Genomic DNA, 144,179 nt, shown 5'->3' with positions numbered 1-144,179 from the left:
CTGGACCAGGAAGGTGGCACTTGCTCCAGGTAACAAGCGGGGTGCAGAGGTTAAGCCAGGCACAGCAAAATAGAGCTTAGAGGAGCCACACTATCCGCAGGGTCAGTGATGGGTGAGAGAATCCATCATTCCGAATGATGCTGATGTAAAAGGCGCGCTAGTCATATAGTATCCTAGAGCCGCCCAGTCACTGGTGCTACAGTATTCTAGAGTCGCTGGTGTAATAATCTATAGCTGTGCAGTCGTTGGTGCAATGGTAGTCTAGAGCCGTGCAGTCACTGGTGTAATAGTACTCTCGAGCTATGCAGTCAGTGGCGTAATGGTAATCTACAGCCGTGCTGTCGCTGGTGTAATAGTACTCTAGAGCCGTGCAGTCACTCGTGTACTAGTACTCTAGAGCTGTACAGTCACTCGTGTATTAGTACTCTAGAGCTGTACAGTCACTAGTGTAATAATATTCTAGAGCTGTACAGTCACTAGTGTAATAATATTCTAGAGCCGCGCCGTCGCCTGCTCTGCGCCCTCCACAGGGAAATGGGCCATTATAAAACCTGCTGTAAGGCGTTTGCCTTGTAGAGATTTCCTCTCTGAGATTTCTGTTGTCACACTGCTGTTGTGAATTCTGCTATTGCGGGTCTGTGCCTTGATTTTCAGCAGAGCAAGGCTCAGCCATTGCTGTACACATAAAGATGCTAGAGCCCGGGAATATAAAATGCTTCCATATCTCCTGCTCAGTCGCCCAGATTGTCATAGAGAATGATCTTCCTTTCGTCAGCCTCTGTCTTCTGAAGTCTGTGCGCCTTTCTAGAGCCAACTTTCCATGCAGCTGACATACTCCAGGTTTTTTTCATGGATTTTCCTATTGATCTCTGTGCGGAGTCGTTCAGTAGCCGACGTTCTACCTTCTTAGTCGGGCGAGCAGTTGTCTCTTCAACAGTTCTCCCTTTCTGAGCCGTTCTATTAGTCAGACTGAGCCTACATCGCAGCGATGAGATTCAAGGTATCCCTTGGTTCCCTTCAGTACGTCTTCAGTGTTAGACTCTCTAGCAGGTATGCAGTGGCCTACTCTCAAGTCTTTCCTGTCATTTTCTTGGAGACCTTAGTCTGGCCGCTTCCAAGGAAGGGAGTGGCTCGGTATATCTCTTTTCTACTGAGCTCACTGCAATTGGACTATTTCAGCTATGAACCTTCCGGTTTCCAGACTTTTCATCAATACAGTCCTTCCTCTCCCAGAGGTGCATCCCTCAGGGATACCAACGATGGACTCTGAGTCCTTGGCAAGGTCATCCTTGTAAGTGTCTGCCGCTACATTGTGTCCTGCCCTTGCCTCCACCCGGGTAGCAAGTTTATAGATGCATGAGCTAGGCTGCTCATCAGGTCATTCTTTCTGGAGGCTGATCTGAGGAATTGGCCATCCTCGAGGACCAAATTTTTCTCGCAGAGAAACACATGGTTTCCACCTTCCCGGATCCAGAAAAATTGTGGCCATCCGAGGGACCATTTGGCTTATGGCTTGACGAGCGAACTTATCCTCAAAGAGGTCCCCCTCCAACTTGCCTTTCCGGAGTTTCCCGTCGGTTTGGCTCCAATTGGACCAAAATATTAAGGAAGTCACCGGAGGGACGAGCTCTTTCCTTCCTCAGGCTAAACCTCGTTCTCTAGGTTTTTTCCTCAGCGTTACTCGTCGGGGATCTAAGATTGAGTCCATCCTCGTAGTTAAGTACGTATTTGCTTTGGCCTGTTTCACACTTCCGTTTTTTCAAATCCGTCTAAATCCGTTGTTTTCTGTAAAAAAAAAACGGATCCGCCATTTTTTGCAGGATCCGTTTTTTTTGTCCCATAGACTTCCATTACGGTTACCGCGGATCCGTCAAAAAAAGATCTGTTTTTTTAAAAACGGATCTGTTGGCATCCGTTTCCGTCAAAAAAAGGAAACGGATCCGTTTGGCGGACACAAAAACGGAAGTGTGAAACAGGCCTTTCTAGGAACCGCATTTTTTTTTCTTTGTCCCATGAAGCCTTAATACAGGTCCTGATTTCTTCAGGGCTTCGGAGATTCCTGCATTTTTTGCGAGGAATGGGTCCATTTTCATTTTCTAGCTTTCCCTTTCAGGCTCTCAACCCTGTGGCAACAGTTGTGATCTTTCTGTGGATTAACCCCTTTCTGACATCAGACGTACTATCCCGTCCATGGGACCCGGGCCCCTATGCCCATGGACAGGATAGTACGTCTAGCGCGATCAGCGGCGCCCACGTGGTGAGCGCCGCTGATTATCACAGCTGACACCCAGCACAATGTGTCAGGGGCGGTCACACGCTAACCCCTAGCACACCGCGATCAAACATGATCACGGTGTACCGGGGGTTAAAGGGAAGCATCGGCAGGGAGGGGGCTCCCTCCGTGCTTCCCTGAGCCCCCCACAGCTGTGCAATGTGCAGCACTGCTGCGGGGGGCTCTTTCCCTGCAGGCCCCCGAATCCAAGATGGCGACGGGGGCCTGCAGGGAGCTGACTTCCTCAGTGCCTGCAAAGTGCAGGCATGAGGAAGTCAGCAGTGCCTGTGACAGATCGCTGATCTGTCACAGTGATCTGTGATGTGACAGATCAGCGATCTGTCACAGGACAGTGATGTCCCACCTGGGACTATGTAATAAAGTTAAAAAAGAAAAAAGTGTTAAAATTTTTAAAAAATCGCCAAATAAATTAGAAAAAGAAAAAAAAAAATATTCCCCCAATAAATCCATTTTTTTTGGAAATAAAAAAACAAAACCATAAAAGTACACATATTGGGTATCGCCGCGTCCGTAGCGACCTGCCCTATAAAACTCCCATTAACCCCTTTAGCGAACCCCTTAAATCATTTTTTGCTTTTTTTTATTTTTTTATCATACCACCAAACAAAAAGTGCAATAACGCGCGATCAAAAAGACGCGTATAAATATCCATGGTACCGCTAAAAACGTCATCTTGTCCCGCAAAAAACGAGCCACCATACAGCATCATCAGCGAAAAAATAAAAGTTATAGCTCGCAGAATAAAGCGATGCAAAAATAATAATTTTTTATATAAAATAGTTTTCATTGCATAAAACCGACAAAGCATAAAAAACGACATAAATGAGGTATCGCTGTAACCGTACTGACCCGAAGAATAAAACCGCTTTATCAATTTTATCGCTCGCGGAACGGTGTAAACGCACCCCCCAAAAGAAATTCGTGAAACGCTGGTTTTTGTTCATTCTGCGTCCCAAAAATCGGAATAAAAAGCGATCAAAAAATGTCACGTGCCCGGAAATGGTACCACTAAAAACGTCAACTCGTCCCGCAAAAATTAAGACCTCACATGACTCAGTGGGTCAAAATACGGAAAAATTTATAGCTCTCAGTATGTGGTGATGCAAAAACTATTTTTACAATAAAAAGCGTCTTTTAGCGTATGACAGCTGCCAAAAATAAAAACCGCCATAAATAGTCAAACCCCCCCGTTATCACCCCCTTAGTTAGGGAAAAATAATAAAATTAAAAGAAAATATTTATTTCCATTTTCCCATTAGGGCTAGGGTTAGGGCTTAGATTAGGGTTAGGGGTGTGTTGGGGTTCGGGTTGGAGTTAGAATTGGGGGTTTCAACTGTTTGTGCACATCAGGTGCTCTCCAAATGCAACATGGCGTCTGATATCAATTCCAGCCAGTTCTGAGTTGAAAAAGTCAAATGGTGCTCCTTCCCTTCCAAGCTCTGCCATGCGCCCAAACAGTGTTTTACCCCCACATGTAGGGTATCAGCCTACTCAGGACAAATTGCAAAACAATTTTTGGGGTCCAATTTCTCCTGTTACCCTTAGGAAAATAAAAAATTGGGGGCAAAAATATCATTTTTGTGGAAAAAAATGATTTTTTTTTCATGCTCGGGCATTATAAACTTCTGTGAAGCCCTTGGGGGTTCAAAGTGCTCACCACACATCTAGATAAGTTCCTTAGGGGGTCTAGTTTCAAAAATGGGGTCATTTGTGGGGGGTTTCCACTGTTTAGGTAAATTAGGGGCTCTCCAAAGGCAACATGACACCCGCATACCATTCCTTGGGGGGTCTAGTTTCCAAAATGGGGTCACTTGTGGGGAGTTTCAATAGTTTAGGTACATCAGGGGCTCTCCAAACGCACATGACACCCGCAGACCATTCCATCAAAGTCTGCATTCCAAAACGTCACTACTTCCCTTCCGAGCCCCGACATGTGCTCATACAGTAGTTTTCTCCCACATATGGGGTATTAGCGTACTCAGGACAAATTGGACAACAACTTTTGGGGTCCAATTTCTCCTGGTACCCTTGGGAAAATAAAAAAAATTGGTGACTAAAAGATCATGTTTGTGGAAAAAATACGAATTTTTTATTTTCACGCCAGGGCGTTATAAACTTCTGTGCTCGCCACACATCTAGATAAGTTCCTTGGGGGGCTAGTTTCCAAAATGGTGTAATTTGTGGGGGAGTTTCCACTGTTTTGGTACATCAGGGGTTTTCCAATCGCGACATGGTGTCCGATCTCAATTCCAGCCAAAAACGTCAAATGGCGCTGCTTCCCTTCCGAGCTCTGCCATGCGCCCAAATAGTGGTTTACCCCCACATGTGGGGCATCAGCGTACTCAGGACAAATTGCACAATAACTTTTATGGTCCTGTTACCCTTGGGAAAATAAAAATTGGGGGTGAAAAGATCATTTTTGTGGAAAAAATGATTTTTTTAATTATACCGCTGTACGTTATAAACTTCTGTGAAGCCCTTGTGGGTTCAAAGTTCTCACCTCATATCTAGATAAGTTCCTTGGGGGGGGGGGTCTAGTTTCCAAAATGGGGTCACTTGTGGGGGGTTTCCACTGTTTAGGTACATCAGGGGCTCTCCAAACGTGACATGGCGTCCGATCTGAATTCCAGCCAATTTTGCATTGAAAAAGTCAAACGGCGCTCCTTCCCTTCTGAGCTCTGCCATGCGCCGAAACAGTGGTTCCCCCCCACATATCAGGTAACAGCGTACTCAGGGCAAACTGCACAATAACTTTTCCAGTCCAATTTCTCCTTTTACCCTTGGTAAAATAAAAAAAATTGAACCTGAAGTATTTTTTTTGTGAAAAAAAAGTTAGATGTTCATTTTTTTTTTTTAAATATTCAAAAAATTCCTGTGACGCACCTAAAGGGTTAATAAACTTCTTGAATGTGGTTTTAAGCACCTTAAGGGGTGCAGTTTTTAGAATGGTGTCACTTTTGGGTATTTTCTGTCATATAGACCCCTCAAAGTGGCTTCAAATGTTATGTGATGTCCGTAAAAATAAAATGGTGTTGCAAAAATGAGAAATCGCTGGTCAATTTTTAACCCTTATAACTTCCTAACAAAAAAAAATTTTGGTTCCGAAATTGTGCTGATGTAAAGTAAACATGTGGGAAATGGTACTTATCAAGTTTTTTGTGTGCCGTATCTCTGTGATTTAAGGGCATAAAATTTCAAAGTTGGAAAATTGCGAAATTTTCAAAATTTTCGCAAAATTTCCTTTTTTTCCCCACAAATAAACGCAAGTTATTTGAATGAAATTTTACCACTGTCATGAAGTACAATATGTCACGAGAAAACAATGTCGGAATCACCGGGATCCATGGAAGCGTTCCAGAGTTATGAACTCATAAAGGGACAGTGGTCAGAATTGTAAAAATTGGCCCGGTCATGAACGTGCAAACCACCCTCAGGGGTGAAGGCGTTAAAGGTTCAGTGTCCATCGTTCTTAATTCCCTTCCTTTCGTCCGGCTCGGATTTATCCTTCATAGCGTTGTCTCATCAGGCTACCTGGCCAGAGCTACATTGTCTATCAGGCTAAGGCTGCCGCCGCCCCCTTTTTTTTTTTCCCAGTTCACGGGCTTGGCGTTTAGAGGTCCTCTGTCCTCCACGTCAGCGGATGCTTGCTGAATCCGGTCGGCAATTGTAGGTTTACCAGATCAGGAAAGACTGCATTCTTCTGGGTTTAGATGCACTCTACCCAGGCAGTGTGTGCCTCTTGGCGGTACTCTTAGGGCCTCCGCCCTGCACCTCTGCAGAGCGATGGTCTATCCTCCACATGTCCGCAGGGTCTTTCTGAGCTCAAGCCTAGCTTCGGCGCATGCCGGCTTGAGTAGAAAGACCTTGCGGGTGACGATGGTGAGTTATTCGTCCTGATTGGAGTTGTCTGCTGTTCCCTCCCCTTGGGTACTGCTTTGGGGTGTCCCATGGTTTCCTGTGTCCCCCAATGAAGCGATAGAGAAAACAGGATTTTTGGTTGCTTACCGTAAAATCTGTTTCTCGGAGCCTTCATTGGGGGACACAGAGACCATGGGTGTATGCTGCTGCCACTAGGAGGCTGACACTATGCACAAAAAAGTTAGCTCCTCCTCCGCCGTATACACCCCACCGACCGGCCGGAAATTCCTCAGTTAGTGAGAAAGCAGTAGGAGAAGTAACGGAATAGATTGAAAACAGAACGAACAACTCAACTGTAACCACCCAAGTTGAACAGCTCTGTTTATTGTATTACACTGTTATAGATTGAGTTTGTTTATTTCTCTTTTATTGCTTCTACTGCTTTCTCACTAACTGAATATCCTAGTTCCTGTTGGTGGGGTGTACACTGTGGAGGATGAGCTAACTTTTTTTTACATAGTGTCAGCCTCCTAATGGCAGCATAGCGTACACCAAATGGTTACTGTGTCCCCCAATGAAGGCTCTGAGAAACAGATTTTACGGTAAGCCACCAAAAATCCTGTTTTTCCTGCAAACAATCTGGTTTGTGTTACCAGAAAATGTGCTGCAAAAGCGCCACATGTGAACATGCACTTGGGCAACAGAGTGTTGGCAGGAGAACAGCTGCTTATAATATACAGGTTTTAGCCCCTTTTTTCCTGTACGTTTTTAATGGGGTTTTACGTGTCTTTTTTTATCCTTTCATTTTAATGAGCGAAAAATGCTGAAACAATGACTTTCTGCAGATTTGGAAAAAAATGCTTTGCTTTTGGAGCAAGTTTCTACAGTAATATATTGCGGATGCCATTTCACACCAGGAGCGGTTCTGAGATGCCAAAACGGCAGAAGACCCCATTTTGGAAACGACACCTCTCGAGGAATTCCATCTGAGGGGTGCAGTGAGAATTTAAACCCACAGCTGATTTATGGAATTGTATAACATTGGGCTATGGGAAAAATGTTTTCCACTTTAAAATGTTGATTTAATCCCTAATTTTTAATTTTCCAAAGGACTAATAAGAGAAAACAGACCACATAATTTGTTGTACAATTTCTCCTGAGTACACCAATACCCCATATGTGGTTGGAAACTACTTTTGAGGCACAGTGCAAAGCTCGGAGGGGAAGAGGCGCCATATTGGCATTCACATTTTGATGGACTGGTTTGAGGGTGCCATGTCACATTGGTAGAGCCCCTGAAGTGCCAAAACAGGAGAAACTCCCTATATGTGACTTCATTTTACAAACTAACCCTCTCAATGAATTCATCTAGGGGTGTAGTGAGCATGTTGACACTATATTTGCCTCTCAGAGATTTATACCTTTGGGGAGTGAAGAAAAAAAAATTTTTTATAAATAAAATGTTTTAGCCCCAAATTTATACACTTTCACAAGTGAAAATAGATAAAAATTTTCCCGTAATTTGCTACATAATTTTTCCTGCACGTGCAAATACCCCATATATGGATGTACAGTACTGCTTTGCCATACAGAGAAACTCTGGAGGGACGGAGCGCTGTTTGCCTCCTGGAGCGCAGATTTTCCTAGAATAGTTTGCAGACTCCATATACAGAGCTGCTATGTGTTAGAAGAGCAGCCATATCCCAATCAAATAACCCCATTGTGCAGATTGACTACTTTGGGAATTTAACTATAGCTGTAGTGACGATCTTGGCTCCATGGGTGTTTTCCAGAAAATTGCAATATTGTCATTGTAGTGCCCATTAGATTGTGCCCAGCTCATGCTGCTGGAGACATGCACCTGTAAATTAGGTGGGCAGTCATCGCCACAGAAACCTGTAAAGCGCTGCGGAATATGTTAGCACTATATAAAAAATAAAAAAAAAAATAGATTATTATTATAATGCCAAACGTGGGCTCTAAATGTGATTTATTCACACTGTGGGACTTAGAAGGGAGGGGGGGAGTTTTGTATTTAGAAGTGGAGATTTCAATGGATTTCTTTTGGGGGGAGCCATGTTGCTCTTCTAGAGCCTTTGTGCTGCTAGTAACATGAAAGCCCCCTATATTTCTATTGACAGATGACAGAGCTGAGTGTGGACTTGTTCTTTGTGTATTCAAGCTTTTAGTTAGCATTTGGGGTTTCCATCTAATTCTCTGAGTGATGTGACTGATGAAACCCCTGAGGGATCCACTCACTGTAATGAGGCAACAGTTACTCTGGACTCCGTCTGGCCTCTGTTCAGTGGTATCTTTTTCCGAAGTGCATAGAAGTGTAGTCATCTGCCCGTTTGTGCACGTCTAAAAAGACAGACACCACCGGATCATAGGCCAAACAGTGTCCACAGTGCCTCCATCTGCCTCATTATAGGGAAACTTCAATTGGGGTTTATATCTCTGAATCACACATTTCCAGGTCACCACCTGACAGCACGCTGGAGGATGTCCTTATCCACAGTGGGACAGGAAACCACGAGAGTTCAAAAGGACCCTCCCCTCACCACCCTTCAATGTTTTTCCTGTCCCACTGCGGATAGGAACGACGAGAGAGATCCGACCGTTCCGAGCAGATGGTGAGGATCGGGGGGCCCAGCCTTTCCCTTCCCGCCTCAAGAATTCTGCAAGCTGACACCCACCTGAGGGTCCCTCAACAGACCCAGTGTAGCGCTGCTCCTGGGAGACGGAGTCGCTTCCTCCTGAAGGGGGCTCTCGACTCCAGGCGTCGCCTCTGATGTCCCTCTGCCGGGCCGCCTCTACAGAACCTGCATCTCGTAAGCGGTCCCGGCACCATATCACCACCGCAGGGCATCCCCGCAGGCCAGACGCGGCATCGGATTCGGGCCAGAGCCAGGTGAAGCAGGCAGATCGTGGCCGGCTCGGGGGCGGCCGCACCTCTCCGGGTGGCGGCGTCGCAGGCCCGGCTCCACTTCTGGGTCGCCGGGTCCACATCACTTCTGTTTTTTTCCGGCTGGCCGGATTGCGACCCGGGCGGCCGCGTCACTTCCAGGGGGCGGGCTCGGGCGACTGCAATACTTCCGGGTAGCGGTTCAGTCACGGCCTATTTCAAACTGAACCGCGCGCTCCCGGAGCTTGGAAGCTGACAGGCGACGTCTCCTCCAGGAGGATCTCGGAGCAGGTCGGACATTGCGGCGTGCCAATCCAGGTGCGCTGACCAGCGGCAGGCGGCGCGGCAGCCCCAGACAGCCATTCCTACAAAAACATGGAGGATCAGGCTAAAACTGAGACGGGGCCAGAGAGCCAGGGTCACGTGAGTACCTCACAAAAGGTTACTGCAGGACCCTAAGTAGGCAGATCCCACAGGACACATATTCTATGTATTCCAGGGGACCCCAGCGGAGAAGAAGGAGTCTAGGAGGAAGGAGAAAAAGTGCCCAATCTGCGCCAAAAAACTAAAGGACACATGGCAAAAGCCCTTATGTGACACATGCACCAGACGCATAGTGGGGGATGAGCAAGCCACTATCATGTCTAACATGAGATCCATTATAAGGGAGGAGGTGCAGGCTTCAGTATCAGGCCTGAGATGCCCCCAGACTCCGCAGCCGATTCCCCAGGTATCCGGTAAAAGGCCAAGGGAGTCGGACTCCTCTTCGGAGGAGGACCCGTCCGAATCAGGGCTAGACGAGGAGGAGATGAGAACCCACTGAGAAGGGGAAGAGATGTCTCTTTTTGTCCGGGGATACGGACGAACTGCTAGATGCAGTAAGACACACTATGCAGATCGAGGAACCCCCAGAGACTATCGGTACAGGACGAGATGTTTGGGGGGCTGCTGTCGCAGACCTCGATGGTCTTCCCAGTGAATACGCATATATGAGCGATGATCTTGGAGGAATGGGAAGAGGCGGAGAAGAGACTCACTCCCTAGAGACGTTCAACTTCGCCTACCATTTGACCCAGAGGACGTCAAGGTCTGGGAGGAAATCCCAAAAATAGATATCCCGGTTGCAAAAGTGTCTAAAAAGACAGCCATTCTCTTTGAGGACTCTTCTAATCTGAAAGAGCCCATGGACCGGAAGGCAGATGGCCTCTTAAAGAGAGCCTGGGAAAGTTCGGCCGCGGTCATACGGGCTAATATAGCGGCAACGTCTGTAGCACGTTCAATGCACCTGTGGGTAGATGAGTTAGAGGAGCACCTTACAGGTTGATCCCCAAGGGAGACTATTCTAAAATCCCTTCCCTTGTTAAAATAAGCCACTGGGTTTTTAGCTGATGCTTCAGCGGAGACTGTCAGATTTACGGCCAGGAATCAATCCCTGACCAACGCGGCCAGGAGAGCCATTGGGCTAAAGAGCTGGTCAGGGGATATACAATCCAAGAATAAGCTCTGCTCAATCCCTTTTTCTGGAGGCAAGGTCTTCGGGCCTGTGCTTGACGATATTTTAGGAAAAGCCTCTGATGAGAAAAAAGGGTTCCCAGAAGTGAAACGCAAAAAATATCAGCCCTTTCGTAGACCCCGTTTTAACCAAAGGACGGACTACAGAGGGAAAGGGAAAACTGGAAGATGGAGCTACCCCAAAGGGGGAGAGAGCAGGGGTAGAAATAGAGACTCCATCTTCTCCGGGTCAAACTCCTGAAGAAAATGACGCCACCAGAGTAGGGGGGCGATTGCTCGAGTTCCTAGGAGAGTGGCAGCAAATTTCCAGCAGCCCCTGGGTGCTACAGGTGATCTCTCAGGGGTACAGGATAGAGTTCGACTCCCTCCCTCCAAGCCGATTCCTGGTAACCAGCTCTCACCTCCATTCTGCCTCCCCCATGTGGTTGGACATTCAGGACCTCCTGGCGACGGCCGCAGTCATCCCAGTACCCATTCGAGAGGAAGGCAGAGGGCACTACTCAAGCCTTTTCTCGATAAAAAAGCCGTCAGGAGAGTCCAGAATTATAATAAATCTCAAACCCCTAAACAGGTGGCTAAGATACAAAAGGTTGAAGATGGAATCAATAAAATCCACGATTCCTCTCCTAGGGAAGAGGGTGGTAATGTGTACTCTAGATTTAAAGAGTGCATATTACCATGTTCCCATCCATCCAGACCATCAGAGGTATCTCAGGTTTGCAGTCAGGAAAGAGGGAAAGATCTATCATTATCAGTTTCGCTGCCTTCCCTTTGGTCTAGCATCAGCCCCGAGAGTCTTTATGAAAATGATGGTAGAGGTAGTGGCCTACCTAAGAATCAGAAATATCACGGTGGTCCCGCCTGTTTCACACTTCCGTTTTTGTGTCCGCCAAACGGATCCGTTTCCGTTTTTTTGACGGAAACTGATGCAAACGGATCCGTTTTTTTAAAAACGGATCCGTTTTTTTGACGGATCCGCGGTAACCGTAATGGAAGTCTATGGGACAAAAAAAACGGATCCTGCAAAAAATGGCGGATCCGTTTTTTTACGGAAAACAACGGATTTTGACGGATTTGAAAAAACGGAAGTGTGAAACATTACCTAGACGATTTCCTCATCATAGCAGATTCAGTGGCCCGGCTCAGACTCGACTGTCAGTCTTTGATTTCCACGCTGCAGAGCTTGTGTTGGATTATATACTGGCAAAAATCACATCTAATACCCAAGCTAAGGATAAAATTCCTGGGAGTAATGCTAGACTCAGAAGAAAGAATGTCTTACCTTCCAGAAGGAAAACAGACCAGCACGAAGGAAAGGATTCGCCAGTTCGCAAAACAACGGTTCTCTATCAGGGAAGCCATGAAAATTCTAGGCCTGATGACGTACTGTATTCCCTGCGTCAGATGGAGCCAGTTCCACTCTCGAGATCTACAACGGGCAGTTCTATCTTCCTGGGACAGAAGACAAAGCTCGTTAGACAAGAAGATCCGATTGTCTCACCTAGTCAGGAATTCCCTGGTGTGGTGGACCGTTCCGAAAAATCTACGCGCCGATGTCTCATGGATCCAGTCCCCGGAGGTCATAGTCACCACAGACGCAAGCCAGCAAGGTTGGGGCGGACACGTCCAAGGAAGATACTAACAGGGACGATGGGGTCGGGAGCACAGCAAGGAGTCCTCCAACTTCAGGGAGCTTCATGCGGTATGGAAGGTACTATTGTCCGCCCAGTCACTGGTGAGAAACAAGCACGTCAAGGTACTGTCAGACAATACCACGACAGTAGCTTTCCTTCGTCACCAAGGCGGTCCAAGACACCCAGGACTGCAACGCCTAGCCGAACAGATCTTCAGGTGGGCAGAAAATAACACCCTCTCGATCTCAGCAGTGCACATAGAGGGCGACAAAAACCAGGTGGCAGACTTCCTCAGCAGGAGAAGAGTAGTCGCAACGGAATGGGAGCTGAACGACGAGGTATTCAACAACCTATGCAGCCAGTGGGGAACACCGAAGATAGACCTGTTCGCAGTCAAGCAGAACACAAAGGTTAGGACCTTCTACTCTCTGAACCCTCTGGGGAACCCAGCAGGAATCTACCACCTATCACAATCATGGAGCAAGGGCCTGTTATACGCCTTCCCGCCTCTCGCCCTCATACCGCGGACTCTCAGGAAAATCAACGAAGACAAAGCCAGAGTCATACTAATAGTGCCATTCTGGCCGAAGAGGAGTTGGTTCCCCTTGCTCAGGAAGATGGCAGAGGAAGAACCCATTCTTCTACCAGAAAGAAGGGACCTCCTCCACCAGGGTCTGGTTTGGCACCAGAAGCCAGAAGCACTCCAATTGTCGGCCTGGATCCTGAGCGGCAGGTCTTAAAATCAAGGGGCCTGTCAGACGACGTCATCTCTACCCTGCAGGCGAGTAGGAAACCTGTAACCGCCGCAATATATAACAAGATCTGGAAGAGATTCTGCAGCTTCTGTGGAGAGACGACAGTTCAGACTGACCACCCCAACATCCCAAAGATTCTGGACTTCTTACAGGCAGGGTTCAAAAAGGGCCTTAGACCCAGTACACTAAGAGTACAGATCGCAGTCCTTAGCGTGTTCTACGACTGCGCACTATCAGCACACCCCTGGATAGCCCGTTTCTCCAGGGCTGTTCAGAGGCTGAAACCCTTAATAAGGAAGTCTGTTCCCCCCTGGGACCTTAACCTAGTCCTCAATGCACTATGTAAACACCCATTCCAGCTAGTGGCAGACATAGGGATTGGTAATCTCTCGATCAGAACGGCATTTCTGGTAGCGATCACGTCAGCAAAGAGGCTAGGAGAACTTCAGGCCATGTCTATCCAGGACCCTTATCTACAGGTGTTTGACGATAGATTAATCTTAAGACTTGACCCGGCTTTTCTTCCAAAAGTTGTCTCAGAATCAAATATGAATCAAGAGGTGGTACTCCCTTCATTCTGTCAGTTCCCTAAGAATAAAAAAGAGAGCACCTACCATAACCTAGATGTCAGTACTCAGGTACCTAGACGCAACCATGCCTTGGAGAAAAGATGATAATCTCTTCGTTCAATACAGAGGTCCGAATAAAGGGAGGAAAGCATCTAAATCTACAATCGCAAGATGGATTAAATCCACAATTAGTCTAGTCTATAGGACACAGGGGCAGAATCCCCCAGGGAACCTTAAAGCCCAATTAACTAGGGCCATGGCCACGTCATGGGCAGAGAGGGGGGAGCCTCGGCAGAACAGATCTGCAGGGCCGCGTCCTGGTCCAGTCTCAGTACCTTCTCTAGACACTATAAATTAGATGTGGTATCCGCACAATTGGCATTTGGCAGAAAGGTACTCCACGCAGTAGTCCCACCCTAGGACCAGTCTCCTTTGGTACTACTCCAGCGTGCTGTCAGGTGGTGACCTGGAAAACGGTAATTAGACCTACCGGTAATTGTGTTTCCAGGAATCCATCCTGACAGCACTGTTAGTTCCCTTCCTATGATATTCATCCGTACTATTGTGATGTAACATGTGTATGTGGAAATTTTGTTAATTAAAAATCTTCTTGCATCCATCCAGACGTGTTACTTTGAGAAATCACTGAAGGGTGGTGAGGGGAGGGTCCTTTTGAACTCTCGTGGTTTCCTGTCCCACTGTGGATAAGAAGGACGTCCTCCAGCGTGCTGTCAGGATGGATTCCTGGAAACACAATTACCGGTAGGTCTAATTACTGTTTTCAGAGACTTACATGTAAATCTTGGTGTAAGCGCTCATCGCAGAGCACAGGATAAATGTGCTCTGAGCCTTACTGCAATCTTTGGGAGGCAGAATGAAAAAATCAACAGCAGGTGAAGAATTGGTTTTATTTTTACATCATTCACCGAGTGCTACAATTGATTAGACGACTTTATTCACTCTCTTGTGCAAGTCAGTGTGATCACTGCAATATCTTCTTTATAGAATGTTTTGGGTTTTTTTAGGTTTTTTTGATTATTGCACACTAAAATGTTAGTATTTTTTATTTTGAGAGCTGTAATTTTTCTGCCAACAGTCATGTGAGGGCTTTTTTTATGCTGGATTAGTTGAAGTTTTTATTGGTACCTTTTTTTGGTACATAGTCATTTGATCGCTTTCTGATTTTTGTGCAGCAGAATGAACAAAAAACAGCAATCCAGGAATTGTTCGTTATTTTTTTTTTGGATGTGTGGGGGTTTGTTATGCCGTTCATCTTGTGGTAAAAGTGATAATACAGCTTTATTCTTCCAGGTCAGGGCAAGAACTGTGAGGTACATTTTTTCCAATGTCTTCTCACTTTTACACGAAAACAGTTTTATAGAAAAAATATATATATTACATCGCCATACTGAGAAATTATAATTTCTCTTTTTTTCCTGCTGGCTGAGGTGATTGGGAGTTTGTTTTTTGAGAGACGAGGTGACCTTTTCAGGAATACCATTTTTATTTATATATGACTTTTTGATTGCATTTTTATTCCACTTTTTTTTCGGTGGTATGATTTTCATATTTTCATTTCATTATTTTTTTTCCTTTTCCATCTGTGGGACTTTTAACATTTTATTTGATTACATACACATGCTTTATAAAGCATTAGACCTGTCAGTTTGACTCTGACAAAATGCCTGTTAAACCAGGCTTATGACATAGTCTAAAGGCCCCGTCACACACAGCAATCTCGCTAGCGAGATCACTGATTTTGTGACGCCACAGCGAGATCGCTGTGTGTGACGGGGATCAGCGACCGCCCCCCCCCGCCGGGTATCGCTGATCGTGCAGCATCGGCTGGGGCCTGTTTGGCAGCTCACCAGCGATCATGTAGTGATGCACCAGCGATCCTGACAAGGTCGTATCGTTGTCGGAATCGCTGGTGCATCTTTATGTGTGACGGGGCCTTAACAGTCAACTGTAGCAGGCAGACCCAGTGCAATGACTACCATTGTCTCTTCTAGATTGCGTTGCGAAGGAGCAAATTGGTTGAACGGTTGTCCCCTCCCTCTCTCAACCTTCAAAATAAGATTGCTATTGTTCATGTCATTTAGAGGGTTAAACAGCTCAGTGATCAGTTAAGCCAGGATTCCCTTCAATTGTGTAGGCACAGCTCTTTCCCGCACAATTACAGGATGATTTTCGGAAGCACATTGTCCTGTGTAATCTGGACTCCTGCTGTCAATTACGATAGCAGCCTCTGCGGGCAACATGTCAATGCTTGAGATAAGGTGAACAAAGCACAGGAGGAATGCTGGAGAGGTGCGGACTTAATAATCATATATAAATTTATATAACATTTACTGCAAATAGTTTATTTGTAATGCTCTACAACTTCCTCTGTAAAGGTACATTGCGCTCATGCACCCGTCCAGTGGCCTCTAAACCCCTCGCAAAACTGGATTCGGATGTATTCGCCGACAGGTCAATATACTATAACATAACCTTTAAGATAGCATTCCCCAATTTCAGTCCTCAAGAGTCACCATCAAATCTTGTTTTCAGTATTTCCTTTGCATTACATATGTGATCGAATGATCACTTGTGCAGGTGATTGAATAGCAATAGTAAAGGCCCCGTCACACACAGCGAGATCGCCAGCGAGATCGCTGATTTTGTGACGCCACAGTGATCTCGGCAGCGACATCGCTGTGTGTGACATGGATCAGCGACTGGCCCCCCTGCCGGGTATCGCTGATCGCGCTCCATCGTCCTGGGCCGTTTTTTGATCGATGGTTTTCCGCTAGCCAGCACGCATCGCTGCGTGTGGCAGCAAGAGACCAGCGATCAGCGACGCTGGTTTCCAATATAAACAGCGGGTATCTAAGAGCCGCGCGGCTCTTGGTTACCCGCTGTTTACCTTGGAAAGCAGTGTGCACGCTGGTTTCCAGGGTAAACAGCGGGTATCTATGACCCGAGCGGCTCTTGGTTACCCGCTGTTTACCCTGGAAACCAGTGTGCACACTGGTTTCCAAGGTAAACAGTGGGTAGCCAAGAGCCACGCGGCTCTTAGATACCCGCTGTTTACATTGGAACCAGCTTGCTTGCTGGTCCTGATCGCTGGAGGGGCTGTCTAACGATGTCCCAGCGATCCCATCCATGTCGGATCGTTGGTGGGATCGCTGGGACATCATTATGTGTAACGGGGCCCTAGAGAGATCCTGAAAAACCTGATCTGTTGTGGGATCTTGAGGACTGAGCCGAAATTAGGAGTGGAACAATCGGGGGAAAAGTTTAATAGAAACGCATCACCACTTCTGCATTTATCACTCACTCCTGGTTTTGGCTTATAAATACGGATCTAAAAAAATAACCAAATACTGAGCGTGTGAGCATGTTCTTCAAGTGATAATCTCCTATAATATTAAGATTAAAAGATAGTAGATATATGGCTGTCCTGTTTATTTCTGGGCTCTGAGCCTATAACCATTACAGTGTGCCACATGCCCCCGGAAGAAGCCAGCAGCGAAACGGCACCCGTTGGGTGTGAGAGAAGCATAGACCGCCTCACTGATTACAGCACCATTTTTACCCAGAGTAATGATTATAGGCTTATTGGCCCTTTATTGCTCTTATTCCTTGGGTGTTTTGGTGTAAAGGGATGGTACCGGTACCATCCTGTGAGTGCCTTTTGTTGGGGTATTATATCAACGCAGAGCAGAGAGATTTACTACACTTGCACATCGCAGCCACTGCATTTCTTTTGCCTCCTTTACTTATAGCATCTTTAATGGGAAGCAGAATTACAGGATATTTCATAGAACCATCTCCTAGCCCACTAGCACTGGCACCTTTACATTGCATAATATTGACCATATTACTGGTAACTTTTACTTCCTTCAGTGTATCCCAATGGGTTCTTTTTCTGCCTATCCCTGTTTTTTGGTCCCATCACCTCTGACATTGCTGCATTACTGTGTTTTCTTCCCTCTTTTTATGAAGGTTCATTGCCCTGTCTTTTTTAATTATTTTATTTGTCTTTTATCTCTATATTGAATAAAAATTATGTTTTATCTCGTCATTTGTGAGTTGGAGTCACTTCCTGTCTAGCGGCAATGGACCGCATTAGACCATGTTGATTTATTTAGCTTGAAGTATCTAACGTTTATTTCTGGACATACTGTATAAGGAATTACCTTCCAGGGTCATGCTTTCTTTTTCCAATGAGCTATGAGGCTAACCAAATCATCAAAGAACCATTCTTAGGGTACCGTTACACTTAGCGATGTACCAGCGATCCCGACAAAGATATGGCCCCACGTGATGCTCCATACTGTATAATGGCCCCACACGATGCTCCATACTGTATAATGGCCCCACATAGGGTTTCATACTGTATAATGTGCTCACATAGTGCTTCATACAATATAATGGCCTCACATTAAAAATATAAATACCGTATATACTCGTGTATAAGCCAACTCGAGTATAAGCTAACGCACCTAATTTTGACACGAAAAAATTGTGAAAACTTATTGACTCAAGTATAAGCTGGGTATGCATTGCCCCTAATCCCCATCCTTGTCTGCATGGCTCTTTATCCCCGTCCTTGTCTGCATGGCTCTTTATCCCCGTCCTTGTCTGCATGGCTCCTTATCCCCGTCCTTGTCTGCATGGCTCCTTTTCCCCGTCCTTGTATGCATGGCTCCTTATCCCCGTCCTTGTATGCATGGCTCCTTATCCCCGTCCTTGTCTGCATGGCTCCTTATCCCTGTCCTTGTCTTCATGGCTCCTTATCCCTGTCCTTGTCTGCATGGCTCCTTATCCCCGTCCTTGTCTGCATGGCTCCTTATCCCCGTCCTTGTCTGCATGGCTCCTTATCCCCGTCCTTGTCTGCATGGCTCCTTATCCCCGTCCTTGTCTGCATGGCTCCTTATCCCCGTTCCTGTCTGCATGGCTCCTTATTCCCGTCCTTGTCTGCATCAGGGCTGTGGAGTCGGGGCTCATTTTGGCGGAGTCGGTATAAAATGGACCGACATCCTAAAATATATAATAAATTGGGTACAATAGTTCAATGCAGGATGTGGTGAATATTTTTTCATAGGAATTTGGGAAAGTTATGAAATGTCCTATAAATGACTGTTCTATTCCTGATCTAAGGCTACATTCACACACAGCGTTTTTGCTGCGTTTTTTGAGGATACGTTTTTCAGCTGCAAAAGCAGATCAGCTTTTTAAAAAACCGCATCACCTGAAAGGTTTTAGAGGTCATAGATAATGTTTTCAATAGCAAAAGCAGATTAGAAAAACGCCACACAACCTGACATGCTCATTCAGCCCAAAAATGGATCCTCACAAAACAATGTGTCTGAATGTCATATCTTGAAACCCATTGACTTTGCTGGAATGCCCAGAGTCACTGCATTTTACGGCAAAAAAAACGATACACAAAAACGTGTGTGAATCATGGCTGTAGCCAGCGGGGGCAGGGGGGGCAGCTGCCCCCCTAGAAGCAGGGGCAAGCACCTATCAAAACTCACTTTTATGCTGCAGTGCTCCCGTCCTGCACTGGCTCCAGACTGCAGGGGGCAATCTCCCCTCCTCTGTCCTGTCTTCTGCCGTCTTCACTAAAGAGAGGAGGGGGAGGGGTGCCTGCCCTGCACAGGATCTAATTCCTGGGCCCCGAGCTGGAGAAAGCGAGAAAGTTGGGCACATGCTGCAGCTGGCAATAAGAGATAGTCCGCAAGAGGGACATGCTGGAAATCTGATTGGAAAAGTGAGGAAATTGGTTATTGCCGCCAGAACCCCTAAAATTGATTCCATCTTGAAGAGATGTGCTGGGAAAGGGGCAATTGTCGATCAAGCCACTCGGTGGGGCAGCACTTATTTAATGCGCGATTGCTTGAACTAAAACAGTTTCTTATAGATATGGCGAACCCTCAGGTAACCCTAAATGAAGGTCAATGGACACAGGTGGCTGAAATGAAGGAATTGCTTAATCACCCATTTACTGTGACAAAAAAATTACAAGCTGAGGATTTAACTCTTGGCATTTTCATAAAGGGCATGTCACACTAAGCGATAGCGCTGGCAATATCGCTATAACTTGTGACGTTATAGCGATATTGCTAGCGATATCGCTGTGTGTTATACTTACCTACGACCCGCTCCCCCGCTGGTTATCGCTGATCGCGCGAGAACGTCCTGGACCGTTTCTCGTTGTCAGCTTCCTGCGGCGCTTCCTGTTGAGAGACGAGCGTGGAGTCGGGCGGGAGGACGCAGGATCGCCTGGTGTGACAGGTAAGTAGCGACCCCCGTCCCCAGCGATGTCGCTAGTGAGATCTGCCTGTGTGGCAGCTCACTAGCGACCACTTAGCGATGCACCAGCGATCCTGACCGCGTCATATCGCTGGTCGGGATCGCTGGTGCATCTCTAAGTGTGACAGTACCTTAAGGGAGTGGAAGAACTTGCTATTTTGCCTGTCCCAAAGAGGAGGTTTAATCGCAGATGGCATTTCTGCTTCAATGAAACAGAGAGAGACACAGCTATTGGAAAATCAAATTTTTCTGGCAGCTGTTTATGTGGACCCAAGCAGGGGCGTATCTAGGGGGGGGCAGCCGGGGCAGTTGCCCCGGGCGCAGCCGGTAGGGGGCGCAGTCCGGGCCGCCTAATGCAGCGGTCCGCAGTGTCCTCCCTGGCGGCTGCGTTCTGCCGCCCCCCCGGCCTGAGAGTCGGCGGTTCTCTGTGTCACCTGTCAAGCTGACAGCTGGCACAGAGAAGGTGCGCGTTCCGGCTCCCAGGGAACAATTGTACTGGTGTCTGTATAGACGCCAGTACAATTGCAGCTCTGACCGCCGGCCAGAGCGATGTCAGCAGCGTGCATGTCATGTGATCACGCTGCTGACATCACTCCCCGGCGCCCAGAGTGAACGCTCAGCCCTGGTGGTAAGTGTGCTCCAATGTGGAGCTGAAGAAACCACCGAAGATGGGGGGTGTTAATGAGTGGGGATGGGGTTAATGCGTGGGGGGTTAATGAGTGGAAATGAGGTTAATGTGGGGATGGGGGGTTAATGAGTGGGGGTTAATGAGTGGGGATGGGGGTTAATGAGGGGGGGGTTAATGAGTGGGGATGGGGTTAATGTGTAGTGGGGTTAATAAGTGGGGATGGGGTTAATGTGTGGGGGGTTAGTGAATGGGGATGGGGTTAATGTGTGTGGGGGGTTAATGTGTGGGGGGTTAATGAGTGGGGATGTTGTTAATGTGTGGGGGGTTAATGAGTGGGGATGGGGGTTAATGTGTGGCGGGTTAATGAGTGGGGATGGGGGTTATTGAGTGGGGATGGAATTAATGTGTGGGGGGTTAATGAGTGGGGATGGGGGTTAATGTGTGGGGGATTTGGAGTGGGGGGTACATAATGTGTTGGGGGATTTGGGAGTATGGCCTAGATACGCCTCTGGACCCAAGTCACCGTATATTGCTTGATGATCAGCAGCTTACTAAAGGAAAAGAACCTCTGACTGAGGTAGTAGTTAGGATGAGTGGCCTACAGGAGGACTGCCAGGCGCAAGAGGACTTGGGTCCTGACAGTGCTACTGCTGCCATATCTTCATCCTCATCAGATGAGGAGTTTGACTTTGACAAGTATTTGGATGACATGGAGCAGGCAAAGCGTTGCCGCAAGGAAAAAGATTTCACTCCGTCTCCTATAGCAAGCAGATTGACCATATTTCAGCAAAATGTTTCACTTGCTCTCAAAGAAATAGAAAAATTCAACCGTTCATCAAAATTGACTGTGCATGAGGCAATTAATTTATACCCAGAAATTGTTAGACATGTTGCCCATGTGTTTACGGCTTTGCCTCCAACCCAAGTTAGTGTAGAGAGATTGTTCTCTAGCCTTAAAATTATTAGGTCAGATTTGAGGTCATCTATGAAAGAGGATCTGATGGAGGCAATTCTATTTCTTAGAACAAATTCATAGACTGCACAAATGTTATTTAGTATGTTTTTGTTGAAAACTGTTTTTTTGCCACTTACATAGTTTATTACATAGTGTTTATGTATACATATATATATAATCGATATTACATAGTGTATTACATATTTACAACTTATTAGTTTTTTTGTGTTCTAAAGTTTTCCAATAAATATATATTATGTTCTATCTAAATATCTTGATTATTGTATCATAAAAATGATCCATCTATCTATCTATTGTCATACATTTCTAGCTTCTGTGTGGCAGACTATGGTTGTGGTTGAGTGTCAGGTTCCTCTCCAGATGTGTGTGGGCTAACGGCAGAGACAATAAGCTGAAATAATCATCGCAGCCCTCCATGAGTGCACATACTGCAAATCTCATCTTGTAGACTATGTCTCGTTTCTATCCCATCCTGATTGTTGGAATTGGTGGTAAGTAGATTACTAACCCGTCTGGACTAATGTGTTTCCAGCACATTCAGTGGGATATTAAGAGTTAATCCTGTGAACTGGATTGCTAAAGCTGTGTTCCATAATAACAGTATCACTATGTAAAAAGTGATGCCTCATGTTCACAGTGTTGGTTCAGGTTGTACTTTATGCAATTCTATCAAGACTTAATTTATTTTGTATGCTCTTATCTCATCATGTTCCAAAAGGAAATGTTTTCACTGTTCTTTGCTGTATCATGCAGGTTTTTTAGTATTTGGGATGTCTTTGGTATGTTCTTGCAGTACATATAATGAGCATAGTCCTATAGATCTGCTCTTTTTTATTTTACATATGTGATTTTTTGCATTTTACGGCTTTTGAGCAGATGAAAATTGTTTGTTGAAATGTTTTACTTGCAATAGCTCTGTGCTTTCATGCATTATGGACTGTGCATACCTAAAGCGTGTCCTAACAGTAGTTAGGCCAAGGTTGGAGTGAAATAGGATTAGGAGAATGGCGGTCCTTTTGTAACTCTTTCTGACATCAGTGGAGGGAGTCATGTACAAAGGCAACCACCTATTTGATCAATGTTATGATGACCGCAACGGCAGTAAATGTGACTTGTGTTGGTGAGCGATCGTTGATTTTAAAGTCGCCTGAAAGAAAAAGAAAAAAAACAATAAAATTTATAGAAATTAGAATAGAGATGTAAAATAGGATCCACTAAATAACTTCAGATGATACAGTAAGGTAGAGGTGTCAAGATTTGGCTCCCTTCCCCTTTGGACAGGTGAGATGTAGCTGGTCGCTGTTTTAAGGTTTTCGTGGCAGAGGTGGTAAAATACTGACCTGTTCTAGGTAATTTTTTCAGGTTTGAACCTCACATACAGGCACAGATAACCTTACCTTTTGTTGAGGGAGGGCTACATTAACCCTTCCCGGTTGATCCACTGATTTCCAAATTAGTTCATAGGGCGATGCTAGCAACTGGGAATGACCACACGGAGACGGGGGTCTCTGTATGGGAGGATCAAGGCAGATCACTAACCCCCTTTATTATGTCATCTTTTTATAGTATATTGTTTAATTATGCAAAGTACTCAGCTACCAATAGCATCGTCGTAATACTTCACTTTATAAGCCAATAATATTGCAAGAAAACCGGAAACTACATATATGTCCCTAGCTGTGTGACGTAGAAAATAGAACAATAGCACATTCTTCATGGTCTCATATCTTGTACAAGCTGGAACAGTCTGGTTTCATAACAACCGTGAACTTTCATCTAGTTACAAAATTTAACTCGTAAACAACAAAATGGCGTCACAAGCACAAAAATGGAGTCTGGAGAACAAGATGTCCCGTACATCTGAATACTGTGCTTCACAATACCCCCTAGATAAATTTTGTTAACTAATATGCAGTATCAGAGGGGCTATCTCAAGCCATAAGCTACTGGTCTTCACATGGCTGATGCCGTGTTATCAGTCATGGCTGTCGCAGAGCACCCGTCCCCCCTGTATACTGCAATTCACAAAAAAACAATTTTTGATGATGGTGGTGGAGATCTTTTGTAGGTAGTCATGTGCTTGGCATCAACATCTCCATCAAGTAGCCTTTTGAGATCGGTGCAGAGAAGAGCAGGGGTAAAGACGCCTTTGGTATCATCATTAGCTTTCTTAGTGCAGAATTTCCTAATGCATACAGAAATACACCAAAGAACAAGTTTTAGTATCACATATGCAACAAGGATACAGGCAGCAATGTGTAACAAGTTTTGTAAGATCCCAGCTATCCAGCCCCCAATTCCCTTAAACTAATTGGCTGGATTAAGAAAGGAGAAGGTGTCTGACCACCAACTGTCCTTATTATGATCATTATCTTTATCATATTGATCTCTGAATCTTTGAATATCTTCTAACTTTAACTTTTAACTTCTACCAATAATAATATGGAAAATGCAAAAAAACAAAACATTATGCCCCTTTATTTGCTATTGGCTTGTTGGGTGATGAGAAGAACTTGATAGGGACCGTCAACAAGGGTTCTAGTCCGTGCTTTCTGACATGCCTCTTCATGACTACCAAATCACCAGGCTTCAGGTTATAACAGGTGTCGGTTTCTGCTGAATCTGGAAAACACTATGGGTGTTAGCAAGATTTTACTAAGCTGAATAACATATTGAACAGCACGGTCAGTTTCTTCTGATAACTGCTGAGGCTGGAAATTTGCAACTGGGGGCCTAGCACCAAACAATATCTCATATGGGGACAGGCCATGTTTTGCAATAGGGGTAGTACGGATGTGGTATAGTACAATGGGTAGGAGTTCTGGCCATGGAGCCGTAGTCTCCTGCATCGTTTTGGTCAATTGTCCCTTCAGTATGCCGTTCAGCCTCTCAACTTTCTCACTGGATTGTGGATGGTATGGAGTATGGAGGGCTACAGTGGATCCAAGCATTGTCAGAACTTCCTGGTACACATAAGAAGAAAAGGCCAGACCTTGATCACTTTCAACAACTTCTGGAACCCCATATCTGCATATGACTTCCATCACCAGTTTCTTCGCTGTGGTTTTTGCAGTCATGTTGGTAACAGGGAATGCTTCCGGCCAACTGGAGTACATGTCAACAACAACCAAATAGGATTCATACCTTCCAGACTTAGGTAACATGATATGGTCCACCTGGAGCCTTTGGAAAGGATAGTTGGGCTTAGCGAGATGCTTCGGGGGTACACGTTGAAGTTGACCGGGATTGCAGGTCTTACAGATATTACAGGCATGGTTGAACGCTGTCAAAACTGTGGAAATTCCTGGGGCCCAGTAGAAGTTTTGCACCAGTGCGAGGGCCTGATTCTTTCCCCAATGTGTAGGCCCATGTGGCAACAGCAGGGTACGTCCGCTTAGGGAGACACACGAGTTGGTCCTTTTTTTCAGAGACCATTATTCATACGTGCCCCATCAGTCTTCCATTGCTTCACTTCTTCCTTTGGAGACATTCTCTGCATTGTCATTAAGCGGTCTCGTGGGGTCCGACAGAAAACTTCAGTCTGTTGTAGATCATCAGGTTCTTGTAGGGTCAATGCTTCTTGTAACTGTTTACGCTGAGAGCGTGTGGTCGCCATAGCTAGTATGGTTGGTTCAACTGGTAAAAGAGCGGCGGCTTTTGCTTGCGTATCCGCAAATGCGTTGCCAACAGTCTGTGGACTGTTCCTAGGACCGTGCACCTTAACTTTGATAATGGCCACCTGAGTAGGTAATTTGATCGAATCCTTGAGGGTTTTGACAGCTTCAGCATTTTTCACTGGGGTTCCGGCAGTAGTAATAAACCCTCGATTGGCCCATAGAGCTCCAAAATCGTGAGCAATACCAAATATTTTCCGTGAGTCCGTGTATATATTAGCCCGTCTGTTCTTGGCAAAAGTACATGCAGTAGACAGAGCCTGGAGTTCTGCTTCTTGTGCTGACTGGGAGGGCGGGAGTGCAGCTGCGTGCACTACAGTGTCCTCTGTGGTAACAGCATATCCCTTGTGGAATCTACCAAACTCATCAGCATATCTTGAACCATCCGTGTAAAACACCAGATTGGGATTTGGAAGTGGATTCTCACTGACAATTGGTGGAGTAACTGTTTCTCCAGTCAAAAGTTGCGAACAGTCATATTGGAGATAATCATCATCACTGCCATCTTTCCTTATAATTCATTATACCGTCTTTTATGGCATTGTAAAGGGGTTGCATTATGCGGGATGCATCCGGTATCCACTGACAACAATAAGTGCATAGTCCAAGAAAATGCTTGAGTTCAGTTTCATCTTTTGGGAAAGGAAGGGAGCTGACAGCTATTTTTCTTTCACCTGCGAGGTGTCTGACAACCTGAAGGAGACAGTGACCCAAGAATATCACTTTACCAAGGCAGAACTGAAGTCTCGAGGACGAAACCCAACAGTTCAGTGCTGCCAGATGCTTGAGGAGGCTTACAGTGGCAGCAATGGCATCCTGCTCCGTCCGTGCACACAACAAAAGATCATCCACATACTGAAGCAGCGTAACCTGGGGGTGATCTAACTGCCAGGGCAAGAGACACTCGCTCATGTTTTTTTTGCAAACTGATTGGGACTGTTTTGGGCCCCTTGTGGCATAACTGTCCATGTTAACTGTCGTCCCTGATGAGTGAATGCAAACAGAAACTGGCAATCTGGGTGTAATGGAATGCTAAAGAAGGCATTGGTAAAGTCGATAACTGTAAACCAAGCAGCATCCTGGGGTATTTGGGGCAAAAAGAATATGTGGATTAGGCACCACTGGAGTTTCCAGAACAGAAGCTGCACTGACTGCCTGTAGGTCTTGTACCAGCCGATACACAGGGGGCTGGCCAGGTGGGGTCTTTTTCTTAATGGGAAACAAGGGCGTATTACATAGAGAAACACAGGGTACTAGAGCACCGTTATCAAGTAACGTTTGTATTTGTCCCTGGAGGCCCCGCTCCTGGTCATATTTAAAAAAATATTGATGGACTTTGGGAAAAGGGGCACAAGGGTTGAGAAACACTTTTACTGGTTCTACATGCATTTTCCCTATATCATTTGGCCTTTTTAACCAAAGTTTAGATAGTATCTCTGAAAGATATAGGGTGAGTCATTGATCCTCAGGCAATATTGGGGGTGGATCTGAGCCTATCAGGGCCATCATAATCCTGGGAACGGCATGCAAAATACAGATTTCCTCACTGTCTTCATCTGCATAGGGATTATGTAACAAAAGAACCATCTGACCATCATCTTGGAATTGTATTCTGGAGTGGAACTGTGATAATAAATCTGCCCCTAGTAAATTTACTGGACATGTGGGAGAGATTACAAACTGAGCAGTAACCTCAGGGAAGGGTTCCACAGGGATAGGTTTTGTAAGAGTATGTTTATTGGGTCTGCCATCTACTCCGATTAAAACAGCGGGGGTATGACAATCTCTCTGAAAGTGACCGAGTCGGCCACAGCGCCAGCATTGCAGACATTGAGACAGATATTGGAGTAGGGAGATGAATTTGTGTGTGCTGATAAGGAACGAGCTATGTTCCCAGCTACGGTGGGGGATATGGTGTGGGCTGAGATGGGAGGGGGTACTGAAGCAGCTGCAGCTGCTAGCTTTCCCTTTTTTTTCCTCTGCTGATACGGAGCACGTTAATTTCTTCTGGAAACTTTTTTTTTCTACTTTTAATGCATCGTCCGGAGTCGGCACATTACTCTCGATTTGCTGCCATTTGCATGTAGAAAGCCATGGGGGAAGTCTCTGGATCGGGTAATTGATTGCAAAGGGTGTCTATTTGGGATGGGGTAAAGGGGGTGGATACTCATAACAACTAGCAATATTAGGCATAGCAGGGACTGAAACTATTTGTCTGCCTGACACATTAGTATCAATCTTAGTTCCTTCAATCACTTCCTCAATTCTTTCCTGCACCACAGTCACTTCCTTGAACCACAAAACATCCAGTTCCTGTCATAAGACAATTTTACTTCTTTAACATAGCAATAGCAGAAACAATCAGAATTCACTTCCTCTGTTCTTCCTAACACCTTCGTCACACAATTCATGTGCCAAGCCACAAAATTCTTCTTTTCCTTCCACGGATTCTCTCATTTAGAGCTAAACATCCTTACTTCAGTTGTGCACAGTACTGATGGCCGTATCGGTCTCTGTTCCACAGGGTCAACCCCCCTCTGGGAAGTCCAAAATTCAACGCGGTACTCAGTGAAAGGAGGAGGGCGTCTCAGACTATCCCTCCGGACACCTCTGGTTGTATATATATATATATATATATATATATATATATATATATCTATATCTATATCTGTATCAGTGTCCAGCTGCAGCAATGAGACTCATGGGTCTTTCCCACCTGGTAATCAAGTACCTGCACGGACTGGATTAGGAGTAGATCCTTCAATAGGAGAACAAAAAGGAAATCCAGCAAGAACTCAGCAAACCAGGGTTGGAGTAAAATGATGCTTTTCTTTATTTCTTCAACAAGGTATAAAAACGACCCACAAGAATCAGAAACCAGAGTACATGGCAGAAATAAGCGCAAATGGGACTACGCGTTTCGGCGGCCTAATCCGCCTTCTTCACGGTCCAAACGTTTTTATACCTTGTTGAAGAAATAAAGAAAAGCATCATTTTACTCCAACCCTGGTTTGCTGAGTTCTTGCTGGATTTCCTTTTTGTATATATATATATATATATATATATATATATATATATATATATATATATATATATATATATATATATATACACACATACCTGAGTTACGTATCCTACCCAATCTTCGATCACCTCACCACGCCCGATACTAACAGTGATCAGGATATTTTGACTATAAAGAGAGCCACAATCACTGGTCAATCCGGGGTGTCCATCCCTTATGAGGTACGGTTCAAACACTGGGGCCCCAACGGGACTGCACCTCTATATGATTCCACCCATGAATTGCCCCATCATCGGGGACAAACCTCAGATTCTCTTTGCAGAAACAAGCACAGGAAAACCACACCAACGGTCAGTCTGAACAGTATAACTGCCAACTTACCGTGGTTTTTGTGGGGGATGATCAGTCCCAATTTTCCAGCACCTGTGTCTGGTCCGAGGGTCCTTTGTCTTGTTGTCGTCCGGTGGCAGAGGCGTCCCTATTCGGGGGCCCCACGTTAGGCAGCCAAACTGTTGAGGGAGGGCTAAATTAACCTTTCACGGTTGATCCAGTGATTTCCAAATTAGTTCATAGGGCGTTGCTAGCAACTGGGAATGACCACACGGAGACGGGGGTCTCTCTACGGGAGGATCAAGGCAGATCACTAACCCCCTTTATTATGTCACCTTTTTATAGTATTTTGCTTAGTTATGCAAAGTACTCAGCTACCAATAGCATCGTCGTAATACTTCACGTTATAAGTCAATAATATTGCAAGAAAACCGGAAACTACATATATGTCCCTAGCTGCGTGACGTAGAAAATAGAACAATAGCACATTCTTCAGGGTCTCATATCTCATATCTTGTACAAGCTGGAACAGTCTGGTTTCATAACAACTGTGAACTTAGTTACAAAATTTAACTCGTAAACAACAAAATGGCATCGCAAGCACAAAAATGGAGTCTGGAGAACGAGATGTCCCGTACATCTGAATACTGTACTTTACACTTTAACCCAAGCAAAGATCTATAACATTGCATTGGCCCTGTTTATCAAAGTAAGCCTATCACCAGGTTTTCCCTCTATAAACTCTATCCACCATCTTTCAAACATCTTTAATAGAATTCCTGTTCCTAAGGGCCCACTGCCCTGCATATCTAAGAATGTGACTTTTATAATAGTCCCACATTACCTGTTAAGTGGTGCTGTACGTTCTGATTTGTGCTCCGGGACTGTGCTCGGCACCTCCTCTGTCCCCACAAATCGCTGTTTTGTCAATCTTCATTGACATGGCTGATGTCTCCTATGTCATCCACCGCGTGTCCAACTCTCAAGCCTGGAAAAATAAATGAAGCGCACTCTGTAGTTCTGGAGGTGCAGGCTGAACTTCGAGAAGTCCAAAGTAGTAGCCAAGAGAGGAAACAGCCATACTCAAACGTTTTCAGTTGCAAAAAGTATCTATATTACATGTATAAGGAAAAATCACCACAGAAAATAGGAATGAGTGAAGGCAAGGTATCGTTTCGCCCCTATCCGGGTCTTTGTCAAACCTCACTGAAGAGTAGAGAGCTTGCATGGAGGGTAAGTGAAAATAAAGAGGTCCCCGCTGGGGCTCTTCCATAGGTGTGGGTAGCCTATGGTGTGCCCACCGCTGTCTGTGGTGGGCATGCCATATACTACCCACACCCATGGTAGAGCCCCAGGGGGTACCTCAATTTATTGTCACTTATCCTCCATGCAAGCTATCTCTACTCATTAGTGAGGTTTGACAAAGATCTGGATAGGGGCGAAACGATACCTTGCCTTCACTCATTCCGATTTTCTGTGGTGATTTTTTCTTATACATGTTTCCTCTCTCAGCAACTCTCAAGCCTGCACAGTAAGGAACAAGAGCTACGCAAGCACAATAGGCTTTCCGGATTATGTCAGTCATGTCAATAAAGGCAGTAGAGACGTCAATTGTAGGGACATAGACAGTTGCGATACTCCCATCGGACCAGACAGTGCCGTTTAGCATATGGCGCAGGGCAAACATGAAAGGCTATTTTTTTTTTTTTTTTAAGTATGCAGGGCAGCTGGGTTCCTATGAAGAGGTTGCAGGAGTGCTATTAAATATGACTTACAATTGGTTTATACAGTTTAGATAAGGAAATGCTGGTGACAGGTTCCATTTTAATGGCTATACCAAGGAACAATGGTACCCAACACCCATGAAAGCTGCTCACCCTTATTTATACCTGTGTATATTATACGTGGATTATTGATACTATACTGAGTTCTGCTGATGACAATGTGTAATTGTGTGTTAATTTTATAAGAGTCTTGTCTCTTTTAGGTTGCTGGTCCTTACCTCTCCCATCCTCTTTAACCTTGGTGTGGGGTCTTCAGGATGATGGCCAGAATCAGACCAGTTTTCTCTGTCTATTGCCAGGAGTATATACTATAGCTGGAACTGTGTGGTTCTTAAATGGTAATCAAAGTCAATCTGGAATCTTTCAAACATCAAGACTTAACGCTGCTACAGTGAGGATGTCCAGCAATCGGCAGTATCTTCTTGAGCATGGAGTTGGTAGACCATATGCTATAGTACCCCTAAATCATAGTTGGCCTCATGCATCTGAAAACTTGGAAACTTTTGTCTCAAGTGAACGTCCTCAAGTTATTTTCTGGCCTTCTCTACCAAATACACTTCTAAGTTCCTGGGAATTCTCCAGTTCATCAAGTAACAATAAAGCTGTTATTCCTTCATTAGATGGACATATGGGATCTCTTAATCCGTCATCATTTATAACTGAGAACGTCAATCTTCTCTTACCTTCATTACATTTACAGGATCTAGGTGTGCAAATAAGTCATATTGTATCTCCAGGAACTCTCCATTTCTTAGCCTCATCATCTCCACCTACTGAAACATCTCTAGATGCTGTGACATGCTTTGTAGTGAAGCCTGAAATTGATGACATGTTGGGATATCAAGAAATCATCTCAGGTAATTCATTTTGTTTTCCAAAAAGTGGTCAGGTTTTACTCCTGCTGTGGCTCCCTTATTCTGAGGGGATTCTAGCTGTCAAGCTTCCATCAGTTAGTGAGTAAGAGCATAACCTAGCAATATGCCATCACTTACTATGGGAAACTTCTTGAGTTCACACCCCACTTGAATTTATCTAGTTCTTCTTCCTTTAGCTCCCTTTAGATGGTGCAGGTACTTTTCAGTCCTATATCAGTAGCATATTGGTCCCTTAGATGATACTTTCTGGTCACAAATGTCATTCCTAAACTTTCTAATTTATTAATTATAGGTGGAGCTGATCACACTTTCTGCAATGAGGAGAAACTTCCGGTGAAGCTGGGTAGGTAAAGCCATGTTCTCCTGATTAAAAGCGGTTTCACACATGGGGAATCTATGTGATTGTGGGGCAACAGTCTACACCACTATTGGTTTATGTACACATGACTGTATTTTCGATGCGAGTGCCGTCTGTGAAAATGTGGAAAAAAATTACAGCACTCGGATCAATGTTGTTCAATTATGCTGTTCAAAAAAAAAAATCACCATTTTTGGATGAGACTCATGTATTCAAGTCTGTGTGCGCAAAAAATATCAGATCAAATATGGATAAATCGTATAGCATCTGATTTTTATGGATACATTGCAATTCTTTAACACGAGAAACTGTATTTGGTCTTTTAAATTTTAATAACTGCTGATGTATAAAATTGGATGCCAATCGGATTGCATACGGATGACAATATGGATGAAAGTCGGATTATTTTTTTGTATATGCTCCCGTGAACTTAGCCTTAGGCTACATTCACACATACATGTGACACATCCTAGTGCAGTCTGTTTTTTTCTCGGATGGCTCTCAGACCCATAGAGTTTAATTGATTCACACACATCAATTTTAAAAACTGATCAGTGCCTCCGGTTCCTGAGAGTCAAAGCATATCCCATTCTCATCTGATTCATGGATCAGACTCAGTCATAGAAGTCTATGGGGATCCGTGATACTCGGCTGAAACTAGGAAGACAGACTTTGTCCTTCAGTGCTCCATCCATGTTTCATCTGTTGTTAATTTATTCATTTTTGAAAGAAAACCTGTCACCAAGGTTTCCCAATATAAAGTACGGCTACCAGCTTTAATGCCTCTCTTACAGCAGTCTTTTAAGCTGTAAGTTTCCAATCCCCAATTTCTAAGGTGGCAGAGAAGCAATAGAGAGGCCTGGATGAGATCCATCCATCACCACAGGTTGATAAAATCCAGTCTCTAACAATGTAGTCCATCTTCTGTCTCTACCAACATTGGAAAAAAATATCTAATTCTGAATTCGAGTATGATGCTGTAATACAATGTCATCATTGTTACAAGCAATTTCATGAAATTTCAGCCCTCCTAAATACCTCACTATCAACTATGAGGAATATTATTGAAAAGTGTTAGTTATTAACTCTTTCTGTCTCCTATCATCCTGTAAAATCCGTGTGATGTGTACAGCTCCACTTCTTGGGTTCTGTCACTCAACAAAGTAGTGCTAATCATAAAGCAGGATCTGGTGGGGTTCCCTCCAAAACTTAGACCCTGGGTTAACCATTGGGAGCCACATACTTTTACTAATGAGAGATGATGCTGGGGTAACAAGGGCAACCGGGGTGGTAGTCCTCTCCGAGTTCATCCACAAAACACAGTCCACAGCCACCCGGTCCCTTGCACATGAAACACAGGATGGACACAGCTTCCTTCATGGGTTACCTCTTCTTCCCAGCTACTGCAGTCCAGGCAATCACAATCCAGGGTCACAGGAGTAATCCAACAGGGATAATTTTTATTTTTTTCTTTGTAAGATAAACGAGGTAGAAGGAGGTAATTGTAGAAAATGCAATAGAAACTTCCTGCTCTTTCCCTCCTCTTATTTGCAGCCATACCAGTATCAGCCACAGTCCACAGTCAGAGGTAGTGATGACTCACTCGCCGTAATCTGGAAGTTTATAATCCCTTTGGCGGGGCACTTGCACAGTCCTGTGCGCACCTCACTGTCCGTGGATCCCAGACAATAGAATCTGTCCCTTCCTGGGGTCTGGCAATGTTCCGGTTGTGGTTGCGTGTCTCCCCTAGGCAGATGTGCCCTGCCTACTGAAAAGGAAGCAGGAGCTTCCTGCTCCCTTGCGGCTGCTAACCCAACCCACCAAGTTAACTCTTCACTGTCCCTAAGCTTAATAAGATACACAAGTTAAAGGGAAACTCACTCAAGACTACATTACATGGCAATACTCATATAAAAGACACCACAATCACAGCACATTAATACATATAAGTGGTAAAGTACACAAGAGTAAGTGCAAAACACATTATACCGTCAGCAAAGGTTGCATAGTTCCCGTGTGGGGGAGGGGCAAATGAGGATCTCCGCCACCTCCTTACACTGGAGGCCTGTGGATCTGCTGGTCCTAGTCACAACAAATTTCCCAATGATAAGCTAAAGTCCTGTTTCATACATCTGATATATATTTTCTCACATTTAGGTCATTATATGATGCAGAATGTTCTCCTACTTCTGACGGTGAAGATCATCACCTTCAAGCTGATTATCTTTGACCTGCTGATGACAGGAGCAGCCATGGTGGAAACATGTCAGAAATGTCTTAACAGTCCCAAATTTACAGAAGAAAATTATTAATATAGTAGTGATCCTCTTGAAGATATTATTTTTTTATTATACTGAAATAAACAGTTCTGATACTGGAAAATTTGCCTGACCGTGACCTTCTTGTTCAAAGCTGTGTTGTCACCTAGCTTTAAAGACGTCACTCAGCATGGGCTCCTTGTCTACCAGAAGACTCTGTTCCTGATTAGGTGTCTGTTTCTGCGTCAGTCTGGGAGGAGTATTACTATTTGTAGTCTCCCCTTCCTCAGAATTAATACCTTTTCCTCGGTCAGGGGAGGTCCCTGCACAGCCGGATTCTTATATTTCCTGCAGACCTAGCAAAATTGGCAAGTTTTGCCACTGCACTCTGTGCCGACACTGCTAAATTACATCTTAGTACTTTTGTATTTTAATTTTCTTCCTCCAAAAGCCGTAACTCTTAAGGGGGTTTTACACATAGCGATATCGCTATAACGTCACCGATTTTGTGACGTTATAGCGATATCACTATGTGTGATACTTACCTCCGACCGGCTCCCCCGCTGTCCATCGCTGATCGCGTGAGAATGTCCGGCTCCATTTCTAGTCATCGGCTTCCTGCTGGTGCCGACGAGCGACGCGTGGAGGCGGGCGGGAGGACGCAGGATCGCGGTGCGTGAAAGGTGAGTATCGTGCGCTGCGTCGCTGCTGCATCGCTGTGAGATCTTCAGGTGTGAAAGCTCACTAGCGATCATTTAGCGATGCACCAGCGATCCTGACCGGGTCGGATCGCTGGTGCATCGCTAAACGTAGCTGTTTGAGGGCTGGTATATTGCAGGACAAGTAGAAGTTATAAATTACACACAATTTTACCATATATTATTCTGAAAAAAAAAAAATTACAAGTGAAATTCCAAGTGGTCTGGCCAGGCCTGGACACAATCTCTTCAGTCTTCTTATCTTCAGGTACGCCATACTGAAGGTTTCCTCTCAAGGACAGGAAACCAACTGATGTGAGGGAGAGGTACTGCCCTTTTATCTGTAGGTTTCCTGTCCTTGAAGGGAAGATCCCTGCTCTCCATCATGCTGTCATGGGGGAAGGAAAAAAAAAATGCAATTACCACCATTGTTTTTTTTGGGGTTTTGTTTGTTCATTGTTTGCTAAAAAGGACACCCATTTCATGTTGCCTGAGGCTGTGTGCACACGCTGCGGATTCTGCGGTGTACAGTACCATTATTCCCTATGGGAATTAAAAACCGCTGTGCAGACGCTGCAGAATTTTCCTGCGGTTTCAAATCCGCAGAAAGAATTGCATGTCAATTCTTTCTGCGGATTCCGCAGCAGTTTACCATCTCCTCCATTGTGGAGATAAACCACAGGTCTTTTGACCTGCGGATTTATCTGCGGATTTTGCAAAATCCGTGTGGATGATTCCGCAGCGTGTGCACACAGCCCGAGAGACATTGTCCTTCTGTGTCCTGGAGCTAATTGTAGAACACAACACAAAAGGAGATTGGGATAAACTAAAAACTTTCAAAAGGAAACTCAGTGGATCTTTAGGATTGTTATACGTTCCCCAAGGGCTTTAATGAACAACTCATATGGGTGCTTTCTATCAGTTTATCTGTTATAAATTCCATTAATAACTAAATTACAATTTCTTAACCTTCCATATTATGGCCCTATGAAAAGGTCCATGATATCATGAGCCACCTATTATTGTGATCTGTTGTATTTGCACTATTTATCCAAAGATACCCAATACTATTTTCAGAGGAGTATAGATATAAATCACTATAAAAACTTTTTTCACTACTGGATCTGATATGAGCGTTGTAATTGATCACCTGTATTACCTCTATAAAAGCAGGCCATCGTATGGCAATTGCCCATATTATCATTTGTATAAAATTGGCTATGGTAATGATACATATTATCCTCAGTGTATGGCCATTTATCATTTCACTAGGCAAGACAGACACGCAATCAGAGAATACCCTTAGTGAATGAACTTTAGGAGGCATGTGAATGGTAGAATGTTGCGGTGCACAGGCACAATGTTATATGAGAGGTCATACTATGGTGGGAGATTCCACCCCCTACTATAGCCATTTACATCATGAAGGCGAATACCATTTAAGAATAGTTAAAAAAGGGATCTATAGACCCAGAACAAAACCACAGGCATCGTCTGCATTGAATGGACATAATGGTTTGATGCCACACTTCGAAGGGCCTCCTGAAGAAACTATATTGGAGAGAATTATTGGAGACCCATTCTAGATGTATTTAGATTTTTTCTGACTCTGAAATAATTAACATTTTGGACATTTGGTCTCTGCTATCTTTAACTATGCATTTTAGACTCGCATCCATTTTATGATCTATTTTATCTGGGGTATTTTTTAGTAGAAAGGTCCTGGCAACTTAATGCTCAAGGTCAGTTCAATTACAATGATACCAAAGCTTGTATAAATTGGTTTTATAGTCAAGCGGTGAAAATAAGTTCAAAGTTTGTATATAATTAACAAAGTAAAATAAAATTGATTTGTAATCGCCATTTCTTGAGGCCGTAACATTTTTCCATCAATAGAGCTTTTTTGTATGGTGCATTAAAGGTTGTATTAATAACAGTTTGGGGTAGATACAACATATTGATCAATTTTAAATTTCTCTTTTTTTTTTTTTAAGGGAAGTGTGGTCATTTACTGTTTTTGTTAACTAATTTTATATGGTCATAGACTGCACTTAAAGAGAAAAAAAAATGTCAAGACCAAATGCATTTTTTTTATGGGATAAAAAAAAGAATTGAAATTTCTGTATTTTTCTAAACTTTTTTTTGCTCCTCTTACTAGCAGAGCATCACATGGATGGATACCAACATGACAGTTACGGGTCCTTCAGCAGGCCCCCGGCTGCCATCGTAACCAACCGGCGACCCACGGGGGCCGATGTCTATATGCGCCGGCAGCCATTGGCAACCACTTTTAAACACCGCTGTCAAACTTCGCTCACCGTTATAGCCGGCATCAATGGCATGTGCAGAAAGCTCAGCTCCAGAGCCTCCCATATACAGTCACCGGAGGAAAGACTTTTAATATACGCGATTATGCATTAAGGGGTTAATGGGGCAGTTAATTTCAACCTGAGAAATTATGGAAATTTTCTTATTTTGGTATTCTAACCAATCACGTTACATGTATCAGAGGTTCTCCTTTGTAAAGAGCTGCCCACTTGTTAGTATAGCCTTTCTCACAAACCACACAGCATTCCCGTTGACAAAATGGCTGCTGATGGAGGATCATGCGACCACAACGGTCCCTTCTCCTTTAGTTGAAAAACACTGCACATAAGAAAGACGTTCAATTTGATGATGCTGATACATTGATCTGACATACACAATATGCAAAAAAGGTGTAAAACAAAAGGTTATTATACAAGTAATTTTCAATAAAGATTTTTTTTTTTTTACAAAAAAAAAAAACAACAAAAAACTCGAAAGTCGTAGTTACTCACCGGTTAACGGTATTTTTCGGAGTCCATGACAGCATCACCTGAGAGAGGGGATCCGCCCTTAAGGAACAGGAAACCTACAGATACAAAAGGGTGGCACCTCTCCCACGCATCAGTTGGATTACAGAGCACAAGAGGACCACAATGGTTAATAGCATAATTTATATACAGTACTTTACACGACTTTAAATTACCTGTGTACATATAAGGGAGGGAATATACGGGTGCTGTCGTGGACACTGAAAAACACCGTTAACCGGTGAGTAACTACGACTTTATTCGGTCGTCCATGACAGCACCACCTGAGAGAATTACAGAGAGTAATAACTATTTAGGGAGGGACTACAGCCTGCAGCACCCTTATACCAAAATAGAGGTCTGTGGAAGCACCCAAGTCTAGCCTATAATGACTATAAAAGGTGCTCAGAGAGGACCAAGTAGCCGCCTTACATATCTGGTCGATAGAGACTTCTGATCGCTCGGCCCACGAGGCCATGGCTCTGGTGGAATGCGCCCTCAGCTTCCCGGGTGGCGACCTGCCTTTTGAGGTGTATGCTATTGAAATCACCTCTCTAATCCACCTAGCTAGTGTGTTTTTTTGACACTCTACAACCTTTCCTAGGGCCTTGATGGGAGACAAACAGGGCATTATCTTTTCTCCAGGGATCGGTAACTGCCAGATATTCTATGAGGCATTTCCTAACATCTAGGGTGTGTAGTTTCTCTTCCTTCTCATTAGCTGGATTAGGGAGGAAGGATGGAAGGACTATTTCCTGTGTCCTGTGAAAGCTAGAAACTACCTTAGGTAAGTACGCCGGATCAGGTCTGAGTATTACCCTATCGTCCTTAAACTGTATATAAGGAAGACGCCTAGATAATGCCTGGATGTCGCTTACTCTACGAGCTGAGGTTAGAGCTACCAGGAAGGCTACTTTAAGGGACAGGTTTTTTTATGGAAGCTGATGTAATAGGTTCGAATGGAGCCTCTGTTATAGCCGTGAGGACTAGGTTCAAGTCCCAAGGCATGAATCTATCCTTGACTATTGGCCTGGATCTACCTGCTGCCTTAATGAATCTACTGATCCAGTAATTACCGGCGATGTTGCAGCTAAAGAGGGCCCCCAAGGCAGATACCTGTACTTTAAGGGTACTAGTGGAAAGCCCCATATCCAGACCTTTCTGAAGAAACTCTAAAATTTGATTTATAGGTGCTGAACCCCCAGCGACTATTCCAGAGTCCTGAAGGAATTTCTTCCAAATTCTGACAGATTTTGGTAGTAACGATTTTTCTACTTTTAAGTAGGGTGTTATTCAGGTCTGGGGAGAAGCCTCTCTCTTTTAGCAGTGTCCGTTCAAACTCCACGCCGTCAGATGTAGGCCAGCCACCCGAGGATGAAAGACTGGGCCCTGGGATAGGAGATCCGGGATGTCCGGAAGGACCCAAGGATTGGACACAGACATTGTCCTGAGGCATGAGAACCATGCCCTCCTGGGCCAAAATGGAGCGATAAAGTATAACCCTTACTCTGTCTCTCCTGATTTTCCTCATCACTAGGGGAGGGAAGTCCCACTATCAGAAAGGCATCTACGGCCAGGGGGTTCTCTCTGGGATTTAGGGAGCAGAATTGTCTTAATTTTCTGTTTTCCATGGTGGCGAAGAGATCTACCTCTGGTTGTCCCCACTTTTGTACAATCAGGTCGAAGATGGAGGTTTTTAGGGACCATTCTCCTTGTTTTAGCAGATTGCGGCTCAAGAAATCTGCCGTGATATTTTCTTTCCCTTTTATGTGTAGAGCTGTTAAAGATAGAAAATGCCGCTCTGCTAGCCGGAACAACCGTTCTGCCACATTCATCAGGGGTTTGGAACGAGTCCCGCCTTGGTGGTTGATATAAGCCACGGTGACCTGATTGTCGGAGAACACTCGCACATGATGGCCCTGTAGATACACAAGTAGCCTCTTAGCTGCCTGTTCTACTGCTGTAAATTCTTTCAGGTTAGATGACATTTCTATCTGATGATGCTCCCATAGGCCCTGGACCAGAATCTCACCCATATGAGCCCCCCAACCGGAAGGGCTAGCATCCGTGATGATTATGCGGGATATGTCATACTCCCAGGGAACCCCTCTGGATAAATTATCCTTGTCTAGCCACCACTCCAGGGACTCCCTTGTGTTTCGGGACAAGGTTAGCTGGCCCTCTAAGTAACCCCCAAGGATTCTTTGATGCACTAAGACTTCGCCCTGTAGTGTTCTTGAATGAAACTGGGCCCACTGGACCGCCGGGATACAGGACGAAAGAGAACCCAGAAGGGACATAGCTTTCCTGAGGGACATGGTAGGGTTATTTGAAGCGTTCAGGACCTGATAGTGTAGGCGAACGAGCTTCTCCGGAGGCAGACGGCATTCCTGTTTCTCAGAATCCAGGATCAGGCCCAAGAATTGTTGGACTCTCACCGGCTGTAACCGAGATTTTTTTTGATGTTAAGCAGCCATCCTAACCGCTCTAGGGCAGACATTGCCCTTTGTAGCTGTTCCACACAATGTCTCGCCGTTTTCCCTACAATCAGGAAGTCATCTAAGTAGGGGACTACTAGAATGTCTGATTCACGTAGATGGGCCATAACTTCCGCTACCACTTTAGTAAACACTTGGGTTGCGACTGCCACCCCTAAGGGGAGGGCCGCATTTTGGAAATGTTGAAATGACCCATCTAACTGAACGGCCACTCTGAGGAAACGCTGATGAGCTGTATGAATGGGTATATGGTAGTAGGCATCTTTTAAATCTAACACTACCATAAAGCAATTTTATTGTTGAATTAATTGTCTCCATTTTGAACGGCGTATGACCAGGAATTCGTTGAGGGACTTAAGATTTATTATAGTCCTAAAGGAGCTGTCTGGCTTGCGGACCAGGAACAGAGGGGAGTAGAAACCTTTCCCCTTTTCTCCCTCTGGAACCATAGTTAGCACCTTCTTGCGGCAAAGATCATGAACCTCGGCCTCCAGGGCAGCTTGTTCTGACGTGGAAGTCCTGAGTGGGGTGACCTTAAATCGATCTTGGGGAACCCGGGTGAATTCTAGTCGTAGACCCGCAGCTATCACCCCCAGTATCCAGTTACTACTGGAAATCATAGACCAGGCTGGGTAGAAGGCAGCTAGTCTCCCCCCTACCGGAGCAATTAGTCATTGGGGCGGCTTTTTAGTGTCACGTGCTGGACTTTCCTTGCGCCCCCCTCCTCCGAACATGAATCCTGTACCTCTCCTTTTGTCATCCCATCTGCCCTGATTCCTGGACGGCCTTCTACGGAAATATCCTTTCCTGGTAAAGGGACGTCTATAAGAAGGATTCGGCAGACAGGGGAACTTCTTTTTATCATCCCCGGCTTTCTCTAAAAGTTCATCCAAGACGGGGCCAAACAAATATTTCCCCTCACATGGAATGGAGCAGAGTTGTGACCTGGCCTGGATATCTCCTGGCCAGCATTTTAACCAGAGAGCCCTTCATGCTGCGTTAGATAAACCCGCGGTCCTAGCCGCCATCCTCGCAGAGTCTGCTGAAGCATCAGCCAAAAAAGCAGCAGCACTTTGGATGATTGGTAGAGTTTTTCGAATGGATGCTCTTGAGGCTCCGTCCTTCAGTTGGGAATCCAGTTGATCTAGCCAGACCATCATGGATCTGGCCGTACATGTGGCAGCTATTGCTGGTCTTAGAGCGCCTGCTGACATCTCCCATGTTCCCTTTAGGAAAGAATCCGCTTTTTTTATCCAGCGGGTCTTTTAAGGAGGCCATGTCATCGAACGGTATGGAGGATTTTTTGGAGGCTTTGGCTGCTGCCGCGTCCAGCTTAGGGGCCTTATCCCATCTGTTTACCACTGGGTCATCAAACGGGTACCTCCGCTTGAAGGCAGGTGGTAAGGAGCCCCTTTTTTCAGGTCTCTTCAATTCCCTATCTATCAGGCTCTGGACCTTATTAAATGGGAAGGCCCTGCGCTTTCTGGGATCTAGACCCCCGAACATCACGTCCTGTGCCGAAAGTTCTGGCTTTGCGTCTGCTACCCCCATGGTGGACCTTATTGCTTTAACTAGCCGATCCATTTGGTCTAAGGGGAAGCAGAATCGTCTCGAGTCTTCCTCCGAAGAAGACGAAGTGGAGGCTGGGGAATCTGAGGAGTCATCGTTCCTAGAGGCGGCCGAGGACTCCGAACCTGAGATACTAAACTCAATTCCCCTAGAAGAATCCCTTTTAGATAGGGCCTTCATCTCTGTCCTGATTATCTCCCTCAGGCTTGTGGTGAAGTCCGGAGTTTCTTCCGCTACCTGTATGGACGGGGGAGAGTGTAAGGGCCTGTTAATCTACCCCTGGGCCACCGTCCCCTTCCACCCCTACCGTTTGTCGCATGCATGGCTGACAACTTTTTAGGGTGGCCGTCTGGCAAGAGCAACTACAGAAGGCACATTCCCTGTACTTCTGTTTTCCCGTAGCTTTCTTCCCCTGCGAAAAAAACATAAGGGAACACTGCATCAGGGTACATTCACGGAGATCTCTTACCCATGCAGATGAGGCAGGTACCGGATCACGGAGGGAGGCAGGAGGGTCCTTTAGTCTTGAGGAACTTCTGTGGCTCTCTTCGCTCGTTCATTTCTGTTTCTTCTGCTGGCCACTCGCATGAGGCTTTACCGTGGCCTGTTTCTGTGGGCGCTCCTGCACCTCGTCCTGCTGCTCTATGGGGGCTTCTGTCGTATCCATTGTTAGGCCTTCAGAAGCACCCCAGCAGCGTCACCTCCAGCCTTTTAAGGCCTCCTAGTGTCCGGGTCAGCAGGGTTCTGGCGCACCTCCCACCCGGGACCCCCCCGCATGCACCGGCCACCCCCCACCCGCCCCGGGCACCGCGCGCTACCCCGGACAGCCGTGCACACTGGAAGCCGGACGGCACCCGACTTCCGGTTTCGGCGTTCCCGGCCCCGCCCCTTCCGCCGCTCGTCTGAGACCGCGGGAGCGCACGGAAAGGAGCTGGCACGGCGCCCCCGGCTCAGACATGCCCGCAGCCCCCACGCGCGCCGCCCCGCGCCCGCCAACCGGGCGCAACTGCCGGCCCGGACGGAAAGGGAGACCGGACCCCGGGGGGAGCGCACCAGGAGGGGCCCGGCATAAATATCTCCTGGTGCCGGCACTCTGGAGGCGGCTGTCCACCGGACCCTCTGCTCCAACCACTGCCGTGGCGACCTACCCGGCCCCACCGTGGCGCTTTCAGGGACCCCGAGCTTGACCGAGGTAGGAGATCCCCCCCCCCCTGCTACCTGGGTTGGTCAGCCGGCCTGGGAATCCCTCGACGACTCCATGACGGACGATCTGAAGGAAGTCCCGTCCTCTAGGAACAGGAAACCAACTGATGCGTGGGAGAGGTGCCGCCCTTTTGTATCTGTAGGTTTCCTGTTCCTGAAGGGCGGATCCCCTCTCTCAGGTGGTGCTGTCATGGATGACCGAATAAACAAAAAGTTTAAAGTAAACAACTGTCTAAAGTGTCCTTGCTTGATGAAGCATTGTATTACCTTATCCTTAAATGGACTGTGAGCACAGAATGACTGTTCACACCAAGTACAGGCACTCCGTGCACCACGACAGGGCCAGTCTATATACACCTTCCCACCTGCTTGGTTTCCAGCCATCTCTGCTCTTCACTGGCTCTATAAACATCAGAGAAGGGGACGAAGAAATAGAAAACAAGCAGGTGAAAAGGTGTAGTTCAATGATTGGCCACAACATGGTAAATGGAGTATGTGCCAACAGAGTCCCTTTAAAATGATGGGGACTTTAGAATCACAGATCATGGCTCTGCAATCCGGTCTTCACAGGACCAGCATCTGCTCCATTTTTGGTCAATTGGATTATCAGAAATAGCCGAGTACTACCTTCCTCTGGGAAACCCATAGATAATGAATTGAGGGGCGGTCAAGCATGCACAATTCAATTCCGCTTCATTCAAGATAAGGCTGCAGAGTCCTGATCTCAGAAGCACTGGGGCACATGGTCAGACCACCAGCGATGCCAATGAATACATCAGCCATAGCATGTGCCCATCTGTATATTTGTTCTATACTGTTCTGCTGCCTCCAGTGCCAAACATCTCCTGCCTGTCCATCACGTTACATTTATACTGTGTTGTCGCCGAGACTGACAGATGAAAATCTATTGCTTGTTCTTTTTCTGCATAACCCTATTAAATTACCAAAAAGGGATAATTATTGGACTATCACTTAGCAAAAGGCCATGACTTCTCTATGTACTGCCCACAAATGATAATTTTTGGACCATTCTTTCCATTTTAAAAAGCATAAAGTGCAACAATGCAGTGGATAATAAAAACAGACTGTCGGTTAGTACTGTTTACTACTACAGACAGTTGTGTTGTTGAATTCACTGACATCATTGATCCCCCCCACACCACCACATATTACACTAGTGTTGGCTGTTCCTGCTTCGGCCAACAATGTAATGTTTATGGGGGTATCAAACAAATGATTGGCAAGATGTCAACTAGACGGATCACTTTGTTCTCCCGGAGATAAGCAGGTCGCCAGAATGAAAGGTTAAAAACCATCTAATGCCTATGGCTGGCCGAATGAGATTTGCGTTACAGATTGATTCTCCTAAAATTGTATCAGAACGTTTTCAATGTACTGCAAGTTTCAAAAAAAAAAAAAAAAAAAAAAAAGGCAAATTGGAATTTTAAAAGGTTTGCACATCTCTACATATCCGTTAATCATCCTGATTTCAAGTGGTTGGTTCTAGAAATAAATTACAGAATGACAAGGGTGCGTGACACGGTGTCTTTTATTTCATATTGCAGCTACATGTCCCTTACACAGGAGTACAAAGCTTAACAAGCGGCAAACAACAAGTGCTGATATATACGATTAACAATTGTGATTGATCAGAAGTGATTATATATAGTATATATCATTGGACACTACGGTTCTTTACAGAGGGTGGGCTGCCAGATTCCATGACAGGATGTAGGGGTCACTCGTAGTAGACCGGATCACATTCTGTGGACTGTAAGGGTGCAATGGTGGCGATTTTTATGTTGAGAATCCTGTACTGAATGTTGTTTAGGTTGACAGATATGCCGCTGTTAATGCGAGGACGTCAATGTTCCCCACTTCTTTGGAAACACCAGCACCTACACATAAAATGCATACTTGTAGGCCACTTAGTGGTGGCTTGAGATTTCATACCATCAGGCTATGTTTCCACAATGAGCTTTTAATGTTGTAGATTTTCTGCATCAATTAACTAAAAATTAGGTTTCTTGCATTTTCTGTCATCGTGTTTTTGAGTGCATTTTTAGCACATTGTTGGTGTGGCACCAAAAACTCATCGTGGGCACATAGCCTTACAGAATGTATTTGTAGGGTCTGATTTTATATTCAACTACGGTACTTCCCAAACCAACACAAGATATCAGAAAGGCACTATAAAATCATTGAATTGTAAAGAACCAACGTAAATTAGAGGAAAGTCACAGGGATAGAGCTGAGGCACACTCGAAACAATACAGTATACCAGGAAAAGATTAAATTTTCCAAAATTAAGAACACAAATACACGCAATATTTGAAGAAACAGGCACCATTTCTTTAAGATCTACCTACCAAACACATCAGCGTTTAAACCATACTGAATACAGGGTATAAAGTGACATCAGTAGTCAATATTCAAAAAGCCAATTCTAACAAGCATCAGTGCTACAAACTTCAGCTTTGGACTGGACTTTTATCACCTAAATTTAGAAAACTAAAGAAATATTGGACCAAAGAAATGACTAATGACAGGAGTAGTGGGTAAATGGCTGTAAGAGAAGAGGCACACTATCAGAAGTAATGAAACCCATCTAGCCCATGATTAGTAGAATCTGTTCAGAGCCCAGGATCTCCGCCTTAGGCAATGATGATGTCATCAGATGGATCCGGTTTTAGCAGTTCATCGTACTTCTCAACCCTCTGAAAAAGCAAAGACACGTATTAGATTTCATTATTGTAAGATCATGTTATATTACATGTACAGTAAAGAAGAGTATGATTACCCCTCTTAAATACTCAGACTTGTGAAGGGATACACGATGCAGTGGATAGAAATATCACTAACAGTGAAAAAAGAACATCACCTACGGCGTACTTGCCGACTTTTCCCCTCAATAATTTAGATAACATACACCCTATGGCATTTGATTTGCAAATAGGAAATGTGATGCCCATCAGCATACCCCCCAAAATAAGTACTACAAGTGGCACTAGCCAAAGAATTGAACGTTACATAAAATGGAGACCTCCCTTTATATCAACTAAAAACCAGACCTCCCTGCATACAGACTCCAGGCCAAAATCCTCTAGGAAGTGACCAGATTAGACCCCCACCTGCATTCATGATGCAATGTGCAGATACTCGAAAGTCAGCAAAGTGTGCTGTATATCATCACTATTGAGTACCCTCAATAAAGCTCCCCGTCGTGTCCCTTGCAATGCTTCCGTCCTGGCAAGGACAGGCCCTAAGTGAACCCTGCTATGGACAGTCCACCAACCAAATAAAATAGTTTGTCTCCCTACGAGTTTCTTCACCAGTCACTGGGGGATTCATCAGGGGAGTTACTCGAATCAAATCCAGTGGGAACAAAGATAAAAATTAAATGTCCGTCCACATTATGGATCCCGACAGTGGCAGGATCCCTATTGTTAGATGTGACCATCTGTGTCCCTACCTAGTTAAATCCTTGATAGCCCAACTCCTAAAGCCCCATTCTTATAGGGTTTACATGCAAGACCCACCCACGGCGTGTGACGTCACAGGTAATAACCTGTAAGCCAATTTGGCATAGGTTTGAGGGCCTACTACTCCTGTGACATGTAGAGGATAACCTGCTGTGGAAGTCTGCGAGTCCTTATTGGTGAGATCAAGCCAATTTTTTATTATTGAGCACTGGTTTTTGCACGAGCACTTTATGTGAATTATGTGTCATGTTTTTTGTCCATTTTATCAATAGGATTAAAGGTTAAGTTTTATTACTGGGAGACTCTCCTACAGTGCCTACAAGTAGTATTCAACCCCCTGCAGATTTAGCAGGTTTGATAAGATGCAAATAAGTTAGAGCCTTCAAACATCACACAAGAGCAGGATTTATTAACAGATGCATAAATCTTACAAACCAAAAAGTTATGTTGCTCAGTTAAATTTTAATAAATTTTAAACATAAAAGTGTGGGTCAATTATTATTCAACCCCTAGGTTTAATATTTTGCGGAATAACCCTTGTTTGCAGTTACAGCTAATAATCGTCTTTTATAAGACCTGATCAGGCCGGCACAGGTCTCTGGAGTTATCTTGGCCCACTCCTCCATGCAGATCTTCTCCAAGTTATCTAGGTTCTTTGGGTGTCTCATGTGGACTTTAATCTTGAGCTCCTTCCACAAGTTTTCAATTGGGTTAAGGTCAGGAGACTGACTAGGCCACTCCAACACCTTGATTTTTTGCCTCTTGAACCAGGCCTTGGTTTTGTTGGCTGTGTGCTTTGGGTCGTTGGAAGATGAAATGACGACCCATCTTAAGATCCTTGATGGAGGAGCGGAGGTTCTTGGCCAAAATCTCCAGGTAGGCCGTGCTATCCATCTTCCCATGGATGCGGACCAGATGGCCAGGCCCCTTGGCTGAGAAACAGCCCCACAGCATGATGCTGCCACCACCATGCTTGACTGTAGGGATGGTATTCTTGGGGTCGTATGCAGTGCCATCCAGTCTCCAAACGTCACGTGTGTGGTTGGCACCAAAGATCTCGATCTTGGTCTCATCAGACCAGAGAACCTTGAACCAGTCTGTCTCAGAGTCCTCCAAGTGATCATGAGCAAACTGTAGACGAGCCTTGACATGACGCTTTGAAAGTAAAGGTACCTTACGGGCTCGTCTGGAACGGAGACCATTGCGGTGGAGTACGTTACTTATGGTATTGACTGAAACCAATGTCCCCACTGCCATGAGATCTTCCCGGAGCTCCTTCCTTGTTGTCCTTGGGTTAGCCTTGACTCTTCGGACAAGCCTGGCCTCGGCACGGGAGGAAACTTTCAAAGGCTGTCCAGGCCGTGGAAGGCTAACAGTAGTTCCATAAGCCTTCCACTTCCGGATGATGCTCCCAACAGTGGAGACAGGTAGGCCCAACTCCTTGGAAAGGGTTTTGTACCCCTTGCCAGCCTTGTGACCCTCCACGATCTTGTCTCTGATGGCCTTGGAATGCTCCTTTGTCTTTCCCATGTTGACCATGTATGAGTGCTTTTCACAAGTTTGGGAAGGGTCTTAAATAGTCAGAAAAGGCTGGAAAAAGAGATAATTAATCCAAACATGTGAAGCTCATTGTTCTTTGTGCCTGAAATACTTCTTAATACTTTAGGGGAACCAAACAGAATTCTGGTGGTTTGAGGGGTTGAATAATAAATGACCCTCTGAATAAACTTTTCACAATTTAAAAAAAAAAATTAAACAAAGAAATAACATTCTTTTTTGCTGCAGTGCATTTCACACTTCCAGGCTGATCTACAGTCCAAATGTCACAATGCCAAGTTAATTCCGAATGTGTAAACCTGCTAAATCTGCAGGGGGTTGAATACTACTTGTAGGCACTGTAGCTACACTCCCAATGTGCAGATACTCACCTTAGGGCTCGCTCACACTTGCGTTGAAAGCCGATGAATGCAATTTATAAAAAAAAACAAAAAAAAACACTGCACTTATAGAGTAGCCACAGAAACCCAAGCCACTGAAACCCAAGTCCCTTGTAAATCAATTAAAATAAACCAATATAATCCTCACCTACCAGACATGACCATAATCCTCTGATGCCAATATCCCCCCTGTAAGAGTAAACAACCATTCCTCACCTCTCTAAGATAATCCAGTTGTCCCTTGATTAGTGTAGAGATGATACATCTAGTTTCCAGGCTGAAAGTTGGCATGATGCGAGAGTTCAGCCTGCCAACCAGCAAAGACACTGAGCTGCGCATAATAGCACAGCATGTGTGTCTTGCGGTGACATGGATAAGGTGAGCAGAGCACTTTGCCGATCAACTCTGTTCACCTCAATGACGTCACCGCTAGCTTCAGAACTTTCTCATGCCCTAGTGGTGATGTTAGTGAGGTGACCAGTTCATAGACTATGAAGTCCGCTCACCTTTCTCATGATACCATGATGCACGAATGCAGAGCTATGACACGCAGCTCAATGCATCTGGTGGCTGCCAGGCTGAAAGCTCACCGTGCCAGTGTTCAGCCTGGCAACTAGTTGCAGCAGAGCTAGACTGTGTGGGACAACTGGATTATCTTCTTGCTGGAGAGGTGAGGAATATGGTTATTTTGTTTACTCTTTTACAGGGGACAACGGCATCTGAGGATTACCTTCACGTCTGATAGGTGAGGATTATGTTGGTTTAACACTTTCTTTTACAGGAGACATGGGCTTCAGTGGATTAGATGTCAGGGTGAGTATTTGCTTTTTTTTTTTTTAAAGTTAATTGAAAGACATTGACGCCCGTTTTTTTTTTTTAAAGGACTTTATTCTGGGTGTTTTTTATTTTTTATGACTGACTTATAGATGCCTCTCCATTACTAACCTCTGGGCTTGATGTCAGCTGCTAATACAAAGCTGACATCAACCCCAATACTATTTACCCACTTTCCAACACACCAGGTGAGATTCTTTAGATTCGGTTTCTCAAAAGATGAAGTGTAGCTACCACAAATTACAGACCGCTACATTCTTTGTAGGTGTGAAAACTTGAAAAATCGGCAGTGTATCAAATACTTATTTTTCCCACCTGTATATTTTACTAGTTAGTCCAATTTATACCGACTCCACCAAAATGAACACCGACTGACTCCAACTCCACAGCCCTGGTGTACATACATATTTTGCACACATAATTTTACCATAATACCAACTACTGTGAATCCCTGTGCATACTATATAGTGTGCGGGAATAGGGACCAGAAAGGAAGACTAGACTACGCTTAGCAACCCTTTTACAATAGTGGACTGTGCTAATGCACAGTGTAGGTATAGGTTTGTACACTGTTCACAGTGTATTTGGTCACCAACATATTAACCTTTTAACTAGTTAACTGCTGCTGTCAAACTGACAGCGGCATTTAACAAGCACTTCCGGCCATAAATGTGCTCACCAGTGACCCGCATCATGTGATCGCGGGTCACCGGTGTGTTGGCATGACAACATTGAGTCTCCTGGAGACCTCTATGGTTGTCCGTGCCGGATTGCTGCAAGTGAAACCCAGGGGTCGGCGCTCATAGTAAGTGAGCAATTCTACTACATAGAGGTGATCTGACCATCGCCTGTATGTAGCAGGGCCGATTGGGTTGTGGCAGCTTCTAGTCTCCCATGGAGATTATTGAAGCATGCCAAAAAGCAAAAAGAAATAATTTTTATATTTTTAAAAACATAAGTTCAAATCACCCCTTCACCTTACTCAAAATAAAATAAAAACACACACATTTGGTATCGCCGCGTTCAGAATCGCCGGGTCAATAAAAAAAAAAATTAAAAAAAAAAAAAAAAAAAAAAAAAAGTTATTGCCCTGGGAATGACGGGAGCTAAAAATGAAAACGCAAAAATGAAAATACCTCCGGTCATGACGTGTGTGTGTGTGTGTGTGTGTAATTAACCAGATCGGTAAACACCGTAAATAGAAAAACAGCTGACAAGTGCTGGAAAAGAAAGGTGGGCTCAGCACCGCAGCCCACATCAAGGGGGGGGGGGGGGACCAGACATGCGGCGTACATGTAAGGCGCATGTCGTGAAGGGGTTAAACATGCAGCAATTATTTCTCAAAACAAAGGTACTTGGCCTTAGGGTGTGGAGGTCAAAGTCAATATCCAATACACTATATAGAGCAAGAAAGCAAGAGGGGCAAGGCGAAGGAGGAAACTCTCCATCAACAAAATGAACCTTAGCTGGACTGCAAAGGTTGGCACGATATAATGGCCTCAGGAAGCCCTGTACATGCAAATGTGAACCTCCCTTACAAAAATCCCCAACATAATGGGGACAGAAGCTAAATCAAAATAACCAATAAATATCACCTTACATGAGGGGGGGGGGGGGGGACTAACTATTTGATTATCCCAAAGACAACACAGATAATGTTGCAACTTTATACCCAATATATAGTATACAAAACACCAGTATGGATGTTTAAGGCTGGTCTGGGTGGGGATTCCACATGCCATAGGTGTGCTGCCGAGGGGGCAGACCTCCTGAACATGATGTGGACCTGCCTGCACTTGTGTGACAGGATAGAGAGGCCCTATATATGTTTGGAGGTGACAGGATATAGAGACCCCATTTCATGTAATCTAGGCTATGTGGATGAAACTTTTGCAGATGAACGGGAAAACAATTGCTGGACTTCTTTATGCAGCCGGGAAATTGATTGCCTTCCCCTGTGTGTAGAGAATTAACAAGGTCAATAATATTATGGAAAGTAATGTACATCGTAAACCCCTGGCTAAATGCCTTAGGATTAGAATCTTTTGAGAATTAGTTCTCCTAACCTAAATAATATAAAATTCTTCTAGGAGCATATAAATGGGATAATTTTAATGTGGTTCATTTTTAATTGCACCTAAAGAAATACATGGCTCTCTAAACATGCACGATTATTGTAATATTTGATGAAGGGAATGTTATTGGTCGACAATAAACTGGTCCCGAGGACTGGAGGTTGGCGTTGTAAGGCTATGTGCACACGCTGCGGATTTGTATCTGCGGAACCGCAGGTAAAATGACCTACGGTTTTACCTGCGGTTTTCCCCTGTGGTTTATCACCTCTACAATGGAGGAGATGGTAAATCGCAGCAGAATCTGCAGAAAAGTAGTGACATGTAGAGTTGAGCGACTTTGGTTGGATCGGGTTTCATGAAACAAAATTTGAGTCGGATGAAACTGGTCCGACTAGGGCAAAGGTCGGGAAAAAAAAAAAAAAAGGTCGGGAGTTTTGTCCGAAACCCAACCCCAATGCAAGTCAGTGGGGAAAAAAAGTCGGCATTGAGCGGATGACACTCATCCACTCAATGCCGACTTTTATTCCCCATTAACTTGCATTGGGGTCGGGTTTCGGACGAAACTCCCAACTTTTTTTTTTTTTTTTTTTTGCCCTAGTCGGACCAGTTTCATCTAACTCAAATTTTGTTTCATGAAACCCGATCCAACCAAAGTCGCTCAACTCTAGTGACATGTCAATTCTTTCTGCGGATTCAAAACCGCAGCTTTTCCGCAGTTAAAAATCTGCATCATGTGCACAGCAGATTGTAAATCACATAGATTTACATACTACTGTACACTGTCTGCAGAACTGCAGCAGCCGGATCCGCAGCAAAAACCGCAGCGTGTGCACATAGCCTAAAGCAGAGTTAGTCATTTCTGGTAAAACTCAACTGACATTTACTAGTTTTTGCGCTATGAAACCTGTGTTACTGAAAATTGTTTTGTTCAGGGTGGGTGGATGTTGAGTGCTATGCTCGTCTCTTTGTATTATTTTGGGTTACTCAATAACCCGATTTAAAACAAAACAGATAAAAACACTATTAGGTACCTTGAGAATATATAGAGACCAATTGCACACATCCATGTGTCACTACCCTGATAAGCTTTACATGACGGAACACCCTCTATACACCTCCAGATGAACCAGTATGATAATGGAGAAACGCATCAAGGTGGTGGCGATCTGGTAGCTATGAGGATTTTTTTTGTATTCTCATATTATTGTCCTTTATCTAGGAGTGGTGACCTTGGTAGAAAGATGGGACCCTGGTTATCTGCGATTTCCCTTCTTTGCCTGGGTCATTCACCCAGTTAGATTTTTTCACAAGCTTTAGGGCACTTTGTCTACAAGCTATAGTGTTAGATCTGTTCTCTTTGGGATAATCAATTGGCTATATGGAGAGTGTTAGTCCCACCCTATGTAAAGGGATATTTACGGTGATATTGCCCCCCACCAACAAGTTAGAGATTTTTATGTTCGGCATCAGAGTCCTACAGCTGGTTAGAATAATCTGCTATTTGCAGGATCATCGCACACGGTAGAAATAAGCCATTAAATCACTTACCTCCACTTTACAGGAACTGCAGCATGACTTTACTCTACAGCCAATATAGAGAATGGCGAGGCAGTGACCCCAGATCATAATCAGCAAGCTCATATAGACCAGACAACTTTGCAATAGCTGGAAAGGAGAGGAAAAACAAAAACTATGAGAAAAGTCTTAGCTGCTTTCTGAAACATGACATAAAAAATGGCTATTGATGTTGATAGTGAAGGACAGTAGATATTTTTTTTTTTTTTAACCGTCTTTATTGAGTGTAATACAAAGTATACATATAGTGTCCAATAACATAACAGAAGAACATTTATGCAATATTATTAACATTAGACGGCATTTTTTCCCCAAATATAACCCTCCCCCCCGCCTCTCCCCGGACAGTATATTTTTGTTGTTTGTAAAATCTATGGGCAATCACTATGTATAGTAGCTATGTACATACCACTGCCATATAGCAGGAAAAAGTTATGTGAGGTTATGGAATTATTTAAGCGAGATACGGGATTACCATTACCCATTATTGGTGATTTCAATAATGTTATAGAAGAGGGGTGGGGTAGACAAACAGAGTGCAGGTAAAAGCATTAGGAAATTGACGGCATTTGGGAATTATATTAAAGAGATTGGAATGACGGACCTGTGGAGGGTGAGAAATGAGAATGTGGAGGGGGGGGCGTGGCTATGCCGTGAGAGGGAGAGGACGCTGGTGAGGAGAGCTCCGCATAATCCTGCCATATCCTGGTCCCTAGACCTTTTTCTGGCGGTTCACCTGCTGCTGGCTGGACCTCCCTCGGACGCTGGGACCCCTTGGGCGCTTTGTGGCAGGTCGGGAGACGGATCCTGAGAGCGGGCGACGGGGGAGATAAGAGTGGGCGGCTGGTTCTCCCACGAGGCGGTGGCCATCTTGGGCGCGCAGCTCAACTGCTGAGAGCTGCAGCGCCGGCTTCCCACTGCTGCACCGCCGCCGGGGAGAGAGGAGATTTGATTGACAATCCGGGGGAGCGCGAGGTGAGTGCCCTGGGAAACAGGCCCCTGCGCGGTATCCCTCTCTGCCCATCCACTCACTGCCGGCTGGCGCCATTATTAAGGGAGGCTTTGTGCACCCTCCCCCACTGCAGCTGCCTCTGTTGGACCCCCTCCCCGGACCATAAAGATCATCTGGACTGTACCTAGCTGCTGCCCTGGTAATCCCTCAAATGTCCCTCTGTAGCTTGATTCACAATTAACTGTTACCAGCCCGCTGTGATACCCATCTGTAGTGGGCAATACCTGGATTGCACACCTTAATTTGTTTTATCAGCCGCACTGCAGACAATCATGAGCCGACTTAAGGGGCCGGGAGCGGCGGAAAAATTAAAGGAGTTTGCTAGACCTGACCCCGCTGAAAGTGCGCGGCACAGTAGGAGCACATCCTCTCAAGTTCAACGCAAAAATCGCCCTTCTGGGGGAGAGGAGGAGACGGATCAGGAAGAATTGACCCTTAAACAAGCGTCTGCGCAGTTGATGCAGGCTCTCTCATTGACCAGGACATCCCTGACAGAGAAAATTGAGGATGTTTATACGGAGGTGGGGAGACTCCGTCAGGATATGCAGGCCATGAAGGGACGCATTACGGAGGTGGAAACGAGGGTGTCCAGGGTGGAAGATACCATTACACCTATGGAGGCTAAATTAACGAAGGTGGCGGGCTCCATGAATGCCTGGAAGCAAAAGGCGGATGATTTAGAAAACAGAATGCGCAGGAATAATATACGTATAGTTGGGCTGCCTGAGCGCTCGGAGGGTCAGCATCCTGAGCAGTTTCTAGAGGATTGGCTTAAGACCTCCTTAGGGGACGAATTCTCCTCATTCGCCGTTGAAAGAGCTCACAGGGTCCCTACCAGACCCCTGCCTCCAGGGGCCCCACCTCGACCATTCCTGGCATGCCTGCTCAACTGCAAGGACAGAGACACCATCTTACGCCTGGCGCGCCTGAAAAGTCCTATTAAATTCAATAATGTTGTCATTTCCATCTTTCCGGACTTCTCCGTGGAGCTGCAGAAACAGCGGGCGCAGTTCTTCGAGGTCAAGAAGCGGCTCAGAGACAGGAACATTGTATATTCTATGATATATCCAGCCCGGCTCCGAGTTGTCCATGAGGGTTCTTCTGTATTTTTTACGGATCCGGCGGAGGCGACTGAATGGCTGCGGTCCCTTGGGGGATCCCCGGCGAGGGAGTCCCAATGCGGCGACTTATTTCGGATCCTTTCAACCAAAGGTCTAATTGGAGCTCTCCCGGCGAGTTCTCAGATACCAGCTATACCGGACACTGTGCTCAGTGATGGTATCCCCTTATTCATTTTCTGTTGGGGGCGTAAGACTGTACGCCTATGTTACTAGGTTCCTGCATTGCTTTTACTTTTTCTTTTTTAAAATTTTTTTTTATGTTTGTTGTTGTTTAGATAGAGGCTGCAGCCTACGTCAAATTCTGCTATCTGTGTGGACTCTCTGCACCTGGCTTGGGCGCCATTATACACCATATTTGAATGGATGGTAATGGGTTCTGAGCTGATTTGTATGACCTGGAATGTGAGGGGCATAAAAATCCCTCGCAAGAAAATTAAGGTATTCTCACAGGTCAGACATTGCCGTCCTCACATATTGGCCCTAGTGGAGACGCACCTGACCAGGGATACAGTTCGGTGGGTGCAGAAGCCGTGGGTGCAATGGTTTATGCAGTCTTTTCACACCAGCTACTCAAGGGGAGTTTCTCTGTTAATTCATAAGGATGTTCGGTGGGAGGTCAGGGAAGCCCGGAGAGACCCAGAGGGACGATTTGTTTGTTTGTTCATGCTCTGATTGACTCTCGGAAATATGTCATCCTTTGTATTTACAATCCCCCTCCGGCTAATATATCAATTCTCCAGAGGGCATTGAGCTTCGCTTTAAGTTACCCAGACGCACAGGTCATCTGTATGGGAGATTTTAATCTGGTCATGTATAGCCATCTTGATAAATTGAGGCTGGGTGATGGAGTACAGGGTGGGGTTCACCCCCCCCCGGGCTCATCCCAACTGTCACAATTCATGGCGGGTAGTGGGTGGCTAGATCTATGGAGAGTGCACCATCCAGAGACGAGGGAATACACTTGCCATTCCTCCACTAAACGCTCTCTGTCTCGCATAGACTACATTTTTGGATAAAGCGGTTTGGCGGCGTGGGTGGAGGACATTAAACACGGGAGCAGGGGAGTTTCGGATCATAGTCCAGTCATTCTCAAACTTAAATATGGGCCATTGACTAACAGAATGGCATGGAAGCTGAACCCTTTTTGGCTGAAGTTGATAACACCCCCTGATAGAACAATAGATCAGCTACGTTGCTTCGTCTCGTCCCACCCCGAAATATTAATGTATTTTGGGATGCTCTTAAAGCCTATTTACGGGGTTGTTTATCCTCTACAATTTCTCACATTAAGCGAGTGAGATCGGAGGAGGATGGCGAGATGGAGCGACGTCTGAAAGACTCGGAGGCAGCCTATATATCGGATCAATCTAACAGTAATAGGATAGAATGGCTGACCGCTCAAAGGTTATATGCTCAATACACGGACACCAAGACGAAACGTAAATTATTTTTTGCCCGGCAGTCTTATTTTGAGATGGGGAATCAGGCGAGTAAGTTTCTGGCCTACTTAGTACGACAGCACAATGCAACCAACACAATTCTACAGATCCGTGATTCAGATGGTACGTTGGTCTCCTCAACTGAGGAGATACTAAAGTGCTTTTCTGACTATTATGGCTCATTGTACAATTCTAAGACAGATGTGGATGGCCCAGAGTGTTTGGACTATTTGTTAGATATAGAGTTTCCCACGCTAAGTCCTTCCCAACAGGCCTATATGGATGTTGAGTTTACTCTGGAGGAGGTAGAGGATGCCATACAAGGCATGGCCTCCGGAAAGGCCCCTGGGCCGGATGGATTCCCTGTGGAGTTATATAGAAAATATCAAGATATACTGGCGCCTCTTTTGTTGACAGTGTTTCGTGGGATTTGGGAGGGGGGGATGCATGCCGGAGGTCTTTTTATGAGGCCAATATAATAGTTCTAAAAAAGGAGGGGAAGGACCCTTTGGATTGTGGATCGTATAGGCCTATATCACTAGTAAATGTGGATTATAAAAGTTTTACAAAAATTTTAGCCAAAAGAGTAAATACCGTTATATTGGATCTTGTACACCCTGATCAGACGGGTTTTATGCCGGGTAAGAGCACTTCCACAAATATCAGACGTGTCCAGTCAGTGGCCCAATATAGTTCTCTGGTATCGGATAATGAATGGGCATTGGCATCACTAGATGCGGCCAAGGCCTTTGACTCACTTGAATGGCCTTTTCTCTGTGCATGTTTGCAGAGATATGGATTTGGCGAAAGATTCCAAAACTGGGTCAATGTCTTATACATGACATCGATGACTGGGTCATCGTAAATAGCTCCATATCTGAATCATTTTCATTGCATAGGGGAACCCGTCAGGGGTGTCCTCTTTCCCCGGCCCTTGTTCTCGCTATTGAGGCGCTGGCAATTCGTATAAGACTATCCCCTGATATCGCTGGTATAGAGATAGTGGGTCGGACGGATACCATAGGCTTACACGCTGATGATATGGTGATATCTATGGACAAAGCAGAGGAAACCCTGACAAGAGTGATTATTACCATAAATAAATTTAGTAAATATTCTGGCCTTTACATAAATTGGGATAAATCTGCTTTGATGCCTCTTTCCCATGCTCCAATGCCACGACTTGAGACTCTCTCCCTGCTGCCCATCGTGACTAGTTTCAAATATTTGGGGGTTCATATCTCTAAGGGCAGTAAATTTGATCTACAACTCAATATACAACCACTGCTGGAGAAGGTCAGGGGTAAATTTGCGAGCTGGGGTAAGCTTCCATTGTCTGTAGCCGGACATATTAATTTAATTAAAATGATATTACTCCCCAAGCTTAACTACTTTCTTCAACATAGTGCGGTGGTGGTGCCCAAATCCTTTTTTGCTCATTTAAATTCCCAAATCACATCCTTTATTGGGGGAAAGCCAGGCCTAAACTAAAGTTGACCACTCTACAGAGACCCAAGAGGGGAGGGGGGGCAGCATTACCCAATTTCTTTTTATATTATCTAGCTGGACAGGCCAAGGCCTTAAGTACATGGATGCCTGGAGGCCACCTCCCGAATTCTGAGAGTCATCTTCTTCATGCTGCAGGGACTAGTTGCCCACTAGGTATTTTAGAAATTAGGAAAATAAATGTCCCGAGACTGCTGCCTCTGCTCCGTCTGGCACGATCAATATGGAGACAGATTAAGGGGGTGGTTGGATTTGGCGATGTTATAGCTGAAATGCCCCTGTGGAATAATGACTACCTCCCGATGCTGCGTGAACATCCGTCTGCCGAGTTCTGGGTTCAATACGGTGTCTCTCTACGATGGGTGATCTATACGATCATGGTACTTTAATATCCTTTGAGCAATTACAAGTCAATCGCGGTGTCCCGAGAGCCCAGTTTTTCCGTTATCTACAACTAAGGTCAGCTTTTCAATCGCATATGAGAAATTTAGATATGAGTGATGCCATTTCGTCTCTGCCCTTGATAGGGATCCTCAAGTCACAGGGCCCTCAAGGTCTCATCTCCTCTCTATATACATATATGTTGTCAGTGGGGACAGAATGTGCCATAGACTCCGTTAAGAAATGGGAGAGGCTCATTCCTGATACACGGGATGAGGAATGGGAAGAAATTCTGGAGTCACCAATCTGGGTGTCTCCGTCTGCCAACAACAGGATGATACAATTGTATATTATTAATCATATTTGACCCCAATTCGACTCTTTAAGATGTGCCGATATCCGTCATCGGGATGTTTGAGATGTCATTCAATGGATGCAGACTTTATTCATATGATCTGGTGCTGTCCTGTTGTTGTGCAATTCTGGAGAGGGGTGACGTCGTTATTAACATCCTTGCTACAAACGCCTGTTCCCCTCGAACCGCTGATATGTCTGTTTGGAGTGTGGGATGAGGAGACGTGGGGTCATTATGTTGGGATTTTTTTACGGGAGACACTGTTCATGGCACGAAAGATACTGGCACTACGATGGATGGGGAATTCACCTCCTTCTCTTGGGTCCTGGATCACTCTCGTAAATTCGATTATCCCATATGAAAGGACACTATCAGAATAGAGGGTGCCCAGGTAAATTTAAAAAGATTTGGGAGAGATGGAACTCCTCTCACTTTACCTTGCAGAGCGGAGATGTCGCACAATAAACTGCTTGCTATATAGAAGTAGGCTGCAGAATAGTTAATGTTTTAGTAGATGTCGGTAGAGTTTAGAAGCCAGGCAGGTTCTATTATTGGTACAATAACATAACACCATTGTGATTCAATTGATATTATGTCTGCTTTATTTACATACAGTTGATGCACATATTATGCCTCATGTCTTCATGCTAATTGTACATATCTATTTTGTACTAGGTTTAACATTTTGCACTGAATGTATGTATTGTAAAACTGCTTATGGTTTAATAAACGAGTTTAAAAAAAAAAAAAAAAAAAATAATGAGAATGTGGTGTGCTACTCTTGCTATTCTGCGACGCATGGGTCTCTCTCACGAATAGATATGGCACTGGGAAATGAGCTAACGACACAAATGGTCTGTGGAGTGGAATACCTCCCAAGGGTGATTTCGGACCATAAGCTTACAGAATTGTCCATTAGACGGATGGGAGGGGGGGGAGATTGGAAAGGGAGGTGGAAGTTGAACCCAGTGTGGCTGGAATATATTGATATGAATATTATAAAGGAAGAATTGGAAGAGTATTGGCAGATTAATGAAGGGAGTGCTGATAGTCCGGTGGTGTGGGACGCTATGAAAGCGGTCCTATGGGGTCTTTTGTTTCAAGAGATTTCCAGGTGTAAGTCGAAATCTCAGCTAGAAGACAGGAAAATAGAAACCTTGGAGAGGGATATGGTACTGGACCCGTTAGCAGAAAATCAGAGTAGGCTAAGGGGTGCACAGGAAGAGGTTAAGGTGTATTTGAGGAAAGCAGAGAGGAAGAGGGCCTTCCAGAAAACGCAGTTTTATGATGGTGAAAAAGTGGGGCATCTGTTGTCAGTGGTGTTAGCGGCGCAGAGGGAATCATCTTATGAATATAAATTGAAGACTGATGAGGGAAGGGAGGTGGGGAACACGGAGGGATCGGGGGGACTCATTTGGGGACATAGAGGTTTTTCTTCAGGAGGCAGGGCTCCTGAGTAATAAAGACAGTGATAGGGGGAGACTGGAGTTGCCCTTAACAAAAGAGGAGATTGAAATGGCTATTATATCTATGTCTAATAATAGGTCCCCGGGGGCAGATGGTGTCCGGAGTGAAATGTACAAACAATTAATTGAGATGGTAACACCCAGACTGCAAAAGGGTTTTGAAGAGGTTCTTCGGGAGGGTGAATTACCAGCATCCATGAGGGAGGCGGTGGTGGTGGTCATGCCGAAAGAGGGAAGAGATACGGGGTTGGCAGAATCTTATAGGCCCATCTCGTTGCTGACGGTGGATATAAAGATTTTGGCTAGCCGTTTGGAGAGTGTGGTTCAGGATCTTGTCCATCCGGAGCAATCCGGATTTATGCCAAAAAAACCCACCATGGTTACTTACCGGTAGCCGGTTTTTCCCGGAACCCATGACAGCACCACCTGAGAGAGGGATACGCCCCGCCAGGACAGGAACCTACTAAGACATAAGGGGCGGCACCTCTCCCCCGCTTCAGTTGGGTTACAGAGCATTGAGAGGACTTCCCGGTTAGTTATATGTTTAATCCAACACCACAATCACTCAAAACACCCTACTAATTGTGCACACCCATACAGTGAAAAAGGGGGAGGAATGTACGGGTGCTGTCATGGGTTCCGGAAAAAACCGGCTACCGGTAAGTAACCATGGTGGTTTTCCCTTCACCTATGACAGCACCACCTGAGAGATTTTTGGAGACTTCGAAACACCTTAGGGAGGGACCACCGCTTGCAGCACCCTTCTACCAAAGGTTAAGTCAGCATAGGAGGATAGATTTAATCTATAGTGCTTAAAGAAGGTTGAAGGTGAGGCCCAGGTAGCGGCCTTACAAATCTGTTCGATTGATACCTCTGCCTTTTCAGCCCAGGAGGTCGCCACGGCTCTGGTGGAATGAGCCTTGATGCCGTCAGGAATCGGGATACCACTAGCTGAATAGGCTACACTAATGGCTTCCCTAATCCATCTAGCAATAGTCCCTTTTGAAACCCCATAGCCTTTCCTGGCACCCTGAAAAGCTACGAATAGGGACTGTGACCTCCTCCACTGGCTAGTGGCAGATATATATTCTACAAGAGCTCTTTTAACATCCAGACTATGGAATTTTTCCTCCCCCAGATTTTTTGGATTTTCGCAAAAGGATGGAAGGACAATTTCCTGACCCCGATGGAAATCTGATACTACCTTGGGCAGATAACTGGGGTCTGTTCTTAACACTACCCTATCCTGAAAAGCTTGCGTAAAAGGAGGATTTACTGAGAGAGCCAGTAAGTCGCTTATCCTGCGGGCTGATGTGAGGGCTACTAACAGGATCGTTTTTAGGGTCAAAAACTTTAGGGGTAGCTGATGTAATGGCTCATACGGATCTTTTGTAAGGGCTTCTAACACCAGGTTTAAATCCCAGGGGGCTATTCTGGGTATTGGAATAGGCCTAGCTCTGTGGCAGGATTTAATAAATCTGGCTATCCACCTATCTGATGCCAGTTTGCAATTGTAGAGCGCCCCTAGTGCCGACACCTGAACCTTAAGTGTGTTTACTGCTAACCCCATCTGCAACCCAGATTGTAAGAACTCTAGGATGGCACTAATCGGGGGTTCTTTTCCTAACGGCTTACCCAAGAACTGTAGGAACTTATCCCATGTTCTGCCGTAGATGTTAGGCCTCTTTCACACTTCCGTTTTTTACAATCAGTCACAATCCGCCAGGTTTTGAAAAAGAAACGGATCCTCAATTTTTTTTTGAGGATCCGTTTTTTTCCCATTGACTTGCATTAATGGCGGATTGTGACGGATTGCTGTCCATTGCATCCGTTTTTTGTGAGGATCCGCCAAAAGTTGCTGTCCGTCACCATCCTCAAAGATTTCAAAACGGAGCTTGTAACGTTTTTTTCTCTGGTGGATCCTGCAGACACTGCTTTAACCCGAATTTCTTTCTGGGTGCCGGACAAAACAAGAAAAAAAAATTCACTCTCTCTCGCCAGCGATTCCTTTAAATTTCTTCATTTTCAGGATCCGTCTGAAAACGGATCCTGTGCCATCCGTTCACGTCAGTTGAGAACGGATCCGCTTGTCCGCCTTTTTGGCGGATTATAACTGATGCAAAAAACTGAAGTGTGAAAGAGGCCCTAGTAGTCACCGGTTTCCTGCTTTTTAGCAGAGTGGCCACCAGCCCAGGGGAGAACCCCCTATCCATTAAAAGCGACCTTTCAAATTCCACGCCGTCAGATGGAATCCTTTGACCTGAGCGTGCAATATTGGACCCTGAGCTAGTAGGTCCGGGATTTCTGGCAGAACCCATGGATCGGAGAGGGACATCTTCCGTAGCAGAGCGAACCAGGGCCTTTTTGGCCAAAATGGAGCTATTAGAATCACCCTGGCTTGATCGTTTCTGATTTTTCTTACCACAGTTGGGATCAGAGCTACAGGGGGGGGGGGGGGGAACGCGTAAGCCAGTCTGAAGTTCCACTGGATGTGCAACGAGTCCACTGCCCATGGATTTTCCCTCGGGTTTAGAGAGCAGAACCTTTCTGTTTGCCTGTTGTGCTTGTTTGCAAAGAGGTCTATCACCGGTTCCCCCCAAAGCTGAGTTATGTTTTGAAAGATGGACCGGTTTAGCGCCCATTCTCCTTGCCTCAGGGTATTGCGACTCAGGAAATCTGCCTCTGTTTTCTGCCCCTTTTATGTGTAGGGCTGTCACGGAGTGTAGGTGTTCCTCTGCACTGCTCAGAATGTCTGTTGCTGCTTCCATTAAGGAGTGTGATCTTGTCCCTCCTTGGTGGTTGATGTATGCCACTGCTACCTTGTTGTCTGACATGATGCGTACATCTCGACCCTGGAGTAGCGGAATGAAGTGGCTTAGGGCCTTGCCCACTGCCCACAGTTCTCTCAGGTTGGAGGATGCCTTCCTTTCTTGAGGTGTCCAGGAACCCTGACCTATGAGGCCCCTTAGGTGTGCCCCCCACCCCAAGGAGCTTGCATCTGTTAAAATTATATCTGTCGCCTGTCTGTCCCATGGTATTCCTAAGGTCAGATTTGTCTCGTTCAACCACCAGTTGAGAGAGTCTCTGGTTTTTAAGGAAAGCTCCAGCTTTCCTTCCAAACGCCCTCTTAGCGATCTTTGTGCTCTTAGTATCTCCCCCTGGAGTTGCCAGGTGTGAAATTGAGCCCACCTGACCGCCGGAATACAGGATGTTAGGGTACCTAGTAGGGACATTGCTTTTCTTAATGTCATACATGGTTGGTTCCGGCCCGCCAAGGCCAGATTTCGCACCTTCTCTATCTTGGACTCTGGGAGCAGACACTCTTGCCTTTCTGAGTCCAGTATAAATCCTAGGAAGGTCTGTTTCTTTAGGGGTTGTAATTTTGATTTTTTGAAATTGACTATCCACCCTAACTCTTGCAAGGTGTTGATCACCCGAGTCAACTGTGCTGTACAGTGGTCCTCTGAACTGCCCACTATAAGAAAATCGTCCAGGTATGGTATTATGACCGTATCGTGAATCCGGAGAAAAGCTGTCACTTCCGCTATGACCTTGGTGAAGACCCTCGGGGCTATGGATATGCCAAACGGAAGAGCCCTGAACTGAAAGTGCCTTAGTGTGCCCTGAATATAAAGCGCTACCCTCAGGTATTTCTGGTAATCTGGATGATAGGGATGTGGTAATACGCATCCTTTAAATCGACTACGGCCATGAAGCAATCTTGATGTAGCAGCTTCACTGCCGTAGTTACCGATTCCATCCTGAAGGTCGTGTTCCTTATCCATAGATTGAGGCGTCTGAGATTTATGATTGTCCTGAACGACTGATCCGGTTTTTTTATTAGAAAAAGGGGTGAATAAAACCCCTTTCCTTCCTGTAAGCGTGGCACCTCGGACAGTACCCGCTTGTCTATCAGGCTCAGGATTTCTGTTTCTAAGGCCAGTTGTTCTTCGATCATCTTCCTGATAGGTGTGATGACGACCACGGGTTTTGGCTGACGAATAAAGGGGATTTTCAGGTCTTTTAGGATGCTCAGAATCCAGGTATTGGAGGAGATCTTTTCCCAGGCCTGGAAAAAGAGTGCCAATCTCCCTCCTACTGGAATACTGGCGTCATTGTGGTGACTTTTTTGAGGTGGAGGTGCCTCCACCAAACAAACCCTGATTCTTTCTTCCTTTTATCCTCCCATCTTCTTCTGTCAGCGGGAGGACGCCCTCTATTGAATCTCCCCCTCCGAAAGGGCTGTCTCCTCTGATCCATAGGGAATCTGGGGAAGCCTTTTTTCTTATCGCCTGCTTACTCCAGAATATCGTCCAAGTTCTTGCTGAACAGGAATCGACCATCGCAGGGGAGAGAGCACAATTTGGCCTTGGACTGAAGGTCACCCGGACAGCCCTTAAGCCATAACGCGCGTCTAGCAGCATTTGATAGTGACGCTGCTCTGGCTGTCAATCGCATAGAGTCCGCCGAGGTATCTGCCAAAAAAGCCGCTGCCCCGTGCAAGAGATACATGTCTGATAAGATCTTCTCTCTTGGGACCCTTGACGCCAGCTTCTCTTCTAACTGCTGCAGCCAGATCATGAGGGAGCGTGCCGTGCAGGTGCCCGCTATCGCCGGCTTTAGACCTCCTGCTGTCGCTTCCCATGCGTGCCTCAAATATGAGTCCGCTTTTTTGTCCAGCGGGTCTCTAAGAACCCCTGCGTCTTCCAAGGGCAGGGCCGACCTTTTGGAAGACCTGGACACCGCTGCATCTATTTTTGGGACTTTGTCACATATCTCTGTATCCTTGTATTCAAAGGGGTATCGTATCGGATGGAAGGGCCCCCGATTTTTCAGGCTTTTTCCACTCTCTCAATAAGCGCCTGGATTTTCGCGTTTACTGGAAAGGTTCGTTTTTTCCTCTCCTGAAGCCCCCCAAACATGACGTCCTCTAGGGTTTTAGCCGCCCTTTCTTCCTGTAGGCCCATTGTGGTTCTAATGGCCTTTAGGAGGGCATCTGTATCTTCTACAGGGAAACATGGCTTACCCCCTGTGTCACTATCTGAGGAGGATGATTTTTCCGCCTGAGATGATACTGACGCGGAATCTGAGGGGGAACTAGGGAAATCCTTCCTGCTTTTTTTTCCCCTTTTTTCAATAAGGACTTAATTGAGCCTTCCATTTCTGACCTGAGGGCAGATATTAGATTGGCTGCGAAACTAGGCGCTTCCTCCGCCATAGTCCGCTGAATGCACGAAGCACAGAGATCTTTTTGCCAGTCTCTTGCTAGGGGAGATTTACATATAGCACAATCCCTATTGTTCTTCTTGCTTCCCGCTTTTCTGGGCTTTTCCTACAGGGTGAAGCATACAATAGAAAACCTCTATTAATATACTGCTAACATTCACGAAGATCACTCACCACCCGTAAATCAAGGGTACCGGACTTGGAGGCTGCGTCGGAGCACCTGACCCGCGCTGTTTGGACCTTGAGGAGTGCCCCGACCTGCGGCTGGGGCGACTGCTGCTTGAATGGCTTCCATGCTTTCTGCCAGAGGGCTGTGAGGGAGGCAGGGACGCTGAACGTTCCTGCTCGGACTCCATTTTGCACCGCCGATCTACAGCTGTCTTCCTCCTTCTAAATTGCATGCCTCCGCCTGGTGAGCGTCTTCCTCCCCTCCCCCCTGCAACCGGCGGCCCAGCGCTTCAGAAAGCCGGCGTCGCACCCGGCGCCATTACACCGTCGCCTTCTGCTGACGTCAGCCGGCGCACCCAGCATTCCAAGCGCCGCTGACGTCACCGGCCGGAAGACGCCAGCGTCTCTCCCCTACCACGGGGATCGAGATGCGGCGTGCGCGAGGGGAGGGTGGCGCGGTGGGGGCTTCCCGGAGCCACCGGGATCCCATCCACACCCGCACGAACCCGGAGCCCCAGGGACTGCGCTTCCAGGACCCGACGGCCGGCGCTACAGGTATGCTACCTGTTCTTCCCACGCCGGGACGGGCCTGGGTCTTTATCTTTCTCTTCGCCCATGACAGGCACCGCCACAGTGGGATTCCTTCCAGGACAGGAACCCAACTGAAGCGGGGGAGAGGTGCCGCCCCTTATGTCTCAGTAGGTTCCTGTCCTGGCGGGGCGGATCCCTCTCTCAGGTGGTGCTGTCATGGGTGAAGGGAAAAGTCTACAGCGATTAATTTGCGTAGACTTTTTCTGAAATTGGGTAGACTTTCTGAAATTGCAGCTGCCGTCGGACAATAGGGGCAGTAAGGTTGTGGTATCATTGGACGCGCGTAAAGCGTTTGGTAGTGTTGAGTGGCAGTATCTTTGGAGGGTGTTGGAACGCTTTGGTTTTGGGCCGACCTTAATTTCATGGATACGGTTGCTATATACTTCACCGACCGCTAGGGTCAGAGTTAACGGGCAAATGTCTGGGAGTTTTGCGCTTCATAGGGGGACTAGGCAGGGGTGTCTGCTGTCCCCGCTACTTTTTTGCTTTGGCAGTGGAGCCCCTGACGCAGACTATTAGGAGGATGGCTTCGGTTATAGGGTGCAGATATGGCTTGGTAGAGGAAAAAGTGTCATTGTATGCAGGTGATGTTTTGCTTTTTTTGGAGGATTTCGGAGAGTCGTTGTTTAGAGCAATGGAAATTATCAAAACATTTGGGTCTATATCGGGATTAGAAATTACCTGGGAAAAATCCAGTGTCATGGCTGTAGATGATTGTGTTGTTGATTTGCCAGTGTCGGGGGAGGGTAGTAGGTTGGCAGTGGTGCTACAGTTTAAATACCTGGGCATTCAGGTGGCACTTCCGATTTCAAGCTATGCAGATTTGAATCTTATTCCACTGCGGAGTAAGTTTAGGAGTAAAGTAGGAATGTCACTCCACAACTCATATGAAAAAGCCCATGCAAATGCTAACAATTACTATGCACCCTCTCTCAAGAGATGGGAATCCTGCAACAGCTTTGCTCCCTGAACATGTGCTAAATAGGTCTCTCCTCAATTTATAGCTATTCATTTACAGCTACTCAGGATACGTTATATTTATCTTTAAGAAACAACAGTAACTATTAACTTCATTATAGGTTATAAACACTACTGTTAAGTGTTTAGTTATCCCCTTTCCCTCCAATACTTTCCATTGTACTGTTCCCGTACAGCAACTTCTTTCTACTATATCCTCCCCTAACCCATCCATTCTATTTTATTGACAAAAATGTTCAATAAAGTTATATGAAAAAGGAGTAAAGTAGGGGCATAATGTAAACTGTATCTTTCAGTAGTGGGAAGAATTAATCTGATTAAGATGATTTTGATGCCCCAACTGCTATACTTCTTGCAAAATGCCCCTATCTGGTTCCCTGGGCGGTGGTTTTGTACTATTGACTCTATATTTAGGGATCTTGTGTGGGAAAAAAAAGCAGCCAAGGATCACACTTGAGATATTGCAGAGGCCCAAGGATGGAGGTGGACTGGCGCTTCCGAACCCTTGGATTTACTATTTAGCTGCTCAGGGCCAACAGATGAGGGGGTGGAGGGTTGTGTCTGGGGTGGTTCATTACAAAGGGTCTTGGTTCAGGTGATGGGGAGGGATCCCCTTGGTTCAGGGGTTGGAGGCAGGAAGTTGGGTTTGATTATCCTACTTTAGCTCTGATACATAAAGTCTGGGAGGCAATTAAAAAGATTAGGGGGTTTGGAACACTTAAATTTTTCCCCGATATGGCAAAACGAGACTCTACCGGAATTTGTTAAAATGGGAGAATTTTAAAAATTGGATGAGACTGGGAATACAGTACATGGTTCAGGTGCAGGACGCGCAGGGACTGGTGCCCTTTGGAAAGTTGCAGGAAGATTATGGGCTACCGGAGGTCTGCAGATTTCAATATGGGCAGTTTAGGAATGCTTATGTTACTCAGTGTAAGACAATGAATATGGAAATTCACAAGGATATATTGATTGATTAGGTCTGTGCAGAGGGGGGAACAAAAGGGGTAGTGTCGGGCATGTATAAGGATCTAATGCATACTTTTTTAAATAACTATTCTATTAGAGCACAGGGAAAATAAGAGGAGGAGTTGGGTAGGATAGAGGAAGATAAATGGGAAGGGATTATGGAATATATACCCCAATGAACCAGGCAGGCTCACAGATATATGTACTCCATAGAGTATATAGGACTCCTGAACGGCTGTATACAGCGGGTCTGGGACAGACTTCTGAGTGTCCTCGGTGACGAATGGAGGGGGCTGGAATTCTCCATATGTTAAGTCAGTGTCCAAATCTGAACTCATATTGGACGGCGGTGCTTAATGCCATAGGAGGAGCATATGGTTGTAGGATTGAGAGGGATCCTGTGGTGTGTATACTGGGATATGTGGAGGAGGTCCAGGTACATAATAAATATAAGGTGGCTATAGCTAGATTATTATATATTGCGTGAAAACTGATCGCAAGATACTGGATAAATGAAGATCCGTCGACGTTGAGGGAATTTTTCCAGACAGTGACTATTGTGAATATGGAAAAAAGACATTTATGTTGAGAAAAGGCATAAGAATATTTGAGACACTGGACACCTTGGGAGGAGAGATGACGACCCTGAACTTAGGTTATACCATGCATTATTTGCTGCTCTTGTATGTAATGGGGAGGGAATTTCTGAAACTAATGACCACTGTTAATGTTTTCATTGCGATTTTTGTTCTATTGTTTTGTACCTTGAATTTGGTTAAATAAAAAATTTATCTGATTTAAAAAAAAAAAAAAAAAAAAAAAAAAAAAGAGAATGGCTTCCTGCTGTGTTATGCTTGGGGTGAATTATGGCATATGGGGGTGTGTAGATTTCATGTGAAGGCCTCAAATATTATAATGAAGTCGATTATGGTGCATGGTGATGGACATTACTCCAGGTTAGAACAGGTTACTGGCACAGTACATTTATGTGGCTGCCCCACATGTGATTTGCACAAACCAGCACCGTGCAGTGATTTTTGGAGGGTCTAAGGGTGTGTGGTGCCAATATTTATTGGAGACTTTGTGCACAGTAAGGAGAGAGGTGTTTTGTTGTGAAGAGGTGTGTATGAATGAAAAGAGAAATTCAAAGAACTTCACAAGTGGCAGCCATGAAGAAGGTGCCGGACGCCTGCCCATGAAACCATTGAGCATGTCAATGAACCCAGTTGCTGGTTTGGACCATCACCTATTTGATCACTTCTAGATAATTTTTGACTCCTGCTCATATTTTTGGGTCTCATGATGGCTCAGTGGTTAACACAGTTTAAAGACTTTCTTGTATTTGTGTGGGTTTCCTTTGGGCTCCCCAACGTAAAAACACACCAATATGTTGTTAATTGGCTTCCTATATATTTGGCCCAATTATATGCGTTTGTACGAGATGACAGTAGTATCACTCTTAACAGCACTGCATAATATATTGGCAATACAGCACATAAATCAATAGGATATACGATAAAATTATTACTTAATTGGGTGTGAAATTCAGATAACTATAAACTGATATTTAGCAAAACTAATTACCATATATACACACACTAGAGTATAAGCCGACCCCCCCCCCTAATTTTGCCACAAAAAACTGGGAAAACTTATTGACTTGAGTATAAGCCTAGGGTGGAAAATACAGCAGCTACTGGTAAATTTCAAAAATAAAAATAGATACCAATAAAAGTAAAATTAATTGAGACATCAGTAGGTTAAATGTTTTTGAATATCCATATTGAATCAGGAGTCCCATATAATGCTCCATACAGTTCATGATGGGCCCCATAAGATGCTCCATACAAAATACACCCCATATAATGCTGTACAAAAGGTTAATAATGCCCCCATAAGATGCTCCATAGAATATGCCCCATATGCTGCTCCATAAAATGTTCCATAGAATATGCCCCATATGCTGCCCCCATGTGCTGCCGCATTTAAAAAAAAAAAAAATAATAAATAAAAAAAAAAAAAAAATTATGACACACTCACCTCTCCGTCGCTGGGGCCAGGTGCCGGTGTCACTGCTGGCACCTGAGATATTCACCTGTACCCCGGTCCATCGCTGATTGCTGCTGTCTGGCACGTCATCTGTCGGTGATGTTCAGACTGCAGGGGTCGCGGCGCGCACTAACCACGTCACCGTGCCCTCTGCTGTCTGAACGTCACTGACAGATAACGTGCCAGAGAGCAGCAAGCAGCGATGGACCCCAGACAGGTGAGTATCGCTATACTTACCCGTCCTGGCACGGTCTCTGCAGCCCCTAGCTTCTCCGCGATCTCCCTTCAGCGGTAACGTGGTACCACTCATTAAACGCATGAATATGTGCATATTTATGAGTTTTAATGAGCGGTACCATGTGACCGCTGAAGGAAGGGAGATCGCGGAGAAGCTGGGGGCTTGCAGAGACCGTGCCAGGACGGGCAAGTATGACCTGACACCCCCGCTCTCCCCTCCGACCCCCTGGTGTATATGACTTGAATATAACCTGAGAGGGACTTTCAGCCCCAAAAAAATAGAGTTTGACTCACCGGTAATTCGGTGTCTAGAAACCTTCTACGACAGCATAGGAGGTTGTCTCCACGCCCTAATGGGGGACAGGAAGCACGAGAGGTTAAAAGGTCCCTCCAACCTCCCTCTCATCAGTGACTTGGGGGGGGGGGGGGGGGGGGGAGGGATACAACGGCCTGAAGAACCTTTCGGCCAAAGACTAAATCCCTGTTGGACACATGGTCCAACCTGTAATGTTTAGTAAAGGTAGTAAAAGATATGCAAGGAGGACCAAGTTGCTGCCCTACAAATCTGCTCTGATGATGCGCCTGCCCTCTCAGCCCATGAGGTAGAGGTAGATCGTGTTGAATTCGCCTTGATCCCTGTAGGGGGTGTGATGTTCTGCGCTAGGTATGCCTCAGAGATGGCTTTTTTTAATCCAATTGGCAATAGTATTCTTTGCCACCTTCTTCCCTTTGTTTGGACTGGACACATGGATGAATAATAATAAATAATAATTTTTATTTATATAGCGCCAACATATTCCGCAGCACTTTACAATTAAGATGAATAGGTTGTGGTCGATTCTGTAGGGTTCGGTATACTCTAAATAGTGAAGAATTATGCGTCTTACGTCCAGCGTATGAAACACCTCTTTAGGGTTCGCTGGGTTTTGACAAAACGAGGGAAGAATTATATTCTGCGACCTATGGATGTCAGACACAACCTTTGGTAGAAAAGATGGATCGAGGGAGAGAACTATGGAATCGTCCCTAATGGTTAGGTAGGGCTCCCTAATAGAAAGAACCTGGAGCTCTCCTACACACCTTGCTGAAGTTATTGCTATAAGGAAGGCTGCTTTACAGGAGAGGAGCTGAGAAGTACAAGATGCTAAGGGCTCAAAGGGTGGTTGAGTGAGCCCTTTAAGCACCACATTCAAGTCCCATGGTGGAATGACTACTTGTTTTTTTGGATGTAACCTAGTGGCTGTCGTCATGAATCTTTTTATCCATCTGTGGCTGGCCAAGTCACGGTCAAACAGAGCTTAAGGCCGATACCTGTACCTTCAGTGTGCTAGGCTTTAAACCTAGCTTAAGCACCCTCTGTAAGAAATCCAGGATACAGGAGATGGTAGGGTTTTCTGGGTCAGGCAAATTTGGCAGACACCATGAGGAAATTTTTTTTCCATATTTTGTTTTATATAGCATTGGTGCCAGGTTTCCGAGATTTCTGAAGGGTTTCTATTACGGCCTCTGATAGACCCCTGGCCTTCAAGATCTGGGTCTCAGTAACCAGGCCACTAGCTTCATTCCCCGAAGGTTTGGGTGATGTAGAGGGCCCTGCAGGAGGAGGTCATCCTCCAGGGGTAGGAGGAACAGCCCGTCTACCTGGAGCACTGTAATTAGAGAATACCAGCTCCTCTTCGGCCATAGCGGAGCTACCAGGATGGTCTGGGTTTGATCTTCTCGGATCTTCCTCAGGGTTGCGGCAAGGATTGGAATTGGCGGGAAGGCGTACGCTAGATGAAACACCCACTTGTGGGCAAAGGCGTCTACGCCCAAGGATTTGTCCCTGGGGTTCAGGGAGAAGCAATTTCCTACTTGAGTATTTTTGCTCGATGCTAGGAGATCCACCTCCGGAAGACCCCACCTGTTCACCAGCTTCTGAAAGATTCTTCCATTCAGACTCCACTCGCCAGGCTGGATACATCTTCTGCTCAGGAAGTTGACCAAGTTGCAGCATTATATATAGACTATTGCGACGTCTCCCCTCTCTGCCCATGATGAAGCTATAGCTCTGGCGGAATGTGCCGATACCATCCGGAGGATTTTCATTGCTCATGGAGTATGCCAGACTGATCGCGTCTCTGATCCATCGAGACAGGGTACCCCTTGTGACCTCATATCCCTTCTTTTGGCCCTGAAAGGAAATAGAGCCCTACTCTTCCTCCAGCTGCTAGACCTCTCGATGTATTGTAATACTGCTCTTCTAACGTCTAGTGTATGAAACTTTTCTTCTGGAGTAGAAGGGTTACTAAAAAGTGAGGGGAGGTGAATCTCGTGACCTATGAAACTTCCCTGCTACTTTTGGTAGGTATGAGGGGTCTGGTTTTAATATTAGATGATCCTGGAATGTCAATAGAAAAGGGGGTTCTATTGAGAGTGCTTGTATGTCGCTAACTCTTCTAGCTGAGGTTAGTGCAAATAGTAGTACTGTCTTGAGAGATAGGTGTTTAAAGGATATCGAGTCTAATGGCTCAAAAGGGGGAACGTGTAAGGGCCTCTAGTACGAGATTCAAGTCCCAAGGAGGAACTCTAGGTATGTGTACCGGTTCGCTCCGCTCACAGGCCGAGATGAATCTGGCTACCCATCTATTGCCTGCCACATTATAACTATAGAGGGCTCCTAGAGCAGACACCTGGACTTTCAGTGTGTTAACAGGTAGTGCCAACTCTTTCCCTTTTAGTAGAAACTCTAGGATCAATGTTATCGGAATTTCTCTAGAGTCGGGAGCTGTGTGGAACTCTAGGATTTTCCTCCATATCCTGGTGTAAATTTTTGTCGTTGTTAATTTTCGACTCTGTAGGAGAGTATTGACTAACCCTTCCGTGAATCCTCTTGCCATCAACATTTCCCTTTCAAGTTCCAAACCGTCAAGTGGAGGTTGTCCACTTGAGGATGGAAGAATGGCCCCTGCGAGAGGAGCTTGAGGATTGAAGGAAGTACCCAAGGGTCTGTCATTGTCTGGAGGCAAGAAAACCATGGCCTCCTGGGTCAGAATGGCGCTATCAAGATTATTCGTGCCTTTTCTGCCCTGATCTTCCTGATCACCTGCGGCAATAGTATGATAGGGGGAAATGCATATGCTAGTTTGAACCGCCATGGGGCTTGGAGGGCATCCAGAATTTCCAGACTGTCACGTTCAAAGAGGCGAATCTTCGCACCTGCCTGTTTTTCCTGGTGGCGAAGAGATCTATCTGGGGAAGACGCCATAGTGACACGATGTGTGTGAATATCTGCTGGCTCAGGCACCACTCTCCTTGCCGTAGAGTATGGCGGCTTAGAAAGTCTGCTTCCGAATTGTCTCTCCCTCTTATATGGAGAGCCGAGAGAGACAAAAAGTGTTTTTCGGCTAAGGACAAGATCTTTCTTGCGGAAGACATTAAGGCGACTGATCGAGTCCCGCCTTGCCTGTTCATATATGCGACCACTGTGGTGTTGTCTGAAAGGGTTCTCCCGTTTTCCCCTCGTAACTGTGGAAGAAAATGATATAATGCGTGACTAATCGCCTTTAGCTCTTTCAAGTTTGAAGAATCCTGATCTTCACTTATATCCCATAGGCCCTTTGTGAAGGTGCCTCCCATATGAGCCCCCCATCCTGTGGGGCTGGCATCAGTAGTAATTATATGGGAGGGTGTTATCACCCATGGTACTCCCCCCGATAAATTATCATCCTCTAGCCACCATGCTAGGGAGGTTAGGACCGTCTGGGATAAGGTAATTTTCTTTGTCAAATTCCCACGGTCATGGGTCTCTTGTAAGAGAATTTGATGCTGTAATTACCTCATGTAGAACTGTGCCCATCGAACTGCCGGAATGCAGGAAGTCAGGGACCCCAGGAGGGACATTGCATCCCTTAAGGATATGTGTGGCCTGTCTATTGCTGACCTGACCTTTATTTTAAATCACTGAAATTTTTACCTGTGGCAGACATTTTCGATTTATGGAGTCTAGTTGGAGACCAAGGAAGGACTGAACGGATTGCGGCTCGATTGTGGACTTCTTGAAGTTTATTATCCAACCTAGAGCCTGTAGGGATAAGATTGCATCAGCAACTCGTTTATTACATTGCCGAGTTGAGTTTCCTATTATCAAAAAGTCATCCAGATAGGGTACTATCAGTGTGTCCTTTTGGCGTAAAAAAGCCATCACCTCCAGCATCACCTTTGTTAAGACTCGCGGTGTGATGGAAAGGCCGAATGGCATGGCTGTGAATTGGAGATGTTGTATGGTGCCATCGAGGAATACCGCCACTCTGAGGTATTTCTGATATCTGTAATGGATGGGAAGATAAGCATATTTCAGATCCAAACCTGCCATCATACAATTGGGGAAGAGGAGCTTAATCGTAGATCTTATGGATTCCATCTTAAATTTATGGTTTATTATAAATGAATTTAGCTTCCTCAGGTTGATTATTGTCCTGAGTGAGCCATCTGGCTTAGGTATCAGGAAGAGAGGGAAATAAAATACTCTCCCCTTTCCTGCCCTTTACTGTATCAATACAAAAAGGGTGGGGGAACAAGAGGAGCAATAGTGCCCTATCACTAGTGACACTACAATGCGAGTGGTGTATTGCAATTCCACTCACCTATTCCAGTTGTGTGACCCACAACTGGCTTGAAAACTTAACACAGTATCAGCTGCTGCAGGACCTCCACCGACCACTCCAATGTGGAAAAACTGCCAGAGAATATGGGAAGCAAGGTGTGCCACAGTCCGCGCTGCTGAGTCCACAAAATTATCTGAGATGCAAGATGTTGCAACAAAGTACTTCTTTATTTCTTTATTCCTTCCTAAGCGTTTCGCACTAGTTCTAGTCCTTTTTCTTGGTGGCTGCAGGTCTCTGAGGGTAGGTTCGTGCTTTCAAACGTTTTTTTTTTTTTTTTGTCCACGGTTGTGCTTCCTCCCTCCTCTTCTGATCCTCTGATACAGTCATCCAGATTCAATCTTTGTAACTCTGGCGCTCAAGTCAGACACATTGCTGATCAGGTTGACAGATTGCTGGGAGGGGCTGGTGAGGATCCAGCGATCACGGTGCACATTGGCACAACTGACAAAGTTAGAGGTAGGTGAAAGGTCCTTAATGATTTCAGGGAATTAGGCTTCAAGCAAGGACATCCAAGATGGTATTTTCTGAAATACGGCCTGTACCACGACGTGCCACGCCAGACAACTTAGGTATCAGGCTTAGGTATCAGGAAGGGAGGGGAATAAAATACTCTCCCTTCCTGCCCTTTAGGCACATGGACCAAAACTTTTTTGTCCAACACACTCAAAATCTCAGCCTCCAGGGCCCGCTGTTGGATTTGTGAGCAGAAAGATGTTATGATAACTGAGTTACGGGGTACGTGATGGAACTCTATCTTTAACCCTTCTCTAACAATGCCCAGAACCCAAGGGTTGGCTGTAACCTTCTCCCATTCCTGAAGAAAATTTTTTAGTCTCCCTCCTTCTGGAGGGTCTGGCTCCTTTGCTCTTGTCCCTGCGGAAGGAGGATCCTCCAAACATGGCACCTTTGCCTTTTTCTTCCTTCGTGGCCCAGCGATTTTGATTTTCTGCTGGTCTCCTTCTACCAAATGGTCGTCTCCTAAACCCATAAAATGGGAGAGAGGGGTTAGGGAACCCTTTTTTCCCCTTTCCTTTGCCTTAGTTAAGATTTCATCTAAGGCTTTTCCAAACAAGAACTCACCCTCGCAAGGAATGGCACAAAGCTTTGCCTTGGATTGGGTGTCACTTCTCCAGCTTTTAAGCCATAGGCTGCGTCTGGCGTTATTAACTAAGCGTGCTGTTCTGGCTGCCATGCGTAATGAATCCGCCGAAGCATCTGCTATATATGCCGCTGCGCCACGGATCAGTGGTATAGCGGCTCGTAGCTTGTCTCTGGAGATCTTTTGGTCTATCTGCTGGTCTAGTTGATCAATCCAGACCAGCATAGAACGAGCTGTGCAAGTACTAGCTATTGCCGGTTTAAACGTGCCGGTAGCCGCCTCCCATGCCCTTTTTAATGAGCCATCAGCTTTTTGGTCAAGTGGGTCTTTTAGAACCCCTGCGTCCTCCACTGGTAAGGCCAATCGCTTGGAGGCGGAGGCGACTGCTGCGTCCACTTTCGGGACCTTAGACCATGAGGACAGTCCTTCGTCGCTGAAGGGGTACCTTCTTTTTGAGGCCGAGGGAAGATAACCTCTCTGGTCCTGCTTCTCCCATTCCTTCTTAACCAGAGCTTTTATAGCTGGTATAACAGGAAAAACTCTCCTTTTCCTGTTAGCCCCGCAAACAGTTTCTTGTGTCGTTTGCAGCTCTTTTGCCTCTGTGCACCCCATGGTGTTCCTCACGGATTTCACCAAGTTGTCTATGTTATCTAGAGGAAAACACGAACGCCCCTCCATATCTGAGGAAGATGATGATGTGGATGCATTGGAAGTATCAGTATCACTTCGTCCTCATCAGTCTCTATGCTAACCGTAGTTGGCTTGTTAGCCTTAGTATTTATAGGTATGCTGGACTGGGTTAGGGCCTGTAATTCTTCTCTTATTATAGCCCTTATGTCTGTGGCTGATGTTGACGCCTGCTTTGCTGTTTCATTAATGCATTTTTTGCACAGCCTTTTTGTGTACAAGTCTGGTAGGGGGCGTGTACAAAGGACACATTTTTTGATTTTTACTTTCTCTTAGCCTGAGGTGGAGACGTAGCGAGGGAGAGGGGGAGAGAGAGAGAAAGAGATATATATCAGCTTGATAGGCAGAGAGTCATCCACTCACCCAGAGAAGCTGTAGGTACCGGTTCAGGAGGCTGAGAAGGAGGCTTGTTGGCGTGGCTTCTATCCGAGGAACCTCGGCGTGAGTGATCCTTGGCTGCCGCTATATTGCGCCATACCCATATCACCCCCGGCCTTTTGTAAGCCCCTTCCTTAGATTGACACCTCCCCCTCCAGGTGCGCCTGCTTGCGGCTAATTAGTATGCGCCCGGCCCAGAATACCACCGCCGGCGCTCTGCACATTAAATAGTCTCCCTTTTTTTTTTTTTTTTCCTTTGGAGGGGGCGGGGAGCGCTTCTACATGCCTCTGCGCTCGCGAAATCTCCCCTGCAGCCGCGTGTGCGCCCTGAGCTGAGGAACCTCCGGTAACCCGGAAGTTCCTCCTTACCCCTTCCTGTCGGCGCTGCATGTGCGTCCTCCTGGACGCTGAAGCCTTGGGGACACCGGAGGTCACCGTCCTCACCTCCCGTTCCTGCGCTCCTACACGGACCGAGATGGATCCTCCCGCAATCCCGGTGGCGTGTAACTCTGCAGGGGAACCCCCGGTCGGCTTCACCCGGCACCGGCATTTCTGCTCGCGCTGCTGTATCAGATAAGGAGGGAGCCGGATGCCAGCACTCCCCCGTGGCTGCTTCCAGACCGGAACCCCTGCCGTTCCCGCAGATACTGCACAGGCGGTTCCTTGACCGAGGTAAGACTGTATGTAGCGAATCCTGTGGTTCCCGTAGGAACAGGAAACCAACTGAAGAGAGGTGGACCGCCCTCTTATCTCTGTAGGTTTCCTGTTCCTATGGGCGGATCCCTCTCTCCAAGTGGGTGCTGTTGTGGCGAAGAGTAAAATATGATTCTCTAGCTCCTGTATCCATTGGAAGAGGGACCTGGACACACATGTGGAAGCAATTCCTGATTTTAAGGCAGAGGTTTCCCAGGCTTTCCTTAGGAGACTCTCTGCTTTACGGTCCATCGGGTCTCTAAGCTGGGATACATCATCAAATGGAAGGACCGTATTCTTCACTACCTTTGCCACCTGAACATCAACTTTCAGGATGTCCCATTTAAATGCCTCTCCCTCCAGGGGGAATCTATGCGCGAGTTCCGAAGGAGCTGAATAGCGCTTCTGGGTATTCCCATTCCTGGGAGATCATATCTACTATGCTCCCATGTACTGGGAACCCAAACATTCGGTCCTGTGCTGATTGAGGGACTGGTTCATCCTCTAGTCCTATGGTGGCACGTACCACACTGACCAACTCCTCCACATATTCCGCGGAAAAGCGGTATCTCCTATTTTCAGCTGATTTAGAGGTCCCTGGTTGTTCCCAATTTTCAGAACCTGAGTTGAAGGAATGTTCTGACTTGGACTCCGAATCCTCTATCTGAATTTTCCGCTTCTTTGGGGAAGGTGAGCCCACAGTCAGAGGGAGTGGTGGAGGGGGCAGGGCAGCCCGAGAGGTCTGAACCTGTTGAGTGACCAGGCTGCGGATTTCGTCAATCAATGACGGGTGCTCAGACCTGACTACCCCGTCCGTGCATGTCTGACACAATTTTTTCCTCCAATTTGAGGGGAGTTTTGCGCTACATATGGGACATTTAGCTGGTTCGCTGGTGGTATTGGTGCTTTTGTGGGCAGACTTTTCTCCCTATAAAAGGGGGGGGGGGGGGGAAGTATTTTGAGGACCTCTATACCCGGATCGCACCACTAGGGACCCACCCCAAGTAACACTTACACTGGCTGGGGCAGCGCTGGGCTCTGCAGATGCAGGCAGGCAGAACCGTCCATGCTGACAGGGGATTTACCTTACCTGTCGGCTTCTTCCGGCGGGTTAATAAAGGGTTAACCCCGCCCTCAGCGCTGGTTCTCTGTTTCTCCCCCTCCTTTGGGTCCTGGGGCAGGCACAGCACGGCTGGCGAGCGCCATGCGCTATCAGCAGAACAGGGGCCGCCATGGCATCACTTCCAGGTCGCCGACAGCGCAGCAGGAGGAGGAGGAGAGACCGGAGGGCTGTGGGAGGCCTCCGGTCGGGGATCATTGGCCTGCTTTACTCCCTCTAGGGGAGCGCGGGTGGGCCAGGAAGGTCCCGAGTTCCGAAGAAGACGGGAGCAGTCCGGAGGAGGGGAGGCAGCGCCGCCGACCACCACTGCCTGGCCAGATCATCCAGGTACGCTGCCGCAGCCGGCCACACAGCAAACCGATAACCTCTCCATGCCCCATGGGGGACAGGAAAGACACAGGTGAGAGGGAGGTGGGAGGGACCTTTTAACCTCTTGTGCTTCCTGTCCCCCATTAGGGCGTGGAGATAACCTCCTATGCTGTCGTGGAAGGCTGCTAGAGAAAATGGGCTGAAAATCTCGGCTTATAGTAGAGTATATACGGTAAACATTTTTTGACATTTCCAAGCAGATATATTACAGCAGCTCTCTTGTGAATATCAGAAGTATTAACCAAAAACAAGCACTTGCCTTCAAATTTTGGAATGCATCTTTGCATGTGCGCAAATCATAGTTATACGACTCGTATCTATTGTAGTATCTTGGAGGCTGTGTTGTTCTGTAGTAGTAGTCATTAGATGCCTTAAGCAGATTGTCGCAGACTTGTTCGTTTCTATACCAGTTTAAACGGGGTATATCACTAACTGCCACGACCATGCCACCAATAGACACACCAAGGTTGACCACAATGGAAATGAAGGCAACAGTCTTCTATATGGGTAGAAAACATGAGAAAAGAGCAAGCAGTCAGCATTAGAACTTACAATAAGAAAGTGATAGTCAACTTAATGCATTCAGGAAAAAAAGCTAACCCCTTAATGGCACAGACAATTTTTAGGCTTTTACCTCCCTACAGCCCCCCCACTTTATCATCAAAGAGCCATACAGTCATGCAGCTTTTTATTTCTCCTCTGCCATAGCTGTGTCGAGGGCTTTTTCTGCCAAAGGAATTACTGAATATATTATAGCTAGCTCTAGCAAAAATTAAGAGACCACTGCAAAATTTTTATTTTGTCTGATTTTTCTCTTTATAGGTATATATTTTTTTCAGTAAAATGTAAATTGCTCTTTTATTCTATAAACTGACATGCCTTTGAATTTTCAATCACTAAATTTTTTATTTTCAGAAAATGAGAAATTATCAAAATAACAAAAATTCAGTGCTTGCAGACCTCAAATAATGCTAAGAAAACAAGTTCATGATCATTTACAAACAACATTACTAATGTTTTAACTCAGGAAGAGTTCAAAAACATGGGTATTACATACCTGGTAATGTGTTTTTTCGTAACCCATGACGGCACCACAAGAGATCCGCCATTCAAGTACAGGAAACCTTCAAGATAAAGAGGGCAGCTCCTCTCTCCGCATCAGTTGTTTTAGAGAGCATGAGAGGAACTCCGCGGATTAGTGTCCACTCAAAATAATACATTCATTTATACATTAGAATTCTATCTACCAACCCCCCAAGGGTGTGTCTGATTATGACGATGCACAGAATAAAAAGGTGATCTATAAAATAGGGAAGGAAAATAAGGGTGCCGTCATGGGTTACGAAAAAACACATTACCAGGTAAGTAATACCCCGTGCTTTTCAGTCACCCATGACGGCACCACGAGAGAATTACAGAGATATGTAGTTTTAGGGAGGTACCACAGCCTGTAGCACTCTTCTCCCGAATGTGAGGTCAGAGGAAGCAGACAGATCTAATCTATAGTGTCTGAAGAAAGTAGAAGGAGAGGACCTAGTAGCTGCCTTACAAATTTGGTCGATGGAGGCATTTGCTCTCTATGATCAGGATGTCACCATGGCTGTCGTGGAATGGGTTTTCAGACCTTCAGGAATAGCTATGCCTGCACTAACATAAGCTATCTTTATGGTGTCTCTCACCCACCTAGCTATAAGTCCGTTTGGACACTTTAAGGCCTTTCCTCGACCCCTGAAAGGACACAAACAGGGCTCCCTGCTTACTCCAGGGTTCTGTTATCTTTAAATAACATAGAAGACACCTCCTAACATCTAGGGAATGCAGTCTTTCCTCTTTCTGGTTTCTCGGATTAGGGCAGAATGATGGTAGGACCATTTCCTGAGTTCTGTGGAACTTTGACACCACCTTGGGGAGGTAATCCGGGTCTAATCTCAACACTATCCTATCCTTCATGACCTGTGTATAGGGAGGGTCTGCTCACAATGCCTGTAAAATCACCTACCCTATGGGCTGAAGTGAGTGCAACCAATAAGGCTGTTTTCAATGTAAATCACTCTTTCTGAAATGGAGTCTAATGGCTCAAAGGGACTCTCTGCCAATGATAACACCAAATACAGATCCCATGGAGGAGGCGTAGGAGATGGAACAGAGGTAGCTCTATTACAGGCCCTAATGAATCTGGCCACCCATCTATCATTTGCCAGGTCACAATTATATAACGCTCCCCAAGGGCTGAAATCTGCACTTTAAGGGTACTAACTGCTAAGCCGAGCTCTAGCCCTTTCTGTAGAAACTCAAGTATGGCCACTAACGGGAACTCTCTCTCCCGTACCAGTCCTGAGAAGGATAACATTTTTTTCCAGATCTTCCCATAAATTCTAGTGGTTACTGGCTTTCTGCTACTGAGCACTGCAGAGTGGAGGATTAACCTTGCTGAGAAACCCTTCCTTTCTAGAAGTGCCCTCTCAAATTCCAGGCTGTTAAATGCAGCCCGGACATCTGAGGATGAAAGAAGGGCTCCTGTGACAAGAGATCTTGGTCCTCCGGGAGGACACACAGATCCGTCACCGACATTGCCCTCAGCCAGTAGAACCAAGGCCTCTTTGGCCAAAACGGAGCTATTATGATTATTCTGGCCCTGTCCTCTCTGATTTTCCTTACGACTGAAGGTATGAGGCAAATTGTAGGGAAGGCATAGAGGAGTCCTGGTGACCACTATCTTGAAGACATCTACTGCATACGGTCTGTCTGCTGGGCTTAAGGAACATCATTTCTGGACCCTCCTGTTGTCCCTTGAGGCAAATAGGTCTATCTGGGGGCAACATCACGTGTCCATAATCTGGTTGAACACTGATCTTTTTAGGGACCATTCTCCCTCTTAGCTGGTTGCGACTTAGGAAGTCTGCTTTCAAATAGTCTTTTCCACGGATATGCAGGGCCAATAATGAAAGGAAAGGTCTTTCTGCAAGTGCCAGAATTCTTTGTTACCTCCATTAGCGGACGAGAACGAGTGCCCCCTTGGCGATTAATGTAGGCTACTGCAGCTTGATTGTCCGACAAAACCCTCATATGTCCCTGTAGATATGGTAACAGTCCCTTCAATGCCCTCTTGACAGCTAGGAGCTCCCAGACGTTCGACAACAGGCTTCTTTCTTCCTGAGACCAGGCATTCTGATGCCACAGGGTGTCCAGGTGGCATCAGTTGTGACTATCTTGGACGCTCTGTTTACCCAGGGTACCCCCCTTGTTTATCCTGGAAAAACAGTGGATTCCTTCTGTTCAGGCAATGTTCCCCAACTCTGGACCGATTTTTCCAGCAGGACAATGCGCCATGCCACACAGCAAAGTCAATCAATGTGTGGATGAAGGACCACCACATCAAATCCCTGTCATGGCCAGTCCAGTCTCCAGACCTGAACCCCATTGAAAGCCTCTGGAATGTAATCAAGAGGAAGATGGATAGTCACAAACCTTCAAAGAAGAACTGCTTAAATTTTTGTACCAGGAGTGGCATAAGGTCACCCAAAAGCAGTGTGAAAGACAAGTGGAAAGCACACCAAGACACATGAAAGCGGTGATTAAAAATCATGGTTATTCCACAAAATATTGATTTCTGAACCCTTCTTGAGTTAAAACATTAGTATTGTTGTTTCTAAATGATTATGAATTTGTTTTCTTAGTATTTGAGGTCTGCAAGCACTGCATTTTTTTGTTCTTTTGACCATTTCTCATTTTCTGAAAATAAATACAAAATTTAGTGCTTGGAAATTCGAAGACATGTTGTCAGTAGTTTATAGAATGAAGGAGCAATTTCAATCACTAAGCATCTTTCATTTCACCAGAGCTGTTGAGAAGAAGCTGAGCTGTGATTGGTTGCTATGAGCAACAGTTTCCCCACTCCACAACACCTCAGCAGACACTGACCGGGTGGGAGAAATCTAGCATCCCCGGGAACATAAGTTCCCAGCCATTGTCTGCCCAAAAGGAGCAGAGAACACATGACAGAAAATCGCATCATCAATGGCCGCACACAGAGCCGCACAGCATGGGACTATTGGATGGAGGATATGTATGATGGGTATATGGGCACAGAACTATGGGATAGAGAATAATTATAATTTGTTATAACTAACCACAGTTAGTTACTATGCCCAGACAACGCCGGGCTCTTCAGCTAGTATACCTATAAAGAGAAAAATCAAACAAAATGAAAATTTTGCAGTGGTCTCTTAAAAGGTGGAACTGTGATGTTCTCTCTAGAACCTGTGATCTCCAGCCTAACAAAATATACGGTATTTCTAATATTGGTCTCAGCAAGTCTCTGGCTGCCAAGACAACCCATCGGCACACCATGGGTATTCAGAAATAGACGCCAGGCAGAATCATGTAGTTTAAATGCCGCCGTCAGTGATTTACAGCAACATTTAAACGGGTCAACAGCAGCTCACTCCAGCCACTGCCATTACAGGCAGATGTCAGCTGCGCAACAAGTCTGGCATCTGCCTTGTGTAGAGCAGACTCTGCTCCTGAGCCCACTCCATAAAGCTGCTCTACATTATTGGCTAAGGCAGGGGATGTTCTAGTCACAACTTACCCAGAATGTTTTTGGAAACTTATAGGCTACAAGATTCAGTATCCCAGATACAATGAACTGTGAAGAGATAGAAGATAGGAAAATTAATTTTTTTTTGGATTTTCCAAATCAACAAGGTAGGAAATGAGATTTCCAAGAACTATTTTTTTTTTTTAACAGGAAACACAAAACTAGGGAATAGAAGATAATACAGGCATACCATCCTGGGAGACAGTGGATGTTAAATACTATAACCTGGGCATCAGAATTATATTGTGGGTGTCTCATGAATTAGGGCACAATATTGCAGTTAAAGGTGGCATTGTGAAAATGAAGTCAGTAAAAAGTCCTCAAATTTTCAATACCAAAAGGCTGTCCCTTAGGCCGGGATCACACTTGCAAGACACTCGCTCGGAGTCCCGCATCTCAATACCCTGCTGCCGGCACTCGGACCGAAGCGCTCAGCTGCATGGAAATACATGCAGCCGGACACTCCAGTCCCGAGTGCAAGCGTGACCCCGGCCTTAAAGTGATTATCGCACCTGTCCACGTGCCCTATTACAGCATATGTAAGTTATAGAGGAGGATCCATAAGACCAGCTCTACTTCCGGCAGACAAGAGCAGTCTTGAAGCGGCAAATGGTTAAGGGTTCTTTTTGATGGCACAACCTCTTAAAAGAGTTTTAATTGATATAAGTATGGCCAAGAACCCCCGCGGTGACCAGCGTGCAGTACACCCACCTGAATAAGAAATCGGGAAAAATAAAGCCAAGGTAATTTAAGTTACAGTTTGGCTGCTAAGGGAAACAAGTCCCCCATTCTAAGATTTTAGTCAAAGTTATTGTAGAAGGCCACCATTATAGTCTAATATATCTACAGGCAGCTTGTACGACAAGCGCAAGTTTTTTTTGTCCATATAAAGTTTACAAAAAGGAACAAAGAATCCTACCACAATTATATGTATTTTTTTGTGAACTATAGGGACAAATTAGGGAAAGCAGATTTCAACATTTATAGTACCAACCCCAATAGAGGTCAGGCCAGATCCAGAAAAGCCACAGGTGGAAATTTAGTGATACTTACCGGAAATCCCACCCAGAAGTGGGCTCCACTGTAGAAGATCCCATAATCTATCTGAGCAAGACAGACAATAATGGCCAACATGACAGAGACCACACCCAAAGAAATATAGGCAACCTAGATTAAAGGGAACACACAGTTACATATGTGCGCTATATCAGAATGATCATACATAGTCACTTAGTACCAAATTGGGCTTAAATGTAGACTGAACCATAGGTAAATCTGATGCGGTTATTTCAGTTCAACAAGTTGTAGCAACGTTAAAGGGGGTTTTCAAGGACTCAGATAGTGAATGTCTATCATTACGCTGGTTATCAATATGAACTGGGTGAGGGTTCCAGCAACCCATATGATCACCTGCAGTGGCCTGATGTACAATGTATGGGGCTGGGAATGCAGTGCTCTGTACAAGATGTCTGTTGTCCGCTCCTGAGTAAAAGGGAACAGGAGCCGAGCAGCAACACCTGAGAATAACCACTACACAGTGAACAGAGCTGAGCTGTCCTGCCACAGCTGATAGGAAGTGCCACCAATCACATGTCCAGAGGATAGACCATTAATATCACTTTAAGAGGAGAAAGATGCAATAAGAAAACACATGCCTCCTTATGACTTGGGCATGGCAGCCTCAAAGAGCTGCATGAGAAGTGGAAATACATGCCAGCTATTCACTGAAGTAGATTTCTGCTCTCATTTACAATGGACACACCCATCTGTTTTATTACTTTTTGGGCTACTGAATGTTTTTTTTTTTTGGGGGGGGGGGGGGGGGGAGGGGAGGGGACGCGGGGGGTCAAATTCTGCATGTTTCTTTTAACCCCTTAACATCCGGAGGTAGTTTCATTTTTTGCTCCCTGTCTTCCCAGAGCCATAACTTTTATATTTTTCTGTCAATATGACTGTGTGAGGGCTTGTTTTTTTATGGAACAAGCTGTACTTTTGAACGACATCTTGCTTTTAACATATCATGTACTGGGAAAAAAATTTCCTTTTAAATTGCAAAATCCCACAGTTGTTTTTTTGCTTTGCTTTTTTTTACCACCATGTTCACTAAATGCTAAAACTGACCTGCTATTATGATTCTCTAGGTCATTACAAGTTCATAGACACCAAACATGTCTAGGTTCTTTTTTTTTTTTATCTAAGTGGTGAAAATTTTTTCCCAACTTTAGTAAAAAAAAAAAAAAAAAGTGCCATATTCCGATACCCGTAGCGTCTCCATTTTTTGTGATTTGGGGCTAGGTAAGGGCTTATTTTTTGCGCGCCAAGCTGTCGTTTTTATTACCATTTTGGTGCAGATACAATCTTCTGATCGCCTGTTATTGTAATGTAGCGGCGACCAAAAAAAAAAAAAAGTAATTCTGGAGTTAATTGTTTTCTCATGCCGTTTGATTTTTAAAATTTTATTTTGAATGTGGTGAAAGGGGGGGGAGATTTGAACTTCTATATATTTTTTTTAAATATTTTTAACCCCTTAAGCCCCAAGGGTGGTTTGCACGTTCATGACCGGGCCAATTTTTACAATTCTGACCACTGTCCCTTTATGAGGTTATAACTCTGAAACGTGGCTGTTATAGGCACATGTCAGCTATTCAAAACAGCTGACACGTGTTGGGAAAGATGTGCGCTCAGCGCCGGAGCCCAAATCAAACGGAGGGATTACGAGGTGAGAGTACTATTATGCTCAAAACCGAAAAGGGGTTAAAGGGAAGGTACCATGATTTTTGTATTAATTACCTATGAAAATCCACTATTTTTAATTAAAAAAAAAAAAAAAAATCATCATTGTATTTAATGTATTTTTTTTTGCTTCAGCCACTGGGGGATGCAATTTTCACTTGCTGGTGTTTAATTGTACGAGTACAACACTTACACACCTCAAATATGGCAGCCACTGTACACATCCAACCGCATCTCCTGGATTGGCAGCCACCCTGCTTCATGCTCATCAGGGAGGCCATCTTTGGTGAGAACAGTGGGTTCACTAATCAACCTTGGCCATTAAAAGGGAATGTGCCCTAAAAAAAAAAAAAAAAAAAAAAAACACAATTTTTTTTATTTTTTGGGGTAACATTCCCTTTTAATGGCCAGGGTTGATTAGTGAACCCACTGTTCTCACCAAAGATGGTGTCCCTGATAAACGTGAAGACTGTACCTACATGTAGAAGCTACTTGAGTAGTCTGAGAAAATTTTTTTTACGAGATTTCTTGTCTCAATTTTAAATCCTGTAAAGCAAATGCTAGTATCAGAACAATATGGTTGACTATAGTACAGATTAATGATTAATACAAGCCATAAACCAAGAACATAGGTTCTGTAGACTATACAAGAGGCTTCTTCTGGAGATAGACATGTTTTTTTTTTTTTTATGCAACACAATTTGGGAAAAACCGACTATTACAACAGTAGTATAACAAAAACAAACTCTTTACCCCAAACCCTAGGTGTGCTGCAGAAGCAGGTGTACTGGAGGGCTTGGTCTTTTCTCCACTTTTCCTCATGTCCCGGAAGAAACGGAAGGTGTCCAGCAAGCAGTCCAAGGAAGATCGCTGGTTAATATTAATGTGCACCACAGTTCCCTCTGCGGTCTCACAGGAGACTTTTCCATTTTCAGTCTTTACGGTGCTGATATTCATGGTGTCAGACTGCAAAAAAAAAAAAAAAAAAAAATTCAGGTAACATTTCAGAAAAACAGAGAGTGTGTACATGATGAATAACACTAATTCTGTCTCTTATATGACTTATATCCTGCACTCCCCACTGGGCGCCTCTGCAGGCTCCATCACTACAATTTCAGTTCTCTCTGAGCTGGTAAGTGACAAATAACTACCTTCCCCATCCATAGACTGATAGACAGCTGTAATGTGATCCCTCAATGTTCTGGAAGTCCATCTTGGGCCACGCTCACCATTTGATTGTTTCACTCCTGGTTTTGGTTTACAGAGGAAAAGTAAAAAGTGTCACCACTTCTGTATTTCTTACCCATTCCTGGATTTGGCTACAAATACGGAAAACAAACAAAAAAAAAAGTCCAGACACTCAACGTGTGCACATGGCCTTAGGGCACATTCAGATGTCCGTGTAAATTGGTCCGCAATGCACAATCTGGCAGCAGCTCATCTAACCCGAGCATCACTTCTCTCTATGAGGCAGGGACGCTTGAGTCCCTGCCCCGCTGAACACCCCCTCCTATCAGCCTGGGACTCGAAGCATCATCTGACCTCTGTCGCAGTCCTCCCAGTAAGCTACATTTGGACTATAAGATGCCACCCATTTTCCCAAATTTTTGTAAAAAAAGGTTGTCTTCTAGTCCGAAAAAGATGGATTTTTGGTTCTTACCGTAAAATCTCTTTCTTGGAGCCTTCATTGGGGGACACAGATTACCATGGGTGTATGCTGCTAGGAGGCTGACACTATGCAAAACAACCCAACAAGGGACTCAAGGACCTAACACGGTACAACTTAAACAGGGAGGGTGCTGTGTCCCCCAATGAAGGCTCCAAGAAAGATTTTACGGTAAGAACCAAAAATCCATCTTTCTTTATCGCCTTATTGGGGGACACAGATTACCATGGGACGTTCCAAAGCAGTCCCAAAGGCGGGAACAGCAATAAGGAACGAACAGAACAGGAAGAGCTTAGGTCGGTTGGTGTGCCACCGCCGCCTGCAGAACCTTCCTACCAACAACTGCATCAGCCGAGGCCTGGGTATGAACCCTGTAGAACCTCGCAAATGTGTGTAAGGATGACCAGGTAGCGGCCCTGCAAATTTGTAAAGCTGAGGCCTGGTGACGAACGGCCCACGACGCCGCCACGGCCCGGGTGGAGTGAGCTCTCACTCCCGGAGGGGGCCGTTTTTCCTGTAGTTGGTACGCTTCCAGAATGGTAGAACGAATCCAGCGAGCGATCGTGGATTTGGAAGCCCTTTCCGGCGACCTTCAGAGATGATCAGCAACGAGTCAGACTGCCGAAATGAAGAGGTTCTGGCGAGAAACACGCAATGCTCTAACTACGTCCAGGTTGTGGAGTGACTTCTCAAGAGGGTGAGAAGGAACAGGACAAAAGGATGGCAGCACGATATCCTCATTGATGTGCAAAGAGGACACCACCTTCGGAAGAAAAGGAACAGGCCTGAGGACGACCTTATCCTGATGGAGAACCAGGTAAGGGGATCGACATGATAATGCCGCCAGCTCAGAGACTCTTCTGATGGACGTGATGGCAATCAAAAAGGTTACCTTCCATGAGAGAAGGGAAAGCGAAATGTCCTGGATAGGCTCAAACGGCGTCTTTTGAAGAACGCTAAGGACGAGATTGAGATCCCACGGGTCTATCGGCGAATGATGAGGGGGAGCCACGTGGGCGACCCCTTGGAGAAAGATCTTAACCTGAGACAAGGAAGCGAGCTCTGTTTGGAAGAGAATCGATAGGGCGGAGACCTGTCCCTTGAGGGTACTGAGAGACAGACCCAAATCCAAGCCGGATTGAAGAAAACCCAGTATGGACGGAATGGAAAAGGACATTGGAAATACTTTCTTATCGTCGCACCAACGGAAAAAAGCCTTCCAGTACCGATGGTAAATGCGGGAAGTGGCTGGTTTTCTGGCTTTGATCATTGTCTGAATCACCTGGTTGGACAAACCCGACTCTTAGGCCTCTTTCACACATCCGGCACGATGCGGCGAAATTTTTCATAACCGGATCCAGCACCGGATCCGGTTTTGTCCCATAAGCTTTCATGGGCGCCGCATCGTGCCGGATGGTTATGCGTCGTGTCCGGTTGTTGCCGGACACGGCATAAATTAGCCATCCGGCATCTGCAAAAAACGTTCCCTGCAACGTTTGTCAGCGCCGGACCGGCTTTTTCCGCAGCGCATGCCCGGACTCTGTGAATGTTAACCCCACAAGTGCCGAGAGAGAGAGAGAGAGAGAGAGAGAGAGAGAGAGAGAGAGAGAGAGAGAGAGAGAGAGAGAGAGAGAGAGAGAGAGAGAGAGAGCTCTCTCTGTCACCCGGACACTTGTAAGAGATCTCTCTCGCCGGGCACTTGTGGGGTTAACACTCACAGTGTCTGGGTGAGAGGGAGAGATCTCTCTGTGGGGTTAACCCCACAAGTGGCCGGCAAGAGAGAGATTCTCTCGCCTGGACACTAAGTGTTAACCCCCCATGTCTCTCTCTCTCCACCCCCCCTCCCCTCACCTCCCTTTCAGCAGCTGTCTGTCATCGGCTGCCTCTATCCACCTCGTCCTGCGGTTCCTTTAATAATGTCTGAGCCGTATCGTCTCGCCGCACACACATCCGGTGTCACGGCTGCAGGCCGGATCCGGCGGCCCGGCTTTTCGCCGCACGCCGCCGGACCCCACACACCGGATGTGTGAAAGTAGCCTTAAGATTGCGGCCTCAATGGCCATGCCGTTAAATTCAGAGACCGAGAATTCTCGTGGTAAAGGGTGCCTTGCGAGAGAAGGTCTGGACGATCTGGAAGCCTCCAGGGAACGTCCGTGAGCATGTTGACAGCTCCGCATACCAAGGCCTTCTTGGCCAATCTGGAACCACTAGAATCACCAGAACGCCTTCCGATTTTATCTTCTTGACTACTCTTGGGATCAAGGCAAGTGGTGGGAACAGGTAAGGAAGATGGAACTGGGACCACGGAATTACTAGGGCGTCGCAAGCGACGGCTAGAGGGTCCCTGGACCTGGACACGAAGCACTGAACTTTGTGGTTCATTCGCGATGCCATGAGATCGACATCCGGAGAGCTACAGCGCTGGCATATCTGATCGAAGACTGTGGGGTGAAGAGACCATTCACCTGACGCTAGGCCTTGACGACTCAAAGTCGGCTGCCCAGTTTTCCACCCCTGGAATGTGAATGGCGGAGATTGCTGGGACGTAACGTTCCGCCCAGCGCAGAATCCTGGCCACTTCTGACATGACTTGGTGGCTGCGCGTGCCGCCCTGATAGTTTATGTAGGCCACGGCCGTGGCGTTTTCCGGCTGAATACGGATCGGCTTGCCGACGAGGAGAGGTTGCCAGTGAAGAAGGGCGAAGAAGATTGCCCTGATCTCGAGGAGATTGATAGGGAGAAGAACTTCTTGTGAATTCCAGCGGCCCTGGGCCGTTCTCTGATGGAAAACCGCTCCCAAACCTAGAAGACTGGCATCGGTGGTGATGACTTGCCAGTGGAGCGGAAGAAAGGACCTCCCTTGGAGGACTGACACAGGCATTGCCCACCAAGTCAGGGATTGCCTCACTTTGAGAGGGAGGAGAATGGGGCGGTCCAAGGCCAACGTCGTCTTGTCCCAGGCTGATAGGAGGAACAGCTGGAGAGGGCGAATATGAAACTGTGCAAAGGGCACTGCTTCCAAGGAAGCCACCATCCTCCCCAGAACTTTCATGCAGAATCGAAGGGGAATGGGCGCTGGTCGTTTGAGGACTCGAATACCTTTGGACAGACGCAAATTTTTCCCTCGGCAGAAACACCCGGGCCAGATTCGTGTCGAATTCCATGCCTAGGAAGGTCAGACGCTGAGTGGGACTTAGAATGGATTTTTCTGTTGACTAACCATCCGAGACGGCCAAGAGTATCCAGGGTTATCTGAAGACTCTGAAGGCAGTCCTGACGGGACGAGCCCTTGATCAAGAGATCGTACAAATAAGGGATGAGAATCCCCTTGGATCGAAGGATGGCCATGACCGTCGCCATCACCTTCGTGAAAACACGGGGAGCGGAGGCTAGGCTGAAGGCAGAAGATACTTCTGATGCTGCAAGCAAACAGGGATGTGAAGATAGGCATCCCGTATGTCCACAGAGCAGAGGAATTCTCCGTGTTCCATCGAAGCCATCACCGACCGAAGAGACTCCATTTTGAAGTGAAGAATCTTCACATGGCGATTGATCAATTTGAGGTCCAGGATTGGCCGCAGAGAGCAGTCTTTCTTCGGGACTACGAAGAGATTTGAGTAGAACCCTGAAAACCGTTCGTTTGAGGGAACGGGAACAATCACTCCGGCTGAAAGAAGGGAAGATACGGCTTGAAAGAATCCTGGAATGTGGGACCGCTGTCTTGGAGGTCGAGACAGGAAAAAACGTCTGTTTGGTGGGGAAGCAAATTCGATCTTGTAACCGGACGCGATGATTTCCCTGACCCAAGCGTCGTCGACCACCGACAGCCAAGCGTCCACGAAAAAGGAAAGTCTGCCTCCCACCCTGGAAAAACTTCCAGGTGGGGGTGACCCGTCACTTGGAGGAGAACCTACCGGAATGGGCACCTGAAGACCTAGAATATTGTCCTCTAGATCTCCAGCGGGGAGCGGGTTTGTAAGATCGTTTTTTCTGTTCACGCTCCCTAGAGGCGGAAGGCCTATCTTGCTGGGTAGATCTCTCTGTGGACGAGAAGGGGCGAAAGGACCTAAACGGCCGGAATCCCTTTCTGTTGAAAAAACGTTTTGGTCGAGACTGGGGGAGAGAGGTGCTTTTACCACCAGTGGCATCAGAGATTATTTGATCCAGCTTGGCTCCAAAGAGCCTAGAACCATGGAACGGTAAGTTGGTAAGCGACTTTTTTGAAGTGGTATCCGCATTCCATGACTTTAGCCAGAGGACTCGGCGTACTGCCACTATGTTGCTGTTAGCCCTTGCCACGCACCCAGCCGCATCTAAAGAGGCGGCTAAAAGGTATTTTCCCGCATGATTAATTTGATCTGCTAGATCTGCCAACTCGTCCTGAGGAGCAGCCGCTAAGATGCCTCTGCGAAGAATTTTTGCCCAAGCTGAAATGACTTTCGCGACCCAGGAGGAGGCGAAAATAGGACAGAGAGGCGCCGGATGCCTCGAAAATAGACTTAGCCAGAGCTTCTATCTGCCTGTCTGTTGGATCCTTAAGCGATGCCCCGTCCGGGAGAGATAGAACCGTCTTAGAGGCTATGCGAGAGACGGGAGGATCCACTTCAGGGGCTTTGATCCATTTGTTGGATCCTTAAGCTCTACATCAAAGGGGTACAGGACATCTAAGTACCTGCGGCCTGAGAAGCGTTGCTCAGGGTGCTCCCAATGTTTGGTTAGAGTAGCATCGAACTCTTTGTGGTTTGGAAAGGTTCGGGATGGGGGCCTTGCTCGTTTAAATGGAACGGAGCTTCCTGGGGCGGGGTCTTATCCTGCTTAATTTCCAGGGTTTGGAAGATATCAGAAAGGAGACTATCGACCATATTCCGTGTTTTGGATATGGTATCTGATTCTGAACTAGATTCAGAATGGGAATCGTCGTTTGACCTAGGGCCGTCCTCAGATGAAGTAGAAGGACACCTGGGTGAGGCAGCCGGCCCTAGCGAACTGGAAGACGAGCCGGACAGAACTCGCTTCCTAGAACTCCTGCCCGGTCTGTCCCTCTGAAGGTCGCGGTCAGGTGCAGACGACTCACCCTGCGAGGCGGTCGGTGCGCAGGTGGCTGTAGCTAGCTGAGGCAATCGTTCTAAGACCTGGACCAGCGACTGAGAAACCTTAGTCAAGTCAGAGACTGACTGAGACATTACAACGGGGGGGGGGGGGTGTTTTCAGACCGAGGCTCGGGGTGCTCCTGAGATGCAGACATAGTTGGAGGACTGCAGGAAAGGCAGAAGGGGGACGACTGACCCGATGCCCACTTCTTTTTACAGCATGCGCAGGCGTAATGTGTAGCGGTGGGCCTGAAACAGAGATCCCTTGAAGGATTGTGCATAAGTACACTGCGCTGAATGGCCTTAGGGATAGAGAACTGCAGAGGGGAGCTAATTCTTTGCGTCAGAGCAGAGCCTACCGGAATTCAGGCGAGCAGCCAAAAACGCTGAGGTGTCCCCCAAACAGCGCAGGATGAGAATGCTGGATGACGTGGGGGGGCGGAGCTTGGCGGCTGAGCCGCGATTGGTTAACTGCGTCAGGGAGGGCACGGTACAGAGGGGAGCTGGCATATCAAAAAAGAAAGGAGCCCTGTGATGGGCTAATAAACACGCGAAGAAAGCGCGCTCAGAGAAGGAGGAGGGAGCGCGCTGAGGAAGCTGAATAGAAAGTGAAAGTGAATGCCGCAGCCCTGTGCAGACAAATGGAGGAGGAATGCCGCCGATATAAAGGTACCCTCAGCTCGGCTGATAGATTCGCTGCTGTATCTCCCACCCTGGAATAGTGTGAACAATCCTACGTTCCCCTTTGGAAGAGAGGAGCGAACGAGCGGCTGTGTAGGCGCGTGGCAGGAGATTTGAACGCAGAGTCTGTAGATGCTGTTGATGGATTCATTGCAGATAATGCGGGGGCTGGAGGGATTGTACAGGCACTTACCTGACGTCCCTGAAGAGGATGATCACAGGGCTCACCGGAAGAGAGCAAGCCACTGAGGGGGGTCCTCTTTATCCACATCCAGGAGAAAACTGCGTAACCCTTTGCGCCCGCCGTCTTCCTCTCAGCCCTGTTCCAAGAGAGGGGTGAGGAGGGGGATTTGGCAAGGACCAGCCACCTGTCCACAAGCCATAGCACCAGAAGGTGATATGGAAAAAAAAGTCCTGCCAGCGTACTGAGAGGTGCGATGTGGGATATGCCATACTGCTCGCTCAGCCGCTTGATGTGGGAAAGCAGGGTGAAATTTACACCCTGTTTCCCGACTTGAACCTGCAAAACAAAAGACAGAATTAAAAAGTTCTACTAGAAATCTAAGGTTAAGTGCGGATCTGGGAAGATCCCGGTCCGCCTCCTACAGACACTAAGCACACACTGAGGTGCCTAGTGCCTGTCGGTGGGTGTATACTGCCGGGGAGGAGCTAATTTTCTTGTTTTGCATAGTGTCAGCCTCCTAGCAGCAGCAGCATACACCCATGGTAATCTGTGTCCCCCAATAAGGCGATAAAGAAATATGGTACTTATCTCTCAGTTCTACTTCTACGCTCTGAGCCCTTTGTCTCCATGCATAAACAAGGTCATGTAACTACTACAGCCTTCAGAATAGCATCTAAGGCCGGAGTCACACTAGCGATAAAATCGGACGAATGCAACGCGGGGAAAAAAAAAAAAAGATAAAGAAAAATTGCATGGCATTCGTCCCAATGTTATTCTATATTGCTGCTCCCATCATGCGTTTTTTTATCGGATCCGTTCCTCGGACCGAGACAATCGCAGCATGCTACGATTGTCACAGATTTTCAGATCGGATTCGCCAATGCAAGTCTATGAATGCGATTAAAAAATGCACTGAAAACGCACCACACGTGTGACTTGCGATTAAATCGCAAGACTTCTCCAGGTCTACAGGATAGGGCATCAGGCATTGGCATTGGATGTCAATTTGATGCGAATAAAATCTCGCCGGAAAATGGGATGACAGATGGATCCCTGGACAAGAATTCTTTGTGCGATTTCGTACTGTTAAAATGGGACCGATTTTTAATTCATTGTGTGTGACTCCAGCCTAAGAGGAAGAATCGCTGCAGTGCAGCTCAGTGTCTCTGCTGGATGGCAGGCTGTATAGTCGCATTATGCAACCTGCCATCTAGATGTAGCAGAGCTATATGCATCGCAGGACAAATGGATTATCTTCACATCGGATAGGTGAGAAATATGGTGTTTTATTTTAATTATGTTACAGGAGACATTGGCTTCAGTAGATTGGGTGTTGACGCAAGTATACGTGTTTTTGGTAAATGTAGATTCATTAAAAGGAGTCTGTCATTATTTCAAATAAATGACTTTATTCAGGGCGTGTGCATTTTTTATTTTTTATAATACCACTACGGGGTTAGTAATGGGGAGGGGGGGGGGTGTCAGTCTTATAGATGCCTCTCCAATACTAACTCCTGGGCTTGATGTCACCTGACAACAGTGACCTCAACCACCCAACTATCACCCCATCAGGGCAAGTGGGAAGAGCGAGTCTAAGTGCCAGAATTGGCGATCTTATGGGTGCGCCTTTTCTGGGGTGGCTGAGAGCTGATGTTTTTAGTCTGGGAGGGGGCCAAAATGCATGGTCCCTTCCTAGCCTATTAATATCAGTCTGCTTTTTCTGGCCAGGAAGTTGTTAACATTGCACTGGTTAGAATGTAATCCCCCAATATTGGAGGAATGGAAAGCTAAAATTAATAATACCAATTGCTTGGAGAGAGGTACTTACATTAAAAGGAACTCAATAAAAGTTTATAAATATATGGGAAAGATGGGGTGGCATCTGCAGACCTACTCAGAATAAGTGTACTAGACAGTTTGGCTATATTTCTGGCTCTTTAAATATTGCATGTTGAGGACATAGAGATACAACCAATACTAGTTTTGATATAATCCCTGTATTTAATAACGTGTCACCAGTCTTTGCGAAAATCTTAATCTGGACAAATTTAATAACTTTGTTTGGCATTGACTACCTTGGCAGGTATAGGACTATATAAACGTTAACACCTTTACTCCCGAGGTTGGTTTGCACGTTCATGACCGGGCCAATTTTTACAATTCTGACCACTGTCCCTTTATGAGGTAATAACTCTGGAACGCTTCCATGGATCCCGGTGATTCTGACAATGTTTTCTCATGACATATTGTACTTCATGTTAGTGGTAAAATTTCTTTGATATAACTTGTGTTTGTGAAAAAAAACAGAAATTTGGCAAAAACTTTGAAAATTTCACAACTTTCCAACGTTGAATTTTTATGCCCTTAAATCACAGAAATATGTCACATGAAATACTTAAGTAACATTTACCACATGTTTACTTTACATCAGCACAATTTTGGAACTAAAATTTTTTTTGCTACGAAGTTAAGGGTTAAAATTTTATCAGCGATTTCTCATTTTTACAACAAAGTTTACAAAACCATTTTTTTTTTTTTTTTTTTTTTTTTAAGGGATCTCATCACATTTGAAGTTACTTTGAGGGGTCTATTTGATAGAAAATACCCAGGAAATACCCAAAAGTGACACCATTCTAAAAACTGCACCCCTCAAGGAGCTCAAAACCACAGTTAAGAAGTTTATTAACCCTTCAGGTGCTACACAGGAATGTTTAAAAAAAAAAAAAAAAAAAAAAAAAAAAGAACATTTACCACGTTTATTTACACCTATCTTGTTGATCGCGTGTTATTCCACTTTTTGTTCGGCGGTATGATGATAAAGCATTGGTTTATTTTGCCTTTTTTTAATGGTGTTCACTAAGTGGGACAGTATTATAGGTCGGGTCGTTACGGCCGCGACGATACTAAATATGTGTACTTTTACTGTCAGCGCTGCAGCTTCTATGCACTAACCTGAGAGACTTCCTGACATGCACTGCGCATGACAGGAAGTCTCTCAGGCCTGGAGACCCGGATGTCGTCATAATGCGGGGTCTCCAATCCAAAGGCAGAGGGGCTGTCAGAGCTGACAACCCCTCTGCCTGCTCCTGGAATGCTGCGATCATGTTTTGGGGGTTAAAGTGCCGGGTGTAAGCTGCGAGAATCAGCTGACACCCCCCATGAGCGCGGCTGATCGCACATGACGTACTATACCGTCCAAGGGCATTTAGGCCCAGGGCACATGGATGGTATAGCACGTCAAGTGTCGTGAAAGGGTTAAGAGTGATACTTGTTTATCAAGTTTATTGTGTTTGTACTATTTTACGATTTTTTTTCTCGTCCCGATGTGAGAGAGAAGGGAAAAAAATATATATCACAGATGAGCTGTGACTCAGATTACTATTGGTCAGAGAGCAATCTGACCTATCGGATTGCACGCGGCTGTTTTCCTCGCAGAGGAGTATGAGCCCTTAGAGAGAGCTTTCTGTGCATGTTGAGACATGTCTGAATATTCCACAGAAACAGGAATTCAGTCTGATGTCCTATATATACTTTTTTTCCCCCTATATGAACAAAAAAAAAAAAAAAAAATCTACCATTTTTTTTTCTTAGCAATGTTCAACATGTAGGTAAATAACATGGTATTTTTATAGTTCAGGTCATTGCAGACCTAAACTATACCAATTATGGGCAGATTTACAATTTTTTTTTTTTTTTAAATATTTTACAGGCAAAGAGCTTATCCACTAAAACACACCTCCTTTACTAGCGCTGTCCAGTGATGTCAGCGAACATCCAGAGGCTTGCATGACATTACTATGCTACGCGAGCCCTGCAGCCAATCAGCGACCGATGAAACAACCGCTCACAGCCTACCAATACAGGGAGGGGGCGGCTGCCTGGTATGTTAATGCACAATAAAAAACTGCGGCGTCTGTTCACATGGCATGCATTTTTTATAGCGCTGGGACAGCCCGCATGAGCTATTAGAAGGGTGTCACTACTAGGCTGGCCTGGATGCTGTGCATAGCCATAGTGTGAACAGCGCTGCATACAAGTTTTTTATTGTGCATCAACATACCAGGCAACCGCCCCCTCCATGTATTGGTAGGCTGTGAGCGGTTGTCTCATCAGTATTCTTGCACCTGTGTTGCCAGCTTAATTATATGGTCCACTGCATCCTGATGCATTTGTCTGGAGGCCTGGACGGGTAAACCTTTCTGCTGTTTTCTATTATTGGAGGATTTTTAAGTCCTCTTTCTGTGCTATTTCAGTATCAGAATATCTAAGTTCAAATTATTATTAGGGTGCAGAAACATTTTACGGTGGTATTCCGTTGCAGGAAGTGTTTCACCTAATAGGTGATAACTTGTAGTTTGGCAAGGAGCTGACCACGGAGATCTGCACCAGTCGCCATAATGGGACATTGTAGTTTGGCAAGGAGCTGACCACGGAGATCTGCACCAGTCGCCATAATGGGACATTGTAGTTTGGCAAGGAGCTGACCACGGAGATCTGCACCAGTCGCCATAATGGGACATTGTAGTTTGGCAAGGAGCTGACCACGGAGATCTGCACCAGTCGCCATGATGGGACATTGTAGTTTGGCAAGGAGCTGACCACGGAGATCTGCACCAGTCGCCATAATGGGACATTGTAGTTTGGCAAGGAGCTGACCACGGAGATCTGCACCAGTCGCCATGATGGGACATTGTAGTTTGGCAAGGAGCTGACCACAGAGATCTGCACCAGTCGCCATAATGGGACATTGTAGTTTGGCAAGGAGCTGACCACGGAGATCTGCACCAGTCGCCATAATGGGACATTGTAGTTTGGCAAGGAGCTGACCACAGAGATCTGCACCAGTCGCCATAATGGGACATTGTAGTTTGGCAAGGAGCTGACCACGGAGATCTGCACCAGTCGCCATAATGGGACATTGTAGTTTGGCAAGGAACTGACCACGGAGATCTGCACCAGTCGCCATAATGGGACATCTGCTTTTCACAAACCACACGTTTGGTCCTACCCTTACCACCCGCAGCTCCATTTTATGGGTGAAGCTGCCGCTCCCTTCGAAAAACAAATGACCGACTGTTCAACAAACAATGAAAACAGTTTTTATTGGCACCTCGGCCGCTCCCTGCGGCTTTATCAATATATTCATCAAGGAAGTAGTGTAATTAAAAGGGAATCGAGAAATCAGTGACTTATTGTTTTACTGCAGTCACAACACATGCATGGAGCAATAATGCAGACTCTGACGCCATCTTTTATATTGTAGTGTATACAATAGCCTGTGCAAAGGTCACTGTCACGGGAGGGGGAGTGGGGTCCGCACCCCAGTGACCTCACCTACTGGGATCGCTGGATCTTGTCTTATACACATTACCTTACAGTAATCCTGCCTCTGGTGATAATCCGCCTGCTGAAAACTTTCTGAAAGGACAGCAATGAGTAGAAGGGTACGTGCACACCATCAGTGTTTGCTCAGGCTTTGCCGCAGGTGAATTTCCATATGAATTCCACGCCTCCACTCACTTGCGTTTTTGTAAAGTATAGATAGATATTCATGAGATTTATTAGTGCCTTGCGTAATTGTAGTAACCCAATAAATGTTAAAAAAAGTGACATTCTTGATAACCAGCCAAGGAAAAGCAGACAGCTGGGGACTTATATTATTGGGGTGGAAAGGTCTACAGTTATTGGACCCTTCCCAGCCGGCAGCCGCCCCAGAATTGGCGAATCACATCAGATGCACCAATTCAGGCACTTTGCCCGGCTCTTCCCGAGTGCCTTGGGGTCTGCACAGAAGAGAGAACTTGACCTGCTGCGGCTCGGAAACTTACACCAGCGTAAAGAAGCAGAGTGGGCATGGATTTCTATTAATCACATCCATTGTATAGAATCATAGAATGGTAGAGATGGAAGGGACCTCCTGGGCCATCTGGTCCAACCCCCTGCTCAAAGCAGGATTCACTAAATCATCCCAGACAGATGTCTGTCCAGCCTCTGTTTGAAGACTTCCATTGAAGGAGAACTCACCACTTCTCGTGGCAGCCTGTTCCACTCACTGATCACTCTGTCAAAAAGTTTTTTCTAATATCTAATTTGTGTCTCCTCCCATTCAGTTTCATCCCATTGCTTCTAGTCTTTCCTTGTGCAAATGAGAATAACATAGCATTTTGGACGCTGCGATCATCCGCCGAACAGCATTGGTAAGCAGTGTCCCATTTGTAAGATCATCATCCCCCCCCACATTACACTGCCTCGCCCCAGCAACGTTTGCGGCACGGTCCGTGGCGCTCACATGACAACAATCAGAAGTCGGGGATGGGCTGCAGACCCCATATAGAGAGCACATCTACTCTGACAAGTATTGACAAACTGCAGCCCATCAGTGACCACGATTGGCTGCAGCGTTAACATAATAGAATGTGACAGCGACACGCAGAGGACTAGATGCTTATCTTATGTCACCCAAGCATTTACCAAGGAGGTCATCCAAATAACAGACCACCCCTTTAAGTCCACTACTATCCATAGACGCTGAACACCTCCCCCTCCCTCCAGCCCACAATGTACAGCTGGGCCCTGCGAGCGAGCCAGCACCCCGCGCTATGGCGCCTCAGTACCTTCAGCAGAGCTGCACCCTCACCTTCTCCACAAAACTGCGCAACGACGTCGACTACTAAAAAATCCTGTACAGCTGCTTATATAGTCCTGGGTCACATGACTCAATGACATAATGGGGCGGAGTTACCTGGGACTTTCCAGGGAGATTTTTGTCAGAAATCGTCTCTGAAAATATATTCTGAGCGGCCCCTAGCGGATATGTCTTGTATTACGCCTTGGAACAGAAAGGGAGCCAAGTGAATAGAGAACACGGCGCGCTCTAGGATTGGCTCCTACCCCACGTGACAGCAGAAAACGGAAGTTACCGGAGAGAGAGACCGCTGAATGAGGTGAGGAGGATGTATAGCGGCGGGTATACTCGGTACTACTCATTCCATGCACGGCCAGCCATTTTGTGCTGTAGAGTAGGCGGCTTCACACTGTACAGGTTACCTGTAATGACATGCTTCTGGGTACTGTGCACTGGACAGCCCAGTCTGGCGCATTGATCTCCCACCCTGATGATATAAGGTGGTGGGGCCCAGTTGCCATGGTTACAAGCATGGTGCACATGCCCTGCTGTTCTGTGAAAAGGCTGTGACTCTGATGATACCCAGAAGTAGTGTCGGTCCCATCCATAGTAAGCCCCCCTCTTGTGCGGCCATCGCCTCCGGGTTAGTAGCAATGTATCATAAGAAAATGACCGGGGTTTTGTGCTACATATATTTCTTTTTCATGTTTGTCAATAGCCAACAACAATAAGCCATTTTCTGATGACACATTCCCTTTAAAAGAAGAAATCTTGACTCCATCTTCATATAAACCACAGTGCACATCATCATGGTCTGGAAACCACTAACGTGTAGTGAGCACAGCACGCTCTTGGGCCACGTTCACATTGTCAGTATTTTACCTCAGTATTTGTAAGCCAAAACCAGGAGTGGGACAGTCAGAGTAAAAGTATAAGAGAAACACGTCACCACTACTGGATTTATCACCCACTCCTGATTTGGCTTACACAAACTGAGGTAAAAAACTGACCGTGTGCACATGGCTTTAGGCTTGTTTCAGACGTCCGACATTCACTATATTAGGGAAAAGTCCCTTCCCGTCTCCACATACAACAAATTTTGAGGAGGAAAATCGGAAAAAAATGTTTGTTTTTAGAAAATGATGCGTGAGGGGCAGCAGTGGTGGAGCGGAGTCCCAGGTGGCCTAGTCAGGAGATGCTGCGGGCTCCAAGGTGCTAGGACGGGGTGTTCGAAGGCGGCAGTAGTTGTGCCATGGCTGCAGGCATCAACATTTTGTGAAAGCCCGGAGCCCTGCACTTTCCATACTCTTCTATGCGGTGGACTCCGGGAAAATGGCCGCTCGAGGCGGCATGTGCACAAATGAGATCTCAGTTCCTCCGGCGGCCTTTTTCCAGGAGTCCACCGCATAGAAGAGTATGGGAAGTACGGGACTCCAGGCTTTCACAAAATGTCAGCAAAGCCCCCACACCAACGAACACCTCATTGTACCAGTCTGAGGCCCACAGCCAGCGTCCGACTCCGGCCTCTGCCATTGCCAGAAGCTTCCGGCAGCAACCCTGGGACCCCACGCCACCACAGCTACAATTCAGATTATAAGACGCAGACACATTTTCCCCCAAATTTGGGGGGAAAAATAGGGCATCATATAATCCGAAAAATATGGTATATTTTAAATAAATAGATCTTAGAATAAAATATTGGAATAATGTTTCATGTAAGAGCAGGAAAAAGCATATGGCCTAATTTAAATATGTCATACGAAAGGCTAAATAATACAGATAATAAACTATGATGCAAACTAAATTTCCCCCAAACACAGTATGATATCCCAACAGTGAATTCTGCCACAGTACCCTTCATCCGCATGGTATGACGACCCTACTGTACTCCCCTCCCTAAATCCTCCGACAAAGAATGGTGACCCTATAACACTATGATTCTCCAACTGTAATCCCCACACAGCGTTCCATACTGTATAATGGCCACAAAAAGTGCTCTATACGGTATAATGGGCCCCACATGGTCCTCCATACAGTAGAACGGGGCCCTGCAATGCCCTTCATAAAGTATAATTGCCCCACATAGTCCTCCTAACACTATAATGGGGCCCTGCATTGTCTTCCATAAAGTATAATGTCCCCACATAGTGCACCATACAGTACATTCCTCCCACATAGTGCTCCATACAGTACAGTCCTCCCACATAGTGCTCCATACAGTACAATGGCTACACATAGTGCTCCATACAGTATAATGGCCCCACATAGTCCTCCATACACTATAACGGGGCCTTGCATTGCCTTCCATAAAGTATAATGGCCCTATATTGTGCTCCATACAGTATAATGGCCCTATATTGTGCTCCATACAGTACCATGGCCCCACATAGTGCTCCATACAGTATAATGTCCCCACATAGTGCGCCATACAGTATAATGGTCCCATATAGTGCTCCATACAGTACAATGGCTCCACATAGTGCTCCATACAGTACAATGGCTCCACATAGTGCTCCATACAGTACAATGGCCCCACATAGTGCTCCATACAGTATAATGGCCCCACATAGTGCTCCATACAGTACAATGTCCCCACATAGTGCTCCATACAGTACAGTGGCTCCACATAGTGCTCCATACAGTACAGTGGCCCCACATAGTGCTCCATACAGTATAATGGCCCCACATAGTGCTCCATACAGTATAATGTCCCCACATAGTGCGCCATACAGTATAATGGTCCCACATAGTGCTCCATACAGTACAATGGCCCCACATAGTGCTCCATACAGTACAGTGGCTCCACATAGTGCTCCATACAGTACAATGGCCCCACATAGTGCTCCATACAGTACAATGGCCCCACATAGTGCTCCATACAGTATAATGTCCCCACATAGTGCGCCATACAGTAAAATGGTCCCACATAGTGCTCCATACAGTACAATGGCTCCACATAGTGCTCCATACAGTACAATGGCACCACATAGTGCTCTATACAGTATAATAGTTCCACGTAGTCCTCTATACACTATAACGGGGCCCTGTATTGCCTTCCATAAAGTATAATGGCCCCACATAGTGCTCCATACAGTATAATAGCCCCGTATAGGGCTGTGCGCGACAGTGGCCCCCCTGCATAGCTTTACAAATAGTATAATAGCCCCACATAGTGCTCTGTACAGTATAACGGTGCCCTGCATTGCCTTCTTTAATGTCTGTTGGCCCCACATAGTGCTCTCTACAGTATAATAGGGCCCACATAGAAAAAAAAATGCTCACCTCTTTCCGTTCCCCTACTGCTCCGGTCTCTTCATGGTGTCTTCAGATCCCCTGCATATCTCGGTACAGCGGTTGAGGTGTAATGAGACATCAGACGCAGAGGGGAAATGTGAGCTGACGGTCTATCATTACTTTCAGCTGTATTGGCATCTAGGATGAAAGTGTGATGTTTTTCCAGCTACAATTCTTATCGTAGGTACACTTCAACTGTGAGAGGCAGAATCTAAAAATAATATTCAGAAAATCCAAGAAAAAGTGTGCGCGCCCACATGGAGTAGTGATGCAAAGAGGTCCTATGCCGGACAGCAGAAGCATGCATCAGCTTAGCGTCCATGTATGCTCAACAAAGGGAGTGGGGATAACCCGCCATGGCTATTCTACTCTGGGAACTTACAATTGGGTATGTTGACATCTAACTTGCCTGAGCCTTCTCTGCTGTGTGTTCTGCTGTCGGGGAAAGTCTGGACACCCCCATACACATGAATTGTTTGGTGGGCCCGGACACAAACAGTGAGTTTGTCTAGTGCTTACAGCCACCCTCTGACCTCACACTGGGACGTACACTTGCCTAGGGAACTTCCCATGCCCCAGTTTTCCCCTCCACAACTCTTCATTTATCGGAGCTGTGCATGGGGGGCTTTGGGCATGTTGCAGTGCTGCTTTACATTACGGATGTTGGTTGTGTAGGTTACAGGGGGAAGGGTTGCAGTATTGTCTTCCGTTCATCCTCACAGCCTATGCCTTATCAGTCACTTGTGTCTTTACAGGCCTCAGCTATGTGGATCCTGCTCCTCATTCTTCCCCTCAGTGTCAGACTGGCAGATGCAGTGGACAATGAATGGGTACATCTTCCCAATAAATGTGAAGGTATGTAGTTGTTAGAAAAAAAGAAGCTATTTACTTCTGGGACAAAGAGATTTTATTTTTAATGTTGTAGGGAATCCCTGTGATTTGTGCCCAAATCATATATGAGTAGGCAGACCAAAGTCCATTTAAAGGGTTACTTGCAACATTTATAGTTGCCACCTGCACAAACTTCTTTGTGAGTGGGTATCCATCCACAAGGATCTCCGTTAATCCGTAGAGCAGGGCTCTGTTGGAATGGACTGCACTGCACTGCATTCCTTCTCTACGGGATTGCTGGAGTTAGCAGAGTGCAGCACTCGGCTTCTTCACCCAGTTCCAAAGACAATGAATGGAATGGAGCCATAGGCAGGTGATAGATGGGATTTCAAGAAACCCCATGCCCACTATGCATCCACAGATGCCCGCAGATCACCGGCGTGTCTTTCCAGAGCATGTCAATTTCACTTGTGGAGATATTAGTCACCACAAGAGAAATTACATCAATAGAATGTATTGAACGCGGTGATCCACGCAGTTCAGAGAACACATGAGGTCCCTGCGTTCAATAGACGGCAACACTTAGGACCCAGCGAACACGTGCAGTTTCCAAAGCGCTGCTGGTGCCGGATCGTGGGCACCCGGCTTTACACCGATCTCTGCCAAGGATGTGTTTCATATGTACTTGCTGGATGACTACTGTTGGCCCAGGACATGTGAGGTGAGAAATGTCCCGGCTACTAATGGCTATATCTTGGCCTATATTGCAGCCACAGCAGTCATCTAGGGTTTGTTTTAATTGAGATTCTCTGAAAGTTAAAAAAAAGCCCGGATTGCTACATTCTGGTCACGTCACCTTCATAATGTTGTTCTCTAACGGAGCCCCTTCCCTTCTGAGCCCTGCTGTGCACCCAAGCAGTAGTATACAACCACATATGGAGTATTCTATGGTGAAATTGTGTCATTAATTACAGGGTACATTTTTTTGTTTGTTCATTGTAAAAGTGAAAGATTTTTTTAAAACAATTTTTAATTTTCACAGCACAGCGGTAAAGAAAACCTGTGGGTTAAAATGGGGGTGTATTTTCCAAAATTGGGGTCACATATGGGGTTTTTCACTTCTCTGGTACCTCAGGAGCTCTGCATATCCAATATGGCGACTGAAAACTGTGAGCTGTTGTTATAATTGCATAACGAATTGCAGTATTTTTTTCTCTGATTCTTTCTGGGGAAAAATATCAGCAAAACAAAGTATTTTTGAAATATAATTTTCAATTTTATTGCCCAATGCCATAAAAATCTATGTGGAGTTATAATGCTCCCTTCTCTCTTTAAGGGGTATAGTTTCCAAAGTAGGTCTGTCTTTGGTAGGTTTTGCTGTTCTGGTTCCTCGGGGGCATAAATGCAACATGGCGCCTGTCACATATATGGCCTTCCCGTATTCGGGAGAAATTGGATAGCAGATTTCAGTGAGCTTTTTCTCTTATTCCTCCTTCTAGGGGCTAAAAGCCTTATTTTAATGGAAAAATAATAGAATGAAAAAATTTAAAAAAATCTACTTTGCATTAGTTCATGTGAAGCTCCTATAAGGTTAACATACTTAATAAATACCAAAAAATGAACTTTTTAAAATAGTCAAATTTTTTTTTTTGGGGTGGGTGAGGGGATAAAATACAGACCCCCTCAAAGACACTTTAGAACTAAATTGGTCTTTGAAAAAAAAATAGGTTTCTTTAACATTTCTTAAAAATGTGGAAAAATTGCTGCTAAACTTATAAGCAATCCAATGTACACCAAAATAAATGAACGATAAAATCGATGCCAACATAAAGCAGACATATGGGAACTGTCAGTTATTAACTATTTTTGTGTGGCTATGGCTAACGCTTTCAAGGAAACCTGTGATGTCCCCAAACGCTATAACCCTGCAAATATGGGGTCACTTTGCAGGTTAAGGTGCTATTAGCCTGCAGATTAATAGCATTTTTTGAAATGACGAGCAGACACATCGAAAGTTTGAACAGTGGCAATTTTTCCAGTTTCTTTTATATATCTCAGTTTTTGTTTTTTAATAAATTAAAAACATATTCACCCCAACTTAACGTAAAGTACAATGTATCACAAATAAAGCGTCCACTGATATACAAATTTATGCAATTTGTGCATATAGGTATGGATGGAGGTTTAATATCATTTTTTTTGCTGTTATTTAGCTTTTGTTTGTACATGTCAGAAATGCAAACATTGTCCTGACTGCTTGTGGCATAAAAAGGCAGTTGTTGGAGCGGTGCTGTGATAACATCCTCCAGCTGATCTGCGAGGGTCCCAGGTGTCGCACCCCCATCAGAGGATAGGCCATTAATCTTAAAGTACTGGAGAACCGCTTTAATGTTTTCCCCCCAAATAAACTTTAATTAAAGGCAGCAATAATGCATATGTACAAAATAATGGCACCTAAAACCTCTCACATCTGTACTCCCCATGTTTTCCACTGCAGCTCCATCTTGTCAGGTTGACTGCTGTACACAGCAGGTGCTTGGTGATAGCTGCAACGTGCTGAGGTCATTGAACTCCAATAAGGCTAGGTGCACACGTTTTTCTGCAGAAATTTCTGCACCACTTCTTGATCTCTTGGCAGGAAAAACTCTGTGTAAAATAGGTGCAGTTTTGATGCCTTTTTTGCCGCATTTTTTACATCCTTTTTGGTGCAGATTTTTACCCACCCATCAGTATGAGTGAAATCTGCAGTAGAAGCTGCTCTGTGTGCATGCGGCTTCAGGATTCTCATTCACTTTGCTGGCATCAGGAAACCCTTCAGGTTTTTTGATCTGTGCACAGGCCCTAAGCAGGGATTTGAGAATCGGCTTGATTGCTGTGCCGTCCGGTCTGCTATTGCCGGCTAGTTAAATAAGCGCTACGTTTCTCTCTTGCAGTCTGTAAGTATGTTGCCCTGGAGCTGAAATCCTCATTTGAAGAGACGTCCCGGACACGGGAAGTTATTGATACACGCTATGGGTTTCTTGACGGGGACAAGAAACAAAACAAGATCAAGTACACTAATTCGTGAGTTCTCCATTTCTGTACTTCCGGTAGTAGATTCCATGAGCTTCATCTGTGATGCATGGTACAGTATGCCGCCGTAGCGGGTTATTTCCTGCATGGCAGAGCTTCGCTCTTCACTCTTTCTGGGACTACCACATGTGGCAGTATGCTGCCGCCCTACAGTCTGGGATGGGTACTGCCTCTTTGTTCATTTTTGTCAGTAGAGCTGGAGACCTCATTCTTGGACATTTTACCACATGTCTACTCTCCAAAATAATAATTACATTTCTGTCTTTTCTCTTTTTTCAGTGATATCCGCCTGATAGAAGTCACAGAAGGGCTCTGTCAAAGACTGCTGGACTACAACCTCCATAAGGAACGTACTGGCAGTAATCGTTTTGCCAAGGTATTGTCACTATATGGAGGACTGTGCGCATACTCCTGGCAGTGTATAAATGAAAGTATATCTCAGCGTATGGGTGACGAATGACACTGTCAGAACTTGCACAAGGGTTTGGATCTGGATAAGCATGTATATGCTCGGTATGGATGTATGGCCTTCAATGACTCAATTCAGATTTTTGTGATTGGATACTATGTTCCCCAACTTTTTGCTCTCATTTTAGCCAATAGTTCCCAATATTTTACCACTCACTATGGTTATTTGTTTACTTGCTTATGAAGTTCTCGATCAGACCAAGGGAACCAATTAGCTTATGATTCATGGAAACCACGGGCAGCATGAATCAGATCCTGGTTGTACAGTTGATGCCACATTAAGTGTTCTCTGAAACGCTATGTTACATCAAAGAAAATATAGGCAAGATTCAGCCTCCCCTGCTGGATCATCTAGCTAAATGTTTTCTGAAACGTCAGAGTGTTTTTAGAGGAAAATACACCTGACTGCATTCGTGCAACCTGGCACTGATGCATGCTGCCCGTGGTTTGAGCAACATGAATCTGCTGACATGTTCCATTAATGGAACCTATCAGGGGTCTGATGCCATCCAGTCCCTTTTACTGTGGGTTAGAGGATTAATTCACTTTTTAGCCAGATGTGGTTTTTTTAATAAAATGAATGTTCTAGTGTAGTATTCTATATCTGGGAAGCAGATGTGCCAATATAAATACAGAAAGACAAATAATTTGATGAAATTCTAATGTGTAATTTTCCATCAGTCTTTACTTTTTCTGATCATTAGTATTATTTTGACTTGCCCTATATTCTCCTCATTGTCACCCCTTTGACACATAATATATTTTAGTCTCTTGGGCTGTTATGGTCACTTGTTGCTTCTTTTTTGGTGTAATTATTTATCTTTCTACGTGTCATGTATGTATTGAGTAATGAAACATGATCTATTTTTCCTTGGTTGTTTACCTTTCTCATAGGTTATAGTATTTTATATGCTACACTGAACGATGAGCACTAATATTGCATTTTTATATACCTCAACACTTTGTTTCATTTAGGGGATGTCAGAAACCTTCCAGACTTTGCATCATCTTGTACATAAAGGTGTGAAAGTGGTGATGGACATACCGTACGAGCTGTGGAATGAAACGTCCGCTGAGGTGGCGGATATGAAGAAGCAGGTAAATCGGGAGGTACTAGAGGATGTGTTTTTTTATTGGTGCCATGCGTGGTGACGCTGCTGTTTACACATGGCTTGCTCTTACCTACAGTGTGATGTCATGATGGAGGAGTTTGAAGACGTTATTGAAGATTGGTATCGGCATCACCAGCAAGATGACATCACTGACTTTCTGTGTGCGAAACATGTCCTGAAGGGGCAAGATAAAAGTGAGTGGTTTAAGAAGTTATATGATGTGATTGCATGATTTTCAAGTATCTCTAACCCTTTCCTGGTGTTGGACATAATAGTGCGAGCTGATTCTCCATATATGAAGCGGGCTCAGGAGCTGAGTCCGCACCATACACAACAGATGCCGGCTGTTTTATGCATCCAGCATTTGCCTATAACAGGAGCAGTAAGAGCTTTGCTATGATTATTGCTGTTTAACAATTTAAATGCCGCTAGCAGTGACACGATTGGCGCAAAGTGGTGCAATTGCCAGCCCCTGAGATGCAATTTCAGGCTGCCGATAGGTTGCCATGGCACCTGGGGGCCTGCTAAAAGTCTCAATGGCTGCCCTCTTTGTTCACTTGTGAAGTCCATCCTGTCTCTGGGCTTTGTAGAACACAATTTTGATCATATACTGCATAACAGTATTATTGTGATATCTAGAACAAGCAATCGATCACAGGTTCAAATCACCCACCGGGACTAAAAAATTGCATAAGAAATAGAGGTTTTTAAAAATTGGGTTTTATTCTTACTACTTTTATAGTACAGTACAATTGACCTAGAAATATGATTATCCAGGTCAGTCCAATTATGGCAGCACAAAAGATGCATCATTTTTTTTTCTATTTAAGAGATAGAAAAAAGCTTGGAATAGTGCAAACATTTTTATATATTTTTTTGTCGCTATTATCTTAGACTTGTAATATTTTTATTTTGATAGGGCATTGAGTGAGCGCTTGTTTTTTGCAGAGTGAGCTGAATTTGTTATTGATACTAATTTTGTCAGCATAGATTTTGTGATCGAGGTGACGTAACAAAAAAAATTAATTTAGATGTTTTGATTTTTTTTTTTTTATCTCTTTTATGGCGTTTACCGATCTGGTTAATTCAATATTTTAATCAGACTTTTACAAACGCAGCGATGCCACATATGTGTATTTTTTTAAAGGTGGAAATGGAACGGATTTGAATTAGATGTTTTTTGTTCATTCTTTACATTAGATTTTTTTAGTCCCCTCGGATGACTTGAACCTGTGATTGTCTGATTGCTTATACTATATACTTAAATATTACAGTATTGCAGTATGTAGTTAAAATGTCGAACTTTTATAGAATTCAACCTAAGGCTTAGCTTCTCTGTAGGACTGAGATGACAGTGAAGGGGTTACCCATCAATCCCCTGTGATCGTGTTCCGGGGAACCTATGAAAGTCAGTGTGACTGAGCCAGTGCATTGAGAGTGGCAGTGGTTAACAGCTGCAACCAGAACCTGGCACCAGCAGGGTTGTTAGAGCCAGATGCCCGCTATGTAATATTGCCGGTATCTGCTGCGTATGGAGGGAACTCGGCTCCTGGACCCTCTCCAAACCTGAGGACTCATTTCTATGGTGTGAATACAACGTCCTTTTGTGGGAAGGGGTTAAAGACCTTTCAATGGGTTTTCTTTTTTTTTTTAATTTAAACGGAGTACCTCCTCCAAGGCGCTGCTCCTTCTGGAACAGTTTTTCTTTTTTTTTCCCTCTGCATTTACATCTTAAAGTTATTCCCCCGGTAATAAAGATCCACATTTTCACTTCATCCATCTGGGCATATACCACAGAACATTTGTCACACAGGAGAAATAACAATCCCGTATAGAAGTTCTGTGGTATATGCCTAGATGGTTGTACAGAAAATTTTGATCTTTATTACTTGGGGGCATAACTTTGTGATGGAGGGGCATCGAAAGAAAAGGAAACACTGTTCCAGAATGGGTAAAACAGCAGGTGATACTTAGCTTAAACTAAAAAATCCAGTGAAGGTAGTCTTTACATTTTAAAAAATAAATATATAAATTGGAAAAGCATTTTAGGTTATGTTCTTTAAACTGATCCAGCAACACATCCATCAAGCCTGAAAATTCAGTTTTGTGTGCAGCTAATTGGGATGATTTGCAATACCACACATCACCATATTGGTGATATTTTAAAGGAAAAAAAGATGTGAGTTAGAGAAAGTTTATTTAAGACAAGATGTGGCTATATTTACTTTAGACATAAGGCATTGCACTATATACAGCCATGAAGAAAAGTTCATCCTCTTTTGAGCTCTATGCTTTCATTTATGAATACATAATAAAAAACAAAACATTAGTTATTTAAAATGTCTTAAAATTAGTTAACTCTAACCTCAAATGAGCAACAACACAATATAAATTCGCCCCAAGGACAGAACATGCAATGCTCATAGAATTTACAAAAGAAAACAAGAACTACAAGATCTTCGAGGTTTCTTGGTTAAGGAATTTCATGTATGTGTAAACATCTAAGAAGGAATTTCTTGTAATATTGGCTGGTTTTAACCAGGTTGCCTCTCTGAGACATGGACTGGTAAGAAAGGGGACCCTGGCCCATCATCTGGAAAGAAGAAAACCAAGAAAGGAGAAAAAAAGAAATCCAAGAAGGTGTCTAAAGACTCAAATGGTAAGCACAATAATGAAGTCCCAGGGAAACTGGAAGCTCTGGAGACACAGATTCCTGAAAGCAGGCCTAGTGATGAGCTCTGACCCTAACCTCCGCTCTCCAGTGGACTGGTTCAGCTACCACCTTCACCACAGGCACGATGCATATGCTGGGATCTTGGGCTTCTTACTGGTTACAATCCAGGATATGGGAAGACTGGTGAAGATAATGGACATATCATGTGAAGGATCTGATGATGGTTCCTATAGATAATATAAGAATAATTATTCGGACGTATTGATCTATTTTTACATTCTCTGAGTTAGTGGCTTGTGGCCAGAAATGCTCTTTTGTCTTGCTGAACAGGTCAATAATTCTGTGCTGACATATGTAGTGGGAGAAGGGGACATTCCTTGTAAGTCCTATTGGCATGGAAAGCATCAGTGTCGTGACGATTAAGGGTCCATAATGGGTTATGTGCCTGGTCTCAGCCAGTATTATTTTTTTTACTGTTTCTTTATCTACAATTCCTATCATCTATATCGCTGTCTGGTGATTTGCCTATCGCTTTCCATGTAATTTTTCAATTCTATCTCCAAGCCCATCAGTTCTTCGTCTGGCATTCTTTTCTCTCCATTGCTTCCTTATCTTGCCAACCCATTACCTTTTCTGACCGTATAAGTCTCTTTACTTTTTTCCTTTTGTCTAACACATTCTTGCTTAATGGCATGTAAATTTCTTGTGTGTCAGATTTCGATTGATTGTGGCTTTCTTTTCTGCAGACTCGTTTTATTTTCTTACAATAAAGATATAAAAATACTGGATGATAAAAGTGACTTTTATCTGGTGATGAGCCTTCCTTAAATATGCTATGTGTTGTATGCTAGGCTGAAATCAAACGGTACCAACCATTACGCCTTCACCGTTGAGCCCAGTAATTGGCTGGTGTGCTGCAGCCTGCCAACAAAGACCAGGAGCAGCGGCAGAGAGGCATCGCCCTGAGCCCAGTAATTGGCTGGAGCGCTCCCGTGTGTTGCAGCCTGCCAACAAAGACCAGGAGCAGCGGCAGAGAGGCATCACCCTGAGCCCAGTAATTGGCTGGAGTGCTCACGTGTGCTGCAGCCTGCCAACAAAGACCAAGAGCAGCGGCAGAGAGGCATCGCCCTGAGCCCAGTAATTGGCTGGAGCGCTCACGTGTGCTGCAGCCTGCCAACAAAGACCAAGAGCACTGGCAGAGAGGCAACGCCCTGAGTCCAGTAATTGGCTGGAGCGCTCCCTTGTGTTGCAGCCTGCCAACAAAGACCAGGAGCAGCGGCAGAGAGGCATCACCCTGAGCCCAGTAATTGGCTGGAGTGCTCATGTGTGCTGCAGCCTGCCAACAAAGACCAAGAGCAGCAGCAGAGAGGCATCGCCTTGAGCCCAGTAATTGGCTGGAGCGCTCACTTGTGCTGCAGCCTGCCAACAAAGACCAAGAGCAGTGGCAGAGAGGCAACGCCCTGAGCCCAGTAATTGGCTGGAGCACTCACGTCTGTTGCAGCCTGCCAAAAAAAACCAGGAGCAGTGGCAGAGAGGCAACGCCCTGAGCCCAGTAATTGGCTGGAGCGCTCATGTGTGCTGCAGCCTGCCAACAAAGACCAGGAGCAGCGGCAGAGAGGCAATGCCCTGAGCCCAGTAATTGGCTGGAGCGCTAATGTGTGTTGCAGCCAGCCAATAATGACCAGGAGAGGCATTGCTGGAACAGTGGAGGGAGATTATAGATGATTTTTGTTATTTTCACTTACAGCAAACTGATTGGGATTACAACATTTTTAATTGAAAACCATTTTAAAGGGAATCTGTCACCAGAAAAATACTATGAACCTGCAGATATGGGATTAGTCTGCAGGTTAATAGCATTATTATGTTGGCCGGTACCTGCAGTTAGCCTAATGAATACGGGGAGAAAATTAACTTTATTTTCCCCTGCCGTGTTCCCGTTTCAGTCATGGTTCCGGCGCTGGTTCAGTCACCAACTTGAGATACATAGCGGCGGCTGTAACCACACCCTTGACCCTGACTGTGCCATTTAGGAGAAAACTTTCACATAAAGGGATATATAATAAGATAAATTACCTATTGTTCAATAGAGTTTTTATGTTAATGTTGTGGAGGAAAGGACCCGTTCCTCCTACGTCACCAATGTGAAGTAACTACACAGGCACAGCTCTCCGGCGCCCCCTTTGTCTCTCAGGTCAGTAAGGGAACTGCACCTAGAGCAAATGGCCACTGGGGAGGATGTCCTGTTACCCGCTGGGTATTCTAAGATTCGTAATCAGAGTAAAAGCATCAGCCCAAGATTAATTTTATGGTTTAATTGCCTTAAGGGCGCACTAGATAATTACAGAAATATACAGAAAGCTATACAATGGAGTTTCAGTGGATTTGCAGTCAGAGTAAAATATAACGATATGGGTACAAGACTTAGAGATATTAAGCTGGAGGTCAATTTACCAGATTGTAGGTTGCTTGTGGGTGCCGGGAGCTCTGCAGTCCACAGATACAAGAATCTTAGTTACCGGACAGACCCCAAAGCATGGGCCACTGCTCCCCTTGGCAGATCTGTCCCCAGTTCCTTCTTAGATCATCATTGTCTGGTTCTTCTGTGAGAGTGACTCTCTGCCATTGGCTGCTAGTTCTTAAGCACGCTAGGTCCCTCCCCTTGTGTCAGAGGGTGGGCTAATAATCTCCACCCTTTAGCTCCCTGCAGAACTTATTCCCAATATCTAAGAAAGGGGGTAACTTTCAACAGCATGATCGGATCAGGACATGAGAGGTACCAGTGAATGCGGTTTGTTTTGCCTGTCGTGTGGAGAGCAAACATGGCCCCATTGGGTCGCTGTGGAGGGCCAATCTATGTATTTCAGGCCCCAGAACCCTCACCACCTCAGGAGTCGCACTGCCAGATACGCGATTTCCTCAGGGTCACTCGGATATTTTTCATGAGTCCATAACTCGAAAGATGTGCTCATAATCCATGATCCTAGGATGGAGTCGGGGCGGCTGGGAGAGACAATGGATGTGTATTTCTGTGTCTAGCTGACAGGTATATTCTAATTGAAGCCCCCAGGCGCCTTCCTGCCCCATGCTGGCGTGGCTCCTACTCACGCTTTGAAGTTTTGTTTTGGGCCTTATCTCATTATCATGCTAAAAAGCCTTTCTATTCAACATTGGAGCCCTAAATCCTGCTTTGTTCATCACAAATGTATTACTTTTTATTTGTTTGATAATATGTTTTTTCAATTCTCCATATCACTAGCTATAAATTTGTGTCACTTTGGCCTTTAGGCCTTATATAATACTTCCTGTTCTGACATTCTAAGCACAGACAGGATTACAATGACAGATGTCATCTCCATAAACAGCAGATAACACAGGCTCCACCAATCACAATCGTCAATTCACAGCTTATCGCCTTTCACAATGACCTTTGAGCATGTGAAGATAGTGCTTCAATAAAGTCAATCTGTTGCTACAACTGTCCATATGGCATACTGAGAAAAATAGGAAATAGGAGTCTGATGTCAGTCCTACTGGAAAGGATGAAAATTGTAAGTCAGCTATAACATAAAAATAAGATCTAAACAATAGTTGATTTTCTGGTTTGTGTTGCGGGCTCCACTTTTTCCCTGTCGTCGCACCCACACTTCAGTCACGCTTGTTTTACGTTAGCGTTTGATTCGCATGCGTACATATATTTAACATGGTGTACGCAGGGACATGCGTTTGTATGCGTTTGCATGCTTTTGCGTACGCAGTGTCTGGTGAACGCAACATGTTGCATTATTTGAGGTGTCAAAAATCTGTCAAATATGTGCAGGCATGTGAATGCGTGCGTCAAAAAACGCATTACTGTCTATGGGAACGCATTGGTACGCAAGGACATGTGTACGCATGCGTTCGATACGCATGCGTTCTTGAAAATGTAAATAGAATTTCCATGAGACACGCTAATTTTTGTCTGGTGTCATATCAAACGCATGCGCATAAAAACGCAAGCGCATGCACATGCATCATTTTTCCCCGTCATGCGTAAGATAATGCACATAAAAACTACGACGTAAACATGCGTTTTTTCATGCATTAGCAATGCCGATTAAAATGCTAATGTGAACCTAGCCTCAGTGCGTGCGATGGTAGGAACCTTCAAGGGGAGGTGATGCCGTGGAGCGTAAGTCCAGGGTGAGGTAAATGCGTCAGTGGTGATCGCAGCCTGTCATCAGTATTACAGTACAGGCTGGGATCACGGCTCAGCGCCGACATGTTCAGTGCACACAGAATAAAACAGTGCTGCGTGGGAGCGCAAGGAAGGTTTATTGTTATTTTCCTATGCACTGACTATATGAGGGCCATATGCGAGAATGAGGGGCATATACAGTACACAGGATGGAAGGCTATATATACAGGATGAGATCTATATACACAAGATGGGTCCATATATCAGGATATGGACATATACACAGGATGGGGCCATATACCAGAACGGAGGTCCATATATACCTGGAAAGGGGTCGAAAACCCAGATAGAGGGTCATATACAAAGGATGGGGTCGATATACCAGGATATGGACATATACACAGGATGGGGGCCATATACAAAGGATGGGGGCTATATACAGTGGGTATGGAAAGTATTCAGACCCCTTTAAATTTTTCACTTTGTTTCATTGCAGCCATTTGATAAATTCAAAAAGTTCATTTTTTTTCTCATTAATGTATACTCTGCACCCCATCTTGACTGAAAAAAAAACAGAAACTTAGAAATTTTTGAAAATTTATTAAAAAGAAACACTGAAATATCACATGGTCATAAGTATTCAGACCCTTTGCTCAGACACTCATATTTAAGTCACATGCTGTCCATTTCCTTGTGATCCGCCTTGAGATGGCTCTACTCCTTCATTGGAGTCCAGCTGTGTTTAATTAAACTGATAGGACTTGATTTGTAAAGACACACACTTGTCTATATAAGACCTCACAGCTACAGTGCATGTCAGACCAAACGAAAATCATGAGGTCAAAGGAACTGTGGCAAGGCACGGTTACAAAAGAATTTCTGCAGTACTCAAGGTTCCTAATAGCACAGTTGTCTCCATAATCCTTAAATGGAAGAAGTTTGGGACCACCAGAAGTCTTCCAAGACCTGGCCGTCCAGCCAAACTGAGCAATCGTGTGAGGAAGAGCCTTGGTGAGAGAGGTAAAGAAGATCCCCAAGATCACTGTGGCTGAGCTCTAAAGATGCAGTAGGGAGATGGGAGAAAGTTGACTTTGTGGAACTATCACTTCAGCCCCAGTCGGGCCTTTATGGCAGAGTGGCCCGATGGAAGCCTCTCCTCAGTGCAAGACATATGAAAGCCTGCATGGAGTTTGCTAAAAAAAACACATGAAGAACTCTCAGACTATGAGAAATAAGATTCTCTGGTCTGATGAGACGATGATAGAACTTTTTGGTGAAAATTCTAAGTGGTATGTGTGGAGAAAACCAGGCACTGCTCATCACTTGCCCAATACAATCCCAACAGTGAAACGTGGCAGCATCATGCTAGGGTGGTGTTTTTCAGCTGCATGGACAGGACGACTGGTTGCAATTGAAGGAAACATGAATGCGGCCAAGTACAGAGATATTCTGGATGAAAACCTCTTCCAGAGTGCTCTGGACCTTAGACTTGGCCGAAGGTTCACTTTCCAACAAAACAACGACCCTAGGCACACAGCTAAAATAACAAAGGAGTGGCTTCAGAACAATTCTGTGACCATTCTTGACTGGCCCAGCCAGAGCCCTGACCTAAACCCAATTGAGCATCTCTGGAGAGACCTGAAAATGGCTGTCCACCAACGTTCACCATCCAACCTGACGGAACTGGAGAGGATCTGCAAGGAAGAATGGCAGAGAATCCCCAAATCCAGGTGTGAAAATCTTGTTGCATCATTCCCAAGAAGACTCATGACTATACTAGCTCAAAAGGGTGCTTCTTATCAATACTGAGCAAAGGGTCTGAATACTTATGACCATGTGATATTTCAGTTATTCTTTTTTTAATAAATTTGCAAAAATTTCTACTTTTTTTCCCGTCAAGATGGGATGCATTGATGAGAAAAAAAAACTTTTTTGAATTAACCAAGTGGCTGCAATGAAACAAAGAGTGAAAAAACAGGGGTCTGAATACTTTCCGTACCCACTGTTCATAGGCTGAGTGCCATATACCAGGATGGAGAGCCATATACAAAGTATGGGGCCCATATACACAGGATGGGGGCCATATACCAGGATGGAGACATATACAAAGTATGGGGCCCATATACACAGAATGAGAGCCATATACTAGGATGGAGCCATATAGACAGGAAGGGGGCCATATATTAGGATGGAGGGACTTGTACACAGGATGGGAGCCATATACCAGGACAGGGGTCATAAACCAGGATGAGGCCCAGGATTTGGGCCATATACCAGGATGGGGCCATATACCAGGATGCACTATATGGAGCACTGGTGGGCACTACATGGGGCCATTATATTGTGGGGCACAACACAGAGCCATTATACTTTTGGACTCTATATGGGGCCATTATACTGTGGAGCACTATATGGGGAAATATGATTACTCCTGTTGTTTTACTAGGGGCAGGGATCTGCTAACAGGATTTGGTTGATCTTGAATTATACATCCAGAATTTGTTGCGTGTATATATTACTGCATTTTTTTCGCACTTTATTGATAGGTGTTTAATAGGGTGCTGATGGATGTTTGACGTGGAGCAGGGGCGCAATTTCACACATTAGCGTGCCAACCTCCGCTGACAGGTAGGACACCTTAGGGAATTCTAGTGTTCGTTAGTTCTCTTGTGGTATATCCTGTCAAATATTTTGTGACCCTCATAGACCTTGAGGGTGAGTACACACAGTGCGGATTACACTGCGGATTTGCAGGTAAATCCGCAGGTAAAGTAACCTGCGGTTTATCTGCAGATTTGCCAGCGGTTTTCCCCTGCGGTTTGACACCTGGACAATGGAATAGGTGTCAAAACGCTGCAGAATCCGCAGAAAGAATTGACATGCTGCAGATTTAAAACCGCAGCAAATCCTGGTGGAAAAATCCACAGCATGTGCACTGCGGTTTTGAAATCCCATTGCTTAGCATTGTACTGTACAATGCCTGTGGATCTGCAGCAAAATCCGCACCGTGTGCACATACCCTGATAGTATTTTTTGGCGCACACTTTTTTTTTTTTTTTTACAGTTTCTAATGTGATTAAAGGTTATATTTTAGGAGAATTTTTTTTGTTTTACAAATTGATTGGGACACTATATTCTGTGTATTTTTTTTCCGATTTCTTCCCATAAGAGCACTATATGGGGCCATTATACAGAGGGCTCAGGATATTTTTGTTGACCCCTTAAATAAACCTGAAAGTCTCCACTTCAATTACATCTTAGTTGTTTCATTTTAAATCCAAAATAGTGTCATGCAGAGGCCAAATCACCGAGACTCGGTCACTGCCCAAATATTTCTGGACCTAACTGTACATCAATTAAACATTGCTGATATTGTGTACAATAAAAGTCCAATGTATAACAATCTAAAATTAATTAAATTGTATGTTAAATGCCAAACAGAAAAAATGAATCGGAAAAACAGAATTGCCATTTTGTGGTCGAGCAATCACACTTGCAAAATAAGAAAGAATAACCCCTTAACCCCCAAGGGTGGTTTGCACGTTCATGACCGGGCCAATTTTTACAATTCTGACCACTGTCTCTTTATGAGGTAATAACTCTGAAACGTTTCCATGGATCCCGGTGATTCGGACATTGTTTTCTCGTGACATATTGTACTTCATGTTAGTGGTAAAATTTCATTGATATAACTTGCATTTATTTGTGGAAAAAATGGAAATTTGGCGAAAATCTTGCAATTTTCCAATTTTGAATTTTTATGCCCTTAAATCACCAAGATATGGCACACAAAATACTTAAGTAACATTTCACATATGTTTACTTTACATCAGCACAATTTTGGAACCAAAATTTTTTTTGTTAGGAAGTTATAAGGGTTAAAAGTTGACCAGCGATTTCTCATTTTTACAACATCATTTTATTTTTAGGGACCACATAATATTTGAAGTCATTTTGAGGGGTCTATATGATAGAAAATACCCAAAAGTGACACCATTCTAAAAATTGCACCCCTCAAGGTGCTCAAAACCTCATTCAAGAAGTTTACTGACCCTTCAGGTGCTTCACAGGAATTTTTTTAAGTGTTTAAAAAAAACTGAACATTTAACTTTTCACAAAAAAATTACTTCAGGTCTTATTTTATTTTACCAAGGATAACAGGAGAAATTGGACCATAAAAGTTATTGTACAATTTGTCCTGAGTACTCTGATACCTGACATGTTGGGGGGAACCACTGTTTCGGCGCATGACAGAGCTTGGAAGGGCAGGAGCGCAGTTTGACTTTTTCAACGCAAAATTGTCTGGAATTGAGATCGGACGCCATGTCACGTTTGGAGAGCCCCTGACAGGCTCGGTCTGGCCTGGCGGGGTACCGGGAAAGGTCGCGGGGGGCCCCCTTAAATTTACAGCCCCTTTAAATGTTTGGCGGCCGCCGGGCCCTTTAAGAGCGCGCGCGTGCACATACCGGCAATTACTTGGCTTTGCACGCGCCACGCGCGGTCAGGCGGCCCCCTGGCTGGCTCCGGCGGCGGCTCCTGAAGGTCTGGCTGGTGATGATGAGTCACGTGATGTCTCCTCTCCTGGCCGCCGCGTGACCTTGCTGCTGCGCTGCAGTGGTTTGCGCGGCGCCTGTTCTTGATGGGCGGTGAGTCCCCGCCCATCGTTTCTGTCCTCTACTGTAGCTGGCTGCTGCCTGGCTAATAGCAGCGCCAGCACAGAGAACAGAGGACATCGCCGCCGCTCATCCTGCTGCTCCCGCTCCTGTTGTTACAGACAGACAGTGTCAACTGCAGCCCTGAGCCCTTCGGTCCGTGGGTCCGGTGAGTCACACAGACACAGTGTATAAAATAGCAGGGGGAAGGAAGGGGTCCAGTAGGGGATACTAGGGGAGACAGACAGACAGTCTGTCACACAGACTAGTGAGTGACAGTCCAATGTCCTCGGCTGATGGCTGTGTGGTGGTGGGTGGTGGACTCTCTGCCGGCTGTGTGGTGGTGGTGGACTCTGCTGGGCTCCCTGACTCCTGCGGCCTGCCCAGTGCCGCGTCCAGTGTCGTCCTCGTCCTCAGTCATGCATGCAGCGCTGCCGGCTCCCGACTACCGCTGTCCTACAGTGCCGGCCCGGCTGTGTGGTGGTGTTGTGTGCTCTCTGCCGGGCTCCCTGTCTGACTCCTGCGGGCCTGCTCAGTGCGTTCAGTGTCCTCCTCCTCGGTCATGCAGCTCTGCCGGCTCCTGACCACCGCTGTCTTGCAGTTCAGGCCCGGCTGTGTGGTGGTGTTGTGTGCTCTCTGCCGGCCTCCCTGTCTGACTCCTGCAGCCCTGCGGCCTTTCCAGTGCCGCGTTCAGTGTCCTCGGTCATGCAGCTCTGCCAGTGCCGGCCAGGCTGTGTGGTGGTGGTGGTGTTGTGTGCTCTCTTCTGGGCTCCCTGTCTTACTCCTTCAGCCCTGCGGCCTGCTCAGTGCGTCCAGTGTACTCCTCGGTCATGCAGCTCTGATGGCTCCCGACTACCGCTGTCCTGCAGTGCTGGACAGTGCCGGCCGGGCTGTGTGGTGGTGGTGGTGTTGTGTGCTCTCTGTCGTGCTCCCTGTCTGACTCCTGCAGCCCTGCGGCCTGCCCAGTGTCCTCCTCGGTCATGCAGCTCGACCGGCTCCCAACTACCGCTGTCCTGCAGTGCCGGCCCGGCTGTGTGGTGGTGTTGTGTGCTCTCTGCCGGGCTCCCTGTCTTAGTCCTGCGGCCTGCTCAGTGCGTCCAGCGTCCTCCTCGGTCATGCAGGTCTGCTCTGCCAGCTCCCGACTACTGCTGTCCTGCAGTGTCAGCCCGGCTGTGTGGTGGTGATGTGTGCTCTCTACCGGGCTCCCTGTGTGACTCCTGCAGCCCTGCGGCCTGCCCAGTGCCCAGGCACAGCTTCCAGGGAGGGTGGTGAAATATACTATTACACTGCGTAGGTGACCACTGTGGGGGCCCCCAGTCTGGGGGCCCCCACAGTGGTCGCCTACGCAGTGTGTAATAGTATATATAATCTCAGCACCCTCCCTGGAAGCTGTGCCGGCTACCTGATGGGGCCACAATGAGAGGAAAAATAGGTTTCTGGGGGCCCCACGGTTGTTGCCTATGCAGTTTAATAGTATATCATTCTCGTCAACATGCTCCCTGGAAGCTGTGCCGGAGTAGATGAGGCCATAGTATGCTGCATGGAGGAGCAGGGGGGCCATAATGTGCTGCATGGATGAGCAGCGGAGCCATAATGTGCTGCATGGAGGAGCAGGGGAGGCCATAATGTGCTGCATGGAGGAGCAGGGGGAGCCATAATGTGCTGCAATGAGGAGCAGGGGGGCCATAATGTGCTTCATGGAGGAGCAGGGGGCCCATAATACTGTATGAAGGAGCATTATATGGGGCCCATAATACTGTATGGTGGACTATGAGGTGCCCATAATACTGAATGGTGGACAATGTGCTTGCCCATAATACTATATGGCAGACTATGTCGTTGCCCATAATACTGTATGGCAGACTATGTTGTTGCCCATAATACTGTATGGCGGACTATGTGGTTGCCCATAATACTGTATAGCGGACTATGAGGTGCCCATAATACTGTATGGCGTACTATGTGGGTGCTCATAATACTGTATGGAAGATTGTGGTTTCCCAAAATACTGTATGGCAGACAATGTGGATGCTCATGATACTGTATGGAGGACTATGTGGTTGCCCATAATACTGTATGGCGGACTATGAGGTGCTCATAATACTGTATGGCGGACTATGTGGGTGCTCAAAATACTATATGGTGGACTATGTGGTTTCCCATAATACTGTGTGGTGGACTATGTGAGTGCTCCTAATACTGTATGGTTGACGTTGACAATGTGGTTGCCCAAAATACTGTATGGCGGACAATGTGGTTGCCCATAATACTGTATGGCGGACTATGAGGTGCCCATAATATTGTATGGCGGACTATGTGAACCCAATCGACAGAATGTGGAGCTTTTATCCCCATTAGACTGGAGTGGCATGTCTGACTTGACCACTGATCCATTCATTCCCTCCGTGGCTGCACTTGTTTTTTTTTTATAGAAGCCCCAAAGGGAATGAATGGAGCTGTGGTCAGATATCCCACCTGCCACTCCATTTTAAAAATGGGGATAAGTGTCCTATCAGGGTTGAAACTTCCTCAATCTTCCAATCGGTGCAGTTTCTAATGGTCGGACCTAAGCGATCACCTATCCTGTAGAGCCCATGGATCGGTGATAACTTGTTTTACCCAAAGAACCCCATTAATGTAAGCTACTGTAATTATACATCCAGTTATGGGGGCGCACAGTAGATGTTCAGGAGCTGCCTGTGTTTTACAGCCGATGCTCCACTACAATGGGGATAACGACTGACAGATATTTGCATATAACCGTAGGGTGGGCCCCTAGAGTCCATTCCCCTGGTGGGGCCCAGACACCCCAGTCCGACCCTGGCCCCTGATGTGCCTGAACAGTGGAAACCCCTCACAAGTGACCCCATTTTGGAAACTAGACCCCCCCGAAGGAACTTATCTAGATGTGTGGTGAGCACTTTGAACCCCCAAGTACTTCACAGAAATTTATAATGGCCAGGCGTGAAAATAAAAAAAACATTTTTTCAAACATGATTGATCTTTTAGCCCCCAATTTTTTTATTTTCCCAAGGGTAACAGGAGAAATTGGACCCGAAAAGTTGTGCAATTTGTCCTGAGTACGCTGATACCCCATATGTGGGAGTAAACTACTGTATGGGCACACGTCAGGGCTCGGAAGGGAAGTAGTGACGTTTTGAAATGCAGACTTTGATTGAATGGTCTGCAAGTGTCGTGTCGAGTTTGGAGAGCCCCTGATGTGCCTAAACAGTGGAAACCCCCACAATTGACCCTATTTTGGAAGCTAGACTCCCCAAGGAACTTATCTAGATGTGTGGTGAGCACTTTGAACCCCCAAGTGCTTCACAGAACTTTATAATGTAGAGCTATAAAAATAAAAAAAAAATCATTTTTTCCACAAAAATGATATTTTTGCCCCCAATTTTTATTTTCCCAAGGGTAACAGGAGAAATTGGACCCCAAAAGTTGTTGTGCAATTTGTCCTGAGTAGGCTGATACCCCATATGTGGGGGGGGGACCACTGTTTGGGCTCATGGCAGAGCTTGGAAGGGTAGAAGCACCGTTTGACTTTTTCAACACAGATTTGGCTGGAATTGAGATCAGACGCCATGTCGTGTTTGGAGAGCCCCTGATGTACCTGAACAGTGGAAACCCCCCCCCCCCCCCCCCCAATTCTGACTCCAACCCTAATCCCAACCCTAACCCTAAATGGGAAAATGGAAATAAATACATTTTTTAATTTTATTATTTTTCCCTAACTAAGGACGTGATAAAGGGGGTTTGATTTCCTATTTTTAGCGGGTTTTTATGTTTGGCAGCTGTTACACGCTAAAAGACGCTTTTTATTGTAAGAATAGTTTTTGCATCACCACATTTTGAGAGCTACAATTTTTCCATATTTTGACCCACAGAGTCATGTGAAGTCTTATTTTTTGCGGGACGAGTTGACGTTTTTATTGGTACCATTTTCAGGCACATGACATTTTTTGACCGCTTTTTATTCCGATTTTTGGAACTCAGAATGAACAAAAACCAGCAATTCATGAATTTCTTTTGGGGGGGGGGGGGGGGAGCGTTTACACCATTCCGCGTGCGGTGAAATTGATAAAGCAGTTCTATTCTTTGGGTCAGTACGATTACAGCGATACCTCATTTATACCTTTTTTTATGTTTTGGCGCTTTTATACAATAAAAACAATTTTATATAAAAAATAATTATTTTTGCATCGCTTTATTCTGCGAGCTATAACTTTATTTTTTTGCTGATGATGCTGTATGGCACCTCGTTTTTTGCGGGACAAGATGACGTTTTCAGCGGTACCATGTTTATTTATATCCGTCTTTTTGATTGCGCGTTATTGCACTTTTTGTTCGGCGGTATGATGATAAAGCATTGTTTGCCTTTTTTTGAAGGGGTTCACTAAAGGGGTTAACTAGTGAAACAGTTTTATAGGGCGGGTCGTTACACGGACGCGGCGATTCTAAATGTGTACTTTTATTGTTGTTTTTTTATCTACAACAAAAAGAATTAATTATTTAAGGGATTTTTTATTTTTATTTTATTAAAATTATTTTTACACGTGTTTTTTTTTTTTCACTTTATTATATTGTCCCGGGGGGGGGGGGGGGGGGGCATTACTACATAGTGTCAGATCGCTGATTTGCAGTGCACTGTGTCAGATCAGCGATCTGACAGGCAATGCAGGAGGCTTTCTCGGTGGCTGCTCTTAGCAGGCACTGAGAAAGCCGCCTCCCTGCAGGACCCCGAAGGCCCCCGCTGCCATCTTGGGTGGTCCGGGGGCCTGCAGGGAGGAGGCACTCAGAGCAACGCGAGCACATCTCGGGGAAGCACGCAGGGAGCCCTCCCTCCCTGCACGATTCTTCCCTATGCCCCCGGTACACTGCGATCATGTTTGATCGCAGTGTGGCAGGGGTTAATGTGCACATAGTGCGGGTGTCAGCTGTGATATTCAGCTGACACCCGGTCGCGATCAGCGGCGCTCCCCTCGTGAGCGCCACTGATCTATGATGACGTACTATCCCATCCTTGGGAATGAAGTCCCAGGGCACATGGACGGGATAGTGCATCGTCTGTCAGAAAGGGGATAACCAGCAATCAAAATGTTATATGTGTCCCAAAATGTTATCAATTAAAGGCACAAAAAGCTAGTCCTCATACAGCTCCATGGACAGAGAAAGGATAAACGAGTCTCCGTAAAGGGCGACACAAACAACATTTCACAAATTTCTGAGGTTTTTTTCACCACTTTTTTTGTGTTGCAATCTCATTGCCCTTGGAATTTTTTTCCCTTTTTCCAGAACATTGTATGGTAAGGTGTCATCAATGCTACAACTTGCCCCATAAAAAGACCTAATATGGCTTTGTGGACAGAAACATTAAAACGTTATGGCTCCTGGAATAAGGATAAGAAAAAAGGGAAGTAGAAAAAAAAACACATTCCCAGGTTCAACCTCTTAACGACCGCCAATACGCCTTTTAACGGCGGCAGTTAACGGTACTTACTCCCAGCTCCGGGTTTTTAACGGCACTGAGAAATAAGGTTATGGCGCCCTCCAGTGTCGGGAAATCTTCGGGGTCTCACCTACTGAGACCCCAGAGAACATGATTCGGGACGGTTTTTACCGTCCCCATTGTGCGAATAACGGCGACCGCAAAACAATGTCTGATTTCCCGTTTATTTCTCTCTCCTCTGATATGATCTAGCACATCAGAGGAGAGAGAAATGGGGTCCCCCAGTCCCTCCGGCTGTGTCCCCCGACCCTCAGTGTCTTCTTCCGGGAAGAAAATGGCAGGCGCATGCGCAGTGCTCCCGCCGAGATCTGCCGGCCAGCACCCGGCAACAATAGGAGATTTCTCCTATTGGTTCATTTTGATCACTGTGGTAGACCCTATCACAATAAAAAAAAGGAAATCAAGCTCTCCTTTAACACCCCCTTAGTTAGGTAAAAATAATAAAATAAAAAAAAGTATTTCCATTTTTCGGTTAACCCCTTAACCCCCAAGGGTGGTTTGCACGTTCATGACCGGGCCAATTTTTACAATTCTGACCACTGTCCCTTTATGAGGTAATAACTCTGAAACGCTTCCATGGATCCCGGTGATTCTGACATTGTTTTCTCGTGACATATTGTACTTCATGCTAGTGGTAAAATTTCATTCATATAACTTGCGTTTATTTGTGAAAAAACGGAAATTTGGCAAACATTTTGAAAATTTCGCAATTTTCCAACTTTGAATTTTTATGCCCTTAAATCACATAGATACGGCACACAAAAACTTAATAAGTAACATTTCCCACATGTTTACTTTACATCAGCACAATTTTGGAACCCAAATTTTTTTTGGTAGGAAGTTATAAGGGTTAAAAGTTGACCAGCGATTTCTCATTTTTGCAACACCATTTTATTTTTACGGACCACATCACATTTGAAGCCATTTTCAGGGGTCTATATGATGGAAAATACCCAAAAGTGAGACCATTCTAAAAACTGCACCCCTTAAGGTGCTCAAAACCACATTCAAGAAGTTTATTAACCCTTCAGGTGCTTCACAGGAATTTTTTGAATATTTAAAAAAAAAAAATGAACATTTAACTTTTTTTCACAAAAAAAATACTTCAGGTTCAATTTTTTTTATTTTACCAAGGGTAACAGGAGAAATTGGACTGCAAAAGTTATTGTGCAGTTTGTCCTGAGTACGCTAATAACTGATATGTGGGGGGAACCACTGTTTCGGCGCATGACAGAGCTCAGAAGGGAAGGAGCGCCGTTTGACTTTTTCAATGCAAAATTGGCTGGAATTCAAATCGGACGCCATGTCACGTTTGGAGAGCCCCTGATGTACCTAAACAGTGGAAACCCCCCACAAGTGACCCTATTTTGTTAACTAGACCCCCCAAGGAACTTATCTAGATATGTGTTGAGAACTTTGAACCCACAAGGGCTTCACAGAAGTTTATAACGTACAGCCGTACAATTAAAAAATCATATTTTTTCCACAAAAATGATCTTTTCACCCTCAATTATTTTTCCAAGGGTAACAGGACCCTAAAAGTTATTGTACAATTTGTCCTGAGTACGCTGATACCCCATATGTTGGGGGTAAACCACTATTTGGACGAATGGCAGAGCTCGGAAGGGAAGCAGCGCCATTTGTCGTTTTTGGCTGGAATTGAGATCGGACACCATGTCGCGTTTGGAAAGCCCCTGATGTACCAAAACAGTGAAAACCCCCCACAAATGACACCATTTTGGAAACTAGACCCCCCAAGGAACTTATCTAGATGTGTGGTGAGCACTTTGAACCCCCCTAGTGATTCACAGAAATTTATAACGCCCAGGCGTGAAAATAAAAAAATCTTATTTTTTCCACAAACATGATCTTTTAGTCACCAATTTTTTTTATTTTCCCTAGGGTACCAGGAAAAATTGGACCCCAAAAGTTGTTGTCCAATTTGTTCTGAGTACGCTGATACCCCATATGTGGGAGAAAACTACTGTATGGGCACACATCGGGGCTCGGAAGGGAAGTAGTGACGTTTTGGAATGCAGACTTTGATGGAATGCTCTGCGGGTGTCATGTTGCCTTTGGAGAGCCCCTAATGTACCTAAACAGTGGAAACCCCCCCCCCCCACAAGTGACCCCATTTTGGAAACTAGACCCCTAAGGAACTTATCTAGATGTGTGGTGAGCACTTTGAACCCCCAAGTGCTTCACAGAAGTTTATAACGCCCGGGCGTGAAAATAAAAAAAACATTTTTTTTCCACAAAAATGATATTTTTGCCTCCAATTTTTTATTTTCATAAGGGTAACAGGAGAAATTGGACCCCAAAAGTTGTTTTTTTCAATTTTTCCCTGAGAAGGCTGAGGGGGTTGTGGGGGTAAAACACTGTTTGGGCGCATGGCAGAGCTTGGAAGGGAAGGAGCACCATTTGACTTTTTCAACGCAGAATTGGCTGGAATTGAGATCAGACGCCATGTTGCGTTTTGAGACCACCTGATGTGCCTAAACAGTGGAAACCCCCCAATTCTAACTCCAACCCCAACACACCCCTAACCCTAATCTCAGCCCTAGCCCCAGCCCTAGCCCAAACCCTAATGGGAAAATGGAAATAAATACATTTTCTTTTAATTTTATTATTTTTCTCTAACTAAGGGGGTGATAACAGGGGGTTTGATTTACTATTTATGGCGGTTTTTATGTTTGGCAGCTGTCACACGCTAAAAGACGCTTTTTATTGTAAAAATAGTTTTTGCATCACCACATATTGAGAGCTATAATTTTTCCATATTTTGATGCACAGAGTCATGTGAGGTCTTATTTTTTGCAGGACGAGTTGGAGTTTTTATTAGTATCATTTTCGGGCACGTGACATCTTTGGATCGCTTTTTATTCCGATTTTTGGGACGCAGAATGAACAAAAACCAGCGGTTCATGAATTTCTTTTGGGGGGTGCGTTTACACCGTTCCGCCTGCGGTAAAATTGATAAAGCGCTTTTATTCTTTGTGTCAGTACGGTTACAGCGATACCTCATTTAGGTCTTTTTTTTATGTTTTGGCGCTTTTATGCAGTGAAAACAATTTTATATAAAAAATACTTTTTTTATTTTTATGCTGATTATGCTGTGTGGCGGCTCGTTTTTTGCGGGACAAGATGACGTTTTCAGCGGTACCATGGATATTTATATGCGTCTTTTTGATCGCTCGTTATTGCACTTTTTGTTCGGCGGTATGATAATAAATCATTATTTTTTGCTTTGTTTTTTATTTTCATTAAGGGGTTCACTAAAGGGGTTAACTAATGGGACAGTTTTATAGGGCGGGTCGTTACGGACGAGGCGATACCAAATATGTGTACTTTTATTGATTTGTGTGTTTTTTTTATTCCCAAAAAATGAATTTATTAGGGAATATTTTTTTTTTTTTAATTTATTTAGCGATTTTTTTAAAAATTATTTTGACAGCGATCTGTCACAGGCACTGCACAAGACTTCCTCCTTGCCTGCGCTTTGCAGGCATGAGGAAGCCAGCTCCTTGCAGGCCCCCGAAGGTCCCCGTCGCCATCTTGGATACGGGGACCTGCAGGGATGGAGCCCCCCGCAGCAGCTCTGCACATTGCGCTGCTGTGGGGGGCTCAGGGAAGCACGTAGGGAGCCCCCTCCCTGCCGATGCTTCCCTTTAAACCTCGGTACACCGCTATCGTGTTTGATCGTGGTGTGCAAGGGGTTAACCTGTCGGGGGCGGTCCGTGACCGCCCCTGACACATTGTGTCGGGTGTCAGCTGTGATAATCAGCTGACACCCGGCCGCGATCAGCAGCGCTCGCCACGTGGGCGCCGCTGATCGCTGTGACGTACTATCCCGTCCCTGGAAATTAAGTCCCAGGGCACATGGACGGGATAGTACGTCATATGACAGAAAGGGGTTAAAGTTAGGGTTGGAGCTAGCGTTAGGTTTGGAGCTAGGGTTACGGTTGTGGTGTTGGTGTAACGGTTGGGGTATTGGGTTAAGGTTGTGTTGGAGTTGGGGTTAAGGTTGGGGTTAGGGTCAGGAGTAGGGCTGTGTTAGGGTTGGAGTAAGAACTGGGGGTGTTTCCACTGTTTAGGTACATCAGGGGGTCTCCAAACGCAACATGGTGCCTGCCATTGATTCCAGACAATTTGGGGTTCAAAAAGTCAAATGGTGCTCCCTCAGTTTTGTGCCCTGCCATGCGCCCAAACAGTGGCTTTCCCCCACATACGGGGTATCGGCGTACGTAGGAGAAATTGCACAACAAATTCTGTGGTCCATTTTCACACGTTGTCCTTGTCAAAATAAAAAAAGTTTGGGTCTAAAGTAAATTTTTTGTGGAAAAAGTAAAATGTTAATTTTTTCCTTCCACATTGCTTTAGTTCTTGTAAAGCACCTGAAGGGTTAATAAACTTCTTGATTGTGGTTTTGAGCACCTTTAGGGGTGCAGTTTTTAGAATGGTGTCATATTTGGGTATTTTCTGTTCTATTGACATTGACCCCCTCAAACTCACTTCAAATGTGAGGTGGTCCCTAAAAAAATGGTTTTGTAAATTTTGTTGGAAAAATGAGAAATCGCTGGTCAACTTTGAACCTATAACGTCCTAACCAAAAAAAATTATGTGTCCAAAATTGTGCTGATGTAAAGTAGACATGTGGGAAATGTTATTTATTAACTATTTTGTGTGACATATCTCTCTGATTTAAGGGCACAAAAATTAAAAGTTTGAAAATTGCTAAAATTTTCTAAATTTTTTGGCCAAATTTCCATTTTTTCATAAATAATTGCAAGTCATATTGAAGAAATGTTACCACTAACATGAAGTACAATTTGTCACGAAAAAACATTCTCAGAATCAGTGGGATCCGTTGAAGCGTTCTAGAGCTGTAACTTCATAAAGTGACAGTGATCAGAATTGTGAAAATTGGCCCGGTCATTAAGTACAAAATTGGCTCTGTCACTAAGGGGTTAATAAAACTACAATGGTTTCCCTGCAGAGACCACCATTAACCTTTTCACCATCCTAAACAATTTAACCCCCTACATCTAATAGGTCCATTAATTAATAACCCCTACCTATCAAAAATCTGTGCGATGTCGAATATTAACCTGTTCATGTCTTCATACCACTAACTCCATTGTGACTTTGCTTCTATAATAGCATAAGCCACTTTTTGCAGTTTTAATGGCCGACCACCCTACAAATGGGAAATCTCTAATGTCTTAAGCTGCTGGACCGGAGATAAATGTCCAAGAATAACAGTTACATGGGACACAATGTAAATTACTCGAGAATTCTGCAGTGTACATTCTCACTTTGATGCCGAGAACTCAACGTTTTTAATCTCTTCCACGCAGCTCAAGCCTTGTCTGCTGCTTCACCCTTGCTACTTCTTTATCTACTATTTCTAATTATATCCCATTTCCTACAGGCTGACAGGAAATTCATATCTGCAGTTTACAGGCCAGTTTTAACCTCTAACAAATGCATACTAAAAACAGTGACAAGGAGGTAAACATCTCATTATGCTGGGGTGACGCTGATAACGATGAACCCTCATTCAGCCCAGTAATGAGCAAGAATTTGTCATAAAAAATTTGGAAGAGTTATAACAATAACTGGACTGGACACTAGGTGGAGCTCTACTACACAAAGATTAAATGGAACTCTTACATGGGGCTGCTGTTATAGCCCTACTTCTTTTTAGGAATGTTCCGTATGTGCATGTCAATGGAACAGGGTACAACGATTGACTGTCAGGCTCAGGCACCACTTCTCTCTGTGGAGACCAAATATTTTCTCAGATTTTAATGGTCATTTTTGCAGCTAGTTGGTTTGAGAAACCTCTCTAGGGAAATCTAATCTAATTTAAAGAGTACCCATCACCAATGCAAAAATGGTCTTTTTTTTCTTACTTAATTCCCACTGCTCCTGAGTATTGCTTATTCATTTAACCCAGAGATATAGACCATTTTACTTTGTGCTGATTTTCATGGCCTCTGCAAGGAGGCATGGCACATATGGCATTTATGCAGAGCAGACTTGGCACCACCCCCAGGGAATTCTGTGAGTCATGCCCCCTTGGTAATGATTACAATCAGTTGTCACTACTCTGTTTTTGGGTGTCCCAGCGGCTCCTTCCCTGTCCCTAACACTAGGGGTGCCCTTGCTCGCCCTGATCTCCCGGATTATTTCCGATGGTGAAGATGCTGGGGCCACATACCTGAATCTGCCCTCAGTCTGTACCCTTCCTCCATCCAGGGAAGAGGGGAGTAGTAGTATACAGTAATACACCAACCAGACTAACAAGGCAATACGAACAGGGATAAAAGGAAAATACCAGTCATACAAATATACTCACACATTCAAAGGAGGAATGCACTGGGAACTGGAGGTTGGGGTTAAACCAAAGTAGGAGAAGATAGGGAATTATCACACACTCAAAACCTAGCAACAGTCACAGATAAATCCACCAAATGCCTTCTCCTATAATAACCAACAACAACCTCCAGCCATGCAGCATATGTTATCTCTGACAATGAGTGCTAGCCAAGGCCCAGATTATGTAGTAGACGGGTTTGGCTAACACTGCACAACTGAGAGCCTTAACCCAGGAAAGCATCCAGGAGCTCTCAACCAAGCAGATTAACCCCTGCACTGCTAAAAGAAACTTGCACCATTTAAAATGAAGGTGAAGTGCTTCTAATCCATGCAGGAGTAGAGAAATCAGAAGCTGCAGTCTTTTGGCTCCTGTGTCACAGTAAACCCATGACATCAGCACTTAATAGAGCGGCCTCTACTGGGAACCGTATAGCGGATTTAAAAGAAAAAAAAAAAAAAACAGTGAAAAATAAAAATCTGGCATACATGGGAGCAGCAGGAATAAAAGTATAGCAAAGAAAAGACTGTCTTCTTTTGACCTGGTGACAAGTCCTCTTTAACCATTATAGGATATGCAGAAATGGAGGTCGCACCCAAGCCCAAGAGTTAACCCATAGGGTGTATCTGGTATTGGGTCGTTTGGATTATTTTGAGCACATTTATTTAGGCAATAACTAATATTTACTCACGGAATTGGAAGTTTCGTGTTTGCCTGCCCAATGAAGCAATTCTACGTCACATCATGTGCTCTCAAAGATGGGTGCTAGTAGGGTTGTACCATTATGTGGGGACAGTCTGATGTGACTGCTTCTATTTGCAACAGAAAAGAAAATGTTTTATTAGGATTCATTACTTCTGGGAGAGAATATCTTCTGAATTAGATGTCATATAGAGGCAGCATATGGTGGTACATGGGGCGCCAACTGTTGCATGGGATCTGTGCACTTTACAGGCTTTATACACATGGCTTAGACATGAACAGGGTGCTCTACTATGGACAGCCCAGTATTGTGGAAATGGTAAATTGACCAGATTGGGCTTTAACTCCACTCTTTGCACAAAGATTGCTTTTAAACCGATTGACCAAGACACGTTGGGTCAGGAGCAGGAGAGACGTTAGATCTTTCTAAAGCAGACCGAATATCCTAGCCAAGACTAATAAAAGCAGGAAATTATAAGGACAGCCTAATCATAACTTAAGTTCCCAACTTTTGAAGACAACTCAACATCTAGATTAACAACATGGCATGTAACAACCCTGATGGCGTCACTGCATGGCCTCCCATCCCCCGCACATCAACTTACTGCTCCGGGTCATGCTGTGAATTCTGTCTGTTGCCAGTCCTGTGCTCTGTGCCTCTGCTCTCCTGTATGTTTCCTGGCTATGTGTGTATAGGGGGGCGGCGCCAGAACTCTCTGGTTCTCATGCAGTCAGGGTGCACCTGTCTAATCTGTCCCTGACCAATCACCTAGAGCCCTTGACCTTGACTTGGTTGTGACCAGACACCTCTTGTCACAACCAAGTGACAAGAGGTGTCTGGTTCCCTTGCGTCGCATTCAGTCAGCAAGGTCGTCTTTTTCGCCTGGTTTGCTAGTCACCGAGTCAAGGTGTGAGGATGCCTCTGAAGAGGGGGAGGCGGTCTCAGTCTCTTCACACATACCCAGCGACTATACCAGTGTTCTGCTCCCAAGAGCACCCCTGCCTCTTGATTGTCTTCCCCAGGATAAAGGGCTGAAGATGGATCCACAGTGTATGCCTTCAGCTCCCCTGTGGCCTAGGGGTGAAGGTCCCAAGACAGAGCTTCACTCATCCTCTAACCAGGAAGATGTGGTCCAGTTTTTTCAGGGTAACAGGCTGAAATGGCTCCCTGTATGTATGCCTCCAGCTTCCATGTGGCAGGTGGATGAAAAGGTTGTAACAGTGGCCTATGTATCTCCGTTTCTCACCCTCCCGGAGGAGGTCAAATTTTCTTTTGACAACGGGCTGAAATTGGACTTATTGAAGGTGTCTTCAGTTTCCAGCTGGCCGGCTGATGTAGGGATCAAGTCTGAAGCTTCCGCGTCCCTACTTTCTGACAATCAGGAGGAAGAAGTCCTTGTACCCTCTGTGTTGGAAGCTGTTGGGCACCAAGAGACTGGGCACTCAGTGATTCCGGATGGCACGCCTACTTCACATCACCTGAAGGATGCCCTGTCAGCCTGGACTGTGTGGTCCAGTACTCCTTCTTCTGGTAATTCTGGCAGGCTTGAGTAGGAGGGGCCGTAAAGGTGGGGGGGTATTGTAACAACCCTGCTGGCGCCACTGCATGGCCTCCCATCCCCCGCACATCAACTTACTCACTGCTCCGGGTCATACTGTGAATTCTGTCTGTTGCCAGTCCTGTGCTCTGTGCCTCTGCTCTCCTGTATGTTTCCTGGCTATGTGTGTATAGGGGGGCGGCGCCAGAACTCTCTGGTTCTTATGCGGTCAGGGTGGACCTATCTAATCTGTCCCTGATCAATCACCTAGAGCCCTTGACTATTTAGTTCCACCACACCCACTGAAACATTGCCTGTGCAATGTCTATACTCAGTATTTTGCTGCTGAGGAAGCCAGGCCCTGTTCTGTGTATCTCCTTCTCTGTAGGAATACTCTTAGCCTTGCTTTGTGTTCTTTGCCTGCCTGCCAGGAGGCTGAATATCCTGGCACTTGAGTCTTGGTCCCAGTACCTTGTCTGTACTCTGTCCTACCTTAGTCTCCCGTTCTCCTTGTCTGTGGCCTCCTTCCCTGCTGTGTCTTTCCTTGTGTCCTCCCTGTCTGTGCCTCTGCACCCTTGCAGCTCCGTCTGTGCCTCTGCACCCTTGCAGCTGTGTTCTCTGCTGCTGCAGAACTTCTTGCTGCAGTTTCTCCACAGACCTTGTGGTTCAGCTCTTCTCCGGACTCCTTCGGCTCTGACTACTCCGCACTCCTGCCTATATCCATACCTGCACCTCCTGTGTGAACAGGTCCAAATCCTGTTCCAACATGCACCACTCCCTCCTGCCTACACCTGCACCTGCTGTGTGAACAGGTCCCTACCTGTCCCTTCTCATGCAATGCCAGTCTGTCCCGTGTCTCCAAGCCGTGCCCGCCTGCCCTGTGTCTCCAAGCCGTGCCCGCCTGCCCTGTGTCTCCAAGCCGTGCCTGCTTGCCCTGTATCTCAGCCTATTTGTCACTCACACCTGTCCAGGTGTCCTGTTCCCGAGTGGGATCAGCAGCCACAGCCAGACACCACCCTGGAGTGGCACCCAGCAGCTACCTGCCGCACAAGCCTGACCTCACCATCAGAGGCTCCAGAGAAGACCGAGGTAGCTGCCGTAGTTACGCCCCTTCCAGGGTTGTCTGGTTTGTGGCACAGTGGGGCCACAACCCCCCGGCTCGCGCCATTCAGCTAAGGTGCGAGCGTAACATGGCATCAATGGTATCCCAGTGTATCTAAGTATAAGCATATAGGAAATCCTAGTCATGAGGTTATAATGCCTTGACCGTAGTGTGAAGGACCACCTGCTAACACCATGTGTTTTTACATCTGTGTTGATTCATTTCTTACTATATATTAATTCGGTTTAAAGTTATTTTCCAATGTAATGCTCCAAATACCTGGCATAGGCATGTGATAAAATCCTATCTGCCCAGTCACCACTAGATGGCGCCTAATTAATACTATTTATCCATTGAACTCAATAACACAAAGCCAAAGAAATGAGCTGGACTATTAGCTGGTATGCGCATAGTGTAAGAGCATGTTCACACTGTGGCCATTTCACAGACAAAATGCAAGAAAAAAACAAAATGAACATTTACCCTACAGCATGTAATTAAGTCAATAGTAATAGTACATGTACATAACATATGTGTCGCCCTCACCCAGGGCGGCGGGGTACTCGGTACCGGGCCTGCGGATCTCCACGAGTGGGGTTGCTGTTGTCACGGCAGCTATGACCCGGTCCGTGGCCCTGGGCGCCCATTGTAAATAGCGGGAATGTTCATTGAGTTCATGAGTCGTGACGCCACCTGTGGTGTTCGGCAAAGAAGATGTTAAGCCAACGCTACAGACAGTTCCTCTGGGACAGATGGTGTGGTGCAGCAATGATGTTGTGGCCCTCCACAGGTAGGGCAGTAGTCCCAGGGCAGTGTAGGTGAAGAGATAGGGGAGAGACGTAGATGATGTAGTGTCAGGCACAGAGATGCAGCAGTGCTGAGTGGGTTGGCGCAGGAATAAGCGGAGGACACCAGGGCATGTAGTTCCAAAGCTTTACTCACAGTCTGTTGGGCGTACAGGAGTCCACATCCATGCAGTGTCCTCTGGGTCAGGGGCTCAGCCAACTTCCAGGCAAGATGAAGTACTCCCAACACTCCGCCAACATATGTGCTTTTTCTGAACGTCTCCCTTCTAGCGCCTATTTGAAGTACTCACAGTACTGAGTTACACTGGAGTTCCTCCTTTCAAATGTTCTTAGAACTCTACTTGTACGGCAGACAGCTGTAGCCTGCTTTGGGGACTCCTTGCTACTAAGTCCCGGCTCACTCACGTTGCTGTTGTGCCCCCAAGTCTTGTGTGGGAATAAAGTGGTGACAACTTCTATTCCTCCGGTGTCTGCTTCAGGACCATTAGTATTCATATAACCTCGGGGACCGGACCCCGGCCTTGCGCTGTGAACTTGGGAAGGGTTCTGCTCTAACCCTAATCCTCAGTCCTCCTTTTCTCCTTACGTTCTGTTCAAATCTATCTTTCTTATAAAGAGTCAGGCTTTCCATCAATGTCTCTTTCCTGTGCCAGCAGACCCAGGTCACTGAGGTCCGCTGCAGCACTTCCCTCATCCATCCTACTCAGGGGATCTTCTCTCACAAACTCCTGTGACAGACTGACTAAATCCTAAACGCTTCCCAACCTTTTGGTGCAGACTAAGCTACAGCCACCTCCCAGCACTCTTCGTGTTCCAAGCAGGGAGCCACCAAAGGGTGATTTGCTACACTACTATGTTGTGTGGGATGCAGGTGTTGGAGTGTGATCAGGCGTCTCCACCTTACCTGGAGGAGGTGCAGTACCTCTGTGGCGACTGAACCCTCAGGGGCGCCACACATAGGATACTTAATTAATGCTATTTTGATCAAAAAGGCATAAAAGCCATCCCACCATGACAAGGTGTACCCATTGGGACGGTCCTAACCTGTCTCTAGTATTAAACAGGTTAAGACCATCCTGATGGGCACACCTTGTTGTGGTGTAGAGCCTTTATGCTTTTTGATGAAAATAGTGTTAACCAAGTATCCCATGTTATGTACATGTACTATTATTATTTACATGCTGTAGGATATATGCTCATTTGTTTTTTCTTGCATTTTGTCAATAATAACACAGGAGCAGTCTGCTACCTGTAGTGGTAACTAAACGTAGTGGAGCTTTATAGAGGCACATAGCTCTCACTGCTACTTTTGTATAGGATATATTGCAATATAAGAAATTGTTCACTTTTGGGGACCATTTATTTATTTATTTTACTTAAATGCATGTAATTAGCACTAAAAATATTTTTTTTCAATTTCCAAGTTGAAGATTCCTGAAGAATGAGCATGAGATTCCAAGTTTCCAAACCCTGAAAGCGGCTAAAAGAAGTGACATAAGGCAGAACACGTGCACAGCAATGTCGATTTGACGTTGCTGTGCGCTATGTTCATGTTATTGGACGCTTTATCAGGCGGATTCTGAGCAGAATTCACCTGAAATATACAACATGTGCTTAGCCTTACAAGGTTTGTAACTCTTATTTTTCTGAGCTCCTCTCAGCTCATTTATGACCACATCAAAGTTGAAAGTTCAGGGAAATAAAAGGCCTGTAACAGAGAACAGTACAAAATTTGTAATGAAACAAAATGTTTTTTTGTTTTTTTTTTTAGCCCCAGATACATGCATTTAAGTAAAAAAAAAAATAAAAAATTCCCAAAGATGGACAACCTCTAATTAAGACATAATTTTGGACCCCTTCTAGATGAAAAAAAAAAATGATGTTTTGTGTGTGGACATTCACAAGAAATTAAAAATTCAACTAACATGCTTGTAAATGTATAATAAACCTCTTTCCTAAACAACAATGTCTGTCTTGTACAGTTATCAGCTGCATCACCATAAATTAAATTTTTGTCATAATGCTCTTGTGATACCTAATAATTTGCAGAAGGAATGAGGCCGTAATATACAATAGTGAGATTAAAAGAAATGTGAATAGCTTACCCACTAGGATAAAGGTCTGCAGGGATGTCTTTTGTATAGCATGTAATAGTCACGTAGATACTGTAGAAATCTGCTAATCAGTGTGGTGGGCAGGGTTATACAGAGCTCATGAATATGGAGGACTACCTGGCACCAAGGTTACTAGTCCTCTAGTGGTAATCTGCTTATAAAACAGTGATTTTATCAAAACTACAGCAAGCAGCCCAGTCACTGATACATCACTGGAACCAAAGTCTCTGCCTCCACATTTTGCTGCTCTCATATTAGGTGGCAAATCCTAGTGACAGATACCCTTTACATGCGCTACTTAAAGGGCGAAGTGTTGGAACTGGCCAAGCAAAGAGCTTGGGCCAGGGTCGGACTGGGGTGCCTAGGGCCCACCAGGGGAATTGACTCTAGGGTCCCACCCTATGGCTACCATAAACGGTTTTATTACGTGTTCATTTTTGGCCTCTCCCACTAAAACGTGTGCCTTTTAGCAAGCTGTACAGTGTGCAAAAGAGAACGCTCTCAGCCTCCTATATATCATACAGACCGCACTCTCAGCCTCCTATATATCGTACAGACCGCACTCTCAGCCTCCTATATATCGTACAGACTGCACTCTCACCCTCATATATCGTACAGACCGTACTCTCAGCCTCCTATATATCGTACAGACCGCACTCTCAGCCTCCTATATATCATACAGACCGCACTCTCAGCCTCCTATATATCGTACAGACTGCGCTCTGTCTCCTATATATCGTACAGACCACACTCTTGGTATCCTATATATCGTACAGACCGCACTCTCAGCCTCCTATATATTGTACAGACCGCACTCTGTCTCCTATATATCGTACAGACCACACTCTTGGTATCCTATAACAGATACTTTCTATAAGAGGTTGAGAGTGTCGTATATGACATACAGGCTGTCGGCCTCCTATTAGGCCTCCTAAAAGACATACAAACTGTCTGTCTCCTATTAGACCTCCTATGAGACATGCAGACTGCCGGCTTCTTATTAGGCCTCCTATAAGACATACAAAGTGTCGGCCTCCTATGAGACATGCAGACTGTCGGCCTCCTATGAGAAATACAGACTGTCGGCCTACTATTAGGCCCCCTATAAGAATTACAGACTGTCGGCCTCCTATTAGGCCCCCTATAAGACATACAGACTGTCCGCCTACTATTAGGCCCCCTATAAGACATACAGAGTGTCAGCCTCCTATTAGGCCCCCTATAAGACATACAGACTGTCGCCCTCTTAGATACTGTACAGACCGCACTCTGCCTATGTACGGCATACAGGAGGATGATAGTGCGGTCTGTATGGTCGGTATACAGGCCTCATATGACAAATTCGGCCATATAACAGTGTGGTGTGTGTATCTTATATAGGAGGCAAAAATGGGGCCCCAAATGCTAACATATTGCACATCACACATAAGTATTGCGATTGCATTTACATGCACTGAGTTCAGGCCGCTAAATGAGTGCGAGCAACAATATTGAAGTTGTTCAACACTTGTTTCCCGGCCTCTTTCCACCGGGAAAGTACGTCATAGCGATCAGCGGCGCCCAGGTGGTGAGCGCCGCTGATCGCGGCCGGGTGTCAGCTGATTATCACAGCTGACACCCGGAACAATGTGTCAGGGGCGGTCACGGACCGCCCCCGACACGTTAACCCCTTGCACACCGCGATCAAACACGATCGCGGTGTACCGGGGGTTAAAGGGAAGCATCGGCAGGGAGGGGGCTCCCTCCGTGCTTCCCTGAGCCCCCCACGGCAGCGCAATGTACAGCGCTGCTGCGGTGGGCTCCTTCCCTGCACGCCCCCGATTCCAAGATGGCGACGGGGACCTTCGGGGGCCTGCAGGGAGCCGGCTTCCTCAGTGATCAGTGATGTGACAGATCAGCGATCTGTCACAGGACAGTGATGTCCCACCTGGGACAATGTAATAAAGTTAAATTAAAAAAAAGTGTTAAAATAATTTTAAAAAAAATCGCCAAATAAATTAGAAAAAAAAAATATTGCACCCAATAAATTCATTTTTTGGAAATAAAAAAAACAAAAAAAAACAATAAAAGTACACATATTTGGTATCGCCGTAACGACCTGCCCTATAAAACTGTCTCATTAGTTAACCCCTTAAAAAATAAAAAACGAAGCAAAAAATGATTTATCATACTGCCGAACAAAAAGTGAAATAACTCGCGATCAAAAAGGACGCATATAAATATCCATGGTACCGCTGAAAACGTCATCTTGTCCCGCAAAAAACGAGCCACCATACAGCATCATCAGCGAAAAAATAAAAAAGTTATAGCTCGCAAAATAAAGCGATGCAAAAATATTTTTTATATAAAGTAGTTTTCATTGCATAAAAGCGCCAAAACATAAAAAATGACCTAAATGAGGTATCGCTGTAACCGTACTGACCTGAAAAATAAAGCCGCTTTATCAATTCTATCGCACGCGGAACGGTGTAAACGCACCCCCCCAAAAGAAATTCATGAAACGCTGGTTTTTGTTCATTCTGCGTCCCAAAAATCGGAATAAAAAGCGATCAAAAAATGTCACGTGCCCGAAAATGGTACCAATAAAAACGTCAACTCGTCCCGCTAAAAATAAGACCTCACATGACTCAGTGGGTCAAAATAAGGGAAAAATTATAGCTCTCAATATGTGGTGATGCAAAAACTATTTTTACAATAAAAAGCGTCTTTTAGCGTGTGACAGCTGCCGAACATAAAAACCGCCATAAATAGTAAATCAAACCCTCCGTTATCACCCCCTTAGTTAGGGAAAATAATAAAATTAAGAGAAAATGTATTTATTTCCATTTTCCCATTAGGGTTAGGGTTAGGGCTAGGGTTAGGGCTGAGATTAGGGTTACGGGTGTGTTGGGGATAGGGTTGGAGTTGGAATTGGGGGTTTCCACTGTTTGGGCACATCAGGTGCTCTCCAAATGCAACATGGCGTCTGATCTCAATTCCAGCCAATTCTGAGTTGAAAAAGTCAAATGGTGGTCCTTCCCTTCCAAGCTCTGCCATGCGCCCAAACAGTGTTTTACCCCCACATATGGGGTATCAGCCTACTCAGGACAAATTGCAAAACAAATTTTGGGGTCCAATTTCTCCTGTTACCCTTGGGAAAATAAAAAAATGGGGACTAAAAGATCATGTTTGTGGAAAAAATATGATTTTTTTATTTTCATACCCAGGCATTATAAACTTCTGTGAAGCCCTTGGGGGTTCAAAGTGCTCACCACACAACTAGATAAATTCCTTAGGGGGTCTAGTTTCCAAAATGGGGTCATTTGTGGGGGGTTTCCACTGTTTAGGTACATTAGGGGCTCTCCAAATGCAAAATGACACCCGCAGACCATTCCAACAAAGTCTGCAGTCCAAAACGTCACTACTTCCGTTCCGAGCCCCGACGTGTGCCCATACAGTAGTTTTCTCCCACAAATGGGGTGTCAGCGTACTCAGGACAAATTGGACAACAACTTTTGGGGTCCAATTTCTCCTGTTACCCTTGGGAAAATAAAAAAATGGGGACTAAAAGATCATGTTTGTGGAAAAAATACGATTTTTTTTATTTTCATGCCCGGTCGTTATAAACTTCTGTGAAGCACTGGGGGGTTCAAAGTGCTCACCACACAACTAGATAAGTTCCTTAGGGGGTCTATTTTCCAAAATGGGGTCACTTGTGGGGGGTTTCCACTGTTTAGGTACATCAGAGGCTCTCCAAACGCGACATGGTGTCCGATCTCAATTCCAGCCAAAAACGTCAAATGGCGCTGCTTCCCTCCCGAGCTCTGCCATGCGCCCAAATAGTGGTCTACCCCCACATATGGGGTATCAGCGTACTCAGGACAAATTGCACAATAACTTTTGGGGTCCTGTTACTTTTGGAAAATTAAGAATTGAGGGTGAAAAGATCATTTTTTTGGAAAAAATATGATTTTTTAATTGTACGGCTTTATGTTATAAACTTCTGTGAAGCCCTTGGGGGTTCAAAGTTCTCACCACACATCTAGATAAGTTCCTTGGGGGGGTCTAGTTTCCAAAATGGGGTCACTTGTGGGGGGTTTCCACTGTTTTGGTACATTAGGGGTTTTCCAATGGCGACATGGTGTCCAATCTCAATTCCAGCCAAAAATGTCAAATGGCGTTGTTTCCCTTCCGAGCTCTGCCATGCGCCCAAATAGTCATTTACCCCCACATGTGGGGTATCAGCGTACTCAGGACAAATTGCACAATAACTTTTAGGGTCCTGTTACCCTTGGGAAAATAAAAATTGGGGGTGAAAAGATCATTTTTGTGGAAAAAATATGATTTTTTAATTGTACTGCTGTACGTTATAAACTTCTGTGAAGCCCTTGTGGGTTCAAAGTTCTCACCACATATCTAGATAAGTTCCTTGGGGGGGTCTAGTTTCCAAAATGGGGTCACTTGTGGGGGGTTTCCACTGTTTAGGTACATCAGGGGCTCTCCAAACGTGACATGACTTCTGATCTGAATTCCAGCCAATTTTGCATTGAAAAAGTCAAATGGCGCTCCTTCCCTTCTGAGCTCAGCCATGCACCGAAACAGTAGTTCCCCCCCACATATCAGGTATCAGCGTACTCAGGACAAATTGCACAATAACTTTTGCAGTCCAATTTCTCCTGTTACCCTTGGTAAAATAAAATAAATTGAACCTGAAATTTTTTTTTTGTGAAAAAAAGTTAAATGTTCATTTTTTTTTTAAATATTCAAAAAATTCCTGTAACGCACCTAAAGGGTTAATAAACTTCTTGAATGTGGTTTTGAGCACCTTAAGGGGTGCAGTTTTTAGAATGGTGTCACTTTTGGGTATTTTCTCTCATATAGACCCATCAAAGTGGCTTCAAATGGTGTTGCAAAAATGAGAAATCGCTGGTCAATTTTTAACCCTTATAACTTCCTAACAAAAAAAAATTTTGGTTCCAAAATTGTGCTGATGTAAAGTAAACATGTCGGAAATGTTACTTATCAAGCTTTTTGTGTGCCGTATCTCTGTGATTTAAGGGCATAAAAATTCAAATTTGAAAAATTGCAAAATTTTAAACATTTTCGCCCAATTTCCATTTTTTTCACAAATAAACGCAAGTTATTTGAATGAAATTTTACCACTACCATGAAGTACAATATGTCACGAGAAAACAGTGTCAGAATAACCGGGATCCATGGAAGCATTTCAGAGTTATTACCTCATAAAGG

The 144,179-nt window shown here is 45.3% G+C and overlaps 3 protein-coding genes and 1 long non-coding RNA gene across 8 annotated transcripts; 1 reads left to right on the top strand and 3 right to left on the bottom strand.

The window, feature by feature from the left end:
• Window positions 1–22,941: 22,941 nt before the first annotated feature.
• On the bottom strand, window positions 22,942–29,632 carry LOC141100069 (uncharacterized). Its single transcript, XR_012234586.1, has 2 exons — window positions 29,310–29,632; window positions 22,942–23,621 (listed from the first exon to the last, which is right to left on the bottom strand). It is a non-coding gene; the product is annotated as an uncharacterized lncRNA (long non-coding RNA).
• Window positions 29,633–44,073: 14,441 nt separating this feature from the next.
• On the bottom strand, window positions 44,074–100,639 carry LOC141100067 (uncharacterized). 4 transcript variants are annotated; one of them, XM_073588264.1, is made up of 7 exons: window positions 100,527–100,639; window positions 87,022–87,234; window positions 84,589–84,702; window positions 83,527–83,583; window positions 79,195–79,434; window positions 52,419–52,535; window positions 44,074–45,259 (listed from the first exon to the last, which is right to left on the bottom strand). In XM_073588264.1, exons 2-7 carry the CDS (start codon window positions 87,223–87,225, stop codon window positions 45,197–45,199), a joined length of 795 nt encoding a protein of 264 aa, XP_073444365.1. In that variant the 5' UTR covers window positions 87,226–87,234; window positions 100,527–100,639; the 3' UTR covers window positions 44,074–45,196. The 4 variants fall into 4 exon arrangements, with proteins under 4 accessions (XP_073444365.1, XP_073444364.1, XP_073444363.1 ...); XM_073588263.1 differs by having other exon boundaries at window positions 100,504–100,631; XM_073588262.1 differs by lacking the exon at window positions 100,527–100,639 and adding an exon at window positions 87,420–87,443.
• Window positions 70,365–79,188, bottom strand: LOC141100065 (uncharacterized). The gene is made up of 2 exons (XM_073588259.1): window positions 74,142–79,188; window positions 70,365–74,006 (listed from the first exon to the last, which is right to left on the bottom strand). The coding sequence occupies exon 1, from the start codon at window positions 76,364–76,366 to the stop codon at window positions 75,155–75,157; it is 1,212 nt and encodes a 403-aa protein (XP_073444360.1). The 5' UTR covers window positions 76,367–79,188; the 3' UTR covers window positions 70,365–74,006; window positions 74,142–75,154.
• Window positions 100,632–112,748, top strand: CNPY3 (canopy FGF signaling regulator 3). 2 transcript variants are annotated; one of them, XM_073588261.1, is made up of 7 exons: window positions 100,632–100,833; window positions 104,564–104,663; window positions 107,573–107,702; window positions 107,991–108,087; window positions 109,155–109,277; window positions 109,368–109,485; window positions 111,834–112,748. In XM_073588261.1, the coding sequence occupies exons 2-7, from the start codon at window positions 104,573–104,575 to the stop codon at window positions 112,031–112,033; spliced, it is 759 nt and encodes a 252-aa protein (XP_073444362.1). In that variant the 5' UTR covers window positions 100,632–100,833; window positions 104,564–104,572; the 3' UTR covers window positions 112,034–112,748. The 2 variants fall into 2 exon arrangements, with proteins under 2 accessions (XP_073444362.1, XP_073444361.1); XM_073588260.1 differs by lacking the exon at window positions 100,632–100,833 and adding an exon at window positions 104,077–104,196.
• The last annotated feature ends 31,431 nt before the right edge of the window (window positions 112,749–144,179 follow it).

The sequence above is a fragment of the Dendrobates tinctorius genome, unplaced genomic scaffold (assembly GCF_039654945.1).
Source record: "Dendrobates tinctorius isolate UK_male_01 unplaced genomic scaffold, ASM3965494v1 ptg000103l, whole genome shotgun sequence".
NCBI classification, from domain to species: Eukaryota; Metazoa; Chordata; class Amphibia; order Anura; family Dendrobatidae; genus Dendrobates; species Dendrobates tinctorius.
This window is presented reverse-complemented; position numbering and strand designations above follow the sequence as displayed.

Excerpts from the sequence above, each read along its gene's own strand:
- CNPY3 (XM_073588260.1), top strand. The coding sequence starts at position 104,077 with ATGCAAAGAGGTCCTATGCCGGACAGCAGAAGCATGCATCAGCTTAGC. Across the intron at positions 104,197-104,563 it reads CTCTGGGAACTTACAATTGG|GCCTCAGCTATGTGGATCCT; the intron begins GTATGTTGACAT and ends GTGTCTTTACAG. Across the intron at positions 109,278-109,367 it reads TGGCGGATATGAAGAAGCAG|TGTGATGTCATGATGGAGGA; the intron begins GTAAATCGGGAG and ends TCTTACCTACAG.
- LOC141100067 (XM_073588262.1), bottom strand. Across the intron at positions 52,536-79,194 it reads ATGCATTCCAAAATTTGAAG|CTATTGCAAAGTTGTCTGGT; the intron begins GCAAGTGCTTGT and ends TCTCCTTTCCAG. Across the intron at positions 45,260-52,418 it reads GCAGTTCCTGTAAAGTGGAG|AGGGTTGAGAAGTACGATGA; the intron begins GTAAGTGATTTA and ends TTGCTTTTTCAG.
- LOC141100065 (XM_073588259.1), bottom strand. The coding sequence starts at position 76,366 with ATGGAGGGGCGTTCGTGTTTTCCTCTAGATAACATAGACAACTTGGTG.